The sequence below is a fragment of the Pempheris klunzingeri genome, chromosome 24 (genome assembly GCF_042242105.1).
Source record: "Pempheris klunzingeri isolate RE-2024b chromosome 24, fPemKlu1.hap1, whole genome shotgun sequence".
Lineage (NCBI taxonomy): Eukaryota > Metazoa > Chordata > Actinopteri > Acropomatiformes > Pempheridae > Pempheris > Pempheris klunzingeri.
The window spans coordinates 11434234-11557476 of record NC_092035.1 but is presented as its reverse complement, the minus strand read 5'-3'; the positions used below and the strand labels follow the sequence as shown (position 1 = coordinate 11557476).

At 42.8% G+C, this 123243-nt stretch overlaps 3 protein-coding genes across 4 annotated transcripts; 1 reads left to right on the top strand and 2 right to left on the bottom strand.

The window, feature by feature from the left end:
• Nucleotides 1-2458: 2458 nt before the first annotated feature.
• Nucleotides 2459-65086, top strand: filip1l (filamin A interacting protein 1-like). The gene is made up of 6 exons (XM_070855692.1): nucleotides 2459-2800; nucleotides 24747-25074; nucleotides 25594-25767; nucleotides 25884-26062; nucleotides 57039-59874; nucleotides 64799-65086. The coding sequence occupies exons 2-6, from the start codon at nucleotides 24757-24759 to the stop codon at nucleotides 65018-65020; spliced, it is 3729 nt and encodes a 1242-aa protein (XP_070711793.1). The 5' UTR covers nucleotides 2459-2800; nucleotides 24747-24756; the 3' UTR covers nucleotides 65021-65086.
• A 1643-nt stretch (nucleotides 65087-66729) lies between these two features.
• LOC139223848 (epithelial cell-transforming sequence 2 oncogene-like) lies at nucleotides 66730-74643 on the bottom strand. Its single transcript, XM_070855853.1, has 21 exons — nucleotides 74497-74643; nucleotides 73213-73325; nucleotides 72962-73124; nucleotides 72557-72812; nucleotides 72240-72474; nucleotides 71485-71572; nucleotides 71177-71342; nucleotides 70501-70629; nucleotides 70304-70396; nucleotides 69827-70033; nucleotides 69613-69716; nucleotides 69301-69465; nucleotides 69126-69212; nucleotides 68607-68716; nucleotides 68314-68461; nucleotides 68031-68104; nucleotides 67785-67941; nucleotides 67617-67682; nucleotides 67411-67499; nucleotides 66957-67129; nucleotides 66730-66864 (listed from the first exon to the last, which is right to left on the bottom strand). Exons 1-21 carry the CDS (start codon nucleotides 74641-74643, stop codon nucleotides 66731-66733), a joined length of 2904 nt encoding a protein of 967 aa, XP_070711954.1. The 3' UTR covers nucleotide 66730.
• Nucleotides 74644-75799: 1156 nt separating this feature from the next.
• ccdc28a (coiled-coil domain containing 28A) lies at nucleotides 75800-78808 on the bottom strand. 2 transcript variants are annotated; one of them, XM_070855575.1, is made up of 6 exons: nucleotides 78621-78808; nucleotides 78253-78445; nucleotides 77943-78124; nucleotides 77596-77750; nucleotides 77272-77294; nucleotides 75800-77102 (listed from the first exon to the last, which is right to left on the bottom strand). In XM_070855575.1, the coding sequence occupies exons 2-6, from the start codon at nucleotides 78414-78416 to the stop codon at nucleotides 77048-77050; spliced, it is 579 nt and encodes a 192-aa protein (XP_070711676.1). In that variant the 5' UTR covers nucleotides 78417-78445; nucleotides 78621-78808; the 3' UTR covers nucleotides 75800-77047. The 2 variants fall into 2 exon arrangements, with proteins under 2 accessions (XP_070711676.1, XP_070711677.1); XM_070855576.1 differs by having other exon boundaries at nucleotides 78672-78808.
• Nucleotides 78809-123243: the final 44435 nt, after the last annotated feature.

The following is a 123243-nucleotide window of genomic DNA, read 5'->3' as shown; positions in this document are numbered from 1 at the left end:
TCTGTGTTGTATAAATAAGACAAAATCCATCATCAAAATAAATATGGTCACTTGTTCAGACTAGAGTGCCCATAATTAGGATCTACGATTAAGACAAGACTTGTTCGTTCTCTATCTGGTCATGAAGAAATACAATTCATGGCATCAATTCAATACCATCTATGCACAACTTAACCAGTAACAAAAAGTTATTCAAGGTTTGGAGAACCAGTCGTCTTTTTTTCAATAACTATACCTCTGAGCGCCGAGAGTGAAGGTGTCAGAATAAAACCCTGCATGCTCTCGTCCTGCTGTGGCATATCATCATCTCCTCCTAGTGTATAGTTTCCCTCACACACACACACTCACACGCTATACAGCAATTTCCTACATGGCTAGAGTCTTTGCAAACAATCAAACACCATTTGTTGTTGTTACATTCTCTTTATAGGCTTTCATTTGCTGATAATATGTCTTTGAACTGCGTAGTTGCAGGTTCTACAGTAAGCTGTGTACTTGAGCTCATGACAATCATATCCAATGTGTTTTTTTCAACGCTGAGGCAACATTTTTGTGTAGGTGTGTGCCCCATTTAGTTAAGCTGCAGTCAGAACAGCTGATTCACTCCCCATGTTCCACTGTAGTCTGAAAAAACCCCCCAAAAAACCCAGTTTTTTAAGAGGCTTCTCACATCACTTTTCTCCTCAATAAATCATTTCCACGCTCATCGACTCATTAAAATGACAAAACCGGACATTCAAGGACGTCACCTTGGCTGAGGGGAATTATAGCAGGAGGCTTTCACTGTTTTCTGACAGTTTATGGAGGAAATTACTAATTGAGGGAATAATTAGCAGATTACTCAGTAGATTTTACATTCATAGATTTGGTGGACGCTTTTGTGCACAAGTGATAATAAATAGCTGTTGCATTGACCAGTATTGCACTATAGGTTGAAGGGAAGAGTCAGACAAGCTGATAAAACGCTCACCCTACTTCTTAATTATGCTGGGACAATCAGGGGCCACCAATTCCCTACATCGACACTATTCTGAGGGGAGTTTACAGTGAGTAAAAGACCAACCATAAAGCGCTCCACACACACACACACACACACACACCTGGAGAAATGAAGGTGAAAAAAAAAAAAAAGAGTGACTGACTGGGAGATTCATGGCATCGTGTCAATGAGAGGAACCACTGACAGCTGGAGGACTCTGGCTGAGTGTTGACGCAATTCAGGACACGCATATACCCACCTACACACTCACACACACACACACACACACACCCATGAAGCAACACACATATCCACAGGTCAATCCTTATTCAGTTACCTTAGTCTGATCTTTTTCTAGTCTAGGAAAAACCAGACGTCGGATAGAACAGACATTCATTTAATAGCAGTTTATCGTAGCTCCGCATGCCATCTAAAGCTGAACAATGCCCATAATTCTATTACAACTCTGACGTCTGCTGAGAGAACGACTGTGACTCAACCATCTGTGACCCTCCTGCCTTTGACTGCATCAGAAAGTAACCCAGTTTTTAAAAGCAGCGCAGCAGTCGGCACTTAAAGTGTCACATACCTATTTTTGGTGCAACCCCACCCCACTCCAATAAGAAGAAGAAAAATCACTCGTGGGGGCTTTGTTAAAGGGGGATTCCTCTGATTTTACACATCAAAGCCTATTTACAGGTCTTTGTGAACACTGGGTACAAAATCCTTTGTGGCTGCCGAGGGAGCTGCGCGAAAGCTGACAAACTGCCTCAAGTGATGTCATGTGAGTCAGCGTCAGTTGGGGATGAAGTTGGACAAAATAAAAAAATCAAAAAAATCTGCAAGAGTTGCAAAGAAGTGAGCTCAGCAGATCTCTGTAGCCTTGCTCGAGGCTACGTTAGCTCCTCCTGGCACCCAAATCTCTGACTGAACTGCGAGCGGTCGAGTGGCATTGTGGGTAGAAGAAGAACACTTGGAACACTGCTGGCTCTGCTGTCCGCCATAACTCTGACAATGTGACAGTCATCAGTAAGTCAGTTATAGTATCTTATGCGTTATAGCTCATTTTGTTTCAAGCTCCTTAGACAGAGCAGATGTGCAAAACAGTCTGACTGCAGAATTAAAGGAATAAACAACATAACTATTTAGGTGTCATTTTCCCACAAACAACTAAAGAAACTAAATTCCTGTCTAAATATTGCCCCTGCCACCCTCCACCCCCATCACTCTTTCTCTCCTCAGGGACAGTCACAGACTCCCAAGGCTCAGTCTTCTGTCAAGGGCCATATGGTACCGTCAGAGCTCAGTGTGTGTCTGCGTCCGAGTGTGTGTGTGTGTGTGTGTGTGTGTGCTGGAGAGGGAGAGCAGCCGTGGCTCAAGGTGTCAGAAGGGAGGGTGGTTTAAATTTAACCGCAACAGGGCTGATATCTGCATGGCAGGTCGTGTCTCTCCCCCTCTGCTCTCTTTCACACACACACACACACACACACACACACACAAACAGAGTCTGTCTTCACAGTCCCCAGCTACAGACATCAGGACACACACACACAAACTCACACACACACAGCAGCAGCTCCCTCCGTCTGTCAGAAGACGCTCCCCTTCCTCCTCTTCTTCCCTCACACCCATCAGACCACCTGGATTGTACGAGGGGGCCAGCTGAGGACGTGACAGAGGAGAGAAAAGGGACGCTCACCGCCGGGAAGGAGAGCAGAGCAAACGTTCACACTGAGGATAACGCTTCATCTGAGCCGGCAGGCTGAAGGCACAGCCAGTGGCACTGCAGAGGCACAGCAGCACAGTGGGCTAAAGCAAGAGGTAAGACTGAAGCTTGGCTCTGAAAGGCTGTGTGTGTGTGTGAGTGTGTGTGTGCTGAAACCTTGACAGAGCCAATATTCATCTCTTTCATTTTGGAGACTAATGTGCAAAAGATTAAATCTGTGTGTGTGTGTGTGTGTGTGTTAGGGTTAGTCAGCATTTTGGACTATCACCTGAAAACGTAGAAATCAAAGAATAGTGAAATCATTAGCGAATGCAAAGTGTTGTGTGCAGCGTATCAGGAATATTTCCTTTCATCATTCAGAAAATGCACTCGTGTCATTCTACTGTATGCATTGTGCAGCTTGCTGTGAACAATAGCTTTAAGTACAGATGCACTGGAATGTCTTAAATTGAGAAGATTTACAGAACACTTAGTGAGCGGGATGTAATCTGCGTTGTGGCAGCTTTTCTGTCAGGTTGTTGCTAATTAGAGAGATGTAGAGATTACAGAAGAGAAGAGAGAGACGACTGAGGGCTCTGGGGGGCGCAGAGTATCTTAAATTAATCTAACTGGATTGAATTTGCTCTAATTGGGTTCTCTAATTTACTTGGTTGGGAGACAAAAGATCCACGGTTATTTGTGTTTTATTTGCAATTGGCTCTGTGTATTTTGGTTGAAAAGATGCGTTTAAGCTCAAAGTTATACTTGTGTTTTGCAGACTTACAGTAAATCACAAAGCTTTTCAATTCAATTTGCTGATGACGGCAAAACATGATATTACCCTGCCGGGGGTAAAGCACCCCGTGGCCAATTTGCCCACCACATCAAAGCTGCGGTGATAACTCATCCACTCCTGTGCAGTGATACTGTCTTGAGCGGACGCTGGTGTTGCACGACGGGTCGTATTGGTTGCAGCCAGGGAATTTCCAAAGGGCAGCGTGTCCATGAGAACCCGCAGCAGTCATACAGTATCTTAGTGCACGGTGGATGGGGGAGGGAAGGAGGAGAGGGAGGGGGTCAAGTTACCGGGCCTGTAGTCGAGTCTCAGTTTGGAAACGTAGGGACAACAGGGAAATGTCAGGCCGATAAAGCATTTCCACTTAGTTGTAAAACTCAAACAGTTGATGTCATTATTTCTCATTTTGAATTAAAAAGCCAAATTTATTATCACATGCTCGGTGGGATGTTTGCTGATTGGTGGACAGCATCATAAAAAAGGGGTGTTACCATAAAATGGATTAGCATAGCTCTCAAAAACATCACCATGCACTAAGCTTTGGGGTTAAAGAAACTTTTGTTGCTCTATATTATAAACTGAACATTTAGTTTTTGGGCTGTTTGTCGGGCAAAATAAGCAATTTGGAGATAAAATAGTTGGCCATTCCCCCCCCCCTGACATTTTATAGACTGCAATAAACATAAAATGAATCAACAGGTGTTGAAGCGCTCCTCCCACAAACTCCCTCCTGTGAGTAAATATTTGGGCTGACAGAAGGACTCCCCAGCACGCTCCAGATGCAGCTTTAAAAGGCTTGGGGTTTGGCATGTGACTAGAAGTGACAGGTTAATCCGTTTAAGTACGTACGATGGCGGGGCACAGGGCCACAGCCTTCTGGTGCTGGTAATCTGCCGTAAGCCAACAGGAAGGGAGCCAACCAACGGAGTGATCAGCATGTTCGGGGTGAATGGTGTTTGTAGGGTCACGGCAGCTGAAGTGGAATGTGACCGTTTCACTGAGGTGCTCGAAACAGTGTGCAAACCTCTGACGAGGCGTCGCAGTCTCACTTTGAGACATTTTTAGAGTCAGGTGCCTAAAAACAGCAAATGTTGATATCTTGATGATATTTTGACTTTGCCGCAACACAGCACTCTGCTGCAAATGCCTTTCTTGTCAGGGTGATTGACAGATTGAGGGTAGTGGGGCAGAGATCATCAAACAAGACACGCATTAAGGCAAACCTTCTGGCACCTCGTGCTTCACCAGCCGTAGCTCGGATTAGAAGGCCTGGCCCCCGAGGTTTTATTGAAGGTGTTTGATTCATCAATGGGGAGAGCTTGGTGGTGTTTGCTAGCCCAGGATGAGAACCTCTGTGTGTGAAGGAATCAAAGCAAATCTCTTCTTGATAAGCCCCTAAGAATCAGATCAAAGACACTTGCAGTTTGGCCTTAAACGCTTATTCATCCTATCTTAATGAAGTTTAAAGTTTTCCAAGTTAGTTAATCACTGGAAAAAATCTTCCCACTGTAAACCAAGCAAAATAGGACTGAAGTTTGAGCGGAAAAGTTTCCTGATTCAAGCACAGATTATATCACAGATTTCCCACAGATTATTGTTCTCATATCCCCATTACATCTCGACAGAGCGCCCAGACACATGCTGCACAAAGCCAATAACAGTCACACGATACAAGGAGACCCGCGGTGAGAAGCTCACAGGTCGTAACTGTCACTCTGTCTCGTAACCACCGAGAAAGTGAAGCTCTGTGAAGGTGTGATGCCAAGAGAAAAGAGTGTTTCTGCACAGGAATCAGTCAAGTGTTACATTACAGTCTTGGTTGTAATGAAACGTAATCAGAAGGACAGTAGTTGAGGTGAGCTCTGACCACAGTAACAACGGATGGTCTCAGTTATTTTACGATTCAAATATGTGAATGTGAATGAATTTCAAGGTCACGTAGCAGAGATTGTAATTTTCACTAGTCACCACTTGATCCCACTAATACTGCACCTGATACATAAACACAAAAGATTTTCCAGGTAACTTCCATAACTCATTTTACCATCTACTCAACTACGTTTACAACTGTGTCTAAATAAGTGGCCAATAAGTGGTTTTATAAATTGGACGACGAGCACATGCTGCTGTGAGGATAATTAAGTCCTGTCAAGCCAAAACTTTATCCCTAAAAATCTAAATCAGAGTAACTTAAATATCTTAAATCGTGCACTCTATGCATCTATGTTTCCCCCGTGGCCTTTGTTGGTACATTTTTACAGCAGAATAGCATCGAACCAAGATGTGCGCAGGGAAATCTTTTGCCTGCAAACATGGTCGGACGAAACGTTGTGAAAACTATTAAGTCTCAAGCGACCCCCAAGGCCTTGATTAGTTTGATGATTACAACAGAGCATACAGCTGTTTTAAGCATCTCAAAGACAGCCTGACAGGTTGTGACTCTTTGTGATTTTCCAGTACTGTACTGCAGTCTGGTAGCGTTGAAGCACAGAGTGGCTGACGAGGAGATTGGCTGTGGGAGTGTTGACTTGTTTCAGTCCCGGGGATCCTGTTTCTCACTGAATACCAACCGCCAAGAGCTCTGGGAAAAGAGCACTATATATATCAAGAGAGAAACACCAATGTTGTCCAACATTAGTCCCTCTCTGTGTCTCACAGCATGACCAGCAGCCTTCTGCTGTCAAGCGAAGTCAAAATAAGTCAGCTGAGATCAGTTTGTACAGCCGGGCGGACATTGAAAGATCAGGTGGAAGGTACTTTCGCAGAATCTGCTCCCGTGACAGCAAGTGAAGACAAGCACTAGAGGCTCAGGAACAGATGAGAATAAAAAGGGAAAAGTCTTTATTAGGAAGAAGCGCTGGTCGCATGTGAGTCAGTCATTTAGCCGCTTTATTTTGAAGGGCAGGGCGGGATGCTATTTTCTGATTGTTTGTGGGAAGTTCTTAAATAAAAGTGGGTGTAAAACCAGGAATGCAGTGTCAGCTCAAACCATTCAGTCAGGATGTTATACTGTATCATTGATAAAAAACACTGCGGATAGCCGCTCCATTATCTTTATGTAGCATTTTATTGCTGACACCTTACTTCAGCAGAGCCTCTTCCCCAGGTGCATTGCAACAGAAACAGCTTGACTCCGGGTGCATAAATAATTCAGACATATATCTTTAAGCGTGTGCCGGCCGGAACGGTTACAGTGTGATTTGCTGCAGCAGACACAGTCGCTGCTCATATCTGTGGAAGTGTAAAAGTGAGTAATGCTTGTGCTGCATCAGTCCACTGTGGAGCATTAGTGATGGATGGCTGCCTGCGCTGCATTATAAACTATCAGCAGGGCATGATGGCTGGAGGCTCCAATTTTATGTGTGAAAATGCAACCCGGTGAAATCAGAAGGGAGAAAAGCAGCAAAGGCCACATAACTCTGTTTTTCTTTGAGCCGGCTTTGAAGTTTACAGTAGTCCTTTGCATACTTGTTAAAATCCAATAACCTGCTCAGTCGGACAGCTCAAATCAGTTCTCTTTACCACGTCTCAGTCATATTCCTGTCGGATCAAATTCTAAACACATTCGTGGACGGCCTGGGATGACGTTCACATTATGTCTGCAGTGACCGTTTCCACCTCCCACGCAACACACAAAAGGAAGACAGCCAGAAAGAGAATATCAGGAGCAGAACAAATAAAAAAGGGTCAGAGCCTCTTCTGACACGGTTTTGGATCACAGATAGAAGGAGATGGTAGAATAAGCATATGTTTTGACTCCAAAAGTTAATACAAAAAGGTTTTCTAGGGACAAAATGAATGCAGAGGAAACCTTCCGACAAAGATGACGATATGAACAGTATGTAAAATGCCGAAAGGACTGAGTATATACATGTGCCCACAGGATGCAACCACTGATAGATCCTGTTCCAGTACAAGTATTGTGTTGGTCATGCCAGCTCACTGATCTTAGCTGGAAAACACTCATAAAAATTAACAAGATACAGACAAATCGATTAAATTCAACTAAATTATAAAGCACGTGGTAACAGTTTGGCAGTCAAACTTTACGTGCCACTTAAAACAACAATAAAGACATCACACTTGGATGTGGGAAAGAAAACGGTCCATGATACACAACTAGTCATCAAACAGATTTGGAAACACACTGTTGATGTTGCCGCTTAATGATGCAGAACATGACAAAAACTCCGACTCCTCACTGGCTGTGATCCACAGTGAAACTCTGGCCTTTGTGCACTAATTAGACTTGTTACATTCGTCACCTGAATCAGCTGTCTTTCAATTTCCTGATGCTATTAATGTTAGTCATCCATGTCGCCCGGATTTGGCAGTGCGTCATCCCCTTTACTTTATTTAGAGCCTATGTTCTATGTTAAATATACAACAGTGAACTGAGATTCCTGTGCGAGCTGTTTGACAGGACCAATGCTTTCCATGATGCAGCAGAAACTGTCAGAGGCGTGTGCGCGACAAAGTCCACGTCCGCTGTCGGCTGGTCTGCATGTCTGACTGACATGTCACACTGAAGGGTTCTTGTCTACTTCAACACACTCTTTGGGAACAAGATTTAGCAAATAAAACCATTTAAAGTTTTGCTAGATTCACTAACCTTCTAAGTTACACTGTTTGCAAAATCATGCATACTAAAATCACCACCCACCACAGAAGAATGTTTAGTTTTATATCAGTGATCAGCTACTGTATCAGCTGCTATGCTGGTCTGGGGTCAGAGGTCACACTTTTGTAGTTTTTACAGATCAGGAAGGTATATTAAATGTTTTAAGTAGCTGATTGTAACTGATTGAAACAAAATGACTGGAGGTTATGTACCAGACTCTTTTATGCAGCAACTTCCTGAAATCGTCACCACAAAAACCAAAAAATTCGTAAACTTTAGAGGTGGTGGTTATTTAGAAAGAGCAAGGCTAGTTTTCCCATTTACTTCCAGCCTTTATGCTAAGCTAAGATAACTAGCTGCTGGTTGTCTTCTCTATCTAATTCTCTGATTATTATAACCTTCAAAGACCAGTAGACTGTCAGGAACAACTAGTATAATAATTCTATAAGTTTGCTACATTTTGCACTGAAGCAAAGAGTAGCTCGTCCTCCATGGGTGTAGCTTAGCTTAGCTTAGCTCGCTTTTCGGCCATACATTATGTAAGCGAAGCCTTTGCAGAGCTCTTTAAATGCCAAACTCAACGTGAACCTGGCTCACATCTCCCTGCTATTTCTGCATTGTATTCCCACCAGGGACTCAGCTTTGGTTGTGAAATTCTTGGCATATGTAACACGATTGGATAAAGCGACACAGGTGGCGGCCTGACGCTAAATATGCACCGGGGGAAAAAAATAAATCACTCCAAGAAGCCCCTGCTCTTTGGGCTTAAGCCTCCATTGTTGCCCCTCTCAGTGTTTGCTGTTGCTATAGAAATGCACCCAGCTGAGAGGAGAGGACTTAACATGGCTCTGTGGCCTTTGCATTCACTAAATGACAGGGTCAATTATTGGGCTATTTTCTGATGACCCACTAACATTTTCCCTGCTCCCTCTTATTTAAGAGAAGTGAGGCATGTTGAGAGCAGAGAGGCGCAGAGGAGGAAAGGACAGGAGTGTTACAGTGGTGAGAAATATCAGTGTCCCACACTGTGACAGTTCATTTACTCACTTTAGCTTGGACAACACTGGGCAGATTTAGGAAATGTCTTAAATGGCTGTGACTTGTTCAGAGTGGGATTGTGTTTGGCAGCGGCGCTGCTGGGATGAGGCCCGGGGCTCGACAGTGCATAGTGTCGGTGGGGGTGAAGGAGGGTGCATTAGTCCCGTCTGCCAAGATGACTCATAAGCAGTGCAGGGGACCGCGGCCACAACAGTGCTTCAGAGTTTGGTGTCCAAGCAGTGAAGGATGAACTGTGGCTTCGGGGAGCTCATCCTGAAAGTGTAGCGCCTTTCTGTCAAAACAACTGTGCAACTGCTTTTTTCTGTCTACCTGAGAGGTTTGCAGAAACATTTATGTTTACAATATGTTACACAATCTAGATACAGAAACTAACTCTGTTGTGTCGTCTACTGCACAAATAAAAGATCTGAAATACGTTTGAGCCGACTTGTTTTTTCACCGGATGCTCTGATGACTCATACTGGTACTTGGTATAAGACGATGCACTGATACTCAGCCAAAAAGCACAATCGCAGCACTGCTTGTGCAATTGAAGTACAGTGACTTTTTATGAAAAAGAAAAATAGAGTCAGCGCACTGAGAGATGTTGTTTTGCTGCTTGGAAGCAGCACAGCCACTGAATACTAACAATGTTAGAAATGGAGCCAGAGAACTGCATTATTACTCTCTTTTTTCACATGCTGGGGTTAACTTGGGACAAACTGTTTCTCTTGTGGTATGATGCCATGAACCAGACCAAATCTGTGTTAATAGTGGTCTTAAAACTGGTCATATTTCACATTTCGACTTCCTATTCATCCCCAGTTTGGTACCTGCCCAGCACCAAGAGGCAGACAGGCAAAGTTAGCAACTAGAAGGTGAACCAATTAGAGCTTTTAGCAGCTAAAGAGACAGATATTTCCCCAAGGAGTTGGTGGAGACCAAATGCAGAACTAAAAGGAGAGGAAATATTGGATTAAGACTAATCAGGTGGGCAGAAACACATTTGTCAGTAACATCAGTGTTGTGTTCACAGCTTGTTTCTGCTGCACCCAAGTGGCCAAAACATCAGGTATTGCAGTTTGAAAGACCGCACACCCGCTCCACAGTGTTTTCAGTTTTTATGGCTGATTATACCTCAATTCAGATTGAAGTTGAGTGGAGCTTCTGTATGAAGGGAAATAATTGATGTCGCTAATTTCAATGTAATAATAATAATGATAATAAAGGTGGAAGTACCACAAATTAAACCGCTCTGGTTGTGTTCAGAAGCTCACTAAAAGAAGGTGTCTAGTCTTTGTACAATTGTTTCTATACTACTACTACTACTAATATTAGTAACAGTGGTAGTAGCAGTAGTATGCATACAGCCAAAGGTGTCCAAGTCATTTCTATCTGATTTATATTGAGCTTGAGTGTAAAGCCATATTTGGACACAATTAATATTAGAAGGGTGGAGGGGGTAATAAAATATTTCCCCTCCTCTGTTGTAATAAAAGTCAACAGCGCTTTAGCTGCCACTAGACGATAAATATGTCAGTAAACAACACGACCTTCATCCCCAGCAGGCTCTCTATCATCCTTAATATTCTCTATTTTTGTTCATCGGGTTGACTGATCCCTCTCTGCTTCTATCACACTCTCAGCTGAGGTGATGAAGCGGGAAATTGGAGGTGTATTTATGAGTGAAGTGAGGGGAGAGAAAAACCACAGACATCTGAGCTCCAGGTGGGATTAGAATCACTGACCGGCGCAGGTAATATTGAAATCCCTCCACTTCCCCTCGAGAAATTCAAAGGCTGCACGATAATGAGAACTAGAGCCAACAAATTGCCGCAGGACTTGCTGGATGCACAAACTCCAATAATTACTCATTACAAACAAAGCACATCTACCTGTTTGTTTGTGAATCAGATACACTCCTACGCCTAATTGATTTGCTGATTTGCATTATCCAGGAGAGGATAGCACTCAATAGCACACTGTCATTAAGTCGATGCTCTTATTACAGCTTAGACGTCTGACTTGTTAATAGCCCAGTTTGTGACTTATCGGACTGCCGCCTATTGAGGAGGTTGCTGGGCAACTGGGCCGTGGGCAAGCCTGCAGGGACGTAAAAGATGGAAGGAAGCAAAGCTAAGCCAACATTTAATCATCATTTTCAATATTTTTCAATAAGTTACAGAGGTTACATCCATAGACAGTTGTTCCTGCTCTCTATAGCTGTGTCCAAAATCCTACATGTGAATTCTATATACGTTTTGTAATGTGTTCACATTGGAAAAGTGATGTTAAGTCATGTTAAGCATAAAAACCCTTGATTTTTGAGTGTGTCATTTCCTTTTAGTAGAAAACAGTATGTTGATTACTTGTACACTACCTGCAAAAACAGGATACTATAAAGATTATACTACGTACTGTGTACAGTTAGTATTATAGTCTAATTTATCCCCATACAAATACAAGAAAATGGACAGACAAGATTAGTTTGCAGCCCTCCAGGAGCATTTCTAACCCTTTGTGTCACCACAGGCACACAGGCAGTCTGTCCTGCTGGCAGGTTCCGGTCATGGAGGATAGAAATGTGTTAGTCGCTGGAGGTGGTGGAGAGACTCAGCCATCCTTGCTGACTCAGGCTTTCTCTGCTGTTAAAGTGGCCGCTTTGAATCTCCCATTTAAGCCCTTTTAAACACTTCATTTTGGAATACAGGACAAGTCTGCAGCATCTCAATTCCGAGCCTACTGTACTTTGATTTTAGCTGATAGTCGATAAATGACACCCTGGCTGCTGGAGGATAAATGCTGCGGACTACAGTGCAGTTCGCTGCCTTGCCTCTACTGTGAAGGGGATTGGGTGACCCCTAATTTTAACCCGGTGTTTGTTGCCCAATGGACAGATTGGGTAACAGGCAAAAAGGAGGGGATGCAACAGTAATTAGCTACAAGGGTGATAAAGACTATCACAATATTTTGGCCTCATTTGTAACTAGTGAGTGTTTGAGCAGCCACTGATGGTGATTATTTGAAACTCAGGCACATAGACACAATAGACACAAAATGAACTGGGCATCAGACAACCAGCAGGTGCACAAGATCGTGAATGAATCAATTGACTGGCACTTTGAATGCAGCCTCTTTCATAGAGCTGCCTGTCTGTCGGAGGCAGTATGTGTGTGAGGCAGCATGTGGACCAGCTGATGGATGCTGTGACCCTGTAATCCTCTACTGTCAATCCTCTGTCACTGCACAGATGGATGAACAGACTGGGAATGCTCCGGTGAATGAATGAGTGCAGGCTGATGCCGACTTCTTAGGTTTTTCTTTTTTTTTTGAACGGGTTTGTTGTCTTTCTGAAAGCACTGCTCTCATGTTGGCGTCTACGTCCTAGTTAGAGCCATTGCTTGTCTAAGTGACTTGTACCTTCTCTTGACAGCCACTTAGTGAAAGGCCAGAGGAAACAGTCATACAGATATAATTATTTCTAGACTGGGAGGCTACGTGACTTCTAAGATCATATAGCTATTATAGCTGTATATAGATGCTATTACTGCAAACAAAGTGACAGCCTGCTGACCAGCTGCTGAACCCTCTGACTCTATAATCTGCTGTCAGCCCTCAGTCAGGGGACCAATGTCGACGGGCCCACGTTACTTTACTACAGTGGGTCTAACTTTCATGGCATGAAATGTTTCAGTAAGAACCAAACACTGATTATTCACATAAAGTAGCTTCAAAGGTAAAAAACTATTGTCCAATGCTAAGTCAAAATGCATCGCATGCATCTCTCATTCACAAAAACACAAGTTAACAATGTAGTAGCTAATCTGTCAGAGCATCATCTCAGGCACCTGATGATGCAAGCTGTTGGCGGGCCACTGATACAATAATTCATTTAACATTTTACAAGACTAAGGCAGATGGAAGCGCAAAACACACCCATGTTCTAAAAAATACTGCGGAAAACTACACAGGAAAATACAGAAAAACAAAGCACGGTAACAAAATAGGATACCAATCATGGTTTTCATTTTCTGATTTACAAATTAGGCCCCTGAAATGTTGCTTGCTCGCTTCAACCCCCCTCCAGCCTTTGCATCATCACATGTTTAGGCCTACCTGCTGCTTGAACTAAAGGACGGAAACATGGTCTCACATCAAAACTACATCAGCAGTCAAGATGTGCAAATAAACATGCAAAAGAGCCGCTGCTGCTGAAGCTGAGCATCTTTCACAGTCAGGAGGCCACTCCCAAAAATAAAAAAGTGCTGCCCTCTGCTGGCTGAAGAGAGCAAAGAGTCTCACCCCTGCAACCTCTGAACAATATTTAAACAAAGGTTATTATTGTAATCTGGATATCAATCTGCTGTGAGGCAGCCTGCATGACCAGAAATACCTTTTTTTCTGACAACACTACATTTCCTGATAGAATAACATGCAAACAGGGTCCAAGTCCTGAGCCCCACACCTCCTCCTATCAGCACCGGATTCATCTGCTCGATGTTCCTGCAGAAAAGCGCCTAGATGACCTACAATGTTGGCGGAAACACTTTGAAACCCAGCATGTCTGACTTTAGCTAGTGGTAGACCTGAAAGCATCATTTATAGCCTGTGAACAGCTGTAAAAACTCTGTGTGAAGTTTATGTGAGAGTGAATCAAAGTCCATAAGAGCGACTGAAGCCAAGTGACTAATGATGGAAAAGCCGCGAGGCTCTGGGTTTTCATGACGCCATTTGTTGAAAGTGTTTGTGCCTCAGCTCGCTTATAATCAAACATTATGTTGATCTGACAGTGATTTTGCTTTTGTTTGGGTGTTTATATTGTGTTCATGTGCGGGTATATGTTGAGGATGAAGCATTAAGAATCACAATGTCAGGATGTTGGGGCTCGTAGGTGATTTGTCTTCTTCTCTGGTGGCCCTCGTGGTGACAGATCATTTCAGCTATTCACACCTTCCTACCATCGGATCTGTCTGGAGCTGCTCTGTCATGCTGGGCACAGCGGACCCTTTAAAGGGGGCGCATGAACAGAGGATCAGATTTTAAAACAGTGAAAGAGATCTGGATGTTTCTGAAATCTTGCCTAATCAGGTGAAATTCAGGAAGACAGACAAGTGGTTACATGAGCGTATCCGTATATATCTGCTGAAATTAAAATATAAAACAGGTCCAAACATAAATCAAACCACGTTCTATCAGCATGAGCACCCGGACAGCGGCGTGCTCCGACAAATAAGACAAATAAGATGCTACGTTCTTCCTGTAACCAGTGTACGATGTACGTTTGCTTTTCTGTCCCTCTTGTTGTCTCCTATCTACCAACTCACAGATCTGGGGAAAAAGCAAATATTTCCAGAAGAGAAAAAGGTGTTACAAATGTGTAGTCTCATTTCTGAGATGGATATTACCACTGAGAATAGCTTAGTGGTGAAATCACAATAAGAACCAGATGCAATTTTGACAGTAAAAAGGTATCTTTAAAATAATTTGACGGAAAAATAACTGGATTTCACGCAAGCCTGAAATCAATTCTGTAAACTCCTGTAAATTGAGGATTATGATGATGATGATGTAAACACATCACATTTCTGCAGATTGTGAGGCTACAGGCTGCTCTGTTGCTTCAAGGTAGTAGTGGCGAACCAGGAAATAGCCAGTGGAAATATGGGACTTAAACAGTGGCTACTCTCTGGGCAAACATTTTGTTACTTATAGATAGCAACATAACAGCTGATGACATAGTAATTTGGTTTTGATTTATAGAGAGAACACTGTTTGACCAAATCACTGACTAACATATAGAGTCCGGAGGAAAGAGATGGGAGCATCTTTAGCTGCTAAATCCTGCACTTCCTTCACCAGCTGGTTTCTGTGTGTGTGGGTTGCAGCTGAGCAGGTAGTGTGCAGTGGCTTTATCAGATTTTAAAGCAGCACCCCCGACCTTTCCGACTGGACGACCCTTCACTTATGGTTTGTCCAGTGCGACATCCAGTGGGGCGAGTATACTACCGCCCCCCCCACCCCCCATCAGTCCTCAAGCTTCTCTTTCCCATAATCACCTGCTCCAAAACAGACAAGGTTACAGTCTGATGACACCGAGCGTGGAGCACCTGCCAAGGGATGAAAGTCGATACAGGATATTAAATATATTGGGCGTGTTCAGGACATGTAATGAGGCTGACATGGGAGTCCAGCAGGGCTATACATAGAGCTTGGTGAGCGTAAAGGGCAGCAGTCAGAGAATGAGGTTCACTTAAAGTGCGTCATGTGCTGCGGCGCTCGTGTTTGAATCAAAACAACATCACTGACCCCATCAAAAACTCATTTGGTCTCAGCTCTGCTTGAGAGGTCGCTGAACTTCTGTACCGCCGTCTGTTTTTCTATTCACCAGCGTGACCTTGTTAAAAGCGGGGACCTTGGCACAAGGTCGATCACTAACATGCAGTGCAGGCCTTCACAATTAAGTATATTACACACACACACACACACACACAGTAAAGTGCAACACTTAGAGCCAGCTATGAGATCATGAGAAAGACATTCTCATGGCAAAACTGCTGCTCAATAGCAGACAAACAACCAGACAGCTTATATATGTGTGTGTGTGTGTGTGTGTGTGTGTTTGCACTTATACATTCAGTGCAGCAAGTAGGACTACGTGTATATATGCTTGGCCACGTTTCATGGTTTAACATCAGACTTGGCCCTCCTCCCAGACTGAAAAACTCCTTCAAATGTAAACCTGGCGGAGGAAGCACGAGTCCCCGTCCGTGCTCTGTCTTTCCTCGGCTGCGCCCAGAGGACTAATCACCCCCGCCGTCCTCACAGTCAACACTTTTGTGTCGCTGTACCTGGACGAGCTCAGAGATTGTGAACAGATGCCTCTGTTTGCTTTGGCTCGCAGTGCACCAGCGTTTCTTCTTCTTCTTCTTCTTTGTCTCTTTCTGTCACAGAATCAGTCTGTAAAAAGGTTTGTCTCTCTCAAGTCAAGCAAGGTTGGAAAATAGTCTCAGAGCCAAAGGTGAGAGCTTCAAATGACTTGTTTTGTCTGATTGACAGTTCAAAGTTTACTGTCATTTAAGAAAAAGAATAGCAGCAAATTCTAACATTGGAGATGCTGCATTTTTGCTCGAATAACCTCAGGAGGCGACAGGAGCGATGCCTCTTCAGACAGACGTGCAGCAGACGTCATCCAGTATAAATAAAGCAGACAGAAGTCCGTGCGTCCATCCATCATGACGAACGTGCACAGACACTACAAAGCTTGTTTTCACATTCGCCTGCCGAAGGAGGAAAAGTTTCTCCGCGCTCTCCTTAAATCTGAGTTTAGCACATGGGATGATTTCGTGACATCACAACTGGTTTGAAAGCCGGTCATGGTCCAGTTACAGCTGACAAAAGCCTCCAGGGCACACACACACTGAGACATCATGCGTCCAGCATGGAGTAGTTCAATTGGAGCATGTCTTCCAACATGTGGAGGGAGGATCTTTAATTGATTCAATTACTTTACATAACATATAACATTACATATATTAATATTAGGTATAATAAGTTAAACAGTTTCAGGCAAAGGCAAATCGCTCCCACTTCACATTTAAGGATGATATTTCTGTTGTTTTTTTTTAGATTTTCACAGAAACCTTTACTGCCTGAGTAGTTTTAAAGGTTTCAACTTTACTGGCAACATGGCGCCACCTGGTGAACATCAGCAGCATGTTTTCCATTCGTCACAAGAACTGACAGCAAGTGAGAACTAAATAACAGATATTCCTCATGATAGGCTCAGTACAGTATCTGAGTCATATCTCATATCACTGCTGGATTGCCAGCTGGAAGACTTCTCCTGATGTTCCTACCAAAGTTTAGTCCACAGAATCACATTTAGACCTGCGCAGTGGAACTTGTGTTGCTATGTTGCTGTTGCTGAATATGATCCCTGTGACTCGGAGACATGCTTGCAGGGGGAAAATGTGCTAAGCTGACACTGTTACAGTTTCTGGCCAGTCCAAAGATTTCCTGGGATTGCATCATGTAGCAAGAGAGGAGGCCTTGATGCAAAAAAATGTGCAGCAGTGCTCTTTTTTTTTTTTTATCCAGACAGGCATTTTAGCAGCTTTATTCAAGTCACTGTCATATATCCTACATCTTTAAATGACAGCGTGTCTACATCTGAGCTGAAACCTCTCTGTCTGTCTGTCTGACCGTCCTCCTCAGCCCTCTCCAAAGCGCTGCGCCCCGTCTCCTGAGCTGTGGACGACTTCAGTGCAGAGGAATTCCCACATCATTTCTCTTGTTGCTTTACGGTCCAGCAGCGCTAATGCTTGCAGGAAACATCTCCGACGGTTTTATGGCACCTCATCCAACCTCGAGGCCTGAATGCTGATCGCTACCTGTTGCTGCGGCAACCTCTGCTCTGTTTGTAAACATTTTGCTTTTTTTTTTTTTTTTTTTTTTTGGCCAGATGATGGAAACCCCTCCGGCACACCGTGTTATTCTCTGACTGTCATTCTTTTGGGTGCTGATGCACTTAACTGTTTAATAACACTTTAAGTGGAGCAGAACAAGTAGAAACAGTAGAACTATATTTACATTTTACAATGGAAAAAGTATTCTCAAGAAGCCCCACACCTTCTTCCAAGTACCATCTCAAACATATTCACCACCACTAAACTATTAGTTTACCACTAAACTATTACTGAAAGCTACAGGGACGTTACTGTCTGAACTCTTCCGTAACTTTACTTTGCCGCTGTAACAGCTACATGCAAAACAATGGACTCCTGCACTATAAAAAAAAAAGAAAAAGTATCATGTGAACTCTATTTTATATTCTTATCAAGCTTATTTCAAGATGTTTTCTCTCCGCCCTGCCAAATAAATGTGAACCTTCCACTGAGCCAAAAAGGAAAAGTGGTGTGTTTGGATCTCAGGGCTCTCTGACCTCCTCTGAATCTGTAAGTTTGTAGTTTAATCATCACTGACACTGAAGTGCACTCGCTTTTGTTGCTCTCCTTCTTTTTTTTTTTTTTTTGTGTGTGTGTTCTCACACACACACATCGATATGAGTGTGAATAATGAAGCATGTGCACGCCATGATATTATTCACCAAGAATGTGTAAAGAATAATGGATGAATAATTGATTTCATGAGCAGCCGATGCAATATGCAAGCATGCGTGCTACATTTAGCATGAAGGCTGTACGGTAGCTATTAATGCATGCAAAATGACCCGGGATCTGAGGTCTTTACTGCCAATGAAATGAAGAGTGAAATATTGCTGAAACACCACAAAAAGAGATATGTGATTACACAGTCTCCAGCACGTGGATGTGGCCCCTCATTCGTCACACCTGACTGGGTTATTTTTTTTTTTAAAGTGTGAAAAATGAGATCTGATCTGATTTTAAACGGACCAGACTTTGCCACAGTCTCAGCAGCTCACCTCCTACCGTACACATGACCTCTGACGCGACGCGTGACTTTACGGCGTCGCTTCCAGTCCATCGATGCTGGAATGAAAACAAGCACGTCAAGCCCGATTTTTATCACACCTTCCTCTATAAAAACCAGATTCTCCTCCACATGATCAATCTCTCATGGGCCACAAACAGCTCGCGTGGATGATGGAGCGGCATAAAATGTCTTGTATCTCAGTTTAAAATCTGTTGCTTCCCTTGGCAGATTCTGAGCTCACCAGCTTCATAACGTATCCGCCTCATAAAGGAGTAGTTCGACGTTCTCTGTCGATATTTCTATTTTTTCTGAGAGTCAGATGAGAAGCAAAAGAACTAGTCTGTTTCTGCTGAATAAAAACCTGAATCTCTGGAAGAGCAAAGGCTTGTTTGAGTCCATCCAATTGGGACTTTTAAAAGTTTTGAGCCCCTTCTTGAAATGATTGCAAGTGGTGATTTAGTGCAGACTTTGTGTACAGCACAGTAAGCTGCACACTATCAGCAGATCCTCCAAAGGATATACTGCTGCCTCCATCTGTCCCTCCCCCTTTCTTCCTTTTCTCCGCTCTCTTTTGATCTGCGTTTCTCTCCCCCTCAATCATATTGACAGCAGCATGATGTCAGGCTGCAGGAATTTACTCTGTAATTTGTGTGAGTGGGTGTGTACATGCATGCATATGTTCTGAGTGCCTGTGCGTTACTGCTTGCATGCCAACCGTCCACAGAGGCTGCTGTTTGCACGTGTGCTTCCATGCGTAGCTCGGATGTGTGTGTGTGGGAGAAAAGAGAGAGAGAGGAGGTATATTTTTGTAGCACACCTGCTTCCTCACCTTTCACCTCCGTGACTTTAACGGCCCTCCCTCTGCTTCACTTCCAGCCCACATGAAAAGTGAAGTCATAACTAAAAAGCTCTCTTTTCCGCGGCTTTCGCGGACAGCAGGCGCTCATTGTAAAAGATCCTGATGTTATGGTGGGAGTAAACTCAAAGGTATATTGACAAAGTTTGGATAACATCTGGGAAAGGCTTTTTGTGTGTGTGTGAGGTGGGGGTGTGGAGCTGGTTTAGATTGTGAGCCCCGACAGCTCTAGAAAAGATCCAAAAATCATAAAAGTCCCAAAATAATCAGCTTAATCGCTTTCTGAAGCGTTCAGATGTGTGATAAAATTACTCGAGAGCCATTAGAGAAAGACTTTATGAGGGTTTATGAGTTAGTGACTGGCTGGCTGGCTGGCTTGGTGAGTTTGTTGCGTAAAAACCCTTTGAATGAATAAGCCTTTTGACCTGGTAGCTAGTCAGAGAAACCTTGGTGGTCTCGGCTAGACAAGCCCAAACTGCCAACGGTTTCCAGTAACAGCTTTGCTTTTGGCTTCGGACATTGTCCTCGCTACTTAATGAGAGCACGAGGTAATGGAGGAGCCTCAGGGAAGGCGGAAAAAAAAAAGTGAAGAGGACTTATGAATGAATAAGCAAGCTGTTTTTAGTAATACTGCTAATTACGAGTGTGGCTCTGTTAGTCGTTCGCTCGGTTAGTCCACCAGTTGGACCCAGAGGACGACTCCCAACAACTCTGGTGGTCCTGACTTTTCATCTGGTGCCATCATCAACTTTAGTTTATGAGCAAAAACCTGCAAACTTAGGGATGTCACCATCAGCCTCTGTTGTATTTTGTGTTATCAAATGTGATGAACTAACATCACACCTGCATGACATTAGCATTTTAGCTCAAAGCACCAAAGTAGAGCTTCACAGGGCTGCTAGCGTGGCTGTGGCCTTGATGAAAAAACAGATGATGCTCTGGAAAAGCTACTGTGCGCACACATTATACATTTATAAATGTATGTGTATAGAGAATGAAAAGTCACAGACTGTTAAACCAAAAAAAAACAAACCCAAAACGTGTATTAATCCTCCCTCCGTGTATCATCATGCTTGTGCTCCAATGATTCTTTTCACTGTGTCGCCTTCATTGCCAAGAACAAGCTAAGCAGCCAAGTCCCTTACACAAGATCTGAGCACCTGTTAATCATAACATCACCTTCTGGCACCGATCCCTGCTCACAAAATGAAAAATTATTGGAGCTGCTCTGACTAAAACGCCTGACACCAGTGGATGGGATGAGTAAGAGGACAGAGCACGGTTAAGTCATCTCTGGGCAGTTTCACACATGACACACACACACCCGTTCATTCATGCTCTTACTGTCAGTGAGTAGAACAATTGGAAATGATGTGGTGTCATTATTATTACGATACATACACAGGTACCAACATGATATCTGTGGGTTGGATAATTATCAGGTTTCCAGTTTCCCTCGAAATATTCATTCATCGGTTTTTCACAGAAATTCAGAGGAATAAAAGTATTTATCACCATGACTGTTTCTGATCTAATCCGCTCCGACAGGGTTATCTGAGGCCTCATGACACAGATGGTGGCTAATTAACTTCGTGTCTTGGAAGTTTTATATTCACACCTTCTCCAAGCTGACAATACGGACAACACAACATGGTCATGGGGAAAATATGTGCACGCACGGCGCACACGAGCATTTTAATAGCCAGTGTTTTCGCCTCCTCCGGCAAAAGGAAGGCCTAAAGGAAATTTCCACAAACATCGTTGTGTTTATCCTGTGCTTTCATTTGGCACTGCTGCCTTCAGAAGTCTATTTTCACCTCGTGTTTATTTTAGATTTGGACTGTAATGCTGTAAAAAAAACTGATAGTAGTAATGAAAGGAAATTGGATTAACTCTTTTTAAAAAATTTTATCTACTGTAGGTCAGTCAGCGTGATCAAACACTTTTTTTTTAACACTGAAAAGGTTTATTTTGGATATTCTATCTGGGATAACTTAACATTAAAAGCTCATTATGTTAATTTAATAGTTTTAGTGCATTGTTAAGTGGTTCAAATCTTCAAAGCGTCAAATCCTTGAGGAGTGGAATCACAGTTTGGATAATGAAAAAAAGGTGTTTCGAAGCAACTGCGACTACAGTTCAACAACTTCTTTTCACATCAGTCCACGAACACAAATCAGCACAGCGTTGGCCACATTTTTTGGACTTTTTCTCACCATTCCAGTGTTTCCAATTTTGACGGCTTCGCTCCAAGTTTCCAATAACCAATAACACAGCTCAGAAAAATTAGAGCCATCACTTGCCAGAGATATAGCACTGATCTCAAAACTAATTTATTTCGACTCCCACAACGACAGTAAGGGACTGATTTGGAGATGCATCAGACCCAATATGAAGCCATTTTCCCGTCCCCTCTGTGAACCTTTTTATGAACTATGTGATATATTTCTGATCCGTCTTGGAGATTTTGCAGATATGTGATACTTGCACATGTAGGAATCCTCAGCGGGGCCGCGTCATGTCTGTGACCCTTGGATTTGTTGCACAATCTCAATGAAAATCTGTGTCCTGCAGCTTTTCAGTGCGTGTGTGAGACAGTGTGAGCATCTGTGTGTTTGTTGCATCATGGATTAGTAAATTTAAACAAGCTGCAGGAGCGACTGATGGCTGAGTTAATTATGCATCTGGTGCAGTAACTCATTAGAAAGGTTACATCCTGTTCTAATGACGCTCGGGGTAAGGTTACAAACACACGAACCATTTTGTACACTTGACATATTGTACAGGAAAGGTATGAACGTACAGTACCTGAATCTGTCCAAACACACACACTTTCACACACACATTTTGAGCAGTTCTGTCTATTGCCTGTAGCCCAGATCTCTGAGTAAGTTGAAGTGGAGTCTGTCTTAGACTGCAGGGAATTACCTCAGCTCTGAATCATGTGGCGCCTTGCCTAGAGTGTGCACAATGCAATCACCCAGCCATCTTTCTTACTCATAAACTGTCAGAGGGCCTCACACAGAGGCTGGACACACACTGCAGGAGTCTCGAGCACATTATTTCAAAGGTCCAATTAGGCCGTCTCAGGCAAATTCTGTTTGTGTGGTGAGATGTTCCATTTTGTCTCAGTGAAACCCTGGACTAAAACATGTTATATTACAATTTTAACTTTGTTTTATTGGATAGACAATAAACAGAAACAGTTTAAACTGCGCGCACACAGACAAAGACCAGCAAGTTTAGCCGATGCCTTTGTGAGCTGTCGTTATAATAAAGTCAGCTCAATAAACATTTCTCTATGTAGTTTCAGTGAAGGTCTGCTCTTCTTTTAAGGTGCTTTTGAGTTATGTTAATCATTTAGGTTTAGCTGGCGGATAAAAGTGGGGGAAAAGGTATCCAGATAGTTCACAGAAGCAACATCACAGCATAAAAATGCTCTATAAAGAATCCTGCATCTCTACTTTTACTAAATACAAAAGCATAATCAAGAAAATGTACATGTATAAAAAGTAAAAGTACTCCTTGCAGGGGTAAGCGGAGTGAAAGCAAAAAGCAGTGGAGTAGAACTGGGAAGTTGCATAAAGTTGCATCAAGTACAAGTACTTGAAATGTATAAAAGAAGTAGTTAGGTAGATGTAATGTGATGGTACCATACAAGTTACAATGTTCTCAGGAAATGTAAAAGTAAATACTGCTATTCAAAATCAGAAAAGTTTATATAGTAGATACCAGAATACCCTTCATCCAAGTAAAATCAGTTAATCAGTTGCTTAATCAATACGTTTGTGGTCTGCATGGGTACTACTAAAGCCTGAGTACAGATAAAGGCTCAGACTAATTCTGAGCCATAGAAGAACTTTAGCATTCATTGTCATTAGTCTAAATTCTCCACACAAACCAAACGGTTTCAGGGGACACTCTTGTGAAACACCGTCTTCAGCCGGAACAGCAGCTTTCGAGCTGTTAGTTGGAAACCTTTTGATGCGAGTTGAGCCGGATAGATGATGATGTAATGCCTTTGGGCATATTATTCTCTCTCACATCAAACACTCAGAAATGAGTCTCAGCATGTTTTCGTTTTCAGGTCTGGTTTGTCTTTTGACGATGTATTTATTTTAGCTGAGCTTAATCTTGAAAAAGTAATAAATGACTTGGCAAAGGAGCTTAAAGTTCTTTTGCCTGTGTGACTGCAGCTTACAGCATTCATCTATTTATCATAGCTTGATTTATCATAGCCAGTGAGTCGCTGAATGGCCCATTCATAAACCAGATGTCACAAAGACACACTGTATACTCCAAACAGACATTGGTTGGTAGCCATGATGCTTTTTATTCATAGCTACTCGGATGTTACCCCTTTTTCCGTTCACCACCAATCATCATCTGTAAAATAGATATATTAGGTGAACAAGATGACCACAGCGCTCCAGTGCCTAAACCCTGAGGCAGAATGATTTTGGCCGCCTTTTTTAGTCAAAAATTTCACGTTATGGGAAAATTCATCAGCCGTGAATGATGGTCGGCAGCTTTGGGTAATTTGTTGCGACAGGACTTTTGGTTCAGGGACCAAAAAGTTCTGGCACTGTCAGAGAATCTGTGGCATAATCGTTCTTTGTGGCCAGATCTACGATGTCTGTTCCGCTGAGTGATAAATAATAACATGCCAGGCAATGACGACATGCCGTTGTGCTGTAGAGATGACAAATGTGGAACTGGACGTACTATGTAGGTCTAGTTTACTGCCTACTTACAGTGTGATGACAGAAGGTTATATCAGCACAGTGTGATGAGATCACACTGCGCAGTCTGACATGCAATAAACGAGAATTATTTTTTGACATGCACAAGTCTCCAAGAACAATGAAAACTCCAGATGCAAACATTTGTACGGCTTTAGGTCGTTTCCCTTACATTTCTGTGCTCACTGTGTTGTTTGATGGAGCGTTTTTTCTTACTTCCTGGGATGTGTTTAAGGGCAGTTTTGATATATAGACAGCTGGTGTGGCATCAGTGCTCTCTAACGCCTACATCTCTGGCCAGAAAATATCATTCCAAGCATTTAATCAGTCACAAAGTAACTCCTGGAACATTCTGAGCTGCTGAGAGTGTTTTGTTCTTTAAAGGAACTCAAAGCAAAGGTCATCGATGAGAATGTAATATGTGTTGTAATGTGTTTTGCCAATACCTTGACTTCAAGCAAAAATAATTAATGTACGTATATGTGTGTGTATTTCATATCTGTATGCAGGATATGAAAAAAGACTCTTATCCTTCCTCCTTCCATCCATTCAACAGGTAGAGGAACATGAGATCCCGCAGCAACAGTCTGGAGGACATAACCAAGGCCAAGCCGGCTCAGAAGCAGGGGGACGCACGCAGGCGATCTGCAGAGCGAGAGGAGCCCTCAGGCAGGGCTGAGCGCCGGAGCCGACACCGGGAGCCGCCGGACGACACCGGCACCATCCAGCGAAACCTCAAGACGACCAAGAACAGCACCAGCGCTGGGGGGAGTGGGAGTGCCAGCGCCAGTGGTGCTGCAAAGGCGGGTCGACGAGAGAAGGGCAGGGACCTTTCTCGAGATGACCTCGTCTTTCTACTGAGCTTGCTCGAGGGAGAGTTGCAGGTAATCCAAAACTGTAGAGATGACTGAGCACACTTGGATTTAGCCCTGGGAACATTTAGCCAGTGCAGCAGCAGACTGGCCTGCAGACATGGCACTGGCCCCAGTCGGACATATAGTCAGACACGGCGGCTTAGCAGGCAGTGGGCACTCGAGATGGACTAAAAGCCGGTGTTAACGGACAGCCAACAGCTGAGCCTACTTCCTGCCATTACAGTACTGGATCCAGGAATCCCCTGGCACTGCTGCTGTACGACAGGAGCGAGGCTACGTCTGCCTTATTGCTGAGGTCAAAGGAAATAAAGATGATAAACAAAGACAGCAGAGATAGAAGGGGATAACATGCAAACCTTCAAAAAAAAAAAAAATAGAAAGGTCTCCCTTGCAAACTTTAAAACAATGACCCTAAACCATTGCTGTGGGATACATGGGATGACTGCACGTTGAAAATCTGCTGTGTGTTAATCCTGAATCTAACCATCTAACCACATCTACTTCCCCCACCTTCTTTTCCCACTACAGGCCAGAGATGAAGTGATCACAGTGCTGAAGGCAGAGAAAATTGACTTGGCCGTGCTGGAAGCCAAATATGGCTTTGTCACTCCACAGAAAGTCCTACAGGCCCTGCAGAGGGACGCCATCCAGGGCAAAACCGACGTCCTCCAGGAGGACATTTATGAGAAGCCCATGGAAGAGGTAACACCGACTGTAAATCTTAATTAAAGAAAGAGTCTAAAATACCCTCAATGACTCTGTGTGACAAACACAGAACAGTCCAGACGTGACAGATGTTCCCCCCTCTACCTCCGCAGCTGGACAAGTTAGTGGAGAAGCAGAGGGAGACGCACCGGCGGATGCTGGAGCAGCTGCTGATGGTGGAGCAGTCGCACAAACAGGCCCTGTACAAGCTGGAGGACGAGAAGAGGAACCACGGAGAGTTCATGAAGAAGAGCGACGAGTTCACCAACTTGCTGGAGAAGGAGCGCGAGAGGTCAGTGAGAGGAACCGCCAGTCCAAACAACGCAATCATAATTGTTCCTTCAGCCCTGCGGCGTCTAAATGTGTTTATCTTGGCGCCCTTGGGGGGATTTGGTGACATATGATCTGAAAGCAATTACAGAAAATCTCATTTTGGTTTCAGGGGAAAGCTGCAGCGTCACACTTACTTTGTAATTCTGATATCGGACTGAAATGATAATTTTGGATGCCCTTGATTGTGCCAGCCTCCTGTTGCTTAGGAGAGTCCATGAGCTTTAGATGAATGGGGTGCCAGTGACGATTAGGCCTCATGAATTGAGCCTCACATCACTTAAATTTGAAAAAGTGCTGGTTTATTTCAAAATGATGATGCATGCACGAATAATCTAGCAGATGTGGATTCGGTAACTTCTATTAATGAGGCCAGTGTCATGTGATTGTGTTATGATTTGGAACTAGACAAACTTCATAAACGCAATAAATCATGCGCTCCATGTTCCATTAAGATCCAACAGGCGGAACAGAAAGAGCACTCGACTGTGTCAATAGTGGCAACGTTCAAGTGGCGACGCCACACACCGTGCATGAACACATCCTCTAAGTGCAGTTTCAGACTGAAGCCAAAATCACAATTGATGCAGCATTCTTATTTTAGTCATATCTGTCATCTCTAATTGCTTCACTGTCTCCACACTGCAGAGGTAAAGGGCCATTTCAGCCATTTCAGCAGACAGAGTGGAAGCAGAGTGATCAAACTGTATTTTTTCCCCCCGTGACCTCACGATGGCAACTCATAATCTTGACAGTTGGATGCCTTGCTCAAAAGCAGGTTGCCGGCTGGTAAAAGGGTTATTCAAATCCTAAATCCAGCTCCACTCAGCGCTGCCAAAGTTTGAATGTCTTAATAATCCTATGTAATGTTAGCATTAAATCAAAGTGTTCTTCAGGATTACAGGGGGAAAACCAGACTGAAGAATTCCATTATTGTTTTTCCCATGACCTGTAGTAGGTCCTTTACTTTTATTATCACCTTTTATTGAACAACGCTGCGCAAACCTGGTGCAGACTGAGAGTTTTTATTGGAGATGATCCAGCGGCCGAGAGCGGGAAGGCAAGAGTTTGTTGACAGATAATTTAGGTTTGAGCTTCAATACACAAATAAGCTTTACATTTACAGCTCTGCTTTATGGTAGCGCTGCGGATATTTGTGAAGCAGAGTGAAAAACCATATCCCTGGATAACTTTCCTACAGCTACGTCTGCATTTCAGTGCCAGCGAAGCTTAGATGCAGCAGCTGAGAGCGAGGGACACTTGAAGTTCAGATTGTTTATGCTGCGGTTTCATAATGTGCTATGATGTGGTAACGCTCTCAAGTGTAAGATCATAGCAATACATTAGAATTGCTTGAGGTATGAGTTCTGCTTGCGCTATTTTCAATCCTCTATCCTGTAAACTCCTACACCTAAGACCACAAATTCGAGGATCCCCTGACTTTTCCTCTGGTTTATCAAAGTTGTTGCTTATCTTGTGATGATGGTGCAACATTTTGTAAAGAAATGTGTGTTTGCTAGATGGTGAGGCCTAATGACTTTGATGATCCTGACTTTTGACGTTTTGAGTGAGATATCTCAACCATTACCGGGTGGACTGCCATGAAATTTGTTGCAGAGATTCATAGTGCGATCTCATACAGCTGCTAGCATGGCTGTAGACTTTTTGCACTATAACAGGAATCCTGGTAACATTTACACTATCGAGTGCTGTGAAATATAACAGTGCATGATTCATTTAGATGCCCTGACAACAGACCAAAGCGCATAATTTCATCTGTTTGACGTGAGGAGGAATTGCGCTGGATTACGTGATAGAAGATATTTAGATTATTGTACAAACGTGTTGCAGAAGACTTAACACCTCCAGTGGTGAAACTGTGATCCATAAAATGGTGTAACGTGAGATAAATGTGGGATGAATTACTTGAAAGCGCTGTTTAAATCTGTCAGCCAAGACAGAGACGGCTGGAGGCCTGAGGAGGAAACATGTCTGACTGATTTCTTCTGTAAATGTCACATAGAGAGAAGTTAGTGGGCAGTGCTCTGTTTACTGCTTCCTCAGCAATATCACATAACACACACACACAGACGGTATGGGTACTAACCCAAAATCTCACCTACAACACAATCTGACAGCCGAACGCCCATAAACACACACACACACATGCACCCTCAGCAATTCATTTCACAAAGGAAACACAGCTGGATGTCGGCCCGTGACCTATTTGGGACAATCACATCATTGCACTTTAGCCGTAGCAGAATGTTTGGGTTGGACCCGAGGACAGTGTGACGAAGGTCTGCGCTTTGTCACCAGGCATGTCAGGAAGGACAGGCTGCCATGAAAAATAGGCCCCCGTCCAGAGCTGAGCTAATTACCGCGTGAGAAAAGGCGAAAGATTTATACGACGGAGAGGAGAACAAAAAAAAAAAAAAAAAAAACAAAGAAGAAAAACTAACCTAATGGCTCTGAGAGGCATCAATCACACTGCATGTTCAACAAGATGCCAGATTAACATGGAAATAGTTGATGAGGGTGTATTTTCTGGGTCCCGGGTTTGCCAGCAGACTTCAGTATGAGCGCATGCACGTAGACGCAAGTTTAAAAGTGTGTGTGTGTCAGCATCTGCCATTGTCATCTGTCTTCAGGTTTGGACGCAGCCCTGTTTATGTAGCTGAGGACTTGGCTGTGGTCGTAGATGCGAGCGTGTGTGCGTCGTGTGTAAAATTATTAGGTAAACGTGTGTGTTCGGCGGTGTCCTCTTACTTTCCCTCCCCGAGCCGTTTGTCCAGACAATCCTCAAATGAGACATTAGGTTTTTCAGCGCCGCCGCATGGATAATTATGAGTTATACTATCCAGTACTGCTGTATGTATGCATGCACATAAGCGAGAGTACATGTGGGGGTTTAACTGCCTTTTGGTTCATACAGTAAATGAGGGCCAAGAGGCAATCACACTCAACAGTAGGTGTGAGACATGGCTGTAAGTATCATGCAAAGGACAGGATATTACATTTCTGGCCATCATGTCTATTGATTATGATAACTTCACTTAGAGAAGAGAACATGCAGACAGACCATCAGATGGTCAGATGGTTAGCCATGCTTATTTGGAAGAGAAAACAAGGGTGAGTGCTTCAATTACTACTACTGGTTAAACAGACTCATACCTATTTTTCTGTGCAATTTAAATTATACTTAAAGACATCTATTTGTGGTTTTACAGGTGGTTGTGTTTGGGACTATTTCTTGGTCGGGTGTGGTGAACTCCTGTTGGTTTGTCATCACTTTTGCGTGCATTATTGGGAACACAGCGTGACACTTTAACACTTCACTTCACTTTACTTTAAATAAATCAAACAAATACAATATACGTTGTGAAGCAGTGAGCTTTAGATGTGGTGCTAGGATGAACCTGTTACTTTATCTCCACGATAAGCTAAGCTAAGATAACTGGCTCATCTAACTCTCTGAAAGGCAAATTTAAAAAAATGTTTTTGCCGATGTCCCTTTGTTCCCTGACACCAACTCTAACTTTGGACAATCCATCATAATCAAGGAAAAAAAAGTTGAAATGAAACATAATTATTTTTTAAAGCCCTCAGTCCAGTCGTCAGAACAATGGGGGAAATACGTGCTACTGTTAAAATGTCCAGCGCTGATCACAAAAAAGTTTTAACAAGAAGATATATTTCTGTCATATAACAGTCCACTGATCCTCTAACGATGTCGAGGTAGACATGTCATCAAGACTGCCTCAGGCAGGAAGAAATGGAGAATCCCTGAGGAGCTTGAGTAAATAACATTTTAGTCCTTCGCGTAAGTGCAAAACCCAGAGTTTGTTCAGCGGCTTCTGTTCTGCTCTGCACTCCTTCCAAAACATTATTACAGAGGGCCAGAAAAACTGCAAACCCCAACGTTTGACTTCTAAAAGGAAAAGCCACTTATCACTTGCTCGAGGAGAGCTAAAACAGCTCTGCGCTTCGAGACTGGCTGGCACGGCTCGACGTGTACACTACGAGAGGCACCACTTCACTCCGGGCTTTAATTTCACTCTCGTTAATCTGTTGTTGTATGATGCAAGTAATCATTTTCCTCTACCGGCCCTGAAAACCAGCAGGCCGTGATTACATCCTTGGGTAATGTGCTGCAGGATTTGCGAATGGACAAAACCTTTTTCCCCCCCCTTTAAAAGAACACACTAACTCGAGTCACCTACTGCTCCTTATTTATCTGCCTCTGACTGCTGTCTTCTAACCTGAAAGCCATAAAAAGCATGTAAATCTGTGCAGGGGGTCGGGGACAAACCCGGTTCCCCTCTGATTAATTGGCGATCGAGCAGCCGTCCATGAGTGATGACCTCATTGCGCGCTGGGTACTGCAGGAGCAGCAGGGGTGTGAGAGCGAGAGCGGCATCGTAACCATCAACAGATGTTACTTTAAACATGACTTCAGCGCACGGATACACACATGCTGCATGCAGCTACGCCGCGACAGGCAGTTTGCTCGCCTTTTGTTATTGTTGTGCAGAGAAATGAAGGGCAGGAAGAGAACTTTACAACCATCTGTATCCTCTGATTTCACGCACACACAACAATCCCCAGCTCACGTTTGAAACACACTGTTAAGTGTGAGTGGTTCTGCTAATGTGGTCACGTGACGCACTGAATCCGACTGAGGCCGCGTGGACACATGAGCCATTCATCCTGCTATCTTTACAGCTTAAAGCTGCGCCAGGCAGCTTCACATGTCGACGTCTCCAGATGACAGAAGGAGGCGTGAAACGTGAACTTGGATACCTGTGATGTAATGTCAGTAAAATGCACACGGCACCCTCGTGTTTACAGAGCCAGCTGGTCTGGGATCATTTTATATCAAAAGGGAGAGAGGAGAGAAAAAAGGTCCACAGTTGCTGAGCCCAGGTTGTTTTTGGGTGGAATACACTTGCTGCTGTTTAGTTGGGTTTTTGTTTCATGTTTAATATTTCACTGCTGTTGTTTACAAGTGTGCAGACCCAGTGTCAGGATCACAAACAAAAATCCTAAACAGAAAAACTGAATGACTAAATAACTATTGCTCTTGTTCTCTGCTGTCCTGCAAAAAAAAAACAGTCACTCCAACAGCTCAAACCTCAAAATGTCCACACTAGAACCAGGGGGGGTCACTTAAAGGAGCCTTTACAAGACAACTATAGAAAATAACACCAAATAATATAGATATATTTTGGACTTTTTTCGCAATTTTTGCCGTACTGGACGCTTTAAAATCACTCAATTGAGAAGCAAAATCAGTTTTTGGACAAACTTCTCACCACTCATGTCCACATTAAGGCCGTAATCTGTGATGAAGCATAAAAATAGTCGTGTCCTTTGAATGGGCCATGAATAGATCGGACTGAACAGCCAGACCGTCATATTGCCAATTATAACCTGAGTCAGAGTTGTCGCTATCTGTTTAAATGTTGGCAGATAAACAAAGAAAGTGCAGTACAGTTAAACACTAAAGACGTGTTTGATTTAGAACAGTTTTGCCTTCAGTTCGTCCATTAAAGTACATTTCATAGCTATAATTATTCATCTTGTATTGGATGTAAAAAGCGAATACAGGCTTGATGTTGTTTCCAGTCTAGGACCAGGCTACGCACGCTGCCAGTGTGATCCTGGGCTACTTTACAGCTACAGCAAACGTGTATCATTGAAATCAGATGTCTTTGGTGCTGGATGTCCTTCTATGTCAGCAACATTTCATGATTCACACTAATAAAACGTGCGTACTTTCCCATAAAAGCGAATTTGTAATTTTCTGTGTTTTATTGGTCATGATGCTTGCACAACACATCTCAGGCTTTACGGGGGAAGTCCAACAGTTGTGACACTTTAGGCTGAAACAAAGCGGCGCGATGGGAAAACAGCCCTGCGATGATACGAAGACAAAAGTGCGTTGACGTAATTTGCTGGCACAATAAGTTATAATCACTGAGCTTTTTTTTTTTTATTGTAGATAAACAGCACAGTAGCTGCAAACGTGACACCACATGACCTCCCTCCTCCTCTTAATGATTTGCAGGGCACACAATATATCTTCATGCCATCTGGTTGACTTCACTACAGCGGCGGTGACATCACTCATGTGGATCTGATCGAGAACATTCTTCAGCGGTGTCCTCATCATCGCTGAGATGCTTATTATCCAGACCTGCCCTGTTCTTTGAAACTGAACACAGCGTTTTGAACTTTCTTTTTACGATCTGACATTTTCGGTTATCAATTATCACTGTTCCTGCCTGTGCTGGTTCACTCCAGAGGCAGGTTGTGAACTTTGCAGGGAAAAAAAAACCGATACAGATTTTGTACAAATGACAGCATGTTTTAGGAAGTTGTCAAACAGCTGCAGTGTATGTACACATATCCCACTACATGCACGAGCAGGATCCGTCTTCACCTACGCGCTGTTAAGATTATTATCAGTTCTCCCAAAACTGTTGCTGAGGAGTCAGAGATCTGCCTCATTCATCAACTGGAGCTGACAAGTGATTGTGGAGCTCTTAGCGAACGCTGCTACTTCTTTCCGGACTCTGAGGAGAAGCACACCTGTATCCCTCCCCGAAATGTTTCAGCCTGGTGCAGATTACACATTCCTGCTCAAAAGCCAGGCACAAACTTCTGATATGATAAATGAAAGGGCCGAGATACGTGAGATGAGATGTTCGAAAGCAAAATAATGCCTTGTTTATTAAATGCTGTCTCGGGAAAGTACACACACGTGTGTTTTGCAGCTCCGTGTCAAACACTTCCTTTTATGGGAAGGAAAGCGATTCCTTGAGCCGACTACTGAATATGACGTTACTCTGACATTTGCAGTTGCTCGCTTTAAAGCCCCACCAGCGTGCCCCCATGCTGAGGTCAGGAATCACACACACATGGCAGATTCGGCGACACCCTCTAAACACACATATGACATGTAGCCACCTCTTTACGCTCTCTCAAAACACATTCGGCCCCATCCCCGAAAGCGTCAGCACATCGTTGGGATTCCTTTCTCCCAGAATCATCAGCAAATGTGTGTTAGATTGAGAGATTTTAGCACTTTTCTTGGCAAAACTTTGGAGTTTAGATGGCAAATATACAACTAAATTAATCAAGTCCAGAAAGAGACAGAAAGAAACAAAGACTGAAAATACGTGTTGATGTCTTGACATCAATCAGTAATAAAACTCCAATAATACAATATAAATATTTACTGATTGCTTCTGCATTAGCAGCTCTTTTACTTTTGATAGTTGAAGCACATTTGCAGTCGTGTGCAGACTTTTGGTTTGCATGCTCTGCTGTGTGTTTTGCACACTGTAGACACACCGAGGCCCTTTGGATACTTTGAGAGCTCTAAATGTCTGATGTTGTAACCGTGTTATGAATCTCCCGTCGAAAATATTTAGTGACCAGAAGCAAGCAGACGATGCAAACGATGACACAGTTGATGACATTTGCAAAATAGAATAAAAAAAGTCTCGATTTTGGTTATTTTGCACCTTTGTTTGTGTATCTAGACGCTCGTCACTGCATCACTCCCACATGGTAGGAAAAAGTGAGCAGCTACTGACCTAATTCGGGCTGGTCAGCCTACACTCCCTTTTGTGCTTTGGCCAGATAACAAGCAGATTGCTCCACAGTCTCCTCGACCTCAGGCTCATTTATCTGAATCTGTAACAAGGTTGACGGCATCAAGACAAGGCAACTCACCCTCCTTTTCTTTGACTTAACCTTAAAGGCTGTTGAGTTGCACAACTTTATCTGCAAACTGTGAGACAGTGACTCCGTCTGAGGAGTGATTTATTTGAATCATAAAGTTTTCATCAGTCTAAGGTCAGTTTTAAGAGTGAAGACTGATTTTCTGATGACAAAACTTGCATTTGACATGTTTTGACCCAGAGGGTTTTCATATCATGCTTTAATGTAAAGCAGACCCTGCATTTTCTTATTTAGTCTTGATTAATGCGCAGAACACTGACAAAGCATTCATGTTTTCTCCACACTGCACCAAAACCATACTAATGAAGAAACTAGCATTAGCATTACATGTTTTATCAAAGGTTTTGAGGCGTCCTTTGCTCAAAAGTGAGATCTGTTGTCTGTAAAAAAGAGAAAAAAGTGCGTTCTAGTCATCAAGTGGTTTATTTTGTTTCAGCTTGTGCATCGCTGTGTGAGCACAGCAATTGTAGAACAAGTTTCCTAAATAACCATCTGTCATTGCTTGTGTTTGTTTTATCGGGGAGGTACACAGAGGAAATATGATGACAAGGTGCACAGTTGGAATCGTTCTGCGATCCAGATGTGCAGGTACTGCTGCATCAAATGATGTTAAAGACAGAAGGCAGGAACAAACAACACACACACACACATTAAAGTGTATTTATATATGTGCAACCTTACCTTAAAGTGTGTGTAAGAGACTGTCAAAATATTACTCCACTACATCTGCAGCCTAGGTGGTTTATTAGGCCCAGAGAGTCGTCATGGCATAGCGTAATGTGATTACATCTCCCTGACAGAATGCAGCGATTAGACCTCACCGACCACAAGGACGTAAGCCTCACTGCTTGTGCTTTTCCAACCTTTTTTAGACTTGTTATAAAAGACTTATAAAAGGCTGGTTTCTAAAAGGAGAAAAAAAAAAGGAGCTGCTCAAACAGCAAAGAATGTGGAATGAACTAAAGAAATCTATAAAAAAAAAAACAGCTTTGTGTTTCAAAGTCAAAGGTGATCAGAGATTTGTATTAATCTTAAGGAAAAGTCCTTTTTTAACCCGTATTTATGTGAGATTGTTTCATTTTAAAGAGCATCTTTTCCTTTAAAGGGATAACAGTCTCTGGAAGATGAAGAGGGTGACATGATGCTGTGTGATAACAAGAAAGCACCTGTGTGTTTTGCAGTAGAATAAAAGCATTCGGACTGCTTATTTGTAACTTCTAACGTCTGGATAGAGGCTGACAACCGGCTATGCTGCCTGGGAATCTGCAGGAGTGATGTATGAGCTAATCTTGTATTTGTGAAAGGAAATAGCACCGAGGGTCGAGGGCCGGGGTCACGGAGGAAAAATGCAGCTAATGTAGAGTTAGCATGACATTTCTACACTTGCAGTGAACCGTGCGTGGCCTCTGCCAGAGCTGGAGACGACGAATGATGGCGAGACTCAAATAGCAACAGGCAACAGAGAAAATACAAAGACGGACATGTAAATGCGACATTGTGGAGGATACATTTACCCGCCAGCAAAGGGCTAATCTCTCTGATTTACCTTCGTCTCACATTTGTTCTCGCAGACACCTTCTTGAGTTACAGCTTGGCAAAACATGGCAAAGGGAAGCCATTTTTCCCTCCCGTCCTGTCAGGCTGGAAGGAAGCGACAGCGAGAAACTCGCACATTACGTCCTCGTCGCTGGCAGCTGCAGCAGTCTGAACAATGAGACTGTGCGTGTGCCCCCGGCCAAGTCGGTGTCGAGATAGTGAGTGAAAAATGGAGGGAGGGAAGAGCCTGCCTGGATCTGCCAACTCTAAATGTCTCATAGTGTTGAATGGGCGATCTGGCTGTGTCCGCGATGAAATGTGCAAACAGGGAAAGTGAATCAATGCGGTGACATTTTCCCCTTTTTCTTTTTAACAAACACAGGATTTGCTGCTGTGCTGTTGTGGACCATTAACATGATGGAAATGACACTAACCCTCCCTCTTATTTAGCATTTAAAAGTGCAGTGCCCAGATTTATTATTAAGTCTCTATCGATGTTTACTGCAGCTAGAATCATACATAATCACATATAATGATATGCAGCACTGTTATGACTAAAAGCTAATACTATAAATTTGAGGAAAAAACAAAGCCCAAGGTCTACGTCCTTGTGGCTTTCAGCCATATCACATGGCCTTCATCAGCAGATGAGTTTTTTCAGTTGTCAAGGAGAGTAAGGAAGCTTGAAGTAAATAAATAATAATAATACATTTTATTTTTAGGGCGCCTAAATAAATATTTCAACAGTAAATAAAAGAAAATAGATGTAATAAACGAATAAAATGAATGTAGAACATACTAATAATTCATATGTGTTATATTATATGGTCAATCACTCCTTAAGTGTTATTGTTGTTGACAACACTATCTGTGTTCACTACCCCTGCTAACTACACTACAGTGTGTTATAAACATTTATTAGGTTTACACACTGCCTATAAACGCTAACTAGAGCGTGTAAGTGTTTCTTTTATTTGAGTGGTCAGTATCTGTCGTCGGCCGGTGGAACAGTACAGAAAACAGGGCTCGGCAGAAGCAGAAGTGTTATATGGGACACAGAGAGGTTGTTGCTAACGGCACGAAGCGAAAAGGAAGCAAATAAAAACCTGGATACTACATGACAGCATGTCTCTAAATAGAGATGTTAAATTATATTGAAATACTAAAAAATAAGGTATAATGATCAGCAAGACTTTGGCAGATGAGTCTACTTAGGACGCTCATGTCAGCACAACTCATGACCTCATATCCTGTTTCAGCCACTGGGAGGAAGAGTCAGTTTAGCCTCACAGGCAACTGAACCCCACCTATGGGACTGCGTTTAGCACAGAAAAGGATCACTTTCGGTTATCTTTTTTTTCCCCTCGGTGCATTACAGTATGGAAACGTTTGCCCTCTCGTTTGGGAACTTCAAACTCCCTGTCACTCATCTTGATGAAGGACACCTTGCTGTGTGAACCAAGCAGCAACTAACAGCTCAAGTGGAAGCTGCGTTAATGATTTATGCTGCCATTGTTGCTCTCATGTTCCCACATTGGTGCTCTTCACCTAAGCTTTAAGTCCAGGTTAAGACGAGACAAGGGCAAATCTGGGTAACTAAAGGGGAGGAGATATTAATTAAGCAGAAGTGGTATCTGGATGAAAAGAAGTTGCATGTTACTCCTTTAAGTACAACTTTCTTTGATCCCAAATGATTCCTATTAATAAGATAACAGATCAGAGAGATCACCATATGATCATATCTATAAGATAAATACAAGGGAGAAGGTTAGTTTAGCGTGAAGACTAAAGTCGTCATGTCCAGATTAAACAAACAAGATACAATATTTTCTCCTCTTAACGCTGAGCGAAGCTAACCATCTTCATACTCACGGACAAATATGACAGTGACATTGAACTTCTCATAAAACTCTTGGGGAGAAAGCGATGTAGCATGGAACCCAGAGTGAAAGTGAAATATTCTTTCATATTATCACACTAGATCAGAATCAGAGAACAATAAAAAGGTTTCTTGGTTATATTTTACAGTCTAAGGAACAAACATAACCTAAACTTTCTAACATCTTCACTGTAGGACAAGCTAGATATACTGGTAGATCAATATTTTATTCAAATCCACTTTCTTCAGTCATTGTGTCTGCAGCCACTTGGTATTTTACAGGATTTGTATAAAACTGAAAATGGCTCTTGTAACTTTCTCAGGGTGCTAGGAAGCAACTGATTTGGAGGTGCTAACTGTTCATAAGAGATGTTTACAGGGTCCAGGTTTAATTTACTTTTCCTTGACGAAGTTCGCTTGACAGAGGAATGAGAAAAGCAAAGCTACTGGTTTTGGTTACTTGTGGGCACAGCTCGATATTTGCTGCTGCGGGAGTTGGATTTTCGTGTGTTCAAGAGAACATTCATCATCTCAAAGGAATTTGAAAGATGTCAGGTTTCCTACACTGAAAATCCAGGTGTAACATATGAAAGAGAGATTGAGGAAAAGAAAATAAGAGGTGAGGTTGCGGTTTATTGCTGGAGTGAAAAATTCTCAAGGCTGTGTGTCGAGCTCAAGGAGTCCGGACTGAGGAGGTCGGGTGTCGAGATGTGATATGGAAACCAAAATTTAACACTTTGGGGATTGGCTCTTTGGCGGGGAACAATAGTGAGCTGTCAGAGGGACCACCCTCTCGTAGAGCATCCTGGGCTTTGACAGGACTCTCAGACCAACCAGGAAATAAGAGCCTCGGTTGGGTTTTAAATTCCCTCCTCCCAGATCCGATGCAAGGTGCTGGAGATGATTGATGAGAGCGTTTTCCTGTAAGGTTATGAGACTGGAGAAAAGCTGGCACTGATCTGTTTCAGGGTCGAGATTCGAGGGTAAACATTATCTTTTCAGACACACCTTTCCCCTCAACAGTAATTATTGTTTTTAAAAATATTTCAAGGAAATTATTAAAAGTTCACTATTATGTATCTGTGGGAAAAATCTTCTGTAGAAGAATGTGAAAGCAATGTTTAATAGTTTAATCTTTTACAAGCCCACCAAGCCTCTGCAAAAACACTACAGAAATGTAATTTAACTCTCAATAATATGCATGACTTAACAGAAAACCAAATTCTGTCTTTTTATGGCAGGGAACCAGTGCCAAGCTAATTAATCCACCAGTACAACAAGCCCGGTGGCTCCTCTGGTTCATAACGTACATTCCTGAACCACAAAATGTAGAATACACTTTTTCAGTTGCAGTGTCATAACAGCAAAACAAACAACATCCACCTTCCTCCGCCCAAAACTTTGAACCGCATTCTCCCTAGAAGTCATTTCCAGAGTAAATCGGTCTTTTTGATCCGAGCCCAAAACCTCAATTACACTGTATTTTTCCAAGATTAAATTATGCAGTCAACTTAGTTTTGCTCAAAAATCTCCGATCCTGACGTTTGCGTTGACCTGGTGAGGAGCTGCAGCCTCAGTGAGCCATAAACGGCTGGCAGTGTTCTTAGTTTGATACCCCTGTAACACTGAAGGATAGAGACATCCGCTAGATAATATTTTGATGAGGCTGCAGCAGGATTAGAGGTCACCAGTGCACACCACCGTAAAAGATTAGAGCGATGAAATCAGACTTTTGTCAAAGTCCAGGGGCTGATATGTCAGGACAAATGTTTTTGGGCTTGAAACCCAGCAAATCCTCCTGGCAGTGACAGAGGTGGGTGGGTGGGTGGGGAGTATGACTAAAGGGTGGAAAAATGGTTTAAGGGGTCTATCCAGTTTCAGGAGCCTCTCATGGCTTAGTGAAGTGGAAGAAAGGGGAAGTATCCATGTCAGCAAGGAGACAAGTAAGGTCGGATACTAAACCCTTACGAGGCATCTGAAAAAAGTCGAGTGTGACATTAAATGTTTTATGCTTTATTTGTTCTGGTTTCTTCGGTTGACACACCTGGATAAATACAGCAGGGTTCCCTTATCTCATTCCCCCAGAAAGACATTAATGCTTTGTGTTGTTAACAGTCTACAAGTATTACAGCGTCCCAGTGCCAAAGCAGAGAATATCTTCTCCTCTCCTATCACCTAAAATCTGAATAAAACAACCAACAACTTAAGCAGGGTTCTTGTAGTGTTGGAGCATGCCAAGGAGGAGGTGCGGTATCTGTGGTTTGGACAAAGAGCAAACACAAGAGAGAATAAATGCTGTGCCTGGATCTCTCTAATTTAATGTAAGTATAGCATGAGCTCATTCCTAAGGCGCACTCATTTCAAACAAAGAAAATTATGAGCTCACATTTCAGCCAGTTTAATGCTCAACCCAAAATAACCTAAAAAATTCTGCAGCTATTTGTTTGCTCTTTTGCAGAGAGACTGCGTCGCATCCAAATTTTAACATTACATTTTTCATAGACAAAGATAATCCAGAAAACAGAGTTGTCTTTTTTTTTTTTTCCCACAATGCCCCCCTAACTCATGGGCTTGGGGTGCCTTTGGGAGACCAAATGTTGCAAAGTAGGCATGTGATGGTTATTGGCTCAAAAAGTGCTGTTAAGGTTCCTCTGGGCAACTTTTGGGAGCTTAAGCCCCAGTTAAGCTCCAACTACTCAAGTGGAGCTGCTGAGTACAAGACCGCTGCTGCATTAGTAATCTCCCAGGTGGATGTGTGCAGCATAATGCTGCAGAGCAGAGTGTTGCAGAAAAATTATGTGCCATGCAAAAAAATATATGATGTGAAAAAATATTTAAATAACTGCTGACAGTTTTGCACATCAAAACTTGTTCTTCAATAAAAATCTCCTGGAGCAGCAAAACATTTGACGGGATAACTTTTTCAAATGAAATAAACAATGAGAAGAAAAAAGAGAGGAAACGTCTGTCAAGGGTTAGATCGCAATCTGAAGGCGGTAAGTGTGATAATGAAACTTGCTTTGTTTCTAAATATGTAAATATTATGAGAAAAGAAACGTGCTTTGGCGATTCTAAAAGTTCCTGTTAGTGTTTCACATGTAACAAGAGGACAGAAGAGTATGTGAGGATCCCTGCAGCCATGACAACAGATGGTTTTACATTTTTTAAATATCTTGTAAAAACCACTCAAGACTTGGCGCCCTGCCAGAGCTAATTGCACTCAAAGAAAATAAAATCGCCATCTATCCTCATCAACACTGGGAGTCAGCGGACAAAGCTAAACCTCATAACCCTCAGTGCTAAAATGCCTCTCTGGAATCCCTCCAGATGTGAGCCATCTGTTGTGTTCAGTCACTGAGGTGAGACCAGTCGTGTCTATCCAGACGGTGACATCACCCAGAATAGAGACGGGCTAAAATCCAACATTCGGGCCTTTCATTAATAACTGCTGCTGATCCAAGTCTTTCAGGCAGCTACCTCGACATGCACTGAGGTATCCCATCGGTGCACTTCATCTACATTAGAAGTGTTCTCTGCCATGTGGGATCCTAATGCAGCCAAGAGACCTGAAAACACCAGGGCCGCACTTGTGTGCCTAACATGCTCCTTCCCTGAGAGGTTTCACATTTTATGGACTGGCAGGGCATTAAGTCATGGTTAAAACAGCTACAAGTGCAGTGCAAATCTGACCCGTTAAACCCTGCTGCGGGATAAAAGAAGAACTTTAAGAAAAGATATCCGTTTACTGGCTTCAGTACACACAGACTGTTCTTATTTCTACAGTAATCCACAATTAATCTGGCACAGTGGAATAATGATATTGATATGAATTTTTCCTTCACACTCCACAGAAACAATGCTTATTAAAGTTACAATGCACCCTGACCTACTGCTGATATGAAGCCACACAATCCCTTTAAATGCAGGGCGGACTTGATTCGATGACTAGAATGAATGTCTTGGATTAGAACAGCATGGATACGGAAGAGAACCATTTCCAGTCTAAAAAAATATAACTCAAGATAGACGACAGATGGACAAAAAGCAGCTATTTAGTTGGCTCGTAATAAAGCATCCATCTCTTCTCCGTGGATTAACTCATGTAAATCAAATTCAGTCATTTTGTTTGCTGACTAAATAACCCAGGGGAGACAAAAGTTTACCACACTGCCAAGAAACACAGCTCTTCTTTTGAGGGATAAACAGTTTGAGACAACAAATACAGATGTGTACGGATGACATACAGCAATCCTTGGGAAACTGAAGCGATGACGTGGTGGCTAACTGGTATGAGCCTCTGTCTGCTTCTCCTCACTTTAATTCACAGTCAGAGACAATTGCCAAGTAATTGGGATAATGAAAGCTGTACGCCTGGACAGGAAGTGAGCAGACAATAGAAAGAGCTTGCGTCCAGGATCCCAAACCGACGCCCTGCCGGGGTCTCATCCCCGCTGAGCGCTCTGGGAGGGGGAGTGATGTCACCCTATAACGCACCCACTAAGACAGACGATCGCACACTCGCAAGACTCACAGTCCATCACAGCTCCGTCTCGCTTAAGTAAATTCCAGCGTCACACCCCACATCCCGAACCACTATCATTTACATTCCTCCCGAGCGCAAGGAGGTGAGCGGCGAGTGGGAGGATCCAGGGCGAGCAAGCAGCTGGCTGGTCGTGATGGAGAGGCTGAGGGGAGATAAGACGGGAGGGAGGAAGGAGAAGAGAGAGAGGAAGATGAGGGGAGAGGGGCTCAGAGGGAGGAACGGTGTTTCCAATAAACCATGTAAAGGAAGTTAATAATAGGAAGTGGTTGCTGAAGGTCACAGCACTGGAAAGATCATATTAAACATTGTAGTGTTCTCGGTGAAGCTGGATGCCTGGAACTCGCTGGTGAAACCGGTAATCTGAAGTTTGATTCCAGCTTCATACATATATATCATTTATTGATACTGTGTTAACAGACAATTGCAACTTGTAGTAAATAGGTTTATTTTTTATGCTGTAAAACTGCTTTGAGTGGAAAACATCCAAGGAGCTGAAACATAAAACTAAGAGATGAAGCAGTGAACTTAAACAAATGTTAAATAACACTGTAGGTTGATGTTTTTTACTTTAGAAAACTGCCTCAAGTGTGAATAAATGCCGACTAAAAGTAACAATCTGTACTGTAATGTGAAATGTAAATTGTTCTTTTTGATAAAATGTATTGAAGTCAAGGTATCCGTACCGGCATTGGACATGCAAGATAAAATTAGCGATCATTTCTTAAATGTCGCCTCATAACATCTGAAAGTTCTCTGTGTGGTTTGGCGTCTGATGAGCCTTCAAACTCACGGATCTTTTACTCAGCTGGACTTACTGGATCGCTTCATGGCCTCTGTGATGTCGGAGGTAACACTTCTCAGCAACTTCTTAGTTCTCGCTGACTTCCCTCCTTCGTCTGTGGCACTAAACCAAAATTTGTTCCCACTGATGGTGCAAATGTTAAAAACTGGACACAACTGTATTGTCTCATTGCTGAAAAGGTTTACCCACGTTAATCTAATCTTCATTTTCTTCTTCTTTACAGTTTAATACAACAATCGCCCATCTTATATTTGTTGTAATCTGATAACATTTCTCCAGTAAATGCAACAGATCACCTGCCACTTCTATCTAATCACTCTAATCCCCTCACATGTGAGCCATTATTTCTGAAAAATGATGCGTGTCAGCTGAGGTCTTGCTCCGCTGTCGAAGCGAGCCGAGCCAAAACGTTATGAGAGGGTTCGGATAAGTGACGAATGAGGACATCTGGTGAGCTGTGTCGGGGGGTGTGTCATCTGCAGGGAGACTGCGGTGACACAGACAGAAAGAGGCACAGACGGACGGACGGAGATGGTGGAGGGAAGATAGAGGGATGAGATAAGAGTAGTAATTATGGCAGAAATAGACGGGAAAACTAGATATTAAGAAAAACGCGCTTCAGTGCAACCTGTCATTTTAGTTTGGAATGAGAACATGGGACACACTAACAACCAAATCAGCTGCTGATATGAGAAACAAAAGCATAAAGAGTCTGCTGTTATGTGCCAACTCAAAGGCTAGAACAAGAGCTCCTCTGGGCCGAATAAACACCCCACATAAACACAGTGTTCACACAAAAATTCCCCTTAAATAGCACGATGAGAATGACTTCCTAGATGCCAAAAGCATGTTCTCATATTTGTTACTTCAACAACTTTCCAGCTTGTTGCTTTGCAGCTCGGCCTGATCCTCGTCTCTGGATCGGTCCCCTGAACCTGCCCGGTGTTGAAATAGCAATGTGACGACACCCTTAATCAATGGAGTGGATTTCACAGAGAACTGAGACTTTGGATTTTTTCCATTGATGCAGTTGTGAAAGGATGACCAGATTAGGAAACCCATTTCCTGTGTTTAAAGATGCTGGACAGTGTTTGTGGATAAGTCAGAGAATGAGTAAATGGGACAGGCTACTAAGTAGGAGTCAGATACACAGCTCTGACGGCTTCCTCTGTTGCATTCAACACAAGTTTGTTTGTCCTCAGCTGTTAAGAAAATATGTAGGCGGTTAAACTGAAAGCTGTATCAGCTCAGAGAGATGGAGTTTACAGCAAGTACACTGAATTCAAATGGAACAAACTTCAAATAAGAAACATGCGCTTCCTTCAAACTCCCTTTGGCTGGTGGTCACACTGTAATTATTAAAGGCTGAGCGACCATTTAGATATGTTTGCTCTCCTTAAACACAGTCTCAGCGCTGAAAGGCCTTGAAGTGCAGTTATCTCTAAGAGCGTAAACACAACCTTAGTTTTAAAGGGCCAGTGTTCTTCAGGTAGACGTGAGAATACGGCTTTTATAGCTCAAAAGAATAGTTTCACTGATCTACAAGCACGCGGGTGTGAAAAATGGCTGGGAACATCTCAGGCTTTATGACTTGACAACTTGAGAAAGCTCAGCTCCTTGAAATCTGATTAGAAAGCCGCTCTTGTCCGCCCTCCCTGGGCCGTGTGAGATCAATGTTAATCCATCAGGAAACCATCAAAGAGTCTCTGGAGGCAGATCCACCCTGCTCACCTGACAGCTGGACAGATTAGTGCGTGTATGTGTGTCTATATCACTTCCCTTCTTCCTGTGAATCTGCTGCCAAGTTACATGTCCTATTGTTTAGCTGTTGTCACTGCTTGAGCAGGGTGTGAGGCCTGACGGGATCACTATCATGCAGGCTACTTGTGGAAGTTTAATAGCAGGAGTCTGGCTCTAAAGCTCCAATTGATGCTTTAATTGATGTGATTCCCAACCAGGGGGATTTGAACTCCAGGGGGGGGGGGTACTTCTGCCGTCTCCAGCGGGGTGTATGGAAAGATTACTTGGCTGATTTGAAAAAACACAAACTGTGATTCGATAAAAGAAAAATGAATTCATGCATTTGTGTTTAGGACATGGCAGCGGCAAGTGTAAATCACATCAAACGTCTACGTGATAAAGAGTCTGGAAGGTGATTGTGTAAAATTAGGCCTCTTTCACAGCTGTATTCAGATTTGACCTGAAACAAGTGCTTCCTGTTCAGTATGTTGTTCCTACAATGAAACATCAGCAGCTGAGAAGGTGTCTGAAATCTCCTTCGCATCATGTTTGCACAGTGCAGTTTGTGCCACAGTTATGTTGCGGTGCAACGAAAGCCCTCAAGCTACAATAAGTAAAGATCGTGGTTTTGTTTGAATATTAACAAACATGTCTTTTTCTGTATTAAAACAAGATAACAAGCTGTCTGTAATCTTAACCAAGTGCTGCCACTGCCTAAACATGACCAGGAATAATCAGATATTTGTCAGTAAATGTTTTACTGATGTGTCCACGTAATGTGTTTGCTGCCTGTTATTCTTGATGTTACGGTACACGTGATGTGTGGCCCCCCGGGGGGCTTTGAAATCCACCACGTCTGAGCAAACAGCGATGGGAACATCCTCCTTAAGTGTTTGCGATTTACATCAAAGTCCAAAGTGCCGGAGGGATAATGATTATCAGCTGTACCAATTGCAGCAGACACACGCCTGCCCTACACACACACACACACACACAGACACACACCTCTACTTTTGCACTACAAGTGTGATCCTTTGTTAGACAATAGCTGTTGTACAGTGTAAATTACAGCCTGCCCGGACCGGCCTTTCAATCTGAAGCCACACGATTGACTGCCGCCTATAATCTTACGTCACTTCATGGTGTGATGATGCGTCTCATTCGTTGGTATGGGGAACTATTTGTTCCAAGTTTGCCTCAGCTGGTCGACTCATGTGGACTGAAATGAATAAGGCTGTGCTCACATTCACTGGGGAGAACAGAAGAGTCTCTACAGACATTTTCAATATTGGTTTGAGAGACAGACAAAGCTGGAGGTAGAACTAAAGAAGTGAAGTGCTCTGTGGGTTTCTTGAGGTTGCATGAGGCTGAGAAATCCGAGTTATGTAACAGTGAAGGTAAGTTATGGAGACAGGCACAGACGTTTGGGTTTTCCTTTCAGTCTGAGACTGAACGTCAAAGTTAAATATCTTGTGAGAAAACTTCAATAAAGGAAAATGTAGAAAGTGGCGGGATGTAGAGAAGAAAAATAAGCTCATAAAACAACCTTTTTTTTTTTTTTTAGAGGGTAGCAGACATACCTTCAGTGCTTCAAACCCCCCCCCTGAGGGTTACAGCTAGCAGAAGGAGGGGGTGAAAGGCCAAGGTCACCACTCACCCTCACTTTTCACGAGAAAGACAGACACAAAAACACATGCTTGTACACACACTTTGTAGCAGGCATAGTGTGCACAGACTAAGACACAATAAAGGAATAAGTGGATAAACAGCATGAAGAGGATATCATTTTAAAAAAAAAGAAGGCGAGAACACAAGCACGGATGAATCAAGCCCACCGCTAACATCTACTTTCATCTATCTGGACTGTACAACATGTCATCACAACAACAAACCAGCCAGTGAACGGCCATAAAAAACGGATTTTGGCCATAAAAGGCCAGCAAATGTCCGCATGAGGGTTTTTAGCCTGGCAGTCAAAATCACGTTCCATTTTAACAGCAGAGCCCATGCTGAGGCCGAGGGTGAGATCAGAAACAAGAGACGGAGGGAGTAAAAACAGAGAGGTGGTGGACAAAGATGGAGGGAGACTGCGCAGGAGAGAGAGAGAATGACAGGAGAGGGGGACAAGGGATGAACAAACAGAAAGAGGAATGCGAAGACAAAGTCATAGGTGGATAGAAAAACAGAATTCAAGAGAGAGCGAGGGAGGGAGAGGAGGGAAGGAGACATATGGATTTGATTACAAGCTGATGATGTCATGTATGTATGTCAGGTAATCAGCCCCTGGGCTGTGTGGATCGCACAAGCATGTGTGTGTCAGACAGCAGTGAGTGTGCGGGGCAAGACCAGGCCTCGTCTGTGACGGCGGTTTGTCTGATGTGCATCAGAAATCGCACCAAACACGAGCTCACACTCAGCGGAGAGAGTGAGTGTGTGCCTTTGTCTCTCTCTGTGACTGCGTCTGGTTCAGACGGCTGATCAGACCCTCGACAGCTCGCTCGTATAGCCACAGGGCTGCATGAAAGATGTAAATGCATTCACACCTGCGGCTCTCACAGAGGTAGGGAAACTTCTTATGATCTGCGATATCTCTTATTTCCATCTGGTTTGGACATTAATGGTTTATCAGATTCATGCTAGATATCAGGTGCCAACCAGGGCGCTCACACACACACACACACACACACACTCTGCACGCATTCGCACCACTTTAATGCGCTCATATGACAGCTGTACTTTTCATCACATTTGGTCGGAGACTGTGTACAGTAAGTAACAGAAATCAAGGATATCCCATATCGTGTGTTCACTCGCATAATCTTAAAAGCAGAATTCAAGTCTTTGAAGTGTAAGTGGGCATTCAGACCCAGTACAGTCCCTCCCACTGCTGTCAATCGTTGCTAGTTTGAGGAATAAGTCAAGTTTCCATCCACATAAAGAGCTAATTATAACTGATTTCATGTATTTTCCATCCACTACTGCTACTGAGTATTATTAGTTGATACATTGAGATAAAAGGAATTAGTTCCCCAATCAGGTGCCAACGAACTATTGCAGAAGAGAACGCAACAAAACGACATTATTAAAAGAGCAGCGCATCTGCCTTCACGTGTCAGTTTGTAAAACGTTAACAGTCTCCTCGTGTATCTGTACAGCTCCGACGCTTTAGCCTGTTGTTGAGTTTCCACTCAGATGAAGATGAATGGTGTGACCGGAGCACTTTAGATGCAGAGAGATGTAACAGGCAACACATGCCCCCAGTCAAGAATCAAACTTTGCATTTATACGGCAGCCATCTTAACCACTAGGCCACAGGGATGCTGCATTTTCTTGGTCCGAACGTAGCCTCAGAGAGCAGGGACTTGTTTCTCCAATCACATGTCGCCTGCTGCTTCATATAGCTGATACTGAAATACTTCCATTCATCCGTGTAGCTCAGGTCTTGTCATTTGTACTCTTGGAATTTCCAGGAAGGTTTCAGCTCAGAGGAACATGGCAGCACGTCAAAAGGCCGGAGGACTGTGCCTCCGGATTTAACAACCGCCTTGCCGAACCGCACACGTTGCTCATGCAAACCAAATCCCAAACCTCCACATTCTTCTGTGTATTGTCAGTGCTATAGTCATCCCATAGAGCTTACATAATACGTCTCCCTCTCCCCACTATTTGTCATTTGGCAGAGGCTTGTCACAGCAAACATGTTTGTGTGGCCTGATCTTGCATTTGATCCCCAACATCTGTTTCAAGTGTACAGTAATCAGGGCTCCAAATATGTCCAGATCCAGAAATAGAATCTAATTTTGGATGACCGAATTGTTTGTTCCAAGAACAAACAGTTTGCTGCAAGGAAATGGGAGAAAGAGCACAAAACTAAAATACATCATAGTTTAGAGCTGGAGCTCAGTGGGCAGTTGTTGGACTCTGTGACACTGAATGTGCACATTGTGAAATACTGGGTCTTGAATTGCCTGAAATCAATCCTGCTTTACCCAAGTGCACTTGACAGTTCCCAAATTCCCATGGCCTGTGTTACAATGCTACTTTAAAGGCTTGAGAATGCCTCGGGATAAAGTCTCTCTCAGCAATTGAATTGTCGTAATTTCAAATGGACGCAGGAATTGGTTTCTTCGAGCGGCGAGAGAGTCGAGACTTTAGTCTCAGCAGGCAGCTCAGCCATGTCTGTCTGGTTGGGCTCCAAACTCCTCCAGCCTCCGATCTCCTGGCCTTTAGCTGTCAACAATTCATGTGACAATTACCACATGGCACGTAAATAAAAGCCTATCTCTGCGCTCAGTGAATAAGACTTGCAGTATTAAATCAAATTTGGTGTATTTGCATGAGGAAAATGACCAGTTCCTGACCAAGTAGAAATGCTATCTTTGGCTTCTATAGGCGCTGTGTGCACAAGCTGGTCATCCAGACTTTTTCTCACTGCCCCATTCATTATCCTCCAACAACAGTCTCCTCCAATTGGTCAAAAACTCTGTGATTAATTACAACTTTTTTTTTGCATAAGTCGTCATGCCACATGTTTCTGGTTTACCTCTTTTAAGGAATTTGCGAGTTGTGTCTGGCTCCCGCTGCGACTCACGAAAGCTGCTCCATCTGCCGCAAAACAAACTGAATTCAAGTCACAGTGTGTATGCTGGCATTTATTGTATTTGTCAGCATTTTGAGAACACCTAATTAAATTTTGCTTGGAGTACGCTATTGGCTCAGAGATGGAAGATTTCTGTTTTACATTTCTGGACTAAAAGTCGTCCATAAGTCGGTAAAAGATGGTTCGTAGATATTTGTGGACTTGAAGCTGACTCAAACTGAACAAATCAGCCTGGTTTCCTTTTATTATTGCAAGTATGATTTGGAATTACGTCCTTTAAAGCTGGAAACTATTGATAGTACAAAGGCGACAGCCAGGGACTTGTAATTGTGCTGCACAATGTTTGGCAATCATTCAGTGGAGAGGAAGGGTCAAGAAGTCAGGTGGGATGATGTGTGTTGATTGACCACTTACGTGTGTTTAAAATGTACGCCGTGTTTGTATTCTAACATTAAAATCCTTCCAAGCACAGCTTTAAGTCAGTCCAGCAAATGTCTGTGTCCCTCAGCTCGGTTAGCAGAGCTTGTAACATTTAGTAACTGTGACCTCAGCCATTGTAAAGCCATGACTTACTTAATTCAGCGGGCAGGACACAGGAACAGTCTGGCTCTTAGCATTTGCTCATATGGCTGGAATCATTTAGGACTGCAGCCTGAAAGCATGTAGTGACAGAATACACTTCCATACAGACTGCTATGTGTATGTGACTAATTTGCTGTCTTGCTGGATGTCATACACGGCCATCTTACATGAGGTCCCGCTGTTCTCGCACCGTGTTTGTCAGGAAGTGCTTATGTCACGACATGAGTTGCCCATATGTTTCTGAACCATGCGGTGTCACCAGCCCCATTGTTTGAACAAGCAGGGCACATTTTTCCCAGAACAATAGAGACACTGACAGCTTAGCAACAACCTCCCCGACAAATCTCTCTAAAATTTGCTCCCATCGTGTGACAATAGATGACGCACAACGTTAACACTTTTCATAGATGGATTCAGTCACCAGCTATAGTCTGAGAAATGTATGAGTTAGCTGAGAGCAATCTGATAATGAAAGTAAAGACTGAGGCATTGTGAACTGAACAATGTGCCGCTGATAAAGAGCAATGTGTGCCGGCTTAAGCTGCGATTACACTGCTGCATGAAAATCCATTATTTTGTTTGTGGAGCAATTAGCTTAAAGCTACTTTTACACCCACAGGTAAAATGTTTACCTGCCCAACCCTCGTGTCAGATATTCTCACCACGATGGCTGCAGCATGCACTATGTGGAGTAGCTAAGTAGGCATATATGTGCAATCAAGTAATGTACTTGAGTGCAATTTTAAGACATTTCTACAGTGTTTCCTCAACATTTAAGAGGAAAGATTAAACTTCACTCCACTGCATTTGTTTGACTCTAGTATCTTATTTAGTATATGAAGATTTTACATGTGACATATCGTCTTTGGGTTAGTTCAAATTTGATGCTGCAACATAAGAGCCGCTTACACGTTAAGTATTATAAAGGGAATAGTTCAGTGTTTGGAGGAATACACATACCTGCTGTCTTGCTGAAAGTTAGACAAGAAGATTGATGCCACTCTCATATTTGTGCATTAAATATGGAGGTGGAGCTACAAGAATGTTAGCTTAGCTTAGCATAAAGAGCAGAAACCGACCCATCGACCCAATTGCGGGTTGGGATTAGCTGTCAATCATAGTGTGACACCCTCTTTATTATAGCATCAAATAACTCATTAAAACTAAACTGCTCTGAAAAAATACAAGCTAACAATGAGGGGACGGGGTACCAGCAGGTGATTTGAAATTTTTAATGCAGGGATATTACTTGTAATGGAGCATTCACTGATGTCCACTGATATAATGTACCAAATCTCACTGTAAAAAACTAAAAGGTATAAATGGAACATGTGCAGGGATCACGTTAAGAGAAAAGATGAATTCCTGGCAACTAAATCAGCTACTGTGTGCACCAAAACAATGCCCCCCCCGCATGTAGCACTGCCATCCCTCAGTGAGACCGAGAGGGTGCTGCTACCAGCCAGTGAGAAGCTTGCAGCGCCCCATGATTCCAATCGGGGGAGGAATTGCTAACAAATTATTTCAGTGAAGCTGTCAAAACGTCAGGGGATGTCTTAGTTTTGGGCTGCGAATATATATTTCACAAGTCAAAGATTTGTGTTACATGTCCTGTCTTGTTCTTCAGCACTGGTCTCAATTACAAATCCTCATCCAAAAATTCTTATTAACTTTGCAAGCCGATTCTTTTTTCCCTCCCTTCTTGGCTGAATAAGTGACTTATGTTGACAAGAGCCAGAAGGAATTACTGTAACTCGAACTCCTTGTCTCTCCTCACCTACTGCCCTGCCACCGGAGCAGTGACAGACCAGGCAGATATTTCACACATTACATAGGTCAAGAAAAACCTTCCCCTGCTCTCTGCCACATCCTTTAGTTAAACAGTCACTTTGGGAGCCTCGCTCAAACACTCAGACATGCGCACGCACATGTACACACCGCACAGTTACACATACGAGCAAGCACACCCCCTTCTTGCGAGCCTCTGCAATGCAAAGCTCCATATAAGGACATGTTGATGATGTAATGGTCCATAGGCAGGGAGCACATCCCTTATTGTTTGGTCTGACTGCTGGAATGCCCACAGTACGGCTACTAAGAGAGTGAGACACGCACAGAGGAAGAGTTGAGTGTCGGTGTTGTACGGAGAGATAATGACCATATGGCAGTGAAGCTGGGAAAGCCTTTGGCACAGGTAGGCACACTGAACACCACTACAGAAACTTTCAAAACTTTTAAAAGACTTGTTGATGTCTTAATTGGCTTAAGACATACAGATGTCCAGAGTAGCATCATTTCATGCTTGTGATCCTGTAATTCGTAATACTAAGTTTCATGGTGTGTATTGTTTGGCTTCAGACTCACCAGTTTTTGTGTAGTCACTCCGAGCTCCTTCCGAAACATGCGAGGATCAAACAGCTAGTCTAAGAAGTTAATACATTCAGAAGAATAATGTTTTCCAAGTCGGCAAAAGTAAACCTTCCAAAAGTACCTCAAGGTATTCAACTAAATCTAAGAAAGTTTAAGTTGTTCATTCTTTTAAAAATGTATTAAATTATACATACACTGTAGTGAGAACTGTCTCAAAGCAAGGGCTTGTATCACACCAGTTTAACTTCACTTTTAATTAAAGTGTACATATCCATAAAGAAATGCTGAAATATATTTTCATTATTCAGAAACTCAGGGAGAAGCTCCTCTGGCATGCTGAGGAGTCTGACTTTGTCATCTGCCTTCGCACTTCACCAGCTATTTAGACAATGATGCCAAAATATCATGTCATTCTTGTTGGAAACCGTTGTTAAGATTGTCATTTTTTTATGGCTGTGCTAATTTGAAGGAATTTGCCGACGTAACATTGTTGTAGAAATACTAACAGCTTAGTTTAGCACGCGCATGATATTAAGAATTCACAGCACAAAGATCAAGGCATCACATGTGTACAGCAGAGCAAAAGGACAGTGTGAGACGGAGACTCTGGATCACACATATGTGATTAAACCATTTGTTAAATGTATTCTGTATGTAACATCCCATAATGTTTTGAGATAGAGCCAAAGAGGTGTTTCGTCAAGTACTTTTGATGGCTTGTTCTTGTCAAATGAGTTCCTGTCTTAACTTATTGACTGTGGTTGTGGAAATCGAGATAAAAATCTTTATTTAAACATTCACAACACTAACGACACAGTTACTAATGACTGAGGAGTCATCTCAAGACCTTTTCTGTCCTGAACAGCTGCTGCTTTTTGAGGACATAATTATTTGTGATGTTAAAATAATTAATGGGATATTTCAGGTGGCAACATTTCCATAATGTATATTCAGCATTTTGGAAATACTGTATAATCTAATTTATTCATACAAAGAAAGTTTTTAGGACAGTCCCATTTAGGTTTCTTTAGGTAACGCACCACTCCGTTAACCATATCACCACTACCAAGAAGTTAATAAATATCAGAGCTACATATTTAACACATGTTGATTGCACTCTGGGGGCATATCACTTAGCCTGTGTGGACTTTGAATACAGTCCATGCACTGCATCAATCAGCGCCCCCCCTCCCTCAAACTCTGTCACACAAGTCTCTTTTACAGCGGAGGTGGCCGAGTGTGTGCACACAGGATATATCGGTCTGTACATACATGACCTAATCACTTGTGGTTAGGAAATGGCACAGCAGCCCTGACATATGGAACGTGTAACATAGCTTTAAGCAGCGGGTGAGCCACAGTTTCCAGCTTCGGGAGCCACGTAAAGAGAGGGAAGCCCTCTATAAAGCTGTTATGGTGTGCTGGTGCGGCTAGCTGCGCCTCACTTGTAGATTCGGTTGACTGCTCCCAACTGGATGTTTCCCTTTCTGTTTTAATGGCATTTATGCTACTCAACAGTATAAAGGGAAAGGCAAAAATCTATTTGCAGCAAAGCCAGAAACAATCCTGTAAAGTAAAAATATCCCAACTCACCAAATGACTCCGTACAGCCCATTTTTCTATGACACATTAACGATTTGTGGTGGTGGACATGCATCCGTTTTCAGGGGGAACCAGTCTGACTTTGGTGCCTGTTGCAAAGGTTGTCAGGCTGCAGAGTGGGTGGTAAGGTGTCTTGTAATATTGATAGCCATGAAAATGTTATGTCGCCGGCTTTTATGTGCAGCACTTTACAATTTATTCCTCCAAAATAATGTTCTTTCAAGCTGTGCGGATGTCTGCTTAAAAAGGCTGCTCTTTAACAGCGCTGAGATAAAACATGACGGGGATGGAAACATGGACAAATGCTATGTAGATCAATAATCTTTATGCCTTTTCTGAATGCATATGACAACTGCTCCTGCTGACTTACATTAGATGGTGAAAGCTGGTCAGTTGAGCTACTACAAGTCATTAAAGTGTGGTTGGCCTCTGACATTAGTTAAGGGTCAGCTATAGGATAATATTTTCACCTAAGTTTGCTCCGTCTATCGTCTCCCCAAATATATAACATGCAGACATGCAAGTCTGCACTAAATTATATCTAACAGCAAAAATGGTCTCAGATGTGGCCAGATGCACTCATCTATGTGTCTTTGATGAGGAAAACGTTCAGGAGCAACTGATCTGGACCATTATTTCCTTATGTACCACAAAGTACATCAGCGTGGAGAAATACAGTCCCGTAAAGTGCTAGAAGTGACTTCACTGGTGTGAGGCATGCTGTGTATTTTGGGCATAGTAGCCATGCAGTTTCCTCTCAAAGGATTTGCCTTTATTAGCACAAAGTGCCCGTGCATGCAGTATACAGGATTAATATCCAGTTCAGGACATAGCTGTATTTTAAAACTGAGTGATAGGCACTTTCCAGTCCTAGTAGGGAACAAAGTATATTTCTCTTTCTATTTTGGTAGATGACATCACTAGAAAAACAGTGGGGACTGAGATAAGAGCTTGAATAAACAGTGATTACAGACGATAGGCTAGTTTGTAACACAGATGTCTGCCTGTTTTGCTAAGCAACAAAGTGTTTCAACACACATTTGAAGAAAATGTAATTTTTCAACACATGTATGTTTCTAGATAAGGTAGGCATACTTTCTTCGCACGCCAGTCTTATCCAGAGTCCTTGAAAAAAGTATGAAAGATGATTAACATAGTTTATCAACGCTTCTAGCAGCCAGTATATGACAAGGGCAAACTTTGAGTCAACAATGCTATACTGAAAAATAATCTGAGCACCTGGAATTCTAACAGACCTTCAAATAGAGGACAGGGTCCACAAATCTCTTTAGGGGGGGTTAGAGTTTGGTTAAGTTTGGTTCAGTTGAATACACAAGATGACCCAGATCTTTTACTTAAATTAAAAGTACTAGTACAACAATGAAGGAATACTCTGACAAGGAAAAGTCATATATAAGCATGAAAATAGACTTAAAGTACCAAAAATAATACAGCACTTTACTGCTGCAGCTGGTGATGGGGCGAACTTTAACAACCTCATATGCTATTGGGTAGCCATATTTGTGATAATCTATTAGCTGAATGTATTTTGTATTAATAGTCTAAACACATTTAAGCTGTTGAATAAATGCACTGGAGTTAAAAAAGTCAGTATTTGTGCATAGTGGAATAAAAGTATGAAATATGACACAATGATATTACTCAATGTAAGCTCCTCAAAACCGTACTGAGGCACAATAATTGGGTAAATGTACTTATTGACTTTCCTTCAATGCAAAATGTCAACAACCAAGACAAGTTTCAACAGGATACAGATTATGTAAAAAGGTCTACAGCATAATTGTTATGAAAAAAAATAGTATCTGCTTCTTGAAACGTGGCAGAAAAACCCCCAAATCTCACCCAAACCACACTGATGATAAATTCTCATATGCTTATAATATTTAATTGAGTGTTGTTTGGTCTGAATCTAATAATATGGATCCATCCCATGTGCCCCCCTACTCACTCCCACCCTTTAGCAGCTACTGAAGAAAGAAATGACAATCACCTTACTGCTGAGAAGTGACCCGCCCTACCACACTTACATCATGGCCCACAACCCGAGTGTACATGTGGAATTAGTGATCCCTGCAAGTGTGCATTTGTGTGTGTGGGGGGATTTCTGTGTAAACTCTGTGGGACTGTAATTGCCTTTGGAAGCAGGGGGAATTCCTTTAAATGTATAAGAAAAAAAACGGGGAGGGTAGGTGGTGGTGGTTTTGGTAAAGGGGAGGAGGGTTGGTATTAGAGGAACCCCTTAATTAAAGGATTGTTCCATGCCAGCGGGCCATCTGTGTGGAAATGCCTGGCAGCTGCACACACAGCAGTCATAACATACAATCCCCTGGGGCTGCAGACACTTTGGCCCGGTGATGTATGCATGTGCCAGACGCACTGACCCTGTACTGTACTTAAAGCACAGCAACTGCATCCAGTGTCAAACGTGTAATGTACCTTGACATCATTTAGGTACTTTGCACGCCATCTGGGTTTTGTGTGTAGAAATATGAAACAGAGATATAAATATCCCAAATTCTACCCTTTATAATCTTTTTTTACTTTACTGCCTTTCTTCATCTGTAGTCTGTAATAGTGAATTTCAACAGCAATTGAAAAAAAATCTTTAAAATACTAGACTACCCACAAGAGCTCTTCATTTGTGAGAACTATTGCTTAGATCCAGTATGAAATAAATGCACTTAGCTTTACTGATTTGATTTCAAACCCTTTGTCAGTATTATACAGCATTATTCCAATAAGCATACTGTCCACTTGACCACATAGTTTATATCTGATGAAAGATACATCATTTGAACTGCAGCAGATTACCTTAAATAACAGCATAACACCTTAATAAAGTAACATCAGGGTCAGAAACATCCTTACTATTAACTTACAGTATTGCGCATCTTATCTAGTGAGATCATTATCATCTGGCTATATGTCAATCTTTTCCCGTTATTTCCCACATGACTTATGCCATATGGTACGCCCTCAAATACGATGGAAACTTTTTGAAATTTAGTGATTGTTAAACTCAGGGTTCAATATTTATAGCAGTCACTAACGTTTCCAAACCATAGGAGAATTAGTTGGCAACAAGCGAACAAAAAAAAATGTAACCACAGGTATTTCAGACTACAGACCTGAGAGAGTTAAAGTAATGCTTTTTATGATGTGTTAAATTTTCCATGACATTAAAACTTTAGTCCTCCTCAGAAATGCAGGGAAAATAACAGTGTTTATGATGTGTCTGTGCTTGGAGAAGTGAGCCCAGTGGGTAATGACAGTGGGGGTGTAGAGTTGTTTTTAGCACCTTTCATAAGAAAAGAAAAAACAGGTTTACCAATGAATTAAATATGCGTTCCTCGGAAATTCACCGCAAAGCTAGTTGAAACTTTTTTTTAAAGAAAGTGATGTAGAAAATGCATGCATGGTTGGTACCTGTCATTCTCAACTTTTAGGTACTTGCACGTTCTGAATTTGATGGCTCAAAGATCACGTGTGCCTTGTTTTTATTGTTTTACAGGTTGAAGCTGTTCATTGATCAGGAAAAGGCCTACCAAGAAAGAAAGGACGAAGAGAACAATAAAAAGGTCACAAGTCTGAAGGAGGAGCTGACAAAACTCAAGTCGTTTGCGTTGATGGTTGTGGATGAACAGCAGCGTCTCACTGAGCAGCTGAATCAACAAACAGCTAAGGTCCAAGAACTGAGTGCCAGTGCTTCACAAGCCCAGGAGGAGCTGAGCTCAGCTAATGCCCGTCTGCAGGAAGAGGAGCAAAAGGTCTTTCGCTTGGAGGCTGAGCTGTGTGAACAAAACAGTCGATACCATCAGGAGCAAGAGGCCATGACTGCCAAACTGACGAGTGAGGATGCCCAAAACAGGCAGCTGCGCCAGAAACTGTCAACTCTCAGCAGGCAGCTTGATGAGCTGGAGGAGACCAACAAGACCCTGCGCAGAGCTGAGGAGGAACTGCTGGAGCTGAGGGACAAAATTAGCCGTGGTGAGTGTGGAAACTCTAGCCTCATGTCTGAGCTTGAAGAGTTACGGAAAAGGGTACTTGAAATGGAGGGAAAGGACGAAGAGTTGATCAGAATGGAGGACCACTGCAGGGACCTCAACAAGAAACTGGAGAAAGAGGCCAATCAAAGCCGTAGCCTGAAGGCTGAAGTCGATAAACTGAACCACAGAATTATGGACTTAGAGAAATTAGAGGATGCTTTCAGCAAGAGCAAACAAGAATGTGGTTCCCTCAAAAATAACCTTGAGAAGGAGAGGACGGTGTCAAAGGTTCTGGTTGGTGAGCTGGAAGTCTTGAAAGTCAGGGTCCATGAACTGGAGGCTGCTGAGAGCCAACTGGGAAAGACAGAGCTGACACTGAAGGAAGATCTCACCAAGTTAAAGACTCTGACAGTCATGCTGGTGGATGAGAGGAAGGCAATGGCAGAGAAGCTAAAGCAAATGGAAAACAAGGTCCAGAACAGCACTGGCAAACTCCAGGCTGAACAGGACAAAGTTACATCAGTCACAGAGAAGCTAATCGAGGAGAGCAAGAAAGCACTGAAGTCAAAGGCTGAGCTGGAGGAGAAAATGTGCAGCGCTACAAAGGAAAGGGATGAGTTGAAGGCCATGTTGAGTGCTGAGGAAGAAAAGAGCAATGAGTTGGAGTCTAAGATAAATATGATGAAGAAAAGGTTGCAGTCGCTAGAGACCATAGAAAGAGAGCACCTGAGAAACAAAGCTAAAGAGGAGCACATCAAAACACCAATTGCTAACCGCTTCCAACAAGAGGACAACAAAGTAAAGGATTTGACGCAGGAGGTAGAACGCCTCAGACGCAAATTAAAGGACATGAAGGTAGTAGAAGGTGACCTCTTAAAAACAGAGGAGTTTGAATCACTGGAGAAAAGATTCACCAATGAACAAGAGAAAGCTAAGGCCTTAATGGAGGAGCTGGAAATATCCAGAAATGAGCTTTCAAAGTACCAACTGGCTGAAAAGAAAGAGTGCAACCAAGAGCATGTTCTTTATAAACGCTTGAAGGAGGAGGAGGCAAAGTCTAGTCATTTGACCAGAGAGGTAGCAGCTCTGAAAGAGAAGATCCATGAGTACATGGGAACAGAGGACTCCATTTGTCGCATGAAAAGCGACCACTCGACACTGCAAAGAAAACTGACCCAGCAGGAGGTCAGAAACAAAGAACTGGCCAGAGAGATGGAGACACTGACGAGAGAGCTTGAGAGATACAGACGCTTTAGCAAAAGTCTTCGCCCCGGCATGAATGGAAGGCGCTTTTCAGACCTTCATGTGTCCACCAAGGAAGTTCAGACCGAGCCACTTGACCTCATGTCTCCCAACTGTAAGACAATGGCACCACTAGAACGTGCTGTGGTGAACGGAAAGCTGTACGACGAAAGCGAAGCTGAAGACAATGCAAATTACAGCAACGAGCTTCAGCTTACCAAATGCAGCCCCTCACTTATCAATAATGTAAATAATCTAAACAACAACATGAGAAGAGCACGAGTCCCGTTCCTCAAAAACAAAGACACCCCCCATCAGGTGAATGGTAAAGTGCAGCCACGGCAGAATGGCAACCACGTTCAGCCCGGAGATGTTGTATTGACCCACAGTCCTGGGCAGCCTCTGCACATTAAAGTGACTCCTGACCACGGGCATAACACAGCAACGCTAGAGATCACCAGCCCAACCACAGAAAACACCCAGTCATTCACCAGCACTGCCGTCATACCCACAAGTGGAGGTCCACCCAAGCAGAGAATTACAATCATCCAGAATGCTTCCATATCCCCAACTGCAAAATCAATTTCCCCAACAACAAAATCCAAAGGTTCCCCAATGTCTGACGAACCGTGTTCACCCGATAGGGCCCTATCACCTTTCACTATGGCGACATACTCAAGATCAATGACTCCAGACTCATGTGGCTCTGTAACACCAGACAGAGCAATGTCACCCATACAAATCGTGTCCGTCACAACAGGCACTCCTGACCGCTCCCTCTCCACAGAGCCAGTGGAGGTTGTCGGAGGGCACGCGGTCTTCCGTGTGACCCCAGAGAGGCAAACCAACTGGCAGGTCCAGAGGTCAAACAGCTCTGGGCCAAACGTCATCACCACAGAAGACAACAAAATCCACATTCACTTAGGGAGCCCTTTCATTCAGAGCATCAGCACTCCATCTCAAACACTGAGTCCATGCCACACGCCTGGACTCCAGGAGCAAAGGACTCAGGTGCTTGCAAACTGCAGTACTCCTACTGTCAAAGGCAACAGCAAAATCACAAGTAGCATCATGATTAAGCCCACCTCCACCCCAATCCAAAGGCCATCACAAATTACAGTAAGTAATGTCTACGACTGACCTGATAACCCCCAAACCCTCCATCCCATCCTTCGTTCCTGAAACCTGCCCATGAGATCCAAAACAACCTTACACCCTTAGGCCCCAAATCTATACCCTGATACATTTACATGTCTGTTTTACTTGATTTATGAGCGTAAACCAGGATTTGAATGTTTTCCTTTTTGTTTTGGTTGGTTTGCTTGGTTCTGTGTGATTAAGTTCAAACAATTGTTTGCTTGCATGAGAAAGAGATTTGAAAGCACTAGAACATTCGATTTAATTTGCCATAACACCAGGTTTAACTTATGTGCACTTACTGTATTGTACTCAGTGGCCACTTTGCCATGTAGTCAGACTATCACACTGATGTATCATACCAGTTTTTATACTTCATATTACACATACTGCATTATGATTAAGTTGTTTGGTTTTCTGAGAATTAAAGTGTGTAAAAAGAAGTGTTATGTTTTATAGTTTGTCATCCATGCTTGCCAATTTCATTTATTCACTAAATCCAGCATGTTTTGAATGTGTAAAATTAAAAATAATCAGAGGAAAATGCAGTTAGATTGAATCTGATTTGACTTTTTGATTTTTGGTGCATGCACAGTAACGTTTTAACACATGTTTATGTCACTCAGTGTAGTCAAAAGATTATAATTCACTTTCTCAGATTTGAAACATGAAGACTGTCAACACTTTGTTAGATCTAATTAAATAATACCCAAGTGGAAGAGTTGTGTGAAAAACCTTTGTGAACGTACTTGACCAGATTTCAAGACAAAAAAAACCTTCTTACATGTGTTTGCTTGCATGAGTTAAAATCATAGGCTGATGTCATACTTTCATCTTACATCCAGTGACCGAGAATGAAAACCAGCATGATGTGAACTTGGAGCTCTCTTGAACGATACAATGGAAACTCTGCTTGAAACCTTTAAACCTCAGAGTGGTGCTCCATAACGTTGTTATTATTAAAACATGGTGAAAATAGTTGGTTATTGAAACATGGTTACAATTCAATGGACCATAAAAAAACATGAAGTTATTCAAAAGTTTCAATTATATTCTTGCTTAAATGCACCAGTTTTGAAGGGTGTTTGTGACAAACTAAATTAGCAGCATATCAGGACAGTTTATCTTGACCATAATCAGTCATGCTGAGGTGTCCTTGAGCGAAACAATATATCCCAGCTGGGTGCTGGGCCGCTGTTCTGAAAATAACATTGACGTGATACATCAGGGATCGACATGGTATGACAAAGAAAATGCTTAAAATCAAATGTTTAGTGCTGGAAATTGAATATTGAACACACTGCAAACATCAAAATGCTCTTTCAGAAAACACAATGTCTGGGTTTCAGAAACATTAACATATTTGTTGGTAGCTTAACTACAGTTTACTTTTAGCATAAGGTCTCATTTAGCTTGCTATTCATTGGATAGTAACTCAAAACGTCTGTTTTATTTTGCTTTTCCCCATGAATCATGAAGTCCTTTAAAGTGAATCATCAGTCCAACTTACGAATGCTTCTCCACGTATATGCATTTTTCTACATGTGGTTTTATATTTCCACAGTGGAAATGTTACCACAAATGGGCGACTAAATTAAATCTGCACCGAAGGTCAAAAGAAGATGATAAGACTGAAAGACAGGAATGGAAGGGATGTGGGAGAGGAAGAGAGAGAAGATGCAGTGGGGAGGATGTGGGGTGATAGCTGCTGCAGCACAGTCATTAATGTCACATCTCAATACAAAACTAATGCAAAAATAGAGAGAACAGTTGCCAAATTGACAGAGTTTTACTGCTTTTACTGTGGTGGGACTTCATATGCATAGCAGATATACAAACAAGCAGACATTTCAAACAAAACATTGTGTTTTGTCTTAGTGCTTCAGATGAATTAGCTGGTTTTCACCAGACCCTGGCCTGAATCTTACTGGTACAATATTTCAACAGAAGCATATTTAGCTCAAGATCAAGCTAATTTAGTGAAGAAGTTAACAATGCCGGCTGCAGGCTCAGTTCATAGAAACAACAGTTTGACGATCATTGTACAAGGACATGTCATTTATACTCCAGGGTTAAACACAGATTTGCATCCATCCTCCCTCCTTTCCCAAACTTTTAAATTTTTTACACAAAAAAGGAGGAGCTTGAATTAGATGCAATAATACTGATTAATGGACGTTAATAGACAACAAGAAAGCAGGTATCGCTGTGGTGGAGAGAGCTGATACATTCTCCAAAATACTAGAATGCAAGTACCAAGTCCTCAGTGCCATTTAGATGTAGCAAGACAACTGTTACAGGAAAGTGGCAAACCCAACCCAAACACGCAAGCACACACACACAAACCAGTGTGACAAGGAGGAGATGATTAAATCAAGCATTAAATCGAATGAGTGTCAAGGAGCGCAGCTGGAGAAACCGGATCCAAAGCAGTCTGGGCGTGATGAAATGATGCAGGGGCTAAACAAGATGCTATTCATTAGACCACTGCTTGAGAAAGCATCCAGCAGCTGTGATTGCTGTCTGCGACCTCAATTACCCCCTGACTCACTGTAGATTTACTTGATTCGTAAACGGTACTCATCTGCTTCAGCCAAGGAAAGACAGATCTGCACATTATATCCCTGCCAGACTGATAAAATGAGGATCAAGTGACGTGCTGGAAGCCAAAAGGGTATTTGAAAAGCCAACGGGGATGGTTGCTTCTGTTGGCTGAGAGGCTGTAATCACACTAGACTCAAATTCTGGGGTGAAATAAAACATCAAAAACACCAAACATTGTGATGCAAGTTTAAACAATCGGCTACTAACGTGAATCAAGAGCAGCCCAGAAAGTCTCATTACCACCCTCCATGCCAGAAAGACAAGTTGTGTATCGCGCTGCAGGCGAGAGCGGACTTCCTTGTTTTAGTGCACAGTGATAATAATCGCGGAGGAAGTTGCTCACCTTGACCTACGGGCACAATAAAATCAGGGAAGGACAATAAAGAGTGGTATGAGGGCTTTCTCTAAACAAAAGGCTTCGTACTGTGTGTGTGAGTGTGAGGGGGCAGACACTGGGAGAGTAGCCTCTCTCTCACACACCAAAACAAACCTCGTGTTTGGTTGCCATAGAAACAGCCGCGCCGGTACTGTGGCAGAGGAAGTGCTTAGCTGAACTCCTGCTGCACTGCTGATATACGAGAGAACAAAGCCGCACATTAAGGCCTCTTTCCATGTAAAATCAACAGCACTCCCATGACGTGGAGCCCATACAGATTTTCTGGCCCATTAGCTCTGCTGAAGCACAGGCTCTATTTATTCTGAAATTTATACCCCGTATGAATATTTAAGGATGTAGTTCACTGCAGGTTTTTGTTAATTCTCAAAACCTCAAGCCACACGTAAACACATCCAAGTGCTTTTTCTCGAGCGAGGGGTTTGGTGTTCAGCGTGTTGCTTGGGGATAAAGTAAGTGGGTGTGATGAGACTCATGGAAAGACTGAGAGGCTTCAGTGTCACTCGGCTGCAGAAACGCAGACCAGATCAATGGCATTTGTTTCAAACAGTGTACAGGCGCGTCTTGTCAGCACATTCGGCAAAACGCAATTACCTTTTGTAAAAGTAAGTGCTGAGGAAAAGGAGGAACCAAGCTGTGAAAATCAAACTATGTGCCAATTACATCCCTTAATATCTTTGAGGAACTGCCTGGTGACTATTGCCATAGATAGATTTAGTCTGTGCAGCAGAAAACTACGAGCTGACTGAGACATATTACGACAGAAATACAGATACAAAAACAAGGAGCATGACATCTTAGAGCATCCTAGAAACTGCTGCATTAGATGACAGCAACAAGTGTGGTTACACGCACAAAGTACTTTGCATAATTGCTCATATCCATCATAGTATCAAATTAGGAATGCTTATAAAATCACTTCATCCTGCTCACGCATTTGTAAGAAGCACACAAAGTGTATGTGGTTCAGTATACTGGCTGTTTGTGAGCTTACTCGCAATCGTGGAAACATCTTATCACAGTTCCTGTAAACAGGATATGGTTTCTACTGTACAGGGACTGATCCACAAGTGATGTACCTCAGTATGCTGGCAGACATGCTGCTGCGCATGTAAACACGCTGATTAAAATGCGATTGCACAGTAAGCAGAGCAGCAAGTTGTTTAAGAATCTGAGAAATGTGATGTTAACCGTCGTGTTTCATTTTCTCGTTTGCAGATTGCGCTGCAAACACTGGTTTCTAAGCAACAAACTCACAGTGTTAGAAATAATGGGAATAGCTGGGACTAAATTTGAGAACAATGAGAAAAGCAATCTCTTCCATTAGCAGGCTGTTTCAGCACAGATGGTAAATAATTAAAACAAAAACATTTCTGGAGCTGCAACTAACAATTACTTTCATGTCCTCTATAATTCATCCAATTTGATCTTTGGAAAAAGCAAACTGAACGATGGACAAAACAGCAGAAAAAGCAATTATTGTAGGTAACTTTGTATATCATATAACACTCAATATGCAACATTGCTGGAAGGATGTTGTGCATTTCCATAGTGGCAGCCATGGCAGAAGCCTTCTCTTCACCTCCTTTTTTATATTATACTGTTTCATATCTTGTTTATATGGGATAATTCTTTTGACCACCAAAAACCAAAAAAAAAAAAAAGTTCTTTTAGGGACAGAATCTTCAAGTAAAGTCTGAAGTACATAAAATATGATCTGACATCATCTAGTGGTCGTCATCAGTATTGCATCACGTCTTGACTGCGCTACCAGAAACAGTTCACTCAAAATCATTGTGTTATTGTATATACTGTATGAGTATATCCTCATTTTCCAGCCTTTAATGCTACAGTATTGATACTTTTTGTCAGATGTTTAGTTCAGCATTTGCCTATTTATTCCCACAGATACCTCTAGAAGCATTCCGACGACCAGGACCGACAAGAATCCCCAAACCGAAGGGCTTCAGCTCCCAGAAAGGGACAAACAGCCCGGCAGCAACCCTGGGACTGCACAGCAGGAGTCAGCCGCTACAGACTCCTCCAGCCGCTGGGAAAGAGCAGCCCACACACACGCCTGCAGCACACAACAACAACAACAACCCCCATCTAGTGAACCGCAGACTGTAATACTTGATATTCTTTTCAATCTTTTGGGGCAAAAGGTAAGGTTATATTATATTTCTCCAACACGTAAAAACTTCCTCTTAGTTACTTTAGATATGCGGAAATGTGTCTAAAAATATCAAATATAAAGTAAAAACTACCTGCAAAAAATGGTAAAAAGTACTGCTTTTTTATTTTTTAAATCTTTTAAGAAACCAGCTGTTTTATTATTTCTCATCTGTGGTGCTCGGAAGACAGAAGATTAGGTCATTATATGTTTAATGTGTACACACTACCACTGTTAGCTGTAAATAAACACACAAAGCATTTTAGAAAGTAGCTCCCACATTCATTTCATATTTAACGTCACAGATCTGTGTGAAGATGCCACTGTGATCATAATAAATGAAACTGAGGAGTAAAACTAGAGCGTTAAGTACGTTACGTGGTTATGTTGTCGAAAGAAAATGAATGTTTCGTTGTATTGCCAGTGTTTGTATTGATCCTTATCAGTCACACAGCCATTTATCCATTTCTAGAGATGGAGCACATGGGTATTTTTTAAATAAGTGGCAATAATGTACATAAGTGTATAAGTGTTGTAACACAGCTCCTTGATCGTATTAATCTCTAAAATGTGACATTTGTGTTATTTTTGGTTATCAATAAAGATTTTTTATACCAGGAACACGAGAGAGGTCTCTGATCTGATTATTAAAAAATCTGATACCACGATTCTGTATATACTGAATAAAAAAAAAAACACCTTAATACAAGTTGTGCATCAAATTTAATGTAAAAAATGAAGTTGGAACATTTGCATTGTGACATTTAGTTTTATAAAGACTGAAAACTTGAAATGAACTGATGACTTTTTATGATTTTATATCAAGTGTTGACATTTAAAGGGCTGATTGCCAAAGAGGGATGCTAATATAATATAATAGCTGATGTTACAGGCTTTAACGTCAGAAATACAGACCGACCATATAGTCTGAAGGGCTCCTGGTTTCTGAGCAGGGTCGGCCCCAGAACAAATGTGGCACTTGGTTTGTTTATGACCCCAACAAAGGTTAAGCAAGAGCAGCAAGCACACACAGAGTGTTCAGCACAAAAGATGAGTCAGGATCAAACACGACTGATGAGCCACTTTCTAATATCCACTGCGACTGATGCAGCTGTCGACGCACTGCACACAAAACAACTCATAAAAAGCCGATAAAACTGCAGCGAAACCACCAGTTTAGTGCGACAGGTGAGAAATGACGACTAGATTGTTGTGAGCAATATTCATCATGCCGCACTGCTGGAGTGTTGTAATGCTTTTTGCCATCTGACAGTATTTTGTTCAAGTATTGTGTGTATTATGAGTTGTGAATGTGGAGAAATTGATATGTACTGTAATACTAATAAAAACAGGACTGAGCAAAATGATAAAACTGATAAAATATTGGATACACAGACTAAAGTTATAACCACATTCCCTTATAGTGACTTCTGAAAATAATCATTACGACTGTAAGTTACCTCTGGTGATACTTTTAGGGTGGACATGAGACACTCAGAACACCATTTAAACGCTGTTAGGAGTAATATGCCTTCATATCATATCATAAAGTGGAAAAATAATCGCCTTTGAAGATTTCCTGGATTTCTAAACATGTTTCCACATGAAAAGAGCCAACAGTGGTGTCCAAACCTCCTCTTGTCTTGCCGGCGTATCGCCAGGCGTCGTCACTGATGTCCGGTCAGAGCGGATTTCACGGCTGAGCGCAGCACGGACAGGAAGTACTCTCTCTCTTCACCTCTTTCCGTGGCACAAACCCAGGAACGACGAGGACCCTCAAGGACAAACGCATGACGCACATCTACAGAGAAAGACGTTCACATTCCTGTCACTTTCAGGACAAATCAGGCTTTAACCATCATGTCATCATTCTTTATGTGGCGAAAAACTCACAGCGCGTGTGTGTGATCTCTCTGACAGCCAGGCAGGAGAGAGCCACCGAGGCCAGGAAAGTGTGTGTGCTCCGGTGAGCCAACGTGAAAGGTGTGTGATGCACATTTCGTTGCGTCAGCACCAAAGCGTCATTAAACAGGAACAGGCCCACATCGGACACATACTCAAAGGTCCTAATCAAACACACACACACAAAGCAATTACTACAAATCCTGAATCTAAACATAAATCTTTCTGACAAAACTATTTCTGTTATATGGCATACTAGGCTCAATGTAAAGTAGAATCAGTTGGGATGGAACTAGTAATTAGTGTAAAGCTGTTGGTAAAATATTCAAAAGGTTGCTTGATTATTCATCTCCCAAGTGAGGGGAAGATTTCTAGATCCAAGCTGACAGACCCCCCCCCCCCACTCTGACCATGTGACATCAGCAGGAACAGTTGGTGCTGATACCTGAGTGAGTCTGGGATCTGTTCATCAGGGCTCCTGAGCAAAGCAGCATCCTGCGTTATCATCAGCTGCCTGTTTCCTTCACTGAGCTTCTACACACACACACACACACACATACAGGACACACACCGTGGTCATTACAACAACAAAAAAAATGTGCAAGTGGATGTGAGAAGAACTAAAAGAGAGAGACTGAGCTGTGTTTTTACCGGACAGCCTTGGATCATCTGCTGCGTTTCCTCCAACAGCTCGTCTCTCTCCGAGTTACGCTTTAACTGCAACACAACAACACGTGTGTGTGTCCGGCGCACTAAACACAGAAATGCAACAGATTCCACACTTAAACTCGCTGACTAGGTTCTCTGTGAGTATTGTACCTTCTGCATGAATTCTCTGAACTGAAGCAGAGTGTTGAGGGCAGAGCAGAGGTGAGTGTGGTCGGGGTGATCGGGCCGAGTGTGGAAAGACAGAGCTTGAAGCAGCGTCACATACTCCTGTATTCTCCACAGTGGACACAGCAGCAGCTCCTGCAGGCTTCACAAACACACACACAACCATAAGGCTACTTAATCCATAGCTTTTTTTTGCTCAGGTAAGGATAATAACTGCCTCTATGCTGTTACCTCAGCATGTGTGTTGCAAGAGTTCTGTCTGCTCTTCTCAGGAAAGCTCGAAACGGAGGCTTTGTCTCCCTGCACTGACACACATACACACAACACATTAAAATTGGCTGTGATTAAACTTAAATAAATCATAGATTCAGTTTAATTAGCCAGGAGTACTGTGTGTTTGATTACATATGAAAAAGGACAAAGCTGATGTGTCTTAAACAGACTTTATAGACTTAAACTCACAATATTCCTGATCAAACTCTCCATAAAGGCACAAACGCGGTTTTGGCTTTACCTTGTCGATGGTGCGGAGTGCAGTGGTGTAGTTGTTGAGGTAATTGGTGTAGACTCTGAGTTTTGAGCACAGTTTTACAAACACATCTCCGACGCACTGCTCTGCACCCCACTGCTGCAGCCTGGCCTGTAAATCCACCTGAAACACTCTGCAACAAACACACACATCTATCAGGCCATGTCCACACAGAGGGACACAAACAGCACAGCATCTTACAAATACTGTGTGAGTGTGTGTGTGTGTGTGTGTGTGTGTGTGTGTGTGTGTGTGTGTGTGTGTGTGTGTGTGTATACCTGTTGAGCTCGAGTATGTGCTTGACAGGGCTGAGGACAATGTGGAGGTCGGTGCAGCTGAGGATGGCTCTGTTAGAGTTCAGAGCTGCTGTCAGAGGCTCCTGGTAAACCTTCAGCACAAAGGAAGGACAGCTATGGATTAAACCCCCCCACTCTGGTTTTATAATGCTGAGAGTCACTTCAGCCCTCAGACATCAACACGGATCCTGTCTGCACCAAATAATCACACACAGCACTTGCTGGGTTGGCTGTTGCTCTGAATATCATGATTCTAATCAAAAAGGGAGAATATAATCCATGCAGCTGCAGGGCCATGATTCAAATACCTAGTTTAATACAAATGCCCCATAGCTTGCTGAACAACCCTGGACATCATTATCTACTATTCATTCAGTTTCAGTGGAAATATTTCTAAGTCTGATTAGACTCCATGTCGCCTGAAACTGAACCGGAAGCAATGGCCCTTCCAGAACTAAGCATGTGATAGTGCAACCAGGTTTATTAATTATCAATCCGTACCTTGAGCACGGCGCCTAGCCTCCTCAGATAAATGCACTCGCTGTGGTGCAGCTCTCTGGCGACTGCACCTCTCCAATCCAACACCGTCTACAGACAGAGAGAAAGAAACTTGTTGAGTTGAGAAGAAGTGTGATCCTTCAGTCCTCTCTGAAGGAAGAGTTTAAAGCAAACACACCTGTGGCAGCGCAGGTATACGACCGGAGCGTTTCTGTGAGCTATGCGGTGCGAAAGAGAAATCTGCTTCTCTGTTTCCCCACTTTTCCTCTTTACTAGCCTCCTCTCCACCCTCCTCCTCACTCCATCTAGTCAGGAAGGTGGCAAGAAACTCCAAAGGTCTGCTCTGAAGATGGAAGAGCAGACATAAAGAAACACTCACTTGGACTGCCGGCCTGTTATTAACCGTTACTGATAGAAGCAACATTGAAAGAAAGTGCGTATTGAAGAGATATGACGGGTGCATTATAAAAACCTTCACAGTAATCCCCACCTCTTCCCGTCTTGTGAGAGCAGTGAGTCCCTCAGTCAGAGCCTCATTTAGATCTTTGGACACACAAAGTTCCTCGAGGCAGATTTTCTCCCCCAGAAAATGACCTATAAATATAATAACACATAATAACAAAACTTTACAGGACACAGCCATGCAGGCATTTGTTGAAACCTGTCAGCGGTCCAGCTGCGTCTGTACGTATGGTGAAACCCACCCAGAGCTCGGCTCCTGGCCAGGAGGCCGGCCCGCTGTAGCTGGGGCCCCAGGCTGCCCCTCAGCTCCCCCAGAGCCTCCTCCATCCACCGGGCCTGTCTGCACCAGCCCTGCAGCACACTCTCGCACACAAACTGCAGCGGCGGGGCTGCTGGCTGCTGCTCCGAGAGTCCGGTGCACACACTGCCGTCAGACCACTCGCTCAGGACTGGGAAAAACACAAAAACACATTTCCTTGTGTCTTTAACATGTTGTTTAACTGTAAGTTCACACTTGGTGGTGGGCACTGTAGTAGATAACATGCAATCACTTCGATTTCGCTTCTTGTTGAAACTTTTGGTTAACATAGTAGCAGCAAAAGCAGTTTAATACTCCAGCAAACTGACCTTAAGCAGCTACTTTGTGAACAACCTGGGGGCTCTAGACAAACATTTTTCAGTTTCTCAGTCTTAGTCTTTCTTGTACATGGGTGACTCACTGTTCTGGAAACTTCCGGTGGCAAAACCCATTGGTGCCCGAACCTCCAGACCAGTCAGCGTAGAGAGAGTGTGGATGAGAGCCACTCCTGCCGCTGAGGACGGGAGGGAGAGCGAGACACAGCATAAGAAGACGTTAGTGAGACCTATGCAGGCACAGAGATACAGATTAGAGAGAAGAACGTCTGTGTCTACCTACCAGATGCACCCAGCGGGGAGAAGATGTCAATCCCTCCTCCTTCCTCAGTTGGTGCCACCCAGCCACACAATTTTTCCCAGAATTCTCTATGGTCGGGGGTCAGAAGAGTCCTCTCTGATAGGGTACTGTCTGAAGGGTCAAATGTAACCAAAGTGGATCACTAAACAGAAAATACGGTTCCCTAAAACTTTTCAGAAACTAAAATTTAAGCTGTTGTCTCAGTTTGAGCTATTTATTTTCAATTATTGGGGTTTGAAAGGTTAGTTGGCAAACTTGTGAATGTTTTACGACATGAACTAAACACTGAAAATATACAGTAGAACATTTTCCAGTAAAATATGGTTCAGTAAGTGACGACTTTGTGGGCAAAAAGCATAACTTGAATCATTAAATTAAAACCAGGGCTCACTGATGTGTGTGTGGTGACTCTGTAGGTAATTAATCAGATTAATGTCAGATTTATGACAGTTAGTCTACTCTTAGCCAAGGGACGAGAATAGCCTTGGTCTTTAAAAAAAAGTACTATCAAAATAAAATGAGCCATGAAATGGTTTTAGCAGATGTGATTCACAGTATCCTCTGAGATAAACTTCTAGCATGGGGGGTTACAGTTGGACTGGAACTAACACTGGCAGTGTTTCCGCACATTAGGACACACAGGATTATTAGTTCTCACTGAGAAGAAGATGGATTTCCTCTGTTCCTCCTGGAGCAAGAAGGCCCAGCCTCTGAGTGCTCTGCCCAGAAATAGCCCTCTCCACCTGGGTTAACAGAGCTGAGAGAGTCCCTCTGTGGTCGTAGAGAACCACAATCACTCCCGCCTTCACACCACTCAGCACCAGCTAGATTAAACATAGAGAGAAAGAAAACAGCAGACGGGGAGAAATATTATATGTTATCTTCCCACTGTGCTCTCCTCCAGCTCGTACAATATAGGTGTTGATTTGGGCTGACTCAGTGATGGACTAGTTATGTTTTTTTCACCTCATAGGCAGGAATTCTGTTGGAGATCAACAGTAAGAGGGCAGGAGGGGGCAGACGGATGGGAGAGACTGTGCTCGGCAGCGCAGGCCTGTGGGTGAAGGAGGACAGCGCTCCACTGGCTTTGTTCGGTCTTTCACTGAAAGTTAAGGTGGAGGTTTGGTTAGAATTCACATCTCAGCTTTACTGCATAAAAAGCCTTTTATAAAAATAGCTGGGAAATGTGCTTATTTGCATCGTATCCTAAAACACAGGTAACTTATGGCAGTGACTACGTTTATATGCACACTAGTTTAGTATTAATCCGATTATGACAATATGTCTAATTCCATGTGGGACATGCAGGTATTATTTAGGTTTTAGGAGCCTTCTTTAGACATGTATTCAGTACATCCAGATTATGCGTCTCAGGGGTTTTTACCACAGTTTATGATGCACGTTTCAGGTCAGGAGTAGAGACACACCTGACAAACATCTTGACAGATGTGGACATCAACAGGTTTTTGGATATGTACAAATATAAAGAGTTTTTCAAGTTCACATGGTCAAACAAGTCAATAACTGGGGGAGAAAATTGCAAAAATCCTGTTTTAATGCAAAGAAGCAAAGCATGTGTGGCTCCAGCGTGGTGGTGTGTACATATTCCTCTTCATTGGCCGTGTAAACAGCTTAGTAGGATCACTGTCTATTTCAGAATAAGTGCAAAACCCAGAATATTGTGTGCATGTTAACAGAGTCACTGGAGCAGTCAGTGTCACCTGTTAGAGCTGGAGGCCTGGACCCTCTGCAGGCTCTGAGAAGCAGACATGGCCTCTCCTCTCTCCAGGCTAAGACTGAGGCTGGGAGACACAACAGTCCTTGGAGGCCAGGAGAGAGAGGGCCGAGAGCTGAATGTTACTCCAGTGCTAGGCCTCCATGTTTGGGTGCTTCCACCTCTGGCTCCCTCTGGCTTTGTGTAGCTGCCCCAGGGTCTCCTGGTTCTCATAGAGAGGCCTGTGAACATCACACATATCGATCAGCAGGAAAGACAAGACAGGGTTGAGATAATAGTTCAAAGTCTTTCCTTTCCACTCACTCTTTTCCTCCTTTAGTTTGTCTCTGATCATCTGCCTGATCCTCCTCTCCTTCCTCCTCTCTTCCTCCTCCTCCGTCTCCCCCGTGCTTTGCTGGTTGAGGGTCCCGTACTGCTCGGCCGCCTCCCGGGGGGTGAGCCAGTCCAGCTTGGACACGCAAGCGATGTAGTGGTTCTTCCACGCTCCAAATTCTCTCTCTCCTGGAGTGTAAGGAAGGAACCAGCCTCTTCTGATGCACCGGCCCGCCCAGAGACAGTCCTGGGAAGGAGAAGAGACAGAGAGCAAAGAAAATAGTCTCATTGTAAGTGGGTAAAAACTACAGATTTCATTTATGCAGACCAGACTTGAGGATGATCTGATCTCATCCCCTCTAATTCTTCAATCTCTCTCTATTGTGGGCCTCTCACCTGCTCAGCTAGGACCCTCCAGTGCCAGCTGACCTGGGCGGCGGTGCAGAGGTCACGAGGGGACAGAAATGACATCACATACAGGGACAGGAACCGAGGCAGCACCGCCGTGAAGTCAACTTGAGTCACAGGAACCGTCTCGTTCAGCAGATCCCTGCAGCACCTGCTCAGATTGTCAGAGGTTTTCATTTTAAAGTCTTACAGAGAAAAACAAATGCACAAAATAAAGAGAGGGTGGAAAAAGACCTTACTTGAGCTGCGACTTGGTGCAGCGTGCGAGCAGAGCGTGCAACAGGCGTTTCCTCTGTCCGTCCGTCCACAGATCAAACCAGTGGAGCACAAGAGTCATCCTCTCCTCAAATAACTGGGAGTAAATGTGGAAATACACCAGCAAACTTTATGAAGTGCACCTCGCTGCATGATAGTCTGGCTGCTCTGCCAAAAAATACAGAACAGGCTTCCAAAACACTGATGAGGACTGTGAGAGTTATTAAGTTAATTAATAGAGAAAGTAAGACTGTTGGTCTACTGGGGCCATTAAAGGTCAAGTCTCCATTTTTGGATCACTGCCTTTTTGTTTTCTTTGTGTTATTAAAAGGGGAAACAGAAGGCTTCATCTCAGTGTAAATGCATTCTTTACGACAGTGTCGTCCATCCAGGAAAGCACCATTCATTTCCTCGTATACGCAGCGGAATTTACTGGGGATTTAGACAAGGGAGAAGCACAGAGGGCCCATGGGTGAAAATACTGGAATGAAACCATAAAGGAGTGTATAGTCTGTCAACTGAAGTTAGGATAAAGACTGCAGTTGTGCGTTTACATGATATTTAAATCATTATCACACATAAATAGATGTCTGAGCCTTTCTGAATGAACTACCTTCTACTAGCTGTCATTGTGACAACACCCACAGAGCTCTGACAGATTTCTCACACTAATAATTTCCTTTGACAAACTGCTTATGAGCTCCCTTTTCAATAGAGAATATAAATAAAAACAAGCCCTTAGAGAGTGTGTGTGTGTATAATCACTGACATCCAGAGCTACAGTACCTACTATAAACTGTAATTCTGCTTGCATGCATTCATCCTGGTTTAGGGGACTTGATCCTTGATGCCCAAAGCACCTCTGTACACAACTAACGATATGCAATGCAGGTTAAATTAGAAAATAATGAAGTTACCTTGGATTTCTTGTCCGTGCGCAGTTGACTGGACGCACATAACCTACTGTAGAGGAACTAATCAGACTAATTAACTACCTCTGCAGCTCACTCATGTTATAACTCATGTTAGAGTTACTGGTGACACGGAACATACAGGTTCTTTTATGACATACAGCAGAATGCATCTTTAAATGACAAGAAGTTGTTGGATGGGTTGGATTATTTCATATCATAGTCTGGCAACACTCGTCAGAATAATAATCTGGTCAATCCTGCCATCTGGTGGCTGCCAATGAAATAGATGTGATGTAACTAAAAGTTTCCTCCATTAGCCGTCAGAAGAGGCTCTGCACTGTTAGCTGGTCTGACCTGCAGGTTGCTGCTCCTGTGGTTCAGGGGGGTCCAGCTGCTGAAGGTCTGGGACCGCAGGCTGCAGACCTGCTGCGGATCAAAGTCGGTCCCTCTGAGCTGCCAGCGCTTCACCGAGTGCGGGGTGGGTGTCAGGCTGCTCTCCATGTCCCCACCCAGGAAAAAAACAAAACACTGCGAGAAAAAACCTCTGATTTCTGCTTAAATCTCTGAACTCCGGTTCACAAACAACAGGCTGCCAGTGCACCGCCCGCTGCTCCGTCACCTTAGAGACGCACCAACACAAGGATGAGCGCATTCCTCCACACTGCACATGAATAAGTAACCACAGGGCCTCAGGTCAGGGAACACACAGCAGGCTGTCAGCACACCACTGCAGTCACATTGTAAGTGAAGATAAGTGACTTCATTTCAATGTGTGACATGGAAGCATAAAAAACATAAAACCATGATGCAGTCCAAAAGTGCTAAAATCACTGATATCATGATGCAAAGGTCAGACATTACAGGCAAACACATCATCTTTTCATGCCATGTTGTGTCTTCTTTCAGATGAGCGGAGAGAAAACGTCTGAAATATACATTCAGGTGTTTATTTTACTACACTTTACCTAATTCCATAGCTTTAAGGGCTGTTAAATCAAAAAGAGTTTTTCTCTCACACTGACAGTAATTTCCACTTCAGTAGCACTTACATACATCAAACGTTCCAGTTTATATTCTAAAGGTTTTTTTTCTTACTGAGGGATGTGTTCTTATATCATTCATATCCTGATTTATACGTTTTATTCCTAAAAACATTTAGGAATAAAATTGTATGTTCTGGTTTACAGTGTCCTCTGTACACACCTCTGGCTCTCATACGTCAATAAAATGAAACCACTTTGAACCTGGTTTTATCCAAAGTTCAGAGTTTTGTTCTGGAAATATATGCAAATTGGTGCATATTTAATTAGATAATACATAGTTTGCATATTCAACCCTACAATTTCAGAGATCTTTTGAAACAAAAAATACTGTGTCTTACTGTGAGTGGCCAACTGGGGGAGTTTCATGGTGATAGCTTTTGATTAAAAGTGTACTCTATTCACCTTGATTAATAATTAATGTATTAAATAGACAGAAGAGCTGAAACAGGTCAAGTGCTATTATATCCTCAGTAACCAGTGCTGTACATGACTCTTCAAATTTGTAGTCAAAGATAAAATGATATGCTAATTAATGCACAAAGATGCTACAGCAGTATTAGGTTAGATTGGGGGGGGTGGGGGGGTAATGGATGGTTTAAAAAGTGTAACCAAGATTTTCAGACAACACATTTATTAAGTCAATAAAAAGAAAAAGATAAAATACTTCAAAATAATCCCCCATCAAACACCGGTTAAAAGAAAAGGTAGGATTTACAATCAAAGCAGCATCAAATGATTACATCGTCTAAAAACACAGAATCCAAACCCAAAAATCAGCAGGTTCCATGTAAGTCAATTACAAGGTCAGAACCAATAAGGCAAAAATGATGAAATTAAGAAATTAAGGCATGGCTGTGATGTCAACATTTGGATTATTCTTTTCCAGCGTCAAACCAACACACCTGTGATAATGTGCAGTGTGTTCTGCATGTTGCATGGATATGTGCAAATATATTCAACACTGAGCAAGGTGTTGGCGGTGATACGAGACCACTCACAAGTAGCAAGGGGTCAGCTGCAAAATCACAAACTGCAGTCATTGCTTTTCTTTGACCCAGAACTGTTACTACCCAGTCTGTTTAAATGTTACCGTTTATATGAATTCATCTAAAAGTCAATCTAATCAGGATTTTATTGTCACACATAAGATCTAAGCTTGTGTTAAAGTTCTATATTGGGGAAAAAAATGTATTTCCGCCTCTGGGTCTTTCGTTTGTGACGTTCCAGACACTGACCTGTGATGGTAGCTATGAAAAAGTGCAGCAGAATAAGTTTATCTATATGTGGAAATTGCTGAAGGTGCGAGTTTGCAGTCTGTTCACTTTTTAAGGAAGCTGATAAACAAAGTCTGAAGATGTGAATTAACCAGCTGTTGGACAAAACAAGGTGAGTTTTGTAACAATATCACTTTGGTTAGCGATGTACTGCAAATCTAGACCGTTTGGAAATGAGTGAACTGACTAGATATTGACTTTAAACAGGCCATGACAGGGATGCACCAGGGCCACTATGTGAAGTACACAACACTGTAGCTCAGTGAGCTCATTACTGCAGTCTGGCTGTTTAGTAAGATTAGATTTCTACTCAGTATTAACCACTGTATTTAGCACTCACCGTTGGTACAATGTAAGGAGTTAAAATAGGGCCGTCAGTGCATCCCTGTTGGCCAATCCCACAATGCATACACCCCCCCTTGTGCAGACAGGGAACGCTGGTGGACAGCTTTTGTTGCCATTACTGCCATAATACTTAAGAGAAACAGTGCCTCAAGCTCGCTTCAACTCCACCTTATCTGTTGCAGCCCCTCAAGGTGGCTTAAAACAAACAGTCGGGTCAGATGGGGTTGAGAAGACAAGAGGAAATCACATGCTGGCAGTCCTCGGGATCTCTTGGGAGTCGGCGAGATTCAGTTTCTGACTGGAGAAACAGAGTCAAGGTGCAAACACAGGAGGGAATCTGACATTTTTAATCAAGACCATCACTGAACAGACAGGAAACCTGAGGGCTCTTTGACTTTAGAGCCTTTAAAAGCTATTAAGGGCTACTGTGATGGCAACACTGGTGAATCTTAAACATCAAAGGATACATAGAAGAACTCAGCTCCTCCAGCTGCGGAGAGAAAGGACATTTTGAGCTCGTTATTCATCTTAAATCAGCATTAAGGACCTTCAGTTTGCTTGTTGAACAGGATAAAGTCTCGGGAGGGGAGTAAGCAGCTAAATTCTTGCTGGGATGTTGAGTAGTTAACACCACGTCAATGAACAGCTCTATCCAGGACCACAGTAAATCCGTCCAACAGCACAATGAGCTCAGTGTGCTGCACCATTATGTATCATAAGAGGATGCTTTCACACACACACACACACATGTAAAATACAGCAAGGGTCGACTTGTGCTGCAACAGTCTTACATTAAGAAGCAGTTTGTCCATGTTGGTGTCACACGCCACTTTCCTCTGATCCTCGGGCATTTCATCCACCTCACCGTAGAGGTCAAAGTGCAAACGGGCCAGCTTCTCCTGCATCTCTCTCACATGCTCCATCTGGCCAATGGAGCACTCGTTACCTGACACAGACAGGAGAGAAGACCATCGCTGATATATGCGCACTGTTATCTTGTTAATCCCCCATCCATCTGCTTCAGTTGTCACACTTCTATCAGATCTAAAAAGGTTTGCGTGCACGCCGGTGTCATCTTTCGACACAAGTGGGACAGCGTGTGCCTCAGATTAAAACTTCCTCTCAAATTCAAAATTACCAAACGCTTGTAGTTTCCCTGAGTGGAAGTCGTTGAGGAGACTGAGCAGGCCATTCTCCATCTCCTGCACGTCTGACACATCAGTCAGGAAGGAGTGCTGGATGATGGGCGCTGCCTGGCCCTGGGTCTGATTAGCTTTACCACCCAAACCCAGATGGTACCTGGATTTATCTCTAGCTCCCCTGCAAGAACACAAAGAGTGATACTGATGATCAGGACCAGCAGCCTCAAATACATACATCCCTTCATTTGTGAGGAAGATTTAAACAATGATATACTATGATTAGTAGTGAAATAATCGTGGTCGTACCTCCTGCTCTTGCTCTTTTGGCTGGAGTGAGTCCCCATGTTATGACTGTAGCCTACGTGCCTTCCCCCGGAGGAAGCGCTTGGTTTCCGGCCAGAGCCGCCGGTCGGAGCCGCTGTGCTGGTGGAGTTCCTGGGACTCTTTCTCTTTAGCTTTCGCTCCTCCATGGCTTCATGTTACGGTGCTGCCTGGTTATCTAAATATAGGGGTAAAACACGAAAGGCTGTCAGCAGACACTACGGAGAGCGGCGTAACTTAATGCTGAATCCTGCAGAAAAAAAACCACCCAGGCGGATATTAATGTGATTCGTGACCTAGCTAACGTTAGCTTGCCAGATAGCTAGTATGCTAATCTTAAAACTCACACTGACCCCGTTTGAGTTAAATACCACAAAGAGAAGCCGATGGTCACGTTCACTTACAGCTGTTGCTGGGCTAGTCGTTTGTCGTCTGTGGCGCTGGCAGGTAGTCCACACAATTTAAACATTTGTCGAAACATACAACAATTTGTATGTATCCCGGCGGCTAGTTAGCTAGCCTGTAAACTCTGAAAACTTCCTGTTTTGGTGGGACGCAACGGGCCAATCAAGGCTAAATTCCATATCTTCAGAGAGCCACCTGTACGCCACTAAAAAATACAGTACGTCATCTCATTTAATCACAAAGATGAAATGACGATATTTTTGACTTATCTGATTGCTAAAAAATACGTGTTTTTCTGAAAGCTTATCCTAACCTGATGACAGTATCTCACCAGTTCTGCCTAGTGTCCTAAAAAGGTCCCCACACTACGAATTGGAACTGGCTCCACCATCGGCATTTCAGTGTAGTATTATCTTTTCTGTCCAGTGCAGTGACAGTTTAGTGCATCTTTAATATGCAGGGAAAAAAAGGCTGAATATCTTAAATGAGAGAACTTTGTTGTCAAAATATGAGTTATATTTAAAAAAGTATTTGCCATCTAAAATAAATGATTAGCTTATTAGTAGTAAAAACATTAAAACTACTTGATTACTTAGAAATGCATTCTAAATATCCCAGACTGAGCTTTACAAAGCACTTCATATTTCCTAAGAATAAAATAGTACATTTATGTTATTTATCTATATATTTATTTGATTTCTTTGTTATTTTTTTTTATGGTAACCATGCTCTCAGTTGCATTGTGATGAACTATGGTCATTTTCTAAGATGCTTGTTTGAACTTTTGAATGCAAGAAAATACAGAGAAGAATGTATTTTTTTCTTAAGCACTTTTCCTCTTTCTTAACATCTTAACATCCAACACCTGGTGTGATTTTAGTGACACAGACATAAACTGGCAACAGTATCTGGTGTCACTGGATGATCTCCTACATGGCTCAACTGAGGAAATCATCAAGCAATGTCTTGAAGTCCAGATATCCATTGCATTTGCTGTCCAAAACCTTTGAAATAGCACATTTCAAGGGGGATTTTCCCTTTAAAATCGACTGACCCGTGAGATGTAGCTACAAGAAATAACCACAAGGGGGAGATAAGTGAACATCCAATAATGATCCCCCTCCCTCTACTTAATTAATCAAGTATTAATAACTGATAAACATGCTGAAAAGAGGCACTTTGTAGACTTTAATTAACTGTGCATCCTTTTATAAACATAAGCTACATTCAAAATGCTGATTAATTGAATTCCACAACACTATTCAAGCCCTAATTAGTGAACACTGAATATTTTGCGCTGAATGAGGATTAAAGTCTGCGTGGTTTCGGGTCTGCAGGTGATTCTATTCCAGTCACAGTGTTGAATAGCTGCACAAATAGCTGACTTCATTCACTTTTACTGACACCAAAGGGAAACATTTCTGTCATTTACAGTGTTTGCAATTGCATTGCCGTCTCTTGTTGGTATTTACAAGATGGCCTTTATAAGTCACCCTGGAACGGGGGAAAAGCACTGGATAGCATCAGATAAATGCTTAACCTGTGAGAGAACACAAATTTCAGCGTGCAGTTAAAAGCTCTGACATCCCTTTGAGGGGTCAAGAGAAAAGAGTTCCTCTGTGAGGGTTTCTAAAATATCACATTATTAAACATTTATACGTTTTACATGTGCCGATTCTCATTGCCACTGACCAGATTGTGGGACCAGTGGTCTTATCATATGGACACCAATCCACGGAGGGACTTCCTGAACATAATTCTTGGATTTACAGCTCAGGAAACAATAGCAGTCGAAGTCCGTGCAGCCTCATTATTGCCAAAGTCTCATTCACACATATTCCTGCTTCCTGTTAGGATTTAAATTGTATTGGTATTTCCATTTACTTCAGTACCTTCTATCCGGCTGCGGTGGCTCAAATGCTGCGCTGTGGCTTTACGGCCAGATGCACATGGGTTTAAACCCAACGGGGGGTCTTGCTGTGTGGATTTTGATCTCGTGCGGGATTCTTCCAGTGCTCCACTTTCCTCCCACGATCCAAAGGGACACAGATCAGGTGAACTTTCCTGCAGAGACCCACAATGCATGCTCGGATTAGGTTTAATGTATTTGTTGTTTCACCCAAACATCCATCACAATATTTAGTGTGAATATAAAACATTAATAAAATGTAAAGCACTATTATCGCCATTACTGAGGTATTATTTTAGATTTCTATCCCAAATTTTGGACATATTCATGAGCCATTACCTTTTTAATTTCTACGGCAGCACTGTGACTAAAAGGAATCTAAAAAGGGAAAAAACAAATTCTCTGATTTCTTGAAAAAGTTCCAGAGTTTGGGGAAAACTACCTGCTGTGGAAAATGGACTCATGCTGGCCGACGATTTTCTCTCTCACTTCTGTCTGTGTTGCTCTCTCCCTCCTACCCTCTCCTGCTTTGTGAGCTTGTGTGTGTGTGTGTGTGTGTGTGTGTGTGTTTGCAGCGTGACAGGGGCTGAGTGAGGTGAACCAGGATAAAATGTTACAGATGAGCACATTTAGACTGTCGCGTCCACACAGCCATTAACTTTGTGGTGGTACACACACACACACACACACACACACTCTCACACAGAAACACACCTATCTCTCATCCATAATTGCTGTGTAGGTGCTGTTTGGAGAGCTAGCTACTAGTTACAGCCAGTTCATTCTTTTCTCATGTGCACGGCTGCTTGAATTATGCATTGGATTGTAAATGACAACTCGTTTAATTACACACCCCATCTTACTGCTAAGTTTCCTGCCTTTCTAATGTGACATTATTCCAGCATTTTAACAGACTAGCATCAGGCACTGAAGACTATAATCTGGGACAAAAAGTGATTTAGATAGATGAAACACAGAATAAAAATACCAACGCAGTTTTATTAATATGAATAAAAGCGCCTGCTTGTGTCTGCAATGAAAGCTTATTATTTCACACTTAAATTGTATCGGCTCCTCGTTTTTAAGCCTTTCTCCCCGTGAACCACAATCAGCGCAGAAATGTTCGCGTTGCATCAATGGGAGAATGAAAGTGTGAAGGCCGCGCTATTGTTTTCTATTCATGTGCATGTTCTATGTACTGTACATCGACAATCCTGTGTGATAAGACTCAGGGGACGATGGTCGACACTGGGTGTGTGCGCGGGCCGGTTGGGAATTAGGGTCAAACAAGTGTGTGTGTTTTCATCTCAGCAGCTGTGACTCAGATTAAGACGTGTTTTTATCCTCTAATACACTCCTTAAACACAAATGTACACACAGGTACACCAGCAGTGAGCGTTTCCTAGTAAAAAGCACTACAGGAGATTTACATCTTTCTCAGTATGCTGTATGAATAAACGTTTTATGTGTGTGAGAGCCACATATCTTGTCCTTGTCTTCTATTTGTCCCCCATGCAAGGACAAGGGACTGGCAGAGATGAATGGAGGAGGTCAGCATGAAAGAAGAAGAAAAACGTGAAAGAAAGTAATTGGTTAAAAAATAAACAGGACGCCTTTATATCAGTGTGAAAGGGCTTTTTTTTTACTTTTGTATGTCTGACTGACTCCCATAGAAACATTAAGGTAATTTAGACGTGGGATTTTACATGTGGTGATGTGAAGTGTTTCGCTATGTGTCATTTTACACCGCATTTAACATTTAATTAGCTTACGCGCCAGACAAATTAGAACAAATGAGGGGAAAAAAAAAAAAACATCCTCTAAAGAGTTATTACTCACCACAGCTCAATCAGTGCGAAAATGTGGAAAAGTGCTGAAATTCTTATTTGCATTACTATGGATGTAATTTTCAGTGTTGTATTTCCATATGAGTTAATGGGGTTGATGGAGCTGATGGAGCTACAGTAACATCGTGCACTGCCGTTGTACTCTGCTGCTGTCTTCACATTTAAAGGTTTGGGGAAATCAAACTCCTTGTCTTTTAATGAAATTCTTGACATTTCTCATCTTTTTTTCACTCACACTTTACATTATCATCAACCGTTTTCCAGAGCTTAAAATAATGTTTTAGACTCCCTACCTGCCAGAAAACCACTGGTTTCACTTCATTTCAGGGATTTTAAACTTCCACGAGACAGGTTTTTTTCATTCATTTTTGGTCACTTTTGTTGTTATGTGACCGTGACAAAAAACACATTCAATGTTCCTCGTTGGTGCAGCACGTGCAAAGAAGCATCAACGCCTGAGAGCTGAGAGTTTCTCCCTCTCTCTCTCTGAATAATCCTCCTCAGTTTTTAAGCGATATGTAAAAAAAGACACAGTTAATGTATTAGCTTCTGTTCTCCGAGCCTCTGTGGTTTCATAACGTACTTGCAAAAGCCACTGGCTGCCTGGGAGGAATAAAAGATAAGAGAAAGAGCTTATGGAAGCTGGTCAGCAGCAATGTTAAATATATGTGTTTGTACTAAGTGGACTAACATGCATCAAAATGAGCATCAATATGACTCTTAAAGTAGTCTACAACCACTTTAATCCATCTCTCTTGGCAAGGCTTTTCTGATGTTCTGTTTGCTATGTGCTATGGGACTGTGAACGCTTGCTTGTGATTTAAATGGTTTCTCACTCCTTCCATCCACCTGTCGTCTAAAACTCTCTCGCCGCTCAACGCGTCCTTGTATCTCCTCTTTAACTTTCGTCTCCCTCCCATTCAATTCCCCGTCTCCTCCCCCTCTCCTCCTTCCTCCTACACCCCCAACCCCCTCCCATTCGCCTCTTCCTGTCCTCCTCTCACCACTCTGTAGAGGGTCCAAGTGACATTTGGCTGTCCCCTGCCTCGAGGGGGTCCAGGAGATGCAGACGTTTTTGGCAGGCGGGCACAGGGACGCCTAGGGGTCCTGACGGGGACTCCTGGACTAGGAAGAGAAAAAAAGTACACATCATAAAATGCACCCGCAGTCAGAAACACACATACGCTCTCGGGGTGCACATGCATAAGCAAACAATTGCACAAACAGAGAGGAGCTAACACAGGCACACACTGACACATGTAAATGTGTGTGCGCACAAACACTCATGCATCTACCAATCAAACACACATAATGAAGACACAGTGGACGGTAAATGTGAGAAGGCGAGGGAAGCTGCCCCCACGGAAAAGTTAGGAAAACAGCAAATAAACTGGGATTTAAATTTGAATTGCTAAACTATTGAGGTTCAGTATGGCTGCCTGGCTCCATCCCCCTGCTCTCCTCACTATCAGAACTTCACGTACAGCGGCTTTTTGAGCCGATAGTGAAATCAGATGTGCGGCCGACGCAAGAATAATTCGGGTGATACAATCAGATTAAACCGTACGGACATTTACGCATCACTTGTCAACAATGAATCCAAGCCCGTCGAATCCCAAAGCTCTAAACTCTACTTTCACAGGCCGCTAACGTGCTAGTGTTAGCATCGACTGGACCACTTGTGGAGAACTCCACAAAATTTCTGTTGTGTTGTTGTTGGCGCTACCTTTCATGCAAAGCAGTCAATTTTGAGTTGCGTCTGCACTTTATTTCCCCTAAATTACATGTCAACTAACCAGCATCCAACCTATAACATCATTATGATGGACCGTTTAAAGTAAAGGATCTAAATCCATGCAGAATCAGACGTATTGTCTTTCTTATTCCATGCATGGGTGCTTACATTACCCACGATGCATCTCAACACACCTAAAATACATCTCAGCCCTTCTCCTTCCTTTTTGCTGCTGCCACAAACCTGAAACACCCTCCAGGAACCAAGAGCAGGTTATAGAGTGACAAAAATAAGATTCATTTGCTACTAAATTAATGCCAGAACCTTTCCACAGAAAGCCAAAAGCACTACTTGAAAATAAGACATGACAGATGGACGGTTTTGGTGGTGTGACTGTCCTCATCTCCACCTCCTCATCTGTCTTTTCTCCCTCTCCGCTCACCTCTGTCTCCCAGCTCTCTTCACAGAGATAATACGCTGGTCATCGGGGGAGCGAGGGGAGATGGAGATGCGGGGCTAATTGCGGGGTGCCGGAGCTCGTCGGCACGGCACTGCCCGCTGTTTTGGCTCAGCCATAATTACCTGGTAGCCGCAGATGTTTCGCGCCATTGTTGTACACCCAGACAGAGAGGAAGGGATGGAGAGATGGACGGAGAGGTGGAGAGATGCCCATTCTCCCAGCCGGCAGCAAACTTCTGCACACACGCAAAGAAACGGCAACCAGAAGCTTTGTCTCTCCATTCATCCATCCATCTTTTTACCCATTCTTTTATTCATCTCTTCAATCCATTATCAAACCAACCCTTTTATATTTGCACCTTGAGTGTTGATAGGTGATAATAATTCTTTGTGTGTGTGTGTGTGTGTGTGTGTGTGCAGGGTGCAGCCTTCCCACTGAGGCAGAACAAAGTAGCGTAATAACTCAGACACTGAGCTGACCCTCTCTGCTGCTCTCAAGTACACTTAATGGAGGTGTGTGTGTGTGTGTGTGTGTGTGTGTGTGTGTGTGGTGTGTGTTAGCATGAATGTGCATCTTTGTGTGTATCTTCCTGTCTGTTATATTTTAATATAACTGCTTGCACATACCCGACTGTGCGTGTGTGTATGTGCTTCTGCTGTGTGAATGTATCCTGTTTTCCAGTGTGTGTGTGTGTGTGTGTGTGTGTGTGTGTGTGTGTGTGTGTGTGTGTGTGTGTGTGTATGTGTGTTCAAATAGCTGATCCCCTCCAGGGGTGAATTGTTATGGATGCTGTTCTGTTGAAATTACTGTTATTTGTTTCCTTTAAAACAAGCTAATTGCAGCATAGCGGATTGCTCTGTGATTGTGTGTGTGTGTGTGTGTGTGTGTGTATCTGCGTGTCTATTTGTTTGCTTCCTTGTTTATTGTTTGTTTGTGTCGCATTGCAGACCCCTCCGATTTCTTTAGCATGGACACATTTTCACTCCGGCGTCAAAACTCATTCTGGTGCAGCTGCTGTGCTCTGATTTGACGTTTTAGTAATTTTTTTTTTTTCTCAAAGCTTAAACTCTACTGCTCAATAAATAAAAATGGAAGGCAAATTATCTGCACATGAATTGCATTACAAACTATAACTATCACCCAATTATTATTATTATTATGATTATTATTATTCATCAGGGAAGTGCTGTAATCATTCACTCCTCACTTCACTCTTAGCTCTAGTAGTACACAAACTATACAGATGCAAGGACTCGTTAACATCGTGCACCATCTCACTTGACTAACTGATTACTCATCAAAGGGTTAAAATCCAAAGACAAAACTAATATAGTGGTTCCAGCCATGCAGAACAAAGTTCGTGTACTTCACCCTGACGGGCACACCAATCTGTATACAACATTTCACAGCAATGCACCCAATAGTTGTCAAGATGTTTCATTCAAATTTTATCACAATGACACACTGGTCTATGAGATATTTCACTCTGGATCAAAGTGGTGGAACGGCTCACAGACCAGCATAAAGTCATAAAGCTGCAAGTGGAGCTTAAAACCAACAAAAGAGAGAAAAAAAAGTCCTGTTTATTCTGAAAATTGTTTTTTTTTTAAATCGATTTTGGTGGACTGTCCCTTTAAGTCATTTTCAAAGATGATAAAACCAAAAGTGGGAACTTGTGATGTCAGTAATAACCCCTCAATGCACGAGTACAGCCAATACGGCAGGTCAAAGATGGTCTGTAAGCTGTGACGCGTGATTACAATGGATAGATCGGGTTCTAAATTCACTGTTTTTTTTTTTACTCTAACTTCCTTTTCTTTTCAAAATAAGTTTGGCTGACCTGGAGGTTTTGCTTAAAACATGTTCAATCATGCACAATTAAGCAGATAAAACATGACGTGAGCTGAAATTTAACTTAAATCACTGACGCGCAACTATTGTTACATGGAATTCTGAAATTCTGTGTCAAGCAGATGTAGCGTGTATGAAACCAGCAGAAGGAAGGAAGTGAGCCCACTGCTGGTGTTGAGTGGGTTAAGAGTGTGTGTGTGTGTGTGTGTGTGTTTCAGTGTTAAGTGGGACATCTCAGACAGACAGGCCATCCTCTCACAGGCACCCTTGTCTGCCAGGCAGGTGAGCCAGTGTCTCTTTATCTGTTTCTCTCTCTCTCTCTCTCTCTCTCACACACACACACACACACACACACCTCTGCCAGCTCCTTCACGTCCCCCTGTGCCAGGTACGTCTACGTCCTGTCTTTGTGTGCGAATGAAAGCTCGGCAGATCTGACGAGGAAGAAAATACACACACGCGTGGGCATTCTCACGGGGGGAAGAGGAGGGACGAGAGGAGGAGAGGGAGAAGAAGAGGTGGCCTCGCCTTCCCTCTCATCCCTCAATCCAACACTTCTCCTCCTTTCGTTTGGTTCCATTCATTCGTCAGTTCTTTCCGTTTTGTTGCAGTTCCATATGCTGCGGCTCTGTCTGTCTGTCTCTGCCTCCGCTCTTCTCCCGTCCTCCCTTTCTTTGCGCTCCATCCTTTTTCTCCCCCATCGCATCGTGCTCTTTCTTTCCCATCCATCCTCTCTTTCTCCTCGCCTCGTTCCAGTTTCCAAGTGCTTGGACGGCGGGCTTACTGCTCCGGTCACTGCTCAGGGAGTACGGTGAGCTAAAGTAGGCTCAGTGTAGAAGAACATCACACACACACACACACACACACTTGAACAAACAAACAGAAACAGGCCCTTTCTCTTGCTCCAATTTCAATTGTGTCTTGTTTGCTACCTGCATATGTCTCTACCTTCTCCAGATCCCAAAGCTTATCAGTACACGCAGCCTAGAAAGCATTATGAGAACTGGTCTGACATCATACGTATCCAAACACCAAGCGTTCAGAGATAAGCTTCCCTGCTCCTATCTCAATCAGTTACTCAGCACTCTGGGCCAAGCAAAGTTCAGCACAACAGAACTGCACTGAAGTTCAAACCAGCTGAAGAGAAACGGCTCTATTATTCTTGGATCTTTTTAAAAAGTTGCCGTGGCCTTCAGGATAAACGGGGGGGGGCAATATGTAAGTGTGGTGTAAGTTCTGCACGGGCCAAAAGCTGACATGCATGAAAATATACGCGATTCTGCAAGTTTGTGGTGTTTTTGTTTCGCTTCATCCACTCCTGACAACCCCTGTGAGAAATCAAGTCTGAGTGGGGATCTATATTAAAAAGACATCATGGAAGATGGCAGAATACACCAAAGGAATAATCTAAAAGATGCTTTAATCCTAAAAAACTTACAGATAGAACAAATGTCGATGCTCTTTTTTTAATGTATAACTAAATTTCCTTTTTTACGCGTGTGATTGCTAAAAATAAACGTGTGCAACAAGTGATTAAGAAATAACAAGCAGAGAATGAAGAACCAAACAAACAGCTCTGCTCTGGGATTAATCCTCTCATTCTGTATTGTGATATGTTGCATCTTAACAGACGTTTATTTGGATCTCTACAATAGTTTAGTACTTTGGTCATTTCTGCTGTTAACTATTAGCTTTAACTTTGTGTCAGTGATCCTCTCCTCTTTGTTTTTGTCATCATCTTCGCCCTCCTCTTCCTTCTCTTATTCATCACCTTCGTCATTGCATATTGATTTTGTCGTGGCTCTCCGGGAGTGCGCTGACCTTTCATGTGAGGTGCTCGTTCTTCAAGACTTCAAGAGGTGAGAATGATTGATGTCTAATCTTTGATATCCTCTGAAGATGTGTGTGTGTGTGTGTGTGCGATGTGTGTGTGTGTGTGGGTGTGTGGGCTGGTTGCTTAGGACCTCCTATAGTTAAGGAACCAAAGGTCCTCAGGGTATTAGAGCAGGAGATCAGGGAGTCAGCTCACAAACACACACACACACACACACACACACACACACAAACTTGTACACACACATTCACGCTCAATGTGGTGTCTCAGCGACCTCTTGGGGAGTTCAGTGGCAAGGCGTGGTGAGAGTAGTCGTTTGAACCTGCAGATCTTAAAGATCACACACACACACACACACACACTGACTGCCACACACACAGATTAATGCTAAAAGAAGGAAACAGTTGAGCCTTTTTTAAGCTCATGGGGGAGGTGAGAGGAAAGCGGGGGGGGGAAACCTGAGTCAGTGATGAGGTAGAAGCAAAGGGAAGAAAGATAATGTTGCTGATCATGACTCAGTCGTACAGAGTAGATCGTTATTTTGCCTAATTCTCTATAAACCTGTTCGCTATATTCCGTCTTTCTAAATGGAAATCCAGTTTGATTGTTGGACTTGAGAAGTTCTGGACTTAGCAAACACATTGTGCTGACGAGGACCATGTGATACGGTGAACGGCTCTGCAACAGGAGGTTTCCAAGGTTGGGAAAGAACAAACTGTCAGGCTCAAAACAAAGGGAAGTCAGACTAATGGTGACCACACTTTAACTTGAACACTTGTTCCTGTAAAGCAACAATACTTTTACTTAGCTTTTGGCTTCTGTTCTCCTGTAATATTTGCTACAGCAGTATTAGAGGAAACACATCAAAGGGAGGAAATCTCATATGCAGAAGCTTCGGCTACGCTAAATGTCACAGAATCACATCGTACCAAATACTACGACACACATTTTAAGCGGAGGTCAGTATTAAAGGTGACATTAACAAGTATTAAAAGTAACTTTAATAATATAATTGAGGAGAGAAGAGGCTGAGAGGCAAAGGAAGAGAGAAAGAATGGAGATAATGGAGGAGGAGGAGGAGGAGGAGGGGGGGGGAAGTGAGGAAGAGGGGAGAGATGAAGGAGAAGAGAGGAGTCTTTAATGTGCGTTGGTCTTGTAAGGTCAGACGGGGGCTGGGGAGGGGGGGAAAGGTTACAGGAAAGGTTACCATTATTTATTTAATCACTGATCCATCAGACGCAGCACGCACACACACACACACACACACACACACACACACTCCCTCTCACATACACACACTTATTATCTCCCAGGCACCTTTTTTTTTTTATGTTTTTTTGTACACACACTTGCGTTACAGCTTAATCTTCTGTCAGATTAAAAAAAGACAAAGGATGAAGGAGCGATTTTGGTGATTCAGAAGCCAAGACAAGAGTAAAATGAGCTGATTAAAAGGTCTGCTGTCAGTGACAGTGACTGCCCCGCACGTAATTGAATATATTTACATTAGAGTTACATTTGATTGACTCGGGGGAAGTGATGCAAAGAATTTATTTGGAAATTTCTAGCATTTCTATCTCGTTATTTTGTTTTCAATTCACGCAAGTGTCTGGAGTATTACAGAAAATTATAGGTTACAGTCAAATGAAATATGTAGCGTGTAGTTATTAAAACTTGTGGAGTTTGAGGAGATGAAAGAACGCCCTCAACACTATGTGTTATCAGGATTATCGACGCTGTGATTTATGCGATTTGTGGGAATTGTCAGCACATTTGGGTTTTTGTCTTTGACCAGTCTTGTTTTCTGGCAAAGGTATAATGACTAAATTGTTGGTGTTTCCTTTGCAGCCAACAGTACGCTTTAGCAGCTTTTGTTGTCCATAAGCTGACATATTGAGGACATTTGGGAAATTACAGACATTGTTTCTACTACATTCATCCAAAAAGAGCAGTGTTTTTCATAATAATACTGCTACAAAATTGAGTTTTTCTGCGCTATAGTAGCATTAACAATGTTATATTTGGTCTTTTAGACATCTCCTATCTAACCTTTACTCAAGTTGAACTTAGTTGGACAACTGCAGAACCTGCCAGCAACTACTGCTGTTCCCCCTACTGCCTTTTGTTAACTTTTCAAGGTATTTTTGGCCCAATTCCCTCTTGGATTCCTAACCCAACCTGATACTGACATGAGCGCTGGGTTTCCTGGAACGTGTAAAGAGGCACAGGAAGACTAAAGAGAATAGGAGAGTGGTGCATTGCCTGTGCATGCAAAAGAACACTCATGAAATATGGAAGACTTTGGAATTGTCAATGTAATTAATGTTAGCGTTGAAACAAAACGTCCACTCCTGCTGTCATATCGCTTGTTTCACACACACACACACACACACACACACACACACACACACATCTTATCCGGAGGAGACAGAGGGTCGGGTAGATGGATGGAAAGGATGATGGGAGGATGAAAGTGCCACACTGCCTTTTGTGGCGGAGAATGCCCCGAGGCGAGATTTAACAGAGGGAAGAGATAGAGAGAGGAAGTGAAGGATGGAAAAAAAGGGACGCAAAAAAAAAAAAGGGAGGTGTCTCAGTGACAATGCCAACCCCACCGCCATCACCTCCCCCCTCTCATACCCTCCATGTCTCCCTCTCTTTGCTCTGTTCTCAGTTGCCTCGCTTGAGGCCTCACTAGCCCTTTTCAGGGTGCGACCTTGGTGGCCACCGAGCTGGTGTGAACATGCAAGAAACAGGCCATATGGGTGAGACAGAGCGAGAAATAGATGTAGAGATTCAAGGAGAGAGCTATCTAATCCTTGATCTGTCTCTCTGTCTTTTCTCCCCCTCCTCTCTCTCTCACACACACGCCGTCTGGGCTACATATGTGCTCCTTCACCCCTATCTCTTGGCCTGGGCTGGGGCCAGTGCCCCTGCCACCTTACCCAGGGCAAGGGCTGCATATGTTGGGAAGGTGGGTACTACAGAGGGGGGGAGATGGGCTTGGTGGGCAGCAGATGGCTAAGCCCTAAGGCCTCCGCTGGTGTGGCCGGTGGTGAGTGCGTATGCATGTGGTGGGGTTGGGAGGAAGGTGTGTGTGTGTACGTGCATCCGAAGTGTGTGTGGGTAGGTGGGAGGAGTGTCTGTGTGTGTGTGTCTGTGCAGGTTTTCTGCTTGGAAGGATGGATGGAGGGGCACCAGTGCAGAAGAACTTCTTCTGGTCACGGTGAGAGAATGGGAAGAGGAAAGAGAAAAGAGGGATGGAGAAAGAAACAGAGTAGATAAATCCATCACAGCTAAAGAGAGACTTGTCGTTACCTGGGTGTTTTTTATTCTGAAAATCACGACACATTATGAGCAGCAGCAGATCCGAGCTGCACGATGCTGATTTTGTTTGCCTGTCTGGTTCAAAGACTAAATATTTGATAAATATTTGTGCAAGTGATTCAAAAATTATTACACTTATATCATTTATTTACTCTATGGTTTAGAGTTACATTTGACGTGCAGTTAGTAGTTTGCAGTGACAGTTTTATTTGCCCTGCTTCAATAAGCAATAAGGATAAATGGTCTTCCACAGAGGTGTACTGGGAATGAACTTTCCCACTGGGAACAGGCATGGAGAACGCACTCATGCGTACCCAGAGTGACAGGTACACAGAGAGGCCCCTTCAAAAGACAGACAGGCCGGACAGCCAGTAAAAACTTTACACGGTGGCCCACCGGGATTTGTCCAAATATGCCAGATGGCCAGTCCACCACTGGTCTACCTACAGTATAGGTGGTGTCTGAATGTGGATCCAAAAAAATCTGTTACTTGTTGTCTAAATAATCTAATAATATTGATTAATGACGAGTGTTTTTCTTGTCTCGTTTGATAGCATCATGAAGAGTGTGTTGTTGGTGGTGTGGGTGAGAAACATTGTTGATATTGTGTGTGTTTGTTGAACATTTGCATTCATTCATGCAGGCGTGTCTGTATGCAGCTGTATTGTCTGAGCGTATGCATATGTGTGTGTGTGTGTGTGTGTGTGTTGAACGTGTGTGTATATGGCCTCTGGCACCCTGTCTCTTCTCTGCCCTCCAAGGAGGCGAGACAAAACGTCCACGCCGCCCTTCCTCACATGTGGGAAGGAGACAGGGAGAGAAAAGATGAGAGGGAGGCAGAAGATATCAGTTTTGCCCTTCATCTCTCCCACAATCCCCCTCTTCTGCTCCATTACAGACGTGGGAAGTGTCCCGAAGACGCTCGCAGGTATGACACAGCTGCCACGCTCTGAATCACACACACACACACACACACACACACACCTTGCAGGTATGGGCCAGTTGCCATGCTCTAGATAATTGGCTGTTGAGGGTGCAGCTTGTTAGCCAGCCACAGCTGACATGCCAGAAACACGCATGCACGTACACACACGTACACACACACACACACACACACACACACACACACACACACACAGAGTGTGCAGTGATGACTCAATCTTCTGTCTTTGAGCTCTTTCTTTCTATATTTCTTTCTTCCTCCTTCAGCCATTTGATCCCTTTCTCTGAATTTCCTGATCCCCCCCTTTCACATTTTCTCTGTCTTTATCACTTCTATGTCTCTCTCAGACAGATGGGTCGGCCTGCTGCTCCTGATGTTTCTATTAAAATGACATTACCAACCATAAAAACTTGTTGGATGGTCCAGCAGCCCATTCATAACCATTTAGCCTGCACCTGCTTGGTAGAAAGGTGTGTGTGAATCATTTTGGGTGCTTTTGTGTGTGACTGAGACGTGTCAGAAGGAGGTGATGACCCACATCACCCACATGTCCACACACACACACGTCTGTAGACACGCACGCATGCACACACCCCCCAGACTCCCTGAAGGTCATCCCCTCTGAGAATGTCTGTTTGAAGTAAGGACCTCTGTCACAAGCTGCTGGAGGCCTGATTCACTGTCAGGTGTGTGTCTGTGAGGGGATTTTTGCATACCTATGCGTACACTATGTGTGTGTGTGTGTGTGTGTGTGTGTGCAAGGTTTTCTATATTTGTGAATATTTGCATTTCTTATGAAGCCAAATGAGAAAATGTAAAAATGGGAATGTATGTTTGCATTTTGTATGTATGCTTTTTAAATCGAATACTTAAGTTGGACTTCCTTTTCTGCAAGTCTGCTCATGCAAGAGTGTGTGTGTGTGTGTGTGTGTGTGTGTGTGTGTGTGTGTGTGTGTAAATTAAGCGCCACAGGCTGTGGTTGTCCATGCCTCCTGGTAATGGATACTAATGGCCCTGGGCAGGCCTCCATGGAGCATGGGGGTAGATTTGTCTGTTTGACCCCATCCTGCTGCCCTCGCCCTGGGAGAGGAGGGCCTGAGGGGTGGGAGGCCCTATGGGGGTCTGGGTCACCATCAGCATGCATAACGCTCAACATAAACACACACTGTTAGCTGTGTAAGTGAGAGTGAAGGCACGCAGGCTTACATCACACACACACACACACACACACACACACACACACACACACACACTGCAAGGTTACAAAACCTTCTGAGATGATTAGAGAGGAACAGCGGTATGATTAAATATCTGTATTTCATAGAGATAAAGTGTTTTCATGCACTCTACATATGAACTTGTGCATATCTGCTGTGTATTCAAAGAAAAGGGATAGAACCACTTTTCCAAACCATTCTTTCTAGAAAGCACCTCTTATAAAAAGAAGCTCGGCTTGTTAGATCTTCAAAGAGTCATTTCATAAATAAAGTGGTGAGGGACACAAGTGCAGATGCATACTGTACACACATGACATTCTATTAGGTATCTCCGCTGCATCCCTTTTAAAGTGGCCACTTAGTTCTTTCATGGCATGCCTCTTAAAACCCAGAATCCCGTGGAAGTGAACAAAACAAAGGGCGTTCAAGGAGCTGAAGGTGTCATGTGTAAATTATCTCATAGAACTTAATTCCTTATGAGGAAATGGAGGATCAGTTAGCTTCACATGAATTCAATTCAAAGACTGGAAAAATGTTTTTGTTGCCTTTGTGTGTTTCATATTTGCAGTCATTATATATTTTAGCCCAATACAGCGGACTGGTTAAAGGTTTGTTTGCCGTTTTTGACTTTGAACTTGAGCTCAAACATGAGGGGGGATGTAAAGTGGCTGGTTTCGGCCTGTCCAACTATTGTCCATTGGTTAGAAAAGAAGAAAATAAGCTTTGGACAGGTTTTTTAAGATCCATTGTGCACTTGTCATGTGCACTGATTAAAGCTTTCTGCAAGAAAAGTGACATTTGGTTCTCTGTGCCTGTGAAGGTTTTGTCGAGTGGCCGACCTCCGAGACAAGAGTGGCTAAATTTGTTCTTCCTTTTTCTCCTCCTATCTGCAAGTAGGTGAATGTCAAAAGGAGGGGAGCGGTTCAGGTAAACAGGGCTCTCAGGGGAGAGGTGACCTTTGGGTTCGCAGTCAGGGGGACAAAAAGGGAAGGTGGGGGGGGGGGTAGAGGTAGAGAGAACAAGGTTGAATGCAGAGAAAATAGAGGAATGAAAAAGGATAAAACAAGACAGGATTGAGATGAAGGAGAAGAGCTGAGAGAAAACAAGGTGATTTTGTAGTGAAGGCATCAGGCTTCATGCAGCACATGAAACAACTTTGAAACACTTGTGAATCAAAAAGATCTTATACATTAAACGACAAGTGAGCAAGTTTACACATCTCACTTTGAGGGGGTGTTGAGTTTTGATTAAAACAGCATGATGGTATAATTGAACCCAAATGCACCAGGTTTATTCAAATGTCTCAGCAAGACAATTATCTTTGGTTTTGACCAGATCCAGTGGTGATTATAATGATGATGAAGGACCCAAAGACTTAAAGGTGCCCTGTGGGGGTTTCTCAGAGGAGTACTTAAAACATTTGTCACAAGATAAATGTCAACCACGTGGTTGTGTTTCCACTAGACTCAGCACCTCTACAAAGATCTACTGGTGATGCGCTTTTTAAAATCAAATTCTCCTAAAACAAACCGTTTGGCGGATCATTTGTGCCAAATGCCCACAGCGGGAGGGGGGGGCGGTGTGTGCCTTAACTCATCAGTAAAGCTATATTCAGATCGATGTCTCCTCTCCACAGGTAACTGCCACTGCTCATCAGGCTGACTGGTGGCGTCACAGGAGGCTCAGTGTGGGAACGTTAGAGAGGAACAAAAGTGACAGATTCTCTCTATGTGCTCTCTATTCTCACTGCTTTGTCTTCCATCTGTCATCTGGCAATGAAACTTTTTCTTCTGGTTTCACTACCTTTCCCCCGCGCTCCTCGCTCTTTCTCTTCTGTCTCTGATTCCCGCGCTCCCTCTGCCTCTCTGCCCCTCCGTCTCCCAGCGTGGCGGACAGACATCAGTAGCCCTGGGGAAGTGCTTCGCTGTGGGAAGGAGCCTTGACTTTAAGTGGCTCTAAGTGGCTCTCGCTGTTTGTCTCTTTAGTTGTTTATTTTCTCCTTCGCTCGCCCCGGGCAGGGAGGAGAGAGGGACACTTAGCGTCGGGAAAAACACAGCGTGGCCAGGCAGGGAGGTTTAATACCGCTTAGTAGCCTGCAGAGTTTACATGTGAGGGAGGCACAGAGAGACAAAGTGCAAGTGTGTGTAAGTTTATTATTGCAGGTTGTGTGTGTGTGTGTGTGTGTCATTTTATCATTAGAAATGTTATAAAGATGTCAGACGGCTTGTGCGCATTTGACCATGTTTTTGTAATTACAGTGGGTGCGCACGTGTGTGTGTGTGTGTTTGTATTGACAAAGCTGAAAGGTCCAGGTATGACCTTCTAAGATGACATTATTTGCCATTGATTTGCCTCTGTTTCATATTTTGTCTCACTGGGACTACTGGACCAACAATTGCCCTCTATTGTTCTGTTTTTAAAGACAAACAGCTACTTAACGTTCCCTCATGAAAAAGGTGAAACTGTTGTGTTTTTGGTCAATGCCTAAAATCAGGCCTGAAATTTTAAACTCGACCCGCACTAAACGCCCAAACAAAAGTGTTTTTTGTTCAAACTCAACCCAAAATACCAACAATGTCTTTTATGAGCTCCAAGCTAAGGCCCCAAAATGTTAATAATTTATGGGTAGTGACATTAAAGCACATTTTGAGTTTTTAGAAAAGACCAGACGTTTCACAGTTGTAACTATGACTTGGGTGTTAAAGTTGAAAGTCTTAACTTAACTTGAGCTAATATAATATTCTTTTTTGAAACACAGATTGACTCTGTGTGTCTGCCGTGTGGTGCCGGACGGTTAGCGTACAGTGGATTTATCTGGGCGGCCTGTTGAGGCTGGCGATAAGGTTGAAGAGAGAGAAGAGAGAAACTGTGACGTCGGTGGTCCCAAAGCCAAAACAACGAGCTAAAAGACACAAAAATGCGGATATGTGGAACTCCACATAACCCGGCCTACGCCTCCCCTGGATCTGTCCATGGTGCTGATTTCTACTTCACACAGATCGGACTGACTATCTTAAGATTTACTCTGATTACCTTGATTCACATTGACAAACCAGCATCGGTAGAAGAGGAACTGACTTTCTCTGATGCAGTATGTGCAGTAAAAAAACACGGATGATTGATGCAATAATTGCACACTTTTCTCTTCCCAAGTGGAATCTGTAGGCATGATAAAGGAAGCTCTAAAAGCATCTCATTTCTTTCTAACTGGCTTCACACACGCGGGCCTCTCAATGAGTTTCAACAGAAAGTAACTCGCCTGTTTGTTGGCACGAGCATGTGTTGTTCAAAGATTAAGGCAAACAGGGGTTTAATTTCTCTAAGTGGTATGCAAGCATGAGCCGTGAATTCATGCGAGAAGCCGGCGAGCATGTGTTTGTAAATGTGTGTATGTGTGTGTGTGTGTGTGTGTGTGATTCCAAGAACCTAAGCGAGTGCATCTTAGTGTGTAATGCGTGCGAGGCCAGGCAGATGTACGGAGAGAAATTAGCGCTCTCTTAAATATTCACCTCACCTCACACATATCAACAAACACACACACACACACACACACACACACACACACACACACACACACACACACACACACACACACACACACACACACACACACACACACACACACACACACACACACACACACACACACACACCTCCGGCAAATGAACACTTCCACATCGTAATGAGGATTACCTGCATGGCCTCACTTCTCGTCCCCTTGCAAACACGCACAAACACACACACACACACACTTGTGCATTTGCTCATCTGTCCTTGTCCCATCCTCCCCCTATCACTCTTTCTTGTTCTCATCCTTGTTTTCTCTCTCTTTCTGTCACACACACACACACACACACACACACACACACACCCCTCCAGTGTCCTAGCTGTCTCAACTTGAGCAGCAAATGAACACAATTAGCCACGGCTCCACAAACACACACTGGGGTATTGTTTTGCTCACACTCACTCAGACCTTAATCTGGTGCTCCAGAGGGACCTTGTGCGTATGTGTGTGTGTTTGAGAGAGAGATCGTGTGCATGTGTGTGTGTGTGTGTGTGTGCGAGGGCAGTCGAGGGGAAGCATTGCAGAGCCCAGCTGACAGAAGGGGCTTCCAGGCCTTTTTCCCCTCAGAGGTTTCCACGACGATGTTCAACTCCTCGCGCCTTAGTCCTTGCTGTGCTCGCCTCAGTAACCACACACACACACACACACACACACACACACACACACACACACACTCTTTGAGCAATGGCCCATTCGGCTTGAATGAATTTCAAACACGCGCACACACACACAGCCACAGCCTTCGGTCAGAGCCAGATGTTACGGGGTGAACAAAGGCATTGAGTCACAAGTTACTGTTCTCAACAGCAGGTTGAGCCTCAGGTCATTATTAGCACACACACACACACACACACACACACACACACTGAGCAGTGGACCTGCTCACTACATTGCACATCCACTGACTGAGCTTGCTGTTTCTTCCCCTTGAGCAAGTGTGTGTGCTGCCTGCCTAATTAGACAGCAGGTATCCGCCTGACAAGATTTCTTGCAAGAACACCTACACAAGTGGGTGCCTAATGACCGCTCTTTAAGATGCCTCCCAGGCCTTTTTCTAGAGGAGGTGGGTGCCTTTGCAGCCAACGCTCTGCTCAGTGGCTCCGGGCCAGTCGCCGCAGTCATATCAGCAGCCTGTGGCGTGGAGCGTTTAGCATCAATGCTGAATGACTGAAGCCCAATCCCTCATCCTGGGCTGAGTTTAAGGTGCGCAACAGCTTCTTCTTCTTCAGTTTTAAACTTGATGACAGTGTTTTTTTAAACTAAAACTAAACAAAAGCACTTTTAGGTTGATCTGCAGCTTCGACATTTTTTTTTTTTTTTTTGGCTTTCAGTGAAATTACATTTCAGTTATTTAATATTGATATTGTGGTACACAGCGAGCTTGAAGGTTCATTCTCGACCTTGACAGCAGCAGCTTAACTAAAGAAAATCCTCAACACAAAGTCCACTGCTTACTTTGTGTTCCTCAAACTTTCAGCCAAACATCTCATGGCCTTCCTAAGCGGACACAGTTGCTTGGTTATTATCATGAACATAATTATGATTTTTTTAAAGACCTATGATATACAGAGAAACTGGGGAGTAGCAAAACCATGATGGTCACTGAAGTTTTTGACTATTTTCTGATCTGTACAGAAACACACACTCTTTATGCTGCATCAGCCTGAAAAAGAATTAAAACAAAGTTAAATTACGTGTCTATCATGAGGTTTTTTTTTTCTGTTCTCCTGTGAGTGACAATGAGAGGAGCTGAACCCTGTGAAGCACCACAGTGGCATTTGGAGTGGACACACACACGCCCCCATACACAAACACACACACACACACACACACGCACAATGTCATTACCATCGCTGCATCGAGCCAGAACTCAATCTCAAAGTGCACCAGATGTGCTCGCTTGTGCAATTATTCCAGCAAAGACATTGGCTCAGATGTATTTATATTTATGTGTGTATGTGTGTGTGTGTGTGTGTGTGTGTGTGTGTGTGTGTGTACATACGGTCTTGTTAGAGCTGTAAATGTCTTCCATTTGAGCTGCTGGCTGACCTTCTAGCTCTCAGTTTTTCATGTTTAGCCTTTCCCAGTGCTCTCACCTTTCCTGCCAAGTCAACTGTAGTCTCTGTTTTTTAGACTGTTTCAGTCTTTCTCCATCTTTCTCTCCCCTCTCATCTCAATCGCTGTCGCCATACACACAGTTTATTATATCTGAGCGCCGCTGTGACTCTCCACTGTTTTTGTAATCTATTCGTTTTCCTGCCATTATTCTGGCTTTTTGTTTGGCTGACTCACTCACAGAAGTGTACAAATGTACATAGAAAACACATAGAAAACGATGACAAATGAAATGAATTTAAATGGAACAAAGAATGGAGAAAATAAAGTGAAAAGGATTCTGAGTAAGACAAAAAGGAAGTCGTCTAATTATCCAAAAAATGTGATGATATATGTTTCTGTTTTTTCCTCTTCTTTTTTATCTATCATGTTTTCTATCATCTATCATCTATCATGCAATTTACGGCCATCTCCGATGAGTTCAGGTGCACACACACACACACACACACACACACACACACACACACACACACACACACACACACACACACACACACACACACACACACACACACACACACACACACACACACGTTGAACCTTTGGCTAACATGTCCGTTAGTCGTGTCACCTCCTCGTTCCCTTTACTTCACATGACAGTAGTGCCAGCTTTGTTTGGGTAAATTGCTGCACAGTCATTTGCATATGTCTGTTCTGTGCTTACAAGTTCACATTGTTTTTAATCGGAAAAATATGCTAATGATTTTGTGTGGGGAACATGTGTGCGATTGTGGTCATACCTTACTCCTGTGTGTGTGTGTGTGTGTGTGTGTGAGAGGGATGTGGCAGGCCTTGTAATAATAGCACAAGGTGAGGGTGACAGAGGTGAGAGCATGTGTCGCATTAATACTCACTGCAACTATTACGGATCCCATTTGCATTAGTCCATATGCTGCTGCAGAGCTGAAGTGCTGCCCTGAGATCAGATTCTCTCTCCACATTACCCCAATAATGTATATCTGAACTCGCTGCGTGGCGAACGGAGAGTATAGAGGCGACGTGATTCGCTGGGAGAGATTCCTGGAGTGGCCCTTGGCGTAGGTGTGGGGAGGGAGTTGACCCTGCATCGATTCCTACATGACCTGTGTGTTAACTGGAGATTACAGTGTATTAGTCAGGGTAAACAACCATTTTCCTGCTGGCTGTTACCGGTGCCGACTTAAAAAAAAGAGAAACATCAAAAAAAAAAATAAGGGATTATGTGACGAAGGATAAGATCGTCTCATGTCGTCTCATGGAGCTTTTGAAAATGTGCTGCCTGTAATTATGTTTGTTTCTACTGGAAAACTAATCAGCCGGATATCAGTTCAAAAAATGGAACGTTTCGGTAGTCTTAAGTTGCCGACAAAGTGCTAATGTAACCTCTGATAACATTATTACAGTGGTCAAAAAATCAGATTTACAAAATACCAATGTTTCAAGAACCCCCCCCTCACTCCTTTTTTCTTTTTCTATTTGTCACCCCATTCATTCTTAACTAATCTCATTCTTTTTTTTTTCTCTCTCTCTCTCTTCGCCCTCACACACATTGGACTCCTGCACATACACTCGCATGCAAAACACACACACACGCGGACCCGATTTCCCCTCCTGTCCAAATCGCACCGAAGGAAAGCAGCTTTATTTCGGCTCGATTTCTGACGCTTGTTGAGCGAAACGTTCTCAGGCTACAGCCAAGAGTGCGCTCAATCAACATCACCTGGCAGCATTAAATTCCTGAGAACTGGAGGTGTGTTCGTGCAAAAGTGATGATGCGAATGGAACCATGAGCACTTCCTCTCCAGAACATTTCCAAGTTCATTTGAGTCATTTTTTTACTTGGTGTAATGCTCATTTCACACTTAATGTTTTTGTCTCCTTCTATGTCTTTTTCCTGGCTTTCCTCTCCCCTCAGTCCTTGTATTCCTCCCTCTCTCTCCATCCTCCAGCCATCTCTCTCACTAAAAGTGTCTCCTTTCTCCTCTTCTGTGCTCCTGCCTCCAATTAAATGCGTAGGCGTTTTATCCTATGATTAGTATCTTGGTTGTTCAGTGGGCAGGCTCATTATCTATGCGCCCCGTTAGTAAAAGCCTTAACGATGCCTAACGAGACGTCTAATCAGACTGGTTTTAGCCACAAAGGGCTAATTGCAGCTGTTGCTTCTGTCCTCCGTAGAGGCTGCGAGAGGCAACAGGAAAACCTGTTTGGATTGTTGGGTAATTTTAAAAATGCACAGACACACACGAATACACACAATAAAAATACAAATGCACACAGAATTATTGGTTGTTTCATTGTGATGACTGTGTGTGTGTGTGTGTGTGTGTCACAGAGGGGAGTCACTCTGTGGCTTCTTGTCATCACAGAGCTGCAGGTTTGACATGATGGGTTGACGACAAGGTTTGAGAGTGCCTCAGTTAGCTGCACGCACACACACACACACACACACACACACACACACACACACACTTCAGCTCTAAAAGGGTTTAGCATATAAATACCTAACTGGGCAGTAGTACAAGTTAGCACAATGGAGTTCTAAGCGTGTGTGTGTGTTTGTGCATGAGTGTGTGGGTGCGTGCACGTGTTCAGATCTCTTTGTTGATGTTCTCTCTGATTCTGTGCCAGCATCACATCCATCTGTCTCCATGACACACACGCAAAACCTGCACATGCGTACAGGTAATGAGTTTTATTTTGTAAATTTAAAACCAAACCAATATTGACATTTTTTTTTCTCTTTGCTGTGGAAGCACCCTGACACATACGGGCAGTTAGCGCGCTTCTTTCTAGTTGCCAGCTTCATTTTCTCAATTTTCCGGAGCGGTTTATAGAAACTGTCTAAGCCACATGCGCACTTCAAAAACACAAGCATCATACACACATCCACAGTAGCAGGTTTTCCATTCAAATCAGGTGTTTTTCTCTGCCATTCATTGGTAGTGAACCAACCAACCTGTGCTACATTAAGGATCCAAAGCCATACTGACTCAACAGTCGCTCACTGTTTGCTGAAATGGGGATTCTGATGCTGTTCAGTGTTTTGGACACCAAAATAAATGTGTGATCAGAGAATACTAAAGCTGGAAGGGAAGGAGTGTGTGACTGAAAAGCACTGCGTATCAAAATACGCTATATCTCATGGGATAATCTCATCAATATACAAATCAATATAACAAAGAGAGAAGTACACAAAGTGCGTACGCTATTTCTATAGGAATGTATGTATTTCTTTGCACTCCCCTAAATAAAAAATATCCACCATAAAACACTTATTTCCTAATATTTATTGCTACATCTGTTAATATAAATATTAACAGATATCTTCTTTGTGTTTTTTATAGATGTCATAATTATGAAAAACAAAAAAAAGCTTTCGGGGGTTAAAGAAAAGACATATATACAATACAATTTAGTGATATCAGCGATTTGTATTTCAGTTGTGAAGTTTAATTTCAGCACCGTGTAACATCTTTGCCTGTTTCAGTGCACAGTCGACTAGTTTCAGATAGTTTCCACGATAAACAATTAGAATAACTGACTTTTTCTTTATACAGCAATGACCCTGACTACTCTTTGGAAGAATAACTGTGCAGATGTGCAGTCATAAAGAACTTCACACCAGAATCGTGGTCATCTACGTCCTCTTTTACTGAACTGCCTTTTGACTTGTTTTGTGCACACTGTAGTTGCCGTGTTTGACCAGTAGGTGGGGACATGTTCAGTCATCTCTGCTCCCGTGTCATCAGCATCATCCCACTTCACAGAGGAAACTTTGACTTAATCAGATGGCTTTTTTGTATCGTATGTAAAAAAGGTAAACTGACTTTTTTCTGCTTTGTGTTGGCTAGAAAATAGATGTGACTTGTTAAAGATGTGCTCAAAGTAGCACATTCTCTATAAGTGATCCAACAGAGGAAGGTTGCTGGTCATGATTACTCTTAGTGAAATCTTCCAAAGACGTTTGTTTAGTGAGTACAATGGTAGTTTTTAATTTCTCACTTCTCTGGTCTTTCAGCCCAGCTCTCCTGAGGCTCTCCTGGAGTGTATTTAATTTGTCCTGCCTGAGAGCGCTCATCAGATGGCATCTCTTTCTCTCTGTCTTACTGTGTGTGTGTGTGTGTGTGTGTGTGTGTGTGTGTGTGGACACAGGCATGTGTGGACTTCAGTGGGTCCTTTCTTTTGTTCAGTTCAGTAAGTATGTCTATGTGTGTGTTGACCTGATAATCTGTGTGCGTGATAGAGTGCTGTTCACACATTGGTCTCCACTCTGATCCCAAAACCAAACACTGCCCCTCCCCGCCTCCAATTATCAACCCACACACACACACACACACACACACACACCTCTATAGTACCCCTCCATCCTTTTCCTAAATTCTTGGTGAAGGTGAGGCAGTGCCTCTGCTGGAGGAGAAGACTGGGAAACCTGACTCAATAAAAGAATCTATTCCAAACACTTACAGAAAATGGATTTCTGATGGTGCATCATCTAACATATTTTTTCTGTCTCCTCTTATTTAGTAAATCAGTCTTTCTGTATTTATTTCCAAAGCTTGACCTATTTCTCTCTCCCTCTGCCTCTCTCTCTCTCTTTTCCCAGAGGCCAGTTGTGCTGATCACACACTGAATCCCACACAGATCCCAAACTCAAACACAGATTCTTTATCAGAGAACACACTCCCTCATAATCCCTGGGTAACCACACCTGTGAGTGTGCGGGGTTTTTCTGTGTGTGCATCTGTGTGCCCCCCCCCCCCCCCCGTCCTGTGTTAACTCTGCTGCTCCTCTGTGAATATGACACTGTGGAAATTGCATTTTGAAGAAAGGTTGTTCAAATCAGAGCAGACTTATTATGGGTGGTTCTTCGGCAGAGACTGGCTGATGTTAATGCGCCAGTGTGTGAATGTAGTGCCAATATCTGATTGATATCAGTTAGGTTTTAATACAATTTGACAAACACTACTTGATATTCATCATAATATTGGTGCTTTCACAGCAGACATCCTGTCTTTCAACATACTTTTTGCTATAACTTCATATATTCTGTAACTTGTGCACGTTTTTTTTTACAGATTTTTGTGTCCATCATCATTATTATTATTATGTGTATTGTACATCGCTGTGAAAACCCTGAGATTGAAATGGAAAAACTGTTACAGCGTGGCACGGGATAGCAGGTTTAGCTAATGAGGTGCCATTTAAATGTGAACATATGTTACTGATGTGTAAGCAGAGAGGAAGTACCTGATGTAATTATTATAATTATATCCCAGAAACATCCTTTTCATTTTACCATAATCATTGTGGATAAAAGTATTAGCAACATACTTAGAATAATTTGGCAGATTTCCTCATCTCACTCCATCAATAAAAGTGGCACCAGAGCTCTTTAACGCCAAAGATGGCTACAGTTTGCTCTCAAACAGCACGGCTACTTCATACTTTTACAAATTAGGAACAGGTGAGAAGGTGAGGTACCAGCAGAAGTCGGTTACAACGACATTTTCGGTGTGAGGGAGAGCAACCGTTCCATTTCCAGCTCTAACCAGGGGGTTTTCGTGTCATGTTGATGAGGCAGGGTAGAAATAAATGTCTAATGATTAAATGGGGCGCACTGAGGTTTCCTTGTTGATGTCAATTACATCTTTAATTAGTGCATGTGTAATGTAAATACAGTCTGTTTTGATTGCTCCTGTGCCTCCTGTCCCACGGTAAAACAGATTTTCTCCCTCATTAGGCAGTCACTCCTTCAAGTGGCTCCGTCCCCCAGGACCTGCCCTGGACGAGCCTGTGTGTGTGCACGTGTGCATGAGTGTGTGTGTGTGTGTGTGTGTGTGTGATCGCGAAAAAGAAGGGAGCATATGATCCATATGGAAAAGTACTGTAAAGATGTTAAAAAACTGGCCAAAAATACATGATTATGATAAAGAAATGCATAAATTGATCAACATTTTAACAGTTAAGCCTGTTTTATATTGACACACCTTTTTATCTGCCTCAGAAAACGTCAAAAAACATGTAATCACCAACCTTCTTTCATGCATCCCATTCTACTGACCTATTCTTTTTAGTCCAACTCTGAATGCTCCTTTATAGTTGCTGTCATTGTTGAAGATCTCTTTTATTTATGTCTCCATTATTCCTGGGGTCTTGCGTGAATGCCGAGGCACATAAAAGGAACAGGACTATTTAAATAAGTGAGCCTGAAATGTCCCTTAAACGCAGTGAAAGGACGGGACTTTGTTTTCCAGGAGTTGGAGCGTTTTGTGCGAACACGAGCTGGCTGCGTGGTCTTCATGGGATGCAGGCATGCAGGTGTGTGTGTGTGTGTGTGTGTGTCTGACTTTGCCTCAATGCGTGCTCGCCACATTGTGAGCTATCAACAGCCTTCACAAAGAGCCCTGCCAGTGGAAAGTTTCTGGTAAAGTACAGCAGAACGCAGAAGATGAAAGCGAAAGGGCAAGAGAAAGAAGGAGGACATGGAGGAGAGCGAGAGGCGCAATATAGTTCAGAGAGTTTCACGAGAAATGATGAGGAAAGGGAAACAGAGGGAGGAACAAGGCAAGTCAGCGAGAAAACAAGGGAGGAAAAGAGGGAGAGATGCCATGTGTTGCACACCTGAGCCCTGAGAAAAGGAGGGAGAGTTGGGGAGGAGGAGGACAGCGAAAGAGGGGGATGATGGGAGAGAATCAGTTCCACTACACGCTCATTACCACCTATTCATCTGGAAGACATCTCTGCACAGATCTAGTGCTGGCTAACTCAGCCGCGCTGGCTCTCAGCGTCCCAGTGTGTGGATGTGTGTGCATTTATGGATTTGTCCGTGTGTGTGTCTGTTACTGTGCGTGTTTTACGTACATCTTCCTTTGAATGTCTCCTCTTATTCCTATATAATCAGCTCGACAATGACCCATATGTATATTGCACCCCCCTGCTCTTTTCAAGTCATATACACACACACACACACACAGCTTGACTTCCTTTCTGCAGCCCTGCTTTAATTTGAAGGCTGTGGCAGTAATTAGACCCCTTTAACACGAGGAACACAAGTGCCTGCATCTTCTTAGGATAATGGAGTTGACGTACAGTCGCTGTATTGCAAGGTCTCTCGTCGGGCCAGTTTAGGCCTTTTACAATTGAATGCAGCATTGAATATGCTTCTTAAGAACAACAGACAGCCACTCAAAGGCACACGCGGTCAAGGCCAACTGAGGGGAGTCAGATGCTAATATGTACATATTTTATGTATATCAAAGAAAGTGTTTGGAGATTTTAATGCTTGCAGCGGTCGCTAAAGTCACCACAGTGAAGGTCCAGAGTGGAGAAAACAGGGAGAAACATGTGCTCTCAGACTAAACAATACTGAAAACCTGACATGTGTTCTCTGATATATTAAAACTGTTGCTGCGGCTCCACTATTTAGGATTTTCCCCCGCCTTAGTAACAGCAAGTGTCCTCGCCACACAGGTGATGGTGGCAGCGTACAGTAGTGTGTACCTGCACGCCAACAGCACAACAGGAAGTTAAAACATTCCAGTTGATTTGTACGATCAGCTCCCATCTCATTACTGGCTGCCAGTCAATCACAGGCCCGACACACACAGACAGATTCACACTCACATTCACACCTATGTGTGATGTAGAGTCACCAGCTAACCTAAGCTGCGTGTCTTTGGGCTGTACCTGGAGGGAAACCACGGGGAGAACATGCAAACCCCACGCAGAAAAGGCCCCAAGTATCAAACTGGAAACCGCGTTTTGCGCTTCAACAGATTCGTACCTGCGACCTTCTCGCTGTGCAACTGTCTGAGAACGCTCTGCTTCAGTGGACAAAAGAACAGCGATCGAGACTTGACGGAGCCGCAGTGAAACCTAAACGCAACACAGCTCCAACCAGTGGCCTTGTGGGGTTCCAGTAAAATAAGAACCTAATATTAAAGCTTCCTACATTTTAAACCGTTCACATATCGTACCACTCAAAGTTAAACACAAACCAAGACGCTTTGAAATGGATCAACTGTGCAGTTCATTTTAACACAACGCTAAACTTCCAGATGATTAATCAGACCTCTGCTACACTTAGTAAATCTATCCTAATGCACTCTTGTCTGCCTGTTTATGCGTCTGTGTGAGCCGTTTTGTGTGTGTGCATTACCACCCATGTGCACGTGCACAATTGTGTGTGTGTGTGTGTGTGTGTGTGTGTGTGTGTGGTACAGCTGGCAGCCTTGCAGACAGGTGGGCAGGCAGCACTTCTCTTCCAAAGAGTCGTAGCCTCGCAAATGTTCCCTCCCTCCCTCCCCCCCCCCCCCCCCCGTCCTTCCCTCTCGCTCCTCCCCCGTGCTGCCTTCCTCCTCGTCTCGTTAGCTGCTGTTTTTTTTAATGTGCTGTCCCAATCTGGAAGGACATATGCAGTCGCACATTTTCCCCCCTCGTTTGGGCTCCTAAGAAATTGTCCCACATAAACATTGCAAATTAGAGAGACCAAATGGCCTTTTATGAATTCTTCTGTCACCACAACGATATCAAATGGCTGCTTTTATTTTCTTGCTGATGTACATCTGTTAACGGAAATAAACGGGGAAAAAAAAACAACAGATTTTTGTATGTGAGCACATGTTAGTGTTACACAAGCAAGATGAACAATATGCCTGTGTGTGTGTGTGTGTGTGTGTGTGTGTGTGTTCATAGATTTCTGTGCTTCCACACTGTATAATACAAACATGGATTAGAAAATAAAGAAGACGTTACACTAGAACACAGAGTGACATTCGCACATCGGGATGTTCCTGTCTGGATTTCCTTCCCAAATAGAGCTATTGTGTCAGGCCCTGCCGAGACACACACAATGTCACCCCACCAGCTTGAGCATTTGTCCGTATGAGAGTGTGTGTGCGTGTGTGTGTGTGTGTGTGTAGTGGAGACTATCGTGCCAGAGCCCTCTGCCCCGCTCTCCATCTGCTGAAGCCCCCCAGGCTGGACCAAGGTCACTTCTCTCCTCTCCTTTACCATGCATGTGGATCTGAGTGCACATTTTAGAGCACATGCGTTAGTGTGTGTGTGTGTGTATGTGTGTGTGTGTGTGTGTGTGTGTGTGTGAGTGCGCACGTAGGTGTGCTTGTGTGTCAGGAACAAGGAGAGATTTAGTTAAATGAAACTGCCAGTACTGTAGGATATGTGATGTGGACAGACACTATAAAATGCCACTTAAAATACATTATTAGAGCTGATATTCAATATGGTCGGTGAGGTTGTGACTATTTGGATGTATCTTATCTATTGTTTCTTTAAGTTTTAGTTTTATTCACCATGACATGCCAGGTGGGTGGGGCTTCTATGTTTTTAGTTTTGGTATGTATTTCCTATTTTTGCATATTATGCACTGTAGTTACAATGTGAATGAGCTCTGAGCTTTTAAAAAGTGCTGTCAATTTCTGTGCTTGAAAAATGAAATTACGCTGCTAAACATTTCTAACAATAAAAATAGAATCATTTGTTGGGAGAAGAACACACTCTCCAGACAAGAGAAAAAAAGCCGTCTCTCCTCCTCAAGTCTCTAGACGACACACACTCACACAGCAGAAACCAAACATTGACAAAGTGCTGCTCCTTCTCTCGGTCTTAAGACGTGCTTTTTCCCTCCAGAGGGAACAGACTGGGCACACTGCCAGACACTGTAGTCCACTTAGCAGCTAATAGCTCACATAAGCACTGCACACACACACACACACACACACACACACACACACACACACACACACACACACACACAGACTATTACAGTATTTACACACAGAGACATGATCATCATTATACCAAATAAAAACAAACAATCAGGCAAATGTAGGCAAAAAGAGGTGTGTTTTAGCAGCACTTTAGGAGAATGTATCTGCCGGCATACGGGGAGCATAAAAGAAAATGTCTAATGACGAGCAGGGACAAGCTTTGACTTCAGAACCTCAGCTCTCCTTCCTCGGTGGTCTGAGGTCCTGTTAACACTGATACATAAGCTGTATGTCTGGAGCATCATAAGAGGGGAAGACCAAGAGCTCTCTCAAACTGCCACATTTTGGGTTATTTTGTTGGAATTACATGTATGAATTAAGTGCCGCCCATGGCATCTTCTGACCACCTGTCCAGACCACCTGGACCAAGCGTCACAGGAGGAGAGGGGAGAGTCCTGAGCTAACCCAGCTCGTACCTGAGGCCACATAATGTATGGTCACAGGAAGGCTGAGTGGATGAAATGGGACTCAGGCTGACTGAGCAACGAAAAATCGGGGACTGTTTGTGGCCTCATCTTTACGGAAACCTGATCCACATCACCCCCCAGATCAAACTTCTGCTCCAGAGAGGTGCACTACAAGGCGCTGACAAAAACAAGAGAAAATATATAACTTATTGACTATTTGAATACTCAAAAATCATGACCCATCCCTGGCTCATTGTCCGTTTTCTGACTTGATCTTCACTGCTTGTCCTTATGGTTGAATCTTTTTTTTTTAATGGTTTTATCTCAAGCTTTGAAAACACACAGCGTCCACATAATGCATTTAATCCCATTTTTGAACTCAAATCAAAACATTTTTAGAAGCCTTTCACCTTTGTGCGGACCTCTACAAGTACTGAGCTTTCTGCGGTATGGTGCAGCATTAGAGTCTTTTACAAGAAAAAAAGCGTAACCACCAATACAGAACGGCGATTCTTTAATCTCAGAGTTGAATAATGCCTTTATACGACTAGAAAGTGGAAAGCGATTTTAACATTCACATCTATCCATTTATCTGTTCATTGTTCTACTTTTTAGCTAACCTATTGATGTGTTTATAGTTAAATTGTGTCGTACAGTTATTAATCCTGTCATTCTGGTGTTTGATTCTTTTCTGTGCTTTGTCTCGGCACCAGTTGTCGTGTGGTAAAATGAAGTGCCTCTGACTCCCTGCTGGTGCCTACACTCTACGAATGGCGAAGTCAACCTGCTCTTCTTTCAACAATGATGAGAAACTGGAGAGGAGCCCGAGGTTGAGCTCTCTTTGTGTTTTCTAATTAGTTCTAATCTATTCAGTGCACCAGCCACAAAGTAACAGCCTTTTTGTCACACTGAGGTTATTAAAAAAAAAAAAAAGCAAAGCCTCAGGTCAGAGAGGAATGCAGCAGTGTGAATGTGTTCATACTGTGTGGATGTGTGCTATATTATGTTGACATACAGTGTGTGTCTCAAGGTGAGACTATCTCTTCCCTTATCTGCTGTGTCTTCAAGGTGTACTGTTGATACTGTCGATAGGGACGGACACACACACACACACACACACACAGCTGCGGAATTTTCATTAATTGAAGAGAAACTCTTCTTCTTCTGACCAGCACAATAAGTTCACCTGTGCATGCAGCAGATCAGTAATCTGACCTTACTTTAAATGTAATAATGATTACTAGTAGCAGTTTTCCTTCTTGCCTGCATGTATCTAGTACTCAAATGTACAGAGATGTAAAAAACTTGGACTCCTGGAGGTCACTGTGTGTTGGAGTTTTAGTCCAACATTGGAGAGAATTATCTCTCATACAATTATTCATGGCCATAACGATCTCTTCGGTTACAGTAATACTTTCCCTGTTTGAAGTCCCTGTTAGGTGTAATATAAGAAGAACATCACAAACTAATCACTGCATTTCTGGGATACATAAAAAAAAAACCTGGTTACTGCAGAATGCTGACAGTAAACTGGTCACTTAAATCCATGCAAACACGCTGTCAGATCCACTGTTGAGAAATGTTGGTTGGCTTGTCTGGGTCACATCTGTCCTGACAATCCTGGTGAGGTTTGATAAAACCAAAGCCAGTGCACTGGAAGCAACACATTTCATGCCGCGTCGGTATAACCGCGCAGTGAAATCAAACATGAGCCGAGCACCGGCGCGCCTCACAATGCAGAGCATATTCAAAGCGGTAAAAGTGATGAAAGTTATTCAAATAAACTGGTAGCTTTTGAACTTGGCTGACTTTGCTGTGAAGAGTGGAGAGTGAACGAAACGGACGAATTCATACAGTATTATGAAATACCTGCAAGGCCACATTATGAACTAGATAAGGGCACTTGGAGAGCGCAGACCTCTGCCAAGGGCAACGGTCCAGTCCTCAATGATTTGCAAATCTGCAAGTGCAACTACTGTGTATGTCTGGATATCTCTCCAAAATAACATGTATGGTACAATGGAGCACAAGAATGAGAGAAGTGAGTTTGGGGAAACAGGTGAATTGTGCCAGATTTAATCAATATGCCGACCCATCCTGGCATGGATTGGGAGATCCAGGTGAAGGTTTAATGCACCTTCTCCTGAAACATTTTTTTTGACGATGTAATAGTTGATGTTAACGGATCTTTGCAAAAAATACGTATCACGTAATAAAGGTTGAATGATATGAATCTCAAAACTTGCATTATTGTGATCTCAACTAGACACCTGTAAAGTTTTCTGATTACAGACATAGAAACACCTGGCTAAACACTCTGTGCTTCTGTGGTAGTTCCTGCTACAACAGGTGTCTCCAGGACCACATTTTGCTATGATCACACACACACACACACACACACACACACACACAGACTCATTATGTGACAAACTGTCAAAAAAACAGCATATTTCTGCTCGTCTATGAGTTGATCTGTATCCCCTCCAAGTAGTTTTTCTGCAAATCCTGCTGACAAACAAACAAACTGCACCAAAAACATGATGTCCTGTATAAAGGAGGTATCCAAAACACACACACACACACACACACACACAATGTGCACTGACCAGATGTTGCAGATACAGAAACATATGAAAGTACATTAACAACAAAAGATTTGAGAGAGAGCACAAAGCAGATTCAGCATTTGAGAGGCACTGATGTGTGCGTGAGGGAGGCCAGAATTGCTGGGACACTGGTCCCAGCTGGTATTTGATTTCCCGATTATCTTAAAAATCAAAACGTGTTGACACCAAATGAATAAAATGACATTCAATGTGTTGGCAAGTTCGATCGTTTTTTAACTTTATCACTGTTGCTGTGTTAGCTTTGTGTTAACTCTTATTCCTGCTGTGATTTTCCAACAACCATCCACACGCCTGCAGTAATCGACATAGTTGGAGGCTCAACGGTAAATCATATAGGCATAATAATCAAATCAAAACAATTTGAAATGTAACATGCTTTTCTTGTGCAGACTTTAATTATTAAATAGACCCTGACATCCAGACATGGGTGAGTTCTGTTGCAGCTTGCCAGTCAAAAATGGTTGGCAAGCGACCTTGCAATCTCAAGTGGTCTGAAGCTGCCAAAACAGCTGGAGAAACTTGAGAGCAGACTCAGAAAGGAATCTGACTCCTCTGTTAATAATCGGTGCATGTGCGCTCTCAACTGTTGGCTGGCAGGCTGAGTAGTGCTCTGAATTTGCTTTGTGCTCTCTCAAGTATTTTGTCGTCGACGTGCCTCCAAAGAAACGCTGATCCTCCGACACAGACGGTCACTAATCTGAAAACGTGGACACAAAAATACACACAGGCTCGAGCGCAGAAACTTCTAGAAATAGCTTTAGCTTCATACACACACACACACACACACATACACACACACTCTGCTCTGCATACAGAGAAATGTCACCTTAGTCTTGCAAGCTGTTGGCCAAACACTTCCATGCCAAACCACCCTGCCCCTCTGGAACATGGAGCGAGGGAGAGTCTGTGTGTGTGTGTGTGTGTGTGTGTGTGTGTGTGTGTGTGTCCGCATTGGACAGCTCTTTAAAGTAGCGAGCTGCCCGAGGCAGAGTAGGTTGAGCGGACGAAGACAGGCAGATAATGGAGGGGCATCTGTGTGCCAAGGACTGCACCTCAAAGTCACACACACACACACACACACACACGGACACACACACACACAGGCACAAGTGCACACAAACAAGCACACACACATACATAACCACCTGAAACACACACGTCCCTGCCCACACCATATACATTTTCTGTCCTTGTGTGGTTCTATTTATCATTTCTACATTTATCTGAAAGCTTTTCCAAGATGTCTCTTTCTCTCATTTTTTTTCCATCTCTATCTCTCTGTCCTCTTTTTCTCTCTTTCCTTGTGTTTTGCCCTCTCGCTCTCTCCCTCTCTCTCTCTCTCGCTCATTCTCTTCCTCCCCTCCCTCTCTCCACTCATGTCATATCTCCCTTCAATTTCACATATCTTGAATTAGCTGCAGATAGCCTTAAGTACCCTGCAGTCCACTTCAGATATGCCCTTATTCACTGATGGACAGATATACAGCATGTGTGTGGGGGGTGAAGAGGGCAGTGTTTTGGAGGGCACGCACACTAAAAGGCCTTAATGTGGAGTTGTATGTGTAAAAGAGGCAATTGATGTAGTTACATAACATCAGAATATCTTTTTTATCGAAGTTATAACTCCAATTTCTTTCTAATTGTTGTTCAGGCTTCACTGTTTATGCCAAGACTTGTTGCAGATGATGATAGGCACTTCATTTAATAGATTAAATCAATTAAAATGATCAATGAGCGCCAAACGATCACTGCTCCCCCGTGGCAAACATAGGCATGGTGTAGTTTTTAAATGTTTTAAGGGAAAAAGGCACCGTCTGAGCAAGAAGATGAGAAGATGAAGTTATTTTATGATGAACATCTACATGTTCCAGCAGGTTTTTAGACACATGCAGACGATATACAGTTAACTATATGCCTATAGGTGAGACAGATCAGAAAACAAAACCCATTTGGTCGTTTCATCTGGATGACTTGTTGTTTCCCAGCTCGCCAAAAGAATTTGTTACTGCAAGTTTGAATTGAAAACTTCAGGAACTATGTGTTGAATAGGTTTCCCAACTATAATGTATGCCTTTTAAGATTATAAACTCTTCCCTAAAGATTTAATAAATACATTATTACAATTCAATACAATACAATAAGTTATTTTTCTTCAATCAATCAAATATTTCTCTTACTTGTGTTTGCGCTGATTAAGATAACACACCAAACGACGAATAAATATCATTTCTGTCAGTTTAATCAGGAACCAGTGTGCATCTGTGAGTGGACCGACTCCCATAAGGTTTGTGTTAATACCATCCACAAATCTGGAGAGTTTCAGTTCTGATGTGCAGATTAAATAAAAAAACTTCCTGCCATAATTGCCCGTCTGTTAAACAGCCTCCCGTTTTGATTCAGGGGAATACATTTTACAGTGTGTGTCTCAGTTGGATGATGTGCTGTATGTTTATGTACTGCCAACGTGTTTCCAAGCACCTGCACCGTGTAGCAGCACACTAGACTCACTGCAGGACAGATTATCAGCCAAAAGCCGGTTTGATTTGCGCAAATTGGCTACCAGAGCTCACAATATTAGTTTTAATTCTCAAAAAAAGCACATTTTGAAAATGTTAGTGTCATTAAAAGTCAATTTTTTGTGGGAATTTACAGAAATTAAATAATTCACAGCCAGAAAAGGTTAAATTCCTATATTCCTAACATCACAGAGGTCCAAGGTTGAATGCCTTGAATATCACTGTATCTGCAAAATGACCATGCATGCAAAAATGGTGATATATTAAATTCTTGTCTGAACAGCTGAGGCAGGTTTTCCACTGAAGAACCTGTGATGTTTTTCGATAAATGCTCCTTTTTTAGGCTGATAAATCCTTAAAAAAGCTGAAGTTGTATGGTACTGGAGAAGTTGAAATTCTGCTGTCTTCAAACACAGTTTCAGCAACACTTTTAGCAGCAATTTAATCAATGGAAGAGGCACCACACAATAACAGCTGTATTGCTGGGTGTGTGTGAGAATTATTTTGTCATGAGACAAGATTATAAATATCAATATCAGAGGTTGATGTTAGTCCCCCAGAGTCGAAGCATGTTTCTACTCACACACACAGAAGTAAACAAAAAAAACTATTTCTCCACTAAAAGTAGCCTCAATAGACCAGGATGCAATGCACTCATGTGACATCAAAAGTTTTAGGAAATGCAGCAAATCGCCGAGTGAAGAAGCGAAGTAAATGAGGCAGGTTGAACGGAGACGGTTCCAGAAAACAGCTCACGGAATACAATTAGCATCACAGATTGAAGATTTCTAACAGTGTTCACACATCTGAAGGGATTTTTTTTTTTTTTTTCTTTAAAACCTCTTTAAAATCCCAGAGTGCTGCCAGTTACTGTATGGTACATCACAACGTGATTTCTTCTGATTTACTCTCTCGATGTATGTGCATGTGTGTGTGTGTATGGTAGTCGTACGGAGGGTGCCATGTTTACTCCAGCCAGTTGGACTGTCCCCAATATGGCAATGGACAATAAACACACACACACACACACACACACACCACACACACAGTTCTCACTCCTCAGGTGTTGCCTCTAGGTTTGGAAGAGAGCCTCGTTAGGGGAGCACAGGTCTCCTGAAGGGACACACTGTGCTCCTATTATGATAGTACACGAAATACACAAACACCTAAATACACACATATAGGCAGACAAGTTAAATTCAACTTCTGATAGTGACACAGATACGGTGTGTTTTTTAATCATTGCCAGCATTCAGCGTGCTAGTTCCTCTTTAGTGAGCTCTCTGTCTCTGTTCCTTCATATCAGGTTTTTTTTCTTTCTTTCTATCTTTACAATGTCAGGGGAGAGGGGTTTTTTTTCCCCCCCCAAAGGTCTTATTTTGCACACACAACATGCACGTGGGTTTTGAGGTCTCTTTTTGTGTGCCTCGACAATTAAAATCTGAATATCTTCTTTCTTCCCTGCTCGTCTTTCATTAACTCTCTCTGTTATACTCGTTTTTGCTCAATTTCACCACGTCTTCTTCCTCTCGTCCGCCATTGTCTGAAGACTTTTTCCTCCACCTTTATCCAGGGCTCCATTATCCTCATCCTCACTTCCTCCTCTGCCTCATTTCTGTCCTGCACAGGCCTTAGCTCTAACACACATGGCGCTTATTATATTTGAGAAGGTCAGCAAAGCATCTCTAACAATAATAAAACATCACATGTAATATAGTTTACTTGCTGTTTTATTCATCATCAACTGTTGCTCTCCTGCGCGCTGCTGGTCACTGTTCCCTGCATGCATCATTCAGCAGACTGCTGCCATCAGTGCGCAGTAACAGGTGACCGCCTGAAGACATATTAAAGAGTAACAGTGGTGACAGCATGCTCTGCAGCATACTGTGAAATGCTGCTTAAAAATGATTCTTAAATGTTTCACCGCTTGCAATTTCGCTGTTTTCACTCAGTCTCACAGCTCTCATCAGCGGTGTTTCCAGATGCAGAAGGCAGCTGTTGTCAGCAGAAAACCCCTGAAACCCACTGAAGACTGCCCTCTCAGCGGCAAACCGGCAGACTAAGTTTGTGACTAGAATGTGAACAAAGTGGAGCAATTAGCTGCTAAGGAGCCAAATATTTCCCTCAGGTGATGATGGAGCGCTAACAAAGCTAATAGAGTACGTTTTCATTCCAATCAGTTGGACACAAACGCAGTTGGGATGGTAGCGTCGCTCCGTCTCTGCTGGGTGTGTAAATAAGCTCACAAGTTCACCATATCAACTTTATAGTATGTCGCTGTTGCGCTCATAGCTTGTCTCTATATCGGTTATAGCTCGTTCATTCACACTACTCCTGATTCCTTTTTGTCAAATATTCATTGCTGCCCATCATAAATTAGATCAGATCATGTTAACGCGGCCAAATTAGCTTTTGTTAGCAAAGCTATGCTACTCGTCGCAGCGACACAATGATCTGAAAAGCGATATTATAAAATGACTTAACTTAACTGGTGAAAACTTTGCAGCTAAATAAAACTACAGCACAGAACCGGGCGGAGCGTTTCACGCCGTCTGCAATCAGCCAGGAAACACAGAACCATCAATTAAGTTGCTTGTCAAAACACATTCTGCATTTCTACTACTGTCCGTTCATATTGTCGCTGCAGGATCCTGTAACAAGCATTTGTGTGTTTGTGTATGTGCTCACTTGGCCTTATATACAACCCCCTTCCATACACTCATGCGGTTCATTTTTGTGCCTTACAAACACTCCAAAATGGATCTTTCAGTGTGTATGTGAATTGACTGTGTGTGTGTGTGTGTATGTCTTATAGATTAATTTCAGCCTCTGTCCTATAATTTACAATCCTTTCAGTCCTTGTTATTATCCTCCTGCAGGTTATGGAAAAGATGCCCTGGTCACCTCTGGCCTCAGTGTGTGTCTGTCGGTCTGCGCCTGTGGCTAAAAGCGTGCAAGTATGAACATGTGTGCGTCTTTGTCTCCTCCAGAAGAGAGGGGGGGGGGTGCGTACACTAATGACTGTTTTATGTTTCTTGCTATCTGAGTCTCTTTTATTCATGTTGGCCATGACGGCCTAATATCTGCCTGTCAAACAACTTCTATTCACTCTGCTAACAGACTGGGGACTGATACTTAAGACACAAAAAACACACACCTACGTATAGGGCACTCACACTCTCCTCGGTAGATTAGTGGGCGGTGAAGGAGCCACACTGGGCATTATGTACTGTTCTTGCTCTAATCAATTACTATTCATTTATTCCAAAGGAGTGACCGTGGCCTGATCTGAAGAGGTATTATAACTAGTGTGTCTGCCTTGCAGTTTATTCAAATCTTTTTTAACAAAACTTTGTCTCTGTTTTATTCTCATCCTACTTCTGTCACCTTTTCAGCGGTGTGTTCACTTATTTCTCTTGTCTGTTCGCATTTCTCCTCCTCCTCCCTTCCCTCTCTTTTGTTAGCATCTTCTAGTCCCTCTCCTGCTCTTTGATTACTTCCATCCCCAAACCTCCCCTCTCATCACGGTCCTTTCCCTCTTTTTTCCAAGTGTTATTTTTTACAAAGATTTACAGAATTTAGTCTTAGATTTATGCGATATCAATTACTTTAATTATCAAGTGGTGAATTGCGAAAAATACACATATCCTCTGTAAAATAGGCCAGAAAAGATGCTTAATGTATTTTTTTCTGTGAGACAGATGCTGTTCCTCTGACTTCAGGTTCCTTGTGGAGGTTTGTCTCCTATTATTGCACATTGCTCTTCAACTTATCTCTGTTTTGTGTGTTCTTTGCAGACAATGTTCCACCAAAACCCCCCCACCTTCTTTCCAAGACAGTTTTTAGCAGCACATTCAGGGTATGAAAGCTCACATTCCTCCACGTGGCCACTCAGACTAGTGTTGCCTCCTCTTTGAGAAACGGTGCCGATGGCCCCAGACTGAGCTAATGAAAGCTTCTGTGCATGCTTTCTGTGTGAAAGCAGCATTATCATCATGTGTAAAGTAGGGAGAAGGTAAATGGTAAATGGTCTGTATTCTGTATAGCGCTTTTCTAGTTATTTCAGCTTTACATCACATCCTCATTCACCCATTCACACATCATTCATACAGGAGGAATGTAATTTTGGAGGAGACTATTCTTTCATACTCATTCACACATTGAAGTTGGGGTTCAGTGTCTCGCCCAAGGACACTTTGACATGTTGACCCACAGGAGCCCCAACCTTCTGATTGAGGGACGACCCACTCTACCACTGATCCACAGCCGCCCAAAGGTCTAAAGCTGAAGTGTACTGCATGCAAACTGGGTTGTTTTGAGCAGGTTCTGCTGTGTCTTTTATCACAAATCATTCTTTGTCCAATTCCAACAACATGGGGAATTTCAGAAAATGCATATTACTAAAGATTTAAGAATTAAGCATCTCTCAAATGTGTGAAAACATTAGGAGACTTCCTGGAGTCTCTGCTGGTGCTGACACTGCTGCAGGAGGTCACTGTGCCAGGAAATCCATCACAAAAACACTCATAGCTCCATTTTTACGTTTTGATTTGTGTACACATCAAAGAAATGAGGTACAGCCCGTTATGTTTTTAATTATTGGGCTTTAACGGTCCAGATTTTCTTACCTTTGGACAAAGCAAGGCCAGTGTTTTCCTCCTACACAAATTCTCTGTGCAAAGCTAAGCTAACTGGCTGTAGCAGAAGACAGATGTGAAAGCGGCATTAATCTTCCCATCTAACTCTCAGAGTCGTCACAAATGAACACGGGAAAGGGAAATTTGCACCAACATTCAACAATGACGAAACAAGGGGAAAAAAAAAATTTGGATTCTCAAAAAAGAAGCACAACCATCGATGTTAAAAAAAAAAGTTGTTGGTACTGTTCAAACCTTTTAGTTTTTAAGCTCTACAGCTGGAGTATTCTTCATGTGACACACCCTGATTTTAAAATTTCATAGACTTTCACCCCCCAAAACTCCCACTGCCCCTTCTTTCAGCTCCATTGTGTCCATGTAAAGTATATAGTAAAGCCTTGTAGTACTAATAACATCCAATTTCAAGCCCTTCACATCCATTACCAACAATACTATTATCCCCCCTCCCCTCGCTGTCACTCTCATACACACAATGCATTAGCCTTGGGAGAGAACAATATGTAGTAGTGACATCGCTCTAAATGGACAGCTTTATGGTGTGTCTATGGGTTTGTATTATGTGTCTGTGTGAGAGAGCTTACTCAGTTAGTTCATATTTAAAGAGACAAAAAAAAAAATGTAAACACTGGTTCAGTCATTTTAAAGATTTGAGCACTGAAAGTGACCGCATTTCACTCGTTTATCAGTTGGTATCAGAAAGGTAGATGCAGAGGATGTTATTTTTTGTATTTAATGGCAGTAAAACTGAGTAAAATAACACCTGGATGTGTCTTTTCTCCTCATAATCCACATATGATTTAAAAAAAAAGGCATTTGTGATATTATAAAATGTTTACACATACATAAAGCGTTTGAAAGACTTTAAAGAGTGAGTCCTAATTAAGAAGGTAATTATCATAACGGCAAACAGACACCTCCCCTTTCACAGCAGTGCCCCACCCTGCCTCTTTAAAACATGCTATTATTATGTGAGGGAGTAAAACTGATACATCAAATGGATGCATTAGTGGAATAATCCAATTAATTGCATTGTGAAGCCATTTGGTTTTCAGGTGTAGAGGCTCCTGAGTGGTGCTCTGAAGAAGAAATATTTGTATGTATGAAAGGGACCAGCGGCGCACTCATTGTTTGAATCACACTCAGCATTTACGCTCACACATTCCAACTTATCTGATTCATTCACACATCACAAAGATTCCCGATGTGGCGTTCAATATATCTAATTGCATTCTTGAACATGCCATGTATAGCAGTTCATATACTCAAAAATACTAAAAGAGACTGGAACAACAAATCACAATACATCAGAAATTACGATATTTAGGATTAACATGACTTTTGTAAATGTGAATAGTATTTAGAGTAGTGTTTTTCCCATAGTTCCATTGTACTGGACCAGTAAAGCCCTGGTTGTGGATGTAAAACATGCTGCTTGTGCTTGTTAGATAGTTGAAGCTATGGAGCCTTGATGGCACCCGTGATGGATTTAAATTCCTTTCACACAAGAGGGACGGAGTCATGAAACCCAGAGTCACCATGTGTACGTTTATGCAACTGATGACAGGTTTACTGTTAGCTGTTCACTCTTCTCATGCTGTTATAGCACTGTATTAAGTTACTGTCAATGGAAACCAACAAGTATTCTATTGGCAAAACATGGGCTGGCTTTTATTGGGATATTTAGTTAGTTCACCAAATTAAACCAGGATTCCCACTCACTCCTCTCTAAAAGCTGCAGCACCGTGCAACAATTTAGCACCTTTTTACTGTAGTGGCCTCTAAGTTAGCAAACTGTATGGCCCTGTAAGCAGAAATGCATATGAATTAATACATTTGCTGAAAGCCTTCCTCATTTCTCTCATAGTTTTTTTTTTTTTTAATCAAAACTGTATTTTGCTAAATTGTACACCATCTGCCTCCTTTCTTGTTCGACCTTCCCTCCTCCATTTCCTCGAAGACACATAAGATCGCCCCCTCTCTCTCTCTCTCTCTCTCCTGTTTGCCTCGCCTCTCTCTCCCCCTCGCAGCCCCCTCCCCTCGTAGGAAGGACGGAAGTCTGCCAGACAGAAAGAGGTCAGACTTCTTATCCAAGCTTCATAATGGTTTCTCAAGAGCAGAGCACTGTGCATTGCAATAATTACCAAGCCATTGGACAATAGATGCTGCATAATCAGTATGGAGATGTATGCTGTCTGCCTGACGGTCTGTGCCTTCCCTAAACTAACTAAACACTCACCATTCTCCTGCTTCCTTGGAGTATGTATTCATTTGTGGAGCTTTTCATTCTCTTTTTGTCTTGTGTTATATTGCAATTTTGCCAATCGCTACTCCACCATGTTTCTCTTTTTTTCTCTCCATTTATGCCCCCTCCTCTTTCTTACGCTCCTCTACTTTCTTTTTCTGCTTCACCACTACATCGTTCTCCCAATGTCTTCATACCGAACCTCTCTACCGCCCCTTAATGAAACCGCCCGATTGGCCGACAAAACACCGGCTCGCTTCAATTCAACGCAGGGTCAAGAGTTTGTGTGTGCGCGTGTGGCAGAATATGTGTATCTGCAGGGTCAAGAGTTTGTGTGAGTGATTTTGTAACTGTGTGTGTGTGTCTTGATGCGGTGCAGGGTCGAGAGCAGTAAGTCACCACGTATTGGCCCCGTCTCCTTCATGTGCACCCATTCTGCATATTTATTAATGTTTGGTGGCAGGGTACGGGCTGACATAAATCAATTGTAAGGAGAACCGAGGATGTTAAGGTCAGACTACCTTCAATACTGGCAGTTTCATTATTTTATTTTTATAATTTATACTTTTTTATTGAACCAAGATTTTCTTTAAGCTTCATTAGCTGCAGTTTACTGTCTTATACTATAACCACTTAAAAAATAACTCCAGTATTTTCAAACCTGTATTTTTACATATTTTGAGTTGGAAAAGACTGGTTGAAAAACTTTTGGAATTAGTCCAGTAAATTGCTGGCAGGAGCCAAGAACGGGCAGGGAATGAATACACAATGGCTGTAATGTAATCCTTCGGGGCAGTCGTGCCACATCAAAATACATCCACTAAAAGTTGGTGTTTTTGCTACTGATAGACCTGAAAGATCCTTTTTTTTTTTTGTCATCAGAAACGTGAAACGTTGTTTCATTGCTCAGTTCAAAGCCACCATACTCCATTGATAAAAAGGGTCATTTTACACAGTAGCTGCTGGTATACCACTGTCTCCATCAGTTATTTTTATTTGTGTGACTATTTTAAAAGATTAGTTTGGATCCAACTCAGTATTTGTGTTCCACACATGACACAAACAAATTAACTGATCAATGCAGCGGTAGCCTTGCCACTCCAGTGTTCTGTGAGGTAAAATGATTGTTTATGTCACTGGAGTCTGGTGGGTTTGAATACTGAAATACATCTGTTTCAGATTAGACAAAAAGGAACGCTGAATCGCTAAAGGAATAATTTCTGTTGTGTTATAAACTTCAGTGGCAAAAACAAGCACTTTTAGTGTATGCACTTTAAACCTATACATTGCAGCCTTTATATCCTGTTTGCTCTCCGTTGCCGACGGAAGCGATCTACTGGACCAATTCCAAAAGTTTTTGTACCTAGCTGTCAATTCAAACCCAAAATATGCAAAAATAGGCCCAGGTTTAAAAACACTGGAGTTATCCTTTAAGATTTAATGCATCTGAATATCTTGAAAACAAATGAAACAGTTTGATACAGTGAGAAAAAATTTATTTGCGTAGTTGTTGTCACCTTTCAAAATGAAGGTGATTAATAAAACTAG

Bases quoted from the DNA above. Each gene is read 5' to 3' on its own strand.
- ccdc28a (XM_070855575.1), bottom strand. From the start codon at position 78,416: ATGGAGGAGCGAAAGCTAAAGAGAAAGAGTCCCAGGAACTCCACCAGC. The intron at 78,125-78,252 runs GTACGACCACGA...GTGTTCTTGCAG, and splicing joins CAAAAGAGCAAGAGCAGGAG to GGGAGCTAGAGATAAATCCA. The intron at 77,751-77,942 runs GTAATTTTGAAT...TGTCTGTGTCAG, and splicing joins AGGGAAACTACAAGCGTTTG to GTAACGAGTGCTCCATTGGC.
- filip1l (XM_070855692.1), top strand. From the start codon at position 24,757: ATGAGATCCCGCAGCAACAGTCTGGAGGACATAACCAAGGCCAAGCCG. The intron at 25,075-25,593 runs GTAATCCAAAAC...TTCCCACTACAG, and splicing joins TGCTCGAGGGAGAGTTGCAG to GCCAGAGATGAAGTGATCAC. The intron at 26,063-57,038 runs GTCAGTGAGAGG...ATTGTTTTACAG, and splicing joins CTGGAGAAGGAGCGCGAGAG to GTTGAAGCTGTTCATTGATC.
- LOC139223848 (XM_070855853.1), bottom strand. From the start codon at position 74,643: ATGGAGAGCAGCCTGACACCCACCCCGCACTCGGTGAAGCGCTGGCAG. The intron at 69,213-69,300 runs GTGTGTTTGCTT...CTCTGTCTGTAG, and splicing joins GTATACCTGCGCTGCCACAG to ACGGTGTTGGATTGGAGAGG. The intron at 68,462-68,606 runs GTATACACACAC...TGTTTGTTGCAG, and splicing joins CACATACTCGAGCTCAACAG to AGTGTTTCAGGTGGATTTAC.